This window comes from Homo sapiens, chromosome 3 (assembly GCF_000001405.40).
Source record: "Homo sapiens chromosome 3, GRCh38.p14 Primary Assembly".
Lineage (NCBI taxonomy): Eukaryota > Metazoa > Chordata > Mammalia > Primates > Hominidae > Homo > Homo sapiens.
In genome coordinates this window covers 150381119-150514380 of record NC_000003.12, presented here as the reverse complement: position 1 = coordinate 150514380, position 133262 = coordinate 150381119, and the positions used below count along the sequence as shown (strand labels likewise).

Genomic DNA, 133262 nt, shown 5'->3' with positions numbered 1-133262 from the left:
TTCTTTGCCTTTAAAAAATAAGATATTTGATTTTTTATTGGGTTTTAAGGTCATTGTTCTATTATCTGTAACGTTTACACATTTTTATTAATATTTTTCCAGAACCTTTGTTTATTTCGGTGGTTTTATTTGATGGATGTAGAACTGCCAGTACATTGCCAACTCCGTATGATTTTTGGCATTGGTGTCATGTTAAGAAAGGCCTTTCTCATCTAGAAATATACAAATATTCTATCTTTATCTCAGTATTCTTCTCCGTTTTTTGAGAAAGAGTCTCGCTCTGTTGCCCAGACTGGAGTGCAGTGGCTCATCTCGGCTCACTGCAACCTCCACCTCCTGGGCTCAAGCAATTCTCGTGCCTCAGCTTCGCAAGTAGCTGGACTTACAGGCACGTGCCACTACGCCAGGCTAATTTTTGTATTTTTTGTAGAGACAGGGCTTCACCATGTTGGCCCGGCTGGTCTCAAACTCCTGACCTCAAGTGATCTGCCCAGCTCAGACTCCCAAAGTGCCGGGATTATAGGTATGAGCCACTGTGCCCAGCCTAAACATTTATTCTTTAATGTATCTGAAATTTATTTTAATACATGGTGCAAATTGGGGATTTAGTTTTATTTTTCTTTAATATGGAAAAAATATACAACAGTCTGTGAGTTTTCATTACCTTTAAGAGAGACTGTTCATCTTTGCACTAAAATTGGTTAAGAGATAATTGCTACAGATTTGAAAAGAGAAGTTGTACATTTTTCCTGAATAAAGTGGTGATATTTTTTCATTATAGGAAATTTGGAAACCATAAAAATATCTAAAACCTAAAATCAAAATGAGGTAATGATACTTGCCTCGACTTCAGTCTTGTCTCGGTCCTGGCTCCACTCCTGTGTATTCCACGTGCACACTGTGGTAGCTTTCCACAACCACAATTTCATCTCTTCTTTCCTGTTATCAGGTGAATTGGTAACCCCAGGGGCTCCTGCCAATCTCAGTTTGAGTTCCTGAGAATGCAACTAATCTTAGTTAACAAAAGAATCATAGAGTTAAAGGAGATCTTGATTATTTCTTTCTATTCATCCTTTTGACTTTGTGTAGGATGATACCAACAACATTCCAGAAAAACTTCATTCTGAGCTTTTGCATTCACCCCAAATTTCTCAGATGAAATGTAAGCTTATCCCTGTTTGTCCCTTTCTCAGATTGAATACACAGCCGCTGCTCATTATCTCTTATGGGATATTCTTGCATATATTTCGAGACTTTAGCTATATTCACAGGGTCAGAGAGAGGCAGAGTGTCTTCCTATCTGTAGGACAGCAGTGGTGTCCTGAATTGACAAGGAGCATTTTCTTATTGAATTCATCTCTCCTTGTTGAAAGAATGTTATTTAGTTTGGCATTTATGAAAGCAGATGTTGAGGCAGACTACCTAGGTTTTATTTTTGTGTGGCCTCAGGCAAGTCAACCACTCTTTCTGGGCTTTTTTCTCTCAACAAAAATAAAAACATTATTATTTCTGGCCTGGTGCAGTGGCTTGAGTCTGTAATCCTAGCACTTTGGTAGGCTGAGGCAGGTGGATCACTTGAGCCCAGGAGTTTGAGACCAGCCTGGGCAATGTGGCAAAACCCCACCTCTACGAAAAATAGAAAAAATTAGCCAGGCGTGGTGGCTTGTATCTCTAGTCCCAGCTACTTGAGAGGCTGAAGTGGGAGAATCACTTGGGCCTGGGAGGGCAAGGCTACAGTGAGCCATGATTGCAGCACTGCATACCTCAGCCTGGGTGACAGAATGAGACCCTGTCTCAACAACAAAACAAAAAAATGAAGAAGAAGAAATAAAAAAATAAAAAATAATTAATATCTACTGTCTAATAGGACTGTTTTTATTTTTTATTTATTTATTTATTTTGAGACAGAGTCTCACTCTGTTGCCCAGGTTGGAGTGCAGTGGCACGATCTCAGCTCTCTGTAACCTCCACCTCCCAGATGCAAGTGATTCTCCTGCCTCAGCCTCCCAAGTAGCTAAGATTATAGGCACAAGCCACCATGCCCGACTAATTTTTGTATTTTTAGTAGAGATGGGGTTTCGCCATGTTGGTCCGGCTGGTCTTGAACTCCTGACCTCAAGTGATCTGTCTGCTTCTGCCTTCCAAAGTGCTGAGATTACAGGTGTGAGCCACGATACCTGGCCGGTATAGGACTGTTTTTAGACCCAAGCATAAAGAAAAAGTAGGGTTCTTATGTGGCACTTTGGCTTTTTGAATTAATTTTTTTGCATTTTTAAAATTATGGTAAATATATAATAAAAATTTAGCATTTTAACCATTTTTTCTTTTGTCAGTCATCGTTAACTATTTTTAATTGACATGTAATAATTATACATATTTATGGAGTACAGTGTGATATTTCTGTACATGTATACAATGTGTAATGAATGACCCAGGATATTTATCATATCCATCACCTCAAACATTTATCATTTATTTGTGTTGAGAAGATTTAAAATCTGTTCTTCTAGCTATTTGAAAATATATGTTGTTGTTTTATTGTAGTCACCCTATAGTGCAATAAAAACACTAGATCTTATTCCTCCTATCTATATGCGCTTTCATTTCCATCACAAAAAGCAGCTATCCTCCTTCCCTGCTCTTTCTCAGCCTCTAGTAACCATTCTTCTACCTCTACTTGTATGAGATCAACTCTTTTGGCTTCCACATAAGGGTGAGAACATGCAGTATTTACCTTTCTGTGCCTGACTTATTTTGCTTAACATAAAGCCCTCCAGGGTTATCCATGTTGCCATGAATAATGGAATATTATTCCTTTCTAAAAAATCACTAAGTAGTATTCCATTGTGTATACATACTACATTTTCTTTACCCATTCATCTGTTGATGGACACTTATGTGGATTCCAAATCTTGGCTATTGTGAATACTGCTGCAATTAACATGGGAATGCAGATACCTCTTTGACATACTAATTTCCCTTTCTTTGGATAAATACGCAGTAGTGGGATTGCTGAATCATATAATAGTTCTATTTTTAGTTTTTTCAGAAACCGCTGTACTCTTTTCCATAATGGCTGTACTGATTTACATTCCCACCGACAGTGTATTTAAGAGTTCTCATTTCTCCTCATCCTCACCAGCATTTGTTATTTTTTAGCCACCCTAACTGGGGTGAGATAGTATCTCATTGTGGTTTTGATTTGCATTTCTGTGATAATTAGTAACATTGAGCATTTTTTCATACAGCTATGGCCATTTGTATGTCTTCTTTTGAGAAATGTTTATTCAGCTCTTTTGTTCATTTTTTTTATTAGGATTACTTCTCCTTTGCTATTAAGTTCCTTATATTTTCTGGATATTAATCCCTTGTTAGATAAATAATTTGCAAATATTTTCTCCCATTCTACAGGTTGCCTCTTCACTTTGCTGACTGTTTTCTTTGCTGTGTGGAGGTTTTTAGTTTGATACCGCATCTGTCTATTTTTGCTTTTGTTGCCTACGTTTGTGAGGTCTTCTCCATATGATTTTTGCCTAGACCAATGTCTTGAAATATTTCCCCTGTTTTCTTAAAATATTTTCATAGTTTTGGGCCTTACATTTAAGTCTATAATCCATTTTGTGTTTATTTTTGTATATGATGAGAAACATGGGAGTCTAGTTTCATTTTTCTGCCTATCAATATCTAGTTTCCCCGGCATGATTTATTGAAGAGACTGTCCTTTCTCCAATAATGTTCTTGGTGCCTTTGTTGCAAATGAATTGGCTGTCAATACATGAACTTATTCCTGAGTTCCTTTGATCTATATGTGTATGTTTTTATGCCAGTAGTACGTTGTTTTGGTTAGTATAGCTTTGTAGTATATATTGAAGACAGGTAGTTTGATGCCTCTGCTTTGTTATTTTTGCTCAGTATTGCTTTGGCTATTTGAGGTCTTCATAACTCCATATGAATTTTAGGATTTTTTTTTCTATTTTGGTGAATAATGTTACTGGTATTTTCTTAAGGATTGCACTGAATCTGTAGATTGCTTTCGGTAGTATGGTCATATTAATTCTTCCAATTAATGAACATGAAATATCTGTCCATTTTTTGTGTCCCCTTAAATTTATTTCATCAGTATTCTGTAGTTTTTGTTGTAGAAGTCATTTACCTCCTTGCTCAAATTTATTCCTAGGCATTTTAATTTTTACAGCTATTGTAAATGGGATTGCTTTCTTGATTTCTTTTTCTGCTAGTTCATTATTTGTGTATAGAAATGATCCTGATTTTTGCATGTTGATTTTTGTATCCTGCAACTGAATTTATCAGTTCTAAAGGTGTTTGTGTGTGTGTATGTGTGGAGTCTTTAGGTTTTTCTATGAATAAGATCATGTCATTAGCAATGGTGGACAATTTGACTTCCTCTTTTCCAATGTGAATGAATGAATGCCTTCTATATCTTTCTCTTGCCTGATTGTTCTGGCTAGGCCTCCCAGTACTGTCTTGAATAATAGCGTTGAAAACAGGTGTCTCTGTTTGTTCCCGTTCCTAGGGGAAAGGTGTTCAGGTTTTCCCCATATATGACCTTTCTTATGTTTAGGTATGTTCCTTTTATGCCTAATTTGTTGAAGAATTTTTATCATGAAGGGATGTTAAATTTTATCAATTTTTTTCTGCATCTGTTGAAATGATCATATCATTTTTGTTTTTTATTTTGTTGATGTCATGTATCATATTTATTGATCTGCATATGTTGAACAATTCTTGCATCCTTGGGATGAATCCCTTGTGATCATGGAGACATGATGTGTTGTATATCATTTGCTAGAATCTTGTTGAGAATTTTTGCATCTATTTTCATCAGGGATATTGGCCTGTAGTTTTCTTTTTTTGTTGTGTCCTTGTCTGCTTGGGTATCAGAGAAATAGAAATAGTGGGCTTATAGAATGTGTTAGGAAGAATTCCTTCCTCTTCAATTTTCTGGAATAGTTTGAGAAAAATTGGTTTAGTTCTCTTTATATGTTTGGCAGAATTCAGCAGTAAGGCTATCCAGTCCTGGAATTGTCTTTGATAGGAGACCTGTTATTACTGATCTAGTAATACTGATTACTTGTAACTGGTCTGTTCAGGTTTTCTGTTCCAATCTTGTACATGTTCAAGAATTTATCCATTTCCATTAGATTTTTCCAGTTTGTTGGTATATAAGTGTTCATAATAGTCTCTAATAATTTTTTGTATTTCATGATACCAGTTGTAATGCCTCTTTTTCAGTTCTGATTTTATTTGTGTTCTTTCTCTTTTTTCTTAGTTAATCTAGCTAATGGTTTACCAGTGTTGTCTTTTCAAAAAATGAACTTTTTGTTTTGTTGATCTTTTGTATTTTTTAAGCCTCAATTTCATTTGTTTCTGCTCTTTTTTAATTCTTTCTTTCTACTAATTTGGGGTTTGGTTTATTCTTGCTTTTCTAGTTCTTTGAGATATATAATTAGGTGGTTTATTTGAAATCTTTCTACTTTTTTGACTTAGGCATTTACTGCTGTAAACTTTCCTCTTAATACTGCCTTTGCTATATCCTATAGGCTTTGGTATATTGTGTTTCTATTTTCATTTGTTTCAAGACATTTTTAAATTCCCTTCTTAGTTTCTTTGTTGACTCATTGGTTGTTGAGGAGCATGTTTAATTTCCATGTATTCATAAAGTTTTGAAAGTTCCACTTGTGATTGATTTCTAGTTTTATTCCATTGTGGTCAGAAAAGATACTTGGTATGCTTTCAGTTGTTTTAAATTTGTTGAGACTTGTTTTGTAGCCTAACATGTAGTCTGTCTTTGAGAATGCATCATGTGCTGATTTTTTTAAAAAGTATATTCTGCAGCTGTTGAATGAAATGTTCCATAAGTGTCTATTAGGTTCATTTGGTCTAAAGTGAAGTTTAAATCCAAAGTTTCTTTGTTGACTTTCTGTCTAGATGATCTGTCCAATGCTGAGAATGGGGTATTGATGTCCTCAACTAATACTGTAGTAGAGTCTATCTCCCCTGGTAGATCTAACAATATTTGGTTTTTGTATCTGGGTGCTCAAATGTTGAGTGCATATAGATTTACAGTTATATCCTCTTGCTGATTTGATCCTTTTATCATTATATGATGACTTTCTTTGTCTCTTGAAACAATTTTTGACTTAGTCTATTTTATCTGATATAGGTATAGCTACTTCTGCTAGTTTTTGATTTCTATTTGTGTGGAATATCTTTTTCCATCCCTTCACTTTCAATCTATGTGTATTTTTACAGGTGAAGTAGTTTCTGGTAGGCAATATATTGTTGGGTCATGTTTTTTAATCCATTCAGTCAGTCCATATCTTTTAAGTGGAGAATTTAATTGGTTTACATTCAAGGTTATTATTGATAGATGAAGATTTACTCATTTCATTAAAAAAATTGTTTTCTGGTTGTTTTGTATATTCTTTATTCCTTTCTTCCTCTCCTATTATTTATGATTGTGGTTTAGTGGTTTTCTGTAGTGATAAGGTTTGATTCTTTTCTCTTTCTCTTTTGTGTATCTGCTCTACCAGGGAGTTTTATACTTTTGAATGTTTTCATGATGGTGATTATTGTCTTTTTGCTTACAAATATAGGAATCCCTTGAGCATTTCTTGGAAGGCTAGTCTAGAGGTGATACATTTTCCTCAGTTTTCCCTTGTCTAGCGAGGACTTTATTTCTCCTTTCTGAAAGATAGCTTTGCTGGGTATAGCTTTCTTGACTGACAATTTTTTTTTCTTTCAGCATTTTGAATATATCATCCCATTCTCTATTGGCCTGTAAGGTTTCTGCTGAGAAATCTGCTGCAAGTCCAATGGGGAGTCCCTTATATGGGACTTTTCACTTTTCTCTTGCTGTTCTTAGAATTCTCTTTATCTCAATGGGATCTAATTAAACTAACGAGCTTCTGCACAGTAAAAGAAACTATTATCAGAGTGAACAGGCAACCTACAGAATGGGAGAAAATTTTTGCAATCTATCCATCTGACAAAGGGCTAATATCCAGAACCTACAAATAACTTAAACAAACTTACAAGAAGAAAACAACCCCATCAAAAAGTGGGCAAACGATATGAACAGACACTTTTCCAAAGAAGACATTTATGTGGCAACAAACATATGAAAAAAAGCTCATCATCACTGGTCATTAGAGAAATGCAAATCAAAACCACAATGAGGTACCATCTCATGCGAGTTAGAATGACGATCATTAAAAAGGAAACAACAGATGCTAGAGAGAATGTGGAGAAATAGGAACACTTTTACACTCTTGGTGGGAGTGTAAGTTAGTTCAACCATTGTGGAAGACAGTGTGGCGATTCCTCAAGGATCTAGAACCAGAAATACCATTTGACCTAGCAATCCCATTGCTGGGTATATACCCAAAGGATTATAAATCATTCTACTATAAAGACACATGCACACGTATGTTTATTGCAGCACCGTTCACAATAGCAAAGACTTGGAACCAACCCAAATGCCCATCAATGATAGATTGGATAAAGAAAATGTGGCACATATACAACATGGAATACTGTGCAGCCATAAAAAAGGATGAGTTCATGTCCTTTGTAGGGTACATGGATGAAGCTGGAAACCGTAATTCTCAGCAAACTAACACAAGAACAGAAAACCAAACACCACATGTTCTCACTCATAAGTGGGAGTTGAACAATGAGAACACATGTACACAGGGAGGGGAACATCGCACACCGGGGCCTGTCAGGGGGTGGGGGGCTAGGGGAGGGATAACATTAGGAGAAATACCTAATGTAGATGACGTGTTGATGGGTGCAGCAAACCACCATGACACGTGTATACCTATGTAACAAATCTGCACGTTCTGCACAGGTATCCCAGAACTTAAAGCATAATTGAAAAAATATTTAGAAACAAACAATTCTCTTTGTCTCTTTGTCTTTGACTATAATGTGCCTTGGGGAGGACATTTTCACATTGAATCTCTTTGGAAACTTTTCAGCTTCCTGAATCTATGTGTCCATACCTCTCCTAAGACTTGGGAAATTTTCAGCTAATATTTCATTAAATATGTTTTCTACACCTTTTGTATTTCTTCTCCTTCTGGCATTCCTATAATGTGAATATTTGTTCACTTAATGTTGTCCCCTAAGTCCTGTAGACTTTCTTCACTGTTTTTCATTTGTTTTTTTTTGGAGTTTTTTGTTTTGTTTTGTTTTTTTCTGACTGGATAATTTCAAATGACTTGTCAAGTTCAGAGATTATTTTTTCTGCTTAATCAAGTCTATTATTGAAACTCTCTGTTTTGTTTTCTATTTTATTTTTCAGCCACACAATTTCTTTGGTTCTTTTTTATGATTTATCTTTGTTGAATTTCTCATTCATATTGTGAATTGTTGTCTTGATTTCATTGAATTTTGTATCTGTATTTTCTTGTGTCTGTTAAGTTTCCTTAGGATCATTATTTTTGCACTCCAGCCTGACCCTGACCAACAGAGTGAGACCTCATCTCAAAACAAACAAAAAAGTCCTTATTTCGAATTCATTTTCTGGAAATTCATTGATTTCCTTTTCCTTGGGGTCTGTTACTAGAGAGTTATTATGTTCCTTTGGTGTGTCATATTTCCTTTTTCATGTTTCTTGCCTTTTTGCATTAGTGCCTATGCATCTGGTAGAACAATCACTTCTTCCAAACTTTTTAGAATGGCTTTTATAGAGAAAGACTCTCACCTGCAGTTGAGTCTTAGTGTGCTGATTGGGAAGGGTGTGGTGACTTTGTTTCCAGGTAGGTGCAGTGGTATAGACTCTGTTCAGCTTCTTCAGCTGTGTGCAACATCAGCAATAACTGTAGGCACCTCATTTGTCTAGGCTGTAGAAGTTTGTTGTAGAGACCATAGTGGTGTAGGTTGTTGATGTCCTTAGTAGCAAGGAGTTTGGGGAATCTTTCTCTTTTCATGGGGATACGATGGAAAGACATAGCCAAGATGATCCCTTTTGGTGTCAGGTCTGACATGGCCTACAAACAGCCACAGTGGTATTGGGTTCCAGGTGCAGGTGTTTGGAACAGCTGTGGGGCCAGGGTCCTAGGCTCAGAGTCTCACAAAACTATTCTGGTACCTGGGTCTTAGGGTACAAGTTTTCTCTCTGTGGCTGTGTTGGATGTAGGTTACCCACACAGCCAGGATCTATGACTCTGGGATACCCCCTAGCAGCTCAGGTTCAGGGGGCCAGGTTATAGCTATGATTCTATCACTGGAGGGAAGGACACAGCACTGGCCTAATTCTGGGGGAGAGGTGCTCTGAAAGTTTGGGCCTGGGTAATAGGGTAAGCTACAATTTGGGAGCCTGAGCCAATAGGGTTCAGTAGCAACTTGGGTCCCAGGGGTTGAGGCACCATGTAGTGTGATGCTAGACCCTGGGGTGGTAAGGCTTGGCAGTACCCCAGACTCTATGAGGCCAAGTGCAGTGGCAACAAGTACCCCCAGAATGGTGGAGCACAGCTGTTGTTTGGGATCTGGGGGCCAGGGACCATCACAACAATGACTCCACTCCCTAGGGAAAGAAGTGTCTCAGCAACTCATTCTCTAGGCTAGTCCAGCTTCAGAAAAGCAGATTACTAGATTTGGTTTTCCTGTATGGCACTGTGTCTCAGCTCAGCCACTGCTTCATTTCCTTGGAACGTGGGTTACTATGTCAGGTCAGCTCCAGGATGTGCATCTGCTCAGTTCAGGAAAGGCACTAATTCTCTGGGAGTGATATGCCACTGCAGCTCAGGCCTCGGAGTGTGACTGTTCTGGGTAGCCCAGCCACCATTTCCCTGGAATGCAGGGCACTGTCCCAGCTTAGGTACCAGGATACATGACTGTTCTGGGTGGCCGTGGCACCATTTTTTGAGAGGCAGTGTACTGGTTCAACTTAGGCACCAGGGAGGTGTGGCTGTTCTGGGAAGCTAAGGCATCATTTTCCCAGGTTGCCTGGTGTTGCTTCAGCTTTAGCACAAGGGGGAAGGATGCAGCAGTGACTAGGAGGGTTATGTGAAGTGGCTCTGCCAAAGCACTGTTTCTTAGCAGGCAGTGCGCGGCTTCAGTTTGAGTCCTGTGGGGCAAGGCACGGCAGCAACTAGGAGGAGTTTTTGGAGGAGCTCTGCTAATCTACCATTTTCTCAGGTGGAGGTGCATGGCTTCAGCTCATGCCGCTAGGGATAGGGTGCAGCATCAACTGGGAAGGGCAGGTGGAGCAACTCCACCAAGACACCGTTTCACCAGGAGCGGGGACACAGCTTTAGGTCTGGCCCTGAGGGGCCGGGCACAACAGTGACTAGGGGAGGTGGCTGAAACAGCTCTGCCTCCGCACCTTTTCCCCAGGAGGGCATATGCTGTTTTAGCTGTGGTCCCTAGGTGCAGGGCACAGCAGCAGCAGCAGCAGTGACTGTGAAGGGTGGATGGAGTAGCTCCACCAAGACACCCTTCCTCCAGGAGGGAGTGTGCTACTTCAGCTCCAGACTGAGGGGGCAGGCTCCGCTACAACTATGAGAGGTAGATAGAGGTTTCTGACAAAGTACTGTTTTCCCAGGAGGGATTGTACAGCTTTGGCCCCAGAGGGAAGGGTGTAATAGCTGCTTGCAGCTCAGCTTGGGGATGTGAGGCCACCAGGTGAAGGTGGTTTGGTGCCTTAGTCTCAGGGATGAAGGCATGCCGTAGCTACTTGTACCCAGAGCAAGTCACACTCCAACATTTGTTCATTTGCTCCAAGATAACATAGTGCGGTAGCCCTGAGGGCCACTAGGGGTAGGGCCCAATGTCAGCTCCTTCTCTGGGTGGGAAGCACAGCTGTGGGGACTCCAGGTGGCTCCCTCAGCTGGTCTTAGTGCTTGTGAGAACTGCAGGGGACCCCAATGGTGAAGACTTTCCATGTCCAAGGTGTTGATGGGGGCTGCTGGGATCCTCCTGCTTACCTTTTTGCCATGGGGAGAGGTTTCTCCTGGTTCTCTGCTGATGCAGCCTGACGTATGTGGTGGTGGAGTCCCTTTGTTTCCTTCTATTCTCTATGTGGCTACCCTCAGTTTCAGTGCTCACTTGGTTTTTTGTCACTCCTTCGATGTTCTCTGGTGCTATTCTTTAGTTATTTTTGTTAAAATGTAGTTGTTTGTTGATTATTTTGGCTGTCTTTGTGGTGGGGATGAGTGTCAGAGGATTTCACTCTATTTTATCCCATTTTAACTATTTTTAAGGGGAAGCCTAATTTTTAAAAAATTGTGGTTAAAAAAAAAAACAAAAAAACACAAGACCGGGCATGGTGGCTCAAGCCTGTAATCCCAGCACTTTGGGAGGCTGAGGCAGGTGGATCACAAGGTCAGGAGTGCAAGACCAGCCTGGCCAACATAGTGAAACCCCGTCTATACTAAAAATACAAAAAATTAGCCAGGCATGGTGATGGACACCTGTAATCCCAGCTACTTAGGAGGCTGAGGCAGGAAAATCACTTGAACCCAGGAGGTAGAGGTTGCAGTGAGCTGAGATCACACCACTGCACTTCAGCCTGGGCGACAAAGTGAGACTCTGTCTCAAAAAAAAAAAAAAAAACCCACAAAATTTACCATTATAATCATTTTTAAGTGTACAGCTCAGTAGGGTTAAGCATATTCATAATTATGAGCACGTGTCAGAATGTCCTTCCTTTTTATGGCTAAATAATATTATGTATATGTAAAATATTAAGGCATCATATTCCATTGCATGTACATACCACATTTTGTTTATCCATTGATGGATAATAGGGTTGCTTATACTTTTGATTTTTTTAAAAAATAATTTTTGCTATAAGGAATACTCTTGTGATTTGAGGACAACATTAACTTGAAGGAAAAGTAAATGGAAAAATAATTATGTGCCACTTCATGGCATTTATTTATTCTAAGCATCTACACAGTCTTAGAAGAAAGTCTCTCCCAGTACATTGTGTTAGGCTTTGTGACCTTCTGATCACTTGTGTTACCCACAATTGTAATCCCCATCGTCCCCATGTTTTGTGGGAGGGACCTGGTGGGAGGTAATTGAATCATGGGGGTGTTTCTCCCATGCTGTTCTCATGACAGTGAGTGAGTCTCACGAGATCTGATGGTTTTATAAGTGTCTGGCATTTCCCCTGCTTGCATTCATTCTCTCTCCTGCCACCCTGTGAAGAGATGCCTTCTGCCATGATTGTAAGTTTCCTGAGGCCTCCACAGCCATGCAGATCTGTGAGTCAATTAAACCTCTTTTCTTTGTAAATTATCCAGTCTTAGGTATTTCTTCATAGCTGCATGAGAATGGACTAATACATGAGAACAGTACTGAAGAGAGTGAGGTGCTGCTATAAAGATACCTGAAAATGTGGAAGCGACTTTAGAACTTTGCAACAGACAGAGGTTGGAACAGTTCAAAGGGCTTAGAAGAAGACAGGAAGATGGAAAGTTTGGAACTACCTAGAGACTTGTTGAATGGCTTTGGCTAAAATGCTGATAGTGATATGGACAATGAAGTCCAGGCTGAGGTGTTCTCAGATGGAGATGAGGAACTTGTTGGGAACTGGAGTAAAGGTTACTCTTGCTATGCTTTAGCAAAGAGACTGGTGGCATTTTGCCCCTGCCTTAGAGATCTGTGGAACTTTGAACTTGAGGGAGATGATTTAGGGTATCTGGTGAAAGAAATTTCTAAGTGGCAAAGCGTTCAAAAGGAAGCAGAGGACAATAGTTTGGAAATTTTGCAACCCAATGAAGCAGTAGAAAAGGAAAACCCCTTTTCTGGGGAGAAATTCAAGCCAGCTGCAGAAATTTGCATAAGTAATGAGGAGCTGAATGTTAATCACCAAGACAATGGGGAAAATGTCTCAGGGCATGTCAGAGAACTTCACAACAGCCCCTCCCATCACAGGCCCAGAGTCCCAGGAGGGAAAGATGGTTTTGTGGGTCAGGCCCATGGCCCCACTGCTGCTCTGTGCAGCCTTGGGACTTGATGTCCTGCATCCCAGCCATGGCTAAAAGAGGCCAAGGCACAGCTTGGACCACTGCTTCACAGGGTGCAAGCCCCAAGCCTGGGCAGCTTCCACATGATATTGAGCCTGTGGGTGCAGAGATGTCAAGAATTGAGATTTGGGAACCTCCACCTAGATTTCAGAGGATGTATGGAAACACCTGGATGTCCAAGCAGAAGTTTGCTGGCGAGGGGGAAGCCCTCATGGAGAACCTCTTGGAGAACCTCTGCTAGGGCAGTGAGGAAGAGAAATGTGGGGTTGGAGCCCCTACACAGAGTCCTCCAACTGGAGCACTGCCTAGTGGAGCTGTGAGAAGAAGACCACTGTCCTCCAGACCCCAGAATGGTAAGTCCACCAACAGCTTGCATTGTGCACCTGGAAGAGCTGCAGACACTCAATGCTGGCCCATGAAAGTGGCTGGGATGGGGGCTGTACACTGCAAAGCCACAGAAGTGGAGCTGCCCAAGGCTGTGGGAGCCCACCTCTTGCATCAGCATGCCCTGGATGTGAGACATGGAGTCAAAGGAGATCCTTCTGGACCCTTAAGGTTTAATGAATGTGCTCTTGGATTTTGGACTTGCATAGGGCCTGTAGCTCCCCTTGTTTTGTCTAATTTCTACCAATTTTTTTTTTTTTCGAGACAGAGTCTTAGTTTGTCACCCAAGCTGGAGTGTAGTGGCACAATCTCGGCTCATGCAACCTCTGCCTCTGGGTTCAAGTGATTCTCATGCCCCAGCCTCCCAAGTAGCTGGGATTACAGGCAGCTGCCACCATGCCCAGCTAATTTTTGTATTTTTAGAAGAGACAGGGTTTCACCATGTTGGCCACGCTGGTCTTGAACTCCTGACCTCAGGTGATCCGCCCACCTCGGCCTCCCAAAGTGCTGGGATTACAGGCATGAGCTGCTGTGCCTGGCCAATTTCTCCCATTTCGAATGTACATATTAACCCAATGCCTATACCCCCACCAAATCTAGGAAGTAACTAACTTGCTTCTGATTTCACAGGCTTATAAGCAGAAGGGACTTGCCTTGTCTCAGATGAGACTTTGGACTTGAACTTTTGGGTTAATGCCAGAATGAGTTAAGACTTTGGGGGACTGTTGGAAAGGCATGATTGTGTTTTGAAATGTGAGAAAGATGAGATTTGGGAGGCGCCAGGGGCTGAAAGATATGGTTTGGCTTTGTTCCCACCCTAATCTCACCTTGAATTTTAATCCCCATAATCCTGACATGTCATGGGAGGGATCCAGTGGGAGGTAGTTGAATCATGAGGGCAGTTTTCCCCATGCTGTTCTCGTGGTGATAGTGAGTGAGTTCTCACGAGATCTGATGGTTTTATAAGTGTCCGGCATTTCCCCCTGCTGGCACTCATTCTGTCTCCTGCCACCATGTGAAGAGGTGTCTTCCGCCATAATTGTAAGTTTCCTGAGGCTTCCCCAGCCATGTGGAACTGTGAATCAATGAAACCTCTTTTCTTTCTAAATTACCCAGTCTCGGGTATTTCTTCATAGCAGCGTGAGAATGGGCTAATACAGAGAGGTTAAGTATCTTTCTCAAAGTAACATTGGAACTAAATGCGGGTGCTGGGTTATGAACTTTGGCAGTCAGTTTCAGAGCCCATGGGTTTAAATCAACCTTTATAATATGAAGTAATGTATTTGAGGATTTGAAGTGGGTAGGCTTGCAAACATTTTGCATTTGCTTGTAGTTATAAAAACTCAGAAATGCTTAAGAAAAAAGAAATGTTGTTAATATTAAGCCAATTGTGCATTTTATCCCACGTCTATTTTCATTTACTGGCCCCCATTGGAGACCAGAATGATGAAGAATATCACCAAGTTCTTTTAATTAAAAAATTTAAAGAAGACTCGCCTCTCACAATGAGGAGTATTCTTGCATATTTTCATCTTCTACTTCCCTTTCTTTTGAATCCCCCATCAATCTTCAGTCAAAGTAGTATCTATTTCATGCACTTTGATCACCCATGAAGAAGTGGTTTATTATTATTTTTCCTCTCTGAAGAAGGGCCCTTTGTCTCTCTCTCTGCTCCACTGATGTTGTAATCTAGGCTCTTCTAAGAGCAGAAACTAAAATATTGAGAGGTTGCTGCTTAAGTGACTACACATTGAGACAAAACGAGCTCCTCTTGGATCTCCACACCTGTGACCATGACAATTTAGAACAGAAGAAAGGTCTTGAACCCATACCATGGTATTTCATCAATTCTAAGATGCCACTGATTGTAGGAAGGACCATTATTTTATATATCACTAAGAACAAAAAGGAATGTTGCCAATTAAACTATGATGTGGTGTCTTAGCTGTAATACTTATGCAGTAATTGATTATACTAACCTCTCATTGCTTTGACAATTCTTTCATCTATTCTGAAGGATTTGGCAAGATCTCCAAATATATTCAGGATGCATTTCATAGCATGTGCTATGCCAATGTTTCTCAAATTTGACAGGGCACATAAATCACCTGAGCATCTTGTTAAAAAATGTTAGGTTCTGACTGAGTAGGTCTGGGGGTAGGCCTGAAATTCTGCATGTCTGATACATTTCCAGGTGGCACCGATGCTGCTGGTTGCAAACCAGTCATTGAGTAGCAAGGTGACAGGTCATCTTTTACATACATCTCCCTAACCAAATGTAGCTCCTCTTCATCTACTTGTGAGTCTTTTCCTGTCTTAGATCTCATAAACTACTTGCTTGTTGCTTTATAGAAAAACACAGGATTATAGTAATTCCTCTAACAATGAATATTTCCTTTACAAATAATCAAACTTACTTTCCACCTTTGCTAGGCCTTTCTTTGTATGCCTTTTTGTTTCAGCATTGAATTATACTGTAAAATTTTTGAAGACATTTTAAAGAGCACTTAAGCTGAACATATCCAATAGGAACAATGCACACGACTCAACAGAAGTGAAGGTATATAAGCCAGGTGCAGTGGCTCACACCCATAATCCCAGCCTCTGGGAGGCTGAGGCAGGAGGCCAGGAGTTTGAGACCAGCCTGAGCAACATAGCAAGACCCCTGTCTCTAAAACCTAAAAAAGAAAAATAAATTAAAAATAGTAAAGTGAAGAGAATATAAACAACTATGACCAGGTTCATGAATCACAGGCAATGACATCTCTGTCACAGCTACTGCCTGGCCAACAGCAAACACAAGATACCATCAGATTGTATGACTCATCCCAATTTCTCTGCAGTATTAAAATAGGAAAACGGTAGAATTGTGAAACACCGTATATTTAAAAGAGCAAGACAATAAGAGGGCAAGAAAAGATATAAGAAACAAAACTACATAAAGTGCTTTGCATTTATTTGTTCATTCATGTTTTCTTTATTGAGTATTGACCATAGGTAAGGCAGTACACTCTGAGGTAATAGTGGTGAACAAGCAGTTCCCCAGCTCCTGCCCTCAGATACCTTACAATTCAGCAGGGAGACTGACATTAAGGAAATAGAGTCAATCTTCATTATTTGTGGATTCCGAATTTGTGAATTTGCCTTTGGGTCAGTCTACTAGGGCTGCCATAACAAAATACCACAGACTGGGTGCTTGAGCAACAGAAATATATTTTCTCACTGGGGACTATAAGTCCAAGATTGGGGTGCTAGAAAATTTGGTTTCCAGTGAGACCTTTTTTCCCAGCTTGCAGTTGGCTGCCTTCTCACTATTGGTCATGTTGTGAAGAGGGAAGGAGAGATACAGAGACAGGAGAAGAGAGGAAAGAGGAGGGAAGGAGGCTTCTCTGGTATCTCTTTCTCTTCTTATAAGGGCACCAGTTCTATCAAATTAGGGCCCACTCTTATATAAGACTGCATTTAACTTTAATTGCCTTCTTAAAGGTCTATCTCAAAATACAGTCACATTGGGGGTTAGGGCTTTAACATATGAATTTTGGGAGGATACAGGACAGTCTATAATAGCCTGCCTGCTAAAATTTACTTGTAACCCCCAAATCAATATTTGCAGCACTTCTGTGGTCATTTATAGACATGTGCAAAGCAGCAAGAAATTTGTATTGTCTATTGCACACGTTCCTGAGGCTGAACAAGGTGACTCCCTGACTTCTTATTTTGGCTCCCATATTGTAAACAAGTATTCTTTTTGTGGTCTATTATTCCCATATTTTTCTCATTTTTGTGCTTTTTGTTGGTGATTTCACAGTTTAAAATGGCCCCAAACATCGTGCTGAAGTGCTGTCTAGTGTTCCTAAGCAGAAGGGTGCAATGTGTCTTACAGATAAAACATGTTAGATAAGCTTCATTCAGGTATGAGCTGGCCATGATTTCATTGTTAATGAATCAACAATATATACTAGGCTGGGCGCAGTGGCTCATGCCTGTAATCCCAGCACTTTGGGAGGCTGAGGCCGGTGGATCACTTGAGGTCAGGAGTTTGAGACTAGCCTGGTCAACATGCTGAAACTCCATCTCTACTAAAAATAAAAATTAGCCAGGCGTGGTGGCATATGCCTGTGGTGCCAGCTACTTGGGAGGCTGAGACACGAAAATTGCTTGAACCTGGGAGGCGAAGGTTGCTATGAGCTGCCATTGTGCCACTGCACTTCAGCCTGGGCAACAGAGCCAAACTCCATCTAAAATATATATATATATATATTTCATTTTATATATATATTTCATTATATGTATATGTGTGTGTGTATATATATACACACATATGTATATATATATACACATATGTATATATACACATATACATATAATGAAATTCTTTAATGGCAACACACCTAAAACAAGGTTGTGTATTGACCAGTTGATGAAAATGTGACCAGAGGTTCGCAAGATCCTAACCGTATATTTCCCCTAAAAGCAGTGGTTCAATATTTGCAACTTCATGGAACACGAACTACCAAAAATAACAATAACTGTAACTGAAATTAATTGTTTAATAATTGCAGTGTGAAGACACATTATAAGATTCTATGAGAAGGTTCTATAGAAGCATCATAAACATCTATATTTAATATATTCATTCAACATATTTGCAGAGTGAAAAAATACTGCATATCAGAAAAAATAATAGATGAGGGGAGAAATTAACATTGGAGTCTCATTATGCAGTATATAGCTCAAAGTGTGATGGGCTTTCATGAGTTCTGCTGGGTATTGTTTATTTGTTCATTTTTTTGTGTTTTTAACAAAATAAGATTGCTACAATAGTAGGACTTTCAAGGCTGTGAGTTTTTCAGTTCCAAATTTGGAATCTACACTAAAAACTGTGAATGCATCTGGAGTGGGGGGAGCCAGGGGACTGGAGGGCGGCAGCTTTTTGCTGTGGTGGATGAAGATAGGAGGTTAGGGAAAATACCAGCCCCTGGTAGAAAGTAAACCCAGAAAGAAATTTGAAAATTAAGAAGTTTCTCTATTCTTGGCTCCTACAAGGAAGCAAAACAAAGAAAGAAAGGCGTAGATCAGTTTTTAAAGTTTTTGTGATAATTACCTTTTTTCCAGTTTGAAAACATTTTCTAATTAAATAATTTGATCTCATATACATAAGGGAGGCACTGAAGTGATTATTTTTCCAGTTCCATTAAGGGCTTGTGTTCTGACTTACAACCACCAGGTGGAGACAAAACAAAACTAAAGTATTTCCCATATTTTGAGCTTTATATTGAATTTGAGCAATTCTTTAAATCAGGAGTATGGAGAATTTTTTTTTTCTTTTCTCTTGTGAATAAGCCACTCACAGGGCCAAAAACTTCATAGATCAAAGATCACATACAAATTCAAAACAAGCACAATTTTTGAAGAGAGCCATAATGTGTTCAAATCAATATCTGTTAAAATTAAAACTGGGAAACATGTATATTTTAAATAAGTTTTTAAAAAGTAAATATATTTTCATCCTGCAGGAGCCAGATTAAAAAAAATAAAATTTTCAGGTGACACTATGGCCAGTTAGAGAATGTGAAAGATGAAGTAGAGAAAAATAGGAAAAAACAAAACAACAAGGAGAAGAAAGAAAGAGGAAGAACAAAGCAGACACAGACACAGACAGGCATACACAGAGTGAAACACTGAGTGGCTGAAGCTGGCCTAGAGTGTGAGATTGACACACAGAGACAGCCAAGGTCCATGCCTGTTATGGGGCCAGCATGGTTTTGATCCTTCTTCTCCAAGTGTACTGAGGGTATCCGGGTCAGCAGTCCCACAGAGCTCTTTAAAAGGCTGATTAACCTCCAACCATCCCCTTTCTGAACTGCGAATTGGTTCTGCTTTTATTTTCAAACTTCAAAGTTTAATTTCAAAATGAAGATTTCTCTTTCCATCAAAATTGAAAGATTTTTCCCACTCCATGTAAAGGGGGTAGGAAAACCCCTTTAAAAACTCGAGTTTCTAAAAGTTCCCTCTTTGTAACTTTAGAAATTTGGGGGTGATATAGTTAATATTCACAGGTGGTCAGGTAGCCTTATTCCTGTTATTTTTTATTTGGGGGTTTCTCATTTCATAGTAGTTGGAAGTTATAATTCTAGTGGCCATATAATTGTTCTGAACCTTATTGACAATCAAACCTACTGTGTGCACGTGTGCGTGTGCTAGCAGTCACATGCCCGTGTGCCTATTTAGAGCCCTGTGAAGATGTTCTACCAGAGGAACAAAGACAGAATTTCCTCTCTGGGAAGATGGGGTAACAGCAGACCCTTCTGTCTGCCTATTGAAGGATCCAAAAGTTTCAGTCACCATAGCTCATCACAAAGAGGAGGAAATGGCCCTCACTCTGCAGTTCACTTCTCATTATTTACAAGGAACTGGATGCAATGAAGTTAGGAGCAAGGTCCTAGTAATGAGCTGAACTTCTCCATGAGTCTCATTGTTCAGATGAAATGTGGGGCACAGTTTGTCATTGTAACTAGAAAGTAATGGGGGCGGGGTATTGGAACGAGCCTGTTTTAGAAAAACTCATCTCATAGGCATTGTGAATCATTACAATTTATCACATTTGAGACTTTGGTAAAAGTATATGAAAGTTGGTAGCCTTTTGATAAAAATGTCACATTTCTTCCTATAACACTTGGGGAATTTTAAAAAATTGGAGCAAAGGCTGGGCGCGGTGGCTCATGCCTGTAATCCCAGCACTTTGGGAGGCCGAGGCAGGCGGATCATGAGGTCAGGAGATTGAGACCATCTTGGCCAACATGGTGTAACCCCATCTCTACTAAAATACAAAAAAATTAGCTGGGTGTGGTGGTGTGTGCCTGTAGTCCCAGCTACTCGGGAGGCCGAGGCAGGGGAATCGCTTGAAGCCGGGAGGCGGAGGTTGTGGTGAGCCAAGATCGCGCCACTGCACTCCAGCCTGGTGACAGAGCAAGACTCCATCTCAAAAAAAAAAAAAAAAAAAAAAAATTGGAGCAAAAAAATAAAAAGCCAACACTGTCTTGTCATTTAACAAGTACCTACTTACTTTTTAAGAGCATTAAAATTGCCTCACTGGAAGCCAGCTGTGTGACCTTGGGCTACTCATTCAACCTCTCTGGGTGTCTGAGTCTCAAAGGTGGAGCATGCAGTCCTGGGGACATGGGCAAGATGATCCATTGAGGAGCTGGAGGAAATGTTAGAAATTTTACTTATAATTTTCCATCTAAAATGTAAGGGAAAATGTTAAGCTTTACTAATATTTGGTATATGGATTGACTGAGTACAAGTATATAATTTGATACCCAAAGGACTATAAATCAGGCTGCTATAAAGACACATGCACACGTATGTTTATTGCGGCACTATTCACAATAGCAAAGACTTGGAACCAACCCAAATGTCCAACAATGATAGACTGGATTAAGAAAATGTGGCACATATACACCATGGAATACTATGCAGCCATAAAAAATGATGAGTTCATATCCTTTGTAGGGACATGGATGAAATTGGAAACCATCATTCTCAGTAAACTATCGCAAGAACAAAAAACCAAACACCGCATATTCTCACTCATAGGTGGGAATTGAACAATGAGATCACATGGACACAGGAAGGGGAATATCACACTCTGGGGACTGTGGTGGGGTCGGGGGAGGGGGGAGGGATAGCATTGGGAGATATACCTAATGCTAGATGACACGTCAGTGGGTGCAGCACACCAGCATGGCACATGTATACATATGTAACTAACCTGCACAATGTGCACATGTACCCTAAAACTTAAGAGTATTAAAAAAAAAAAAAAAAAAAAAAAAAAAAAAAAAAAATGCATGCACATGAAAAAAAAAAAAATTGCTTTTGGCTGTAAAGTCTGTTTTATCAGATCCGTTCATTTATTCATTCACTGATTCAATTAAAATAAACATTTATTGAACATTTATTGTTTTTAAGGAATGTCCTAAACACTGGAGATACAGTAGTGAACAAATGAGAAAGTCCCTACTCTCTTGGATCTGACAGATCTTATATTTTATTTGGAGATCACAGACAATAAACAAAATATAAAAAAAAAAAAAAAGTATATAATTTGTACATGTACAAATTAGGGGGTGCCTGTTCAAAAATGCTTTCCTGTTACTGGTTTATGATTATAAAATATATGGAGATTACTGACCTATATCATTCAAAGATTAAGCCAGATTTGGTGTTTTTTTTTTCTTTTTTCTTTTTCTTCTTTTTTAGACAGTCTCACTTTGTCGTCCAGGCTGGAGTGCAGTTGGTGCGATCTCAGCTCACTGCAACCTCTGCCTCCCAGGTTCAAGTGATTCTCGTGCCTTGGCCTCCTGAGAAACTGGGATTACAGTTGCGCACCACCACAGCTGGCTAATTTTTGTATTTTTTTAAGTAGAGACAGGGTTTCACCATGTTGGCCAGGCTGGTCTCGAACTCCTGACCTCAAGTGATCCAACTGCCTCAGCTTTCCAAAGTGCTGGGATTACAGGCGTGAGCCACTGCGCCCGGCTGATTCAGTATTTTTTCAGATTGCCAGTTACAACCTGCTTGATGGGTTGTGCAAACAATTTAGTGAATTTTTAAAGAGTGAAATAAAATATCAATGTCATTGCTCATAGTAAGAATTAGGTGTTGTCTGTGAAAATTTACAGATGAACACATGTGTGAGTACTGGGTTCTGATGTAAAGTGTATCTCCCATTGTGGGTCATCTTTTGAAAAATTGAAAGCAACGGGTGAGAGCAGTGTTTCTCAAAGTGTAGTCCTCAGACTATCAGCAGTATCACCTGGGCATTTATTAGAAATGCAAATTCTCTAGGCCCATCTAAGATTTACTGTATTAGAAATGTGGGGTGCAGTCCACAGCTGTTTAATGCTTAGGTGATTTTTTTTTTTTTTTGGTGTAGTTCTTTTTTTATTTTAGTCAACTATTTTCAACTCTAAAATTAAAATAAAAAAATAGGCCAGGTGCCATGGCTCACACCTGTAATCTTAGCACTTTGGGAGGCCGAGGTGGGCAGATCACTTGAGGTCAGGAGTTTGAAACCAGACTGGCCAACATGGTGAAACCTCGTCTCTAGTAAAAATACAAAAAAATTAGCTGATTGTTTTGGGGTCGGTTGGGGGGAAGGCGCCTGTAATCCCAGCTACTTGGGAGGCCGAGGCAGAAGAATCGCTTGAACCTGGGAGGCAGAGGTGGTAGTGAGCCGAGATCACACCACTACACTCCAGCCTGGGTGACAGAGCTCAAAAATAAAATAAAATAAAATAAAATAAAATAAAATAAAATAAAAAATAATAAAAACATTGTATAATGAAAGTTTACCTTTATGATATCTTCTGTTAACCTCAGCACTATTTTTACCTTGTATTTTTATATGTATTTTATGACATATTTTTGCTTTTTGCCGTTTATTTTATTTTTTAATCTATTCAATTTGACACCTAGCCATTTATTTTAATTTTATTTATTTTTGTTTATTGTGGTAAGAATACTTAAAGTGAGATCTACCCTCTTAACAGATTTTTAAGTGTGCAATACATTATTGTTAACTATAAACACAATGTTTTACAGCAGATCTCTAAAACTTATTCATCTTGCATAACTGAAACTTTATACTTATTTCCCCCTCTACCCATCTCTGGGCAACCATCATTCTACTCTCTGTTTCTATGAGTTTGACTATCTTAGATACCTCATATAAATAAATCATGCAGTGTTTTTCTTCTGTGACTGGCTTATTACACTTAGCACAATGTCCTCTAGTTTCATGCATGTTGTCACATATGGCAAAATTTACTTGTTTTTTAAGACTGAATAGTATTACATTGTATGTATATGCCACACTTTCTTTATCCATTCATCTGTTGATGGACATTTCGATTATTTCCATATCTTGGCCATCGTGAAAAATACTGCAATGAACATGGGAGTGCACGTATCTCTTCATGATCTTGATTTCAATTCTTTTGAATATATACCCAAAAGTAGGACTGCTGGCTCATATCAACTGAAGAATAATGAGGTTCATAAATTTGGTAAGGATAACTTCATTTCTCATAAAGTGTTGCAGCCTGCAGGGTGACCATTCGGACAAGCTGGGAAGTATAGCCTCCAGCCAGAAGCCAGAAACAGACACTTCTAGGGAGGGGCAAAAGGAACAGGAATTTATGCTGACCAGAATCGCTGAATATATATATTTTTACTAAGCTAAAGGAGGAGTCATGAATATTTATGAAAGGAGAAACTTGCACATGCATAATTGAGCTTCACACCTTTCCATGGAACCCATGTTCAAAAAATGATAGTATTAGCATTATCTGAGGGTGGAGTTTTTGGCCCTCTGATATCAAAAGGTGAAGCAGAAGACACACAAACCTTTACTGTGCATCCTCTGTAGACTGGTCAGAACCACTCTACAGTTGGTGGTCTCTTACCAAGAAGGGGAATGCTAATTGGTTGTTTTGTTGAAACTATAAAAGAGACAGGCAGTGCAAGGCAGTTGGCTGATACCAGAGGTGGAATGAGTCCAAAGGGCTGGTTTCTGTTTAACCCTTAGGAAAGAAGGCCTAATGACAGTAGGAAGGGAGGGAGAACAAGGTGTGTCTGAACTCCCATCATGTTATGGCTGGAACATAGCTCTCAAGTTTTCTCTGGGGTCCCCTTGGCCAAAAGGGGGTCCTTTCAGTTAGTTGGGGGGCTTAAGATTTCACTTTTGTCAGTCATATGGTAATTCTATTTTTAATTTTTTGAGAAATTACCAGACCATTTTTCATAGCAACTGCATCATTTTATAACCCCACCAACAGTGTACAAGGGTTCCAATTTCTCTGCATCCTTGCCAACACTTATCTTTTGGTTTTTTTGATAATAGCCATCCTGACATGTATGAGGTGATAACTCCTTTTGGTTTTCATTCAGATCTTCCTGAAGATTAGGGAAGTAGAGCATCTTTTCATATGTTTCTCAGTCATTTGTATGTCTTCTTTGGAGAAATGTCTTTTCAAGTCCTTTGCCCATTAAATTTTTTTTTCTGTTGAGTTGCAGAAGTTCCTTGTATATTTTGGATATTAATCCCTTATCAAATATATGATTTGTAAATATTTTTCCATTATGTAGCTTGTCTTTTCATGCTATTGTTTCCTTCCTTCACTGTGCAGAAGATTTTTGGTTTGATGTAGTGCCATTTGTCTAATTTTGCCTTTGTTGCATGCGTTTTTGGTGTCATATCCAAGAAATCATTGCCAAGATCAATATCAAGAAGATTTTTCCCTGTATTTCCTTCTAGCAGTTTCATAGTTTCAGTTCTTATGTTTAAGTCTGATATGTTGATCTAAAAGGAAAAAGCTGAGGCAAAATTATTATAAGTAGAGAGTTTATTTGGGCCAAACTTGAGGATTGCAACCCAGGAACATAGATTCAAGTTGCCCTGAATATACATTCTAATTAGCAACAGTTACAAGTAGGTTGTTAGAGGAAAAGAAGAGGCCATTCCTAAGTTGCTTACTGAGAATTTACACTAAAATAACATGAGCTATTTATTGCATATACATTGTTCTTTTTATCACAAATTCCAGGAACATGAAGATGACGGGGGAGACAGCCAGTCAGGAACAAAATACCTTTAAACAATCGTCCCAGGCATGTGTGTGGGAGGGGGATACAGGGTAGGTAGAAGGGAGAATGATTGAAGTCCCATATGCATGTCTCTCTGAACCTGCATACCTCACAGAGCTCAGATGGCTCTGAGTTTTCTTTTTTCAAATCTATTTTGAGTTTATTTTGTATATGGCATAAGATAACGGTCCAATTTCATTTTTTGCATGTGGATATCCAGTTTCCTTGGCACAAAGAGACTGTCCTTTCCCCACTATGTGTTCTTGGAATCCTTGTTTGAAGATCAGCTGACTGTATATGCATGAGTTTATTTCTGTACTCTTGACTCTTTTCCATCGGTCTATAAGACTGTACTTAATGCCAGTACCATAGTTTTAATTAATATAGCTTTATAATGTATTTTGAAACCAGGAAGTATGATGCCTCCAGCTTTGTTCTTCTTTCTCAAGATTGCTCTGGCTACTTGGTGTCTTCTATGGTGCTATATAAATTTTAGGATTTTTCTTTCTATCTCTGTAAAAAATGCCATTAGGATTTTAATAGAAATTGTACTGAATCTGTAGATCGCTTTTGGTTCAATTCATGAACATGGTTTATCTTTCCATTTATTTGTGTCTTTTAACATTTCTTTAATCAATGATTTGTAGTTTTCAGTATATAATTCTTTTATTTCCTTGGAAAAGCTTATTCCTAAATATTTAATTATTTTTAATGCTATGGCAAATGGGATTGTTTCCTTATTTCCTTTTCAGATAGCTCATTGTTAGTGTATAAAAACTCAACTAATTGGCTGGGCATGGTGGCTCATGCCTGTAATCCCAGCACTTTGGGAGGCTGAGGCGGGAGGATCACCTGAAGTCAGGAGTTTTAGACCAGCCTGGCCAACATGGCAAAACCCTGTCTCTACTAAAAATACAAAAATTAGCCGGGCATGGTGGTGTGCACCTGTAATCCCAGCTACTTGGGACGGTGAGACAGGAGAATAGCTTGAACCCAGGAGGTGGAGGTTGCAGTGAGCTGAGATCGCACCATTGCACTCCAGCCTGGGTGACAGAGCGAGACTCTGTCTCAAAAAAAAAAAAAACTCAACTAATTTTTGTATGTTGATTTTGTATCCTGCAACTTTACTGCATTTGTTTATTAGTTCTGACAGTTCTTTGTGTGTGTGTGTGTGTGTGTGTGTGTGTGTGTGTGGAATTTTTGGGATTTTCTACATATAAAATCATGTCATCTACAGAGATAATTTTACTTCTTCCTTTCTGACTTGGATGCCTTCTATGTCTTTCTCACCTGATTGCTCTGGCTAGGACTGAAGTACTAGGTTGAATAGAAGTATTGATAGTGGTGCTACGAAATTCCCTCTTAGTACTGCATTTGCTGCATCTCCTAAGTTTTGGTATGTTATGTTTTCATTTTTATTTGTCTTGAGATATATTCTAATTTCCTTTTTGATTTTTTTGACCCAGTGGTTATTTAAAAGTATATTCATTTCCATGTATTTGTGAATTTTTTCTTTTGTTTTTGATTTCCAGTTTTATTCCATTGTGGTTGGAGAAGACACTTGATGTGACTTTAATCTTCTTAAATTTGTTGATACTTGTTTTGTTTTCCAAAATGTGTACTATTCTAGAGAATGTCCCACGTGTACTTGAGAATAATGCCTATTCTGCTGTTGTTGAGTGTCATGTTCTGAATATGTCACTTGGGTCCATTTGAAATATAGTGTTTATTTCTGCTGCTTCTTTATTGATTTTCTGTCTGGATGTTCTATCTATTATTGAAAGTTTGATATTAAAGTCTGCTACTATTATTGTATTACTATCTATTTCTTCCTTTAGGTCTGTCAGTGTTTGCTTTATATACTTAGGTACTCTCATGTTGGGTGCATATATATTTATAATAGTATATCTTTCTGATGAATTGTTCTGCTAGTCATTATATAGTGACTTTCTTATTCCCTTATGACAGTTTTTGACTCAAAGTCTATTTTGTCTGATATAAGTATAGCCATTCATGCTCTCTTTTGGTTACCATTTGGGTGGAATATTTTTTTCTATCCCTTCACTTTCAGCTTTGGGGGTCTTTGATTCTAACATGAGTCTGTTATAAACAGCATATAATTGCATCTCATTACTTTATTTAATCCGTTCAGCCCCTCTATTTCTTTTGATTGTAGAATTTAATTCATTTATGTTTAAAGTAATTACTGATAGGTAAGGACTTAGTATTGATGTTTTGTTAATGTTTTCTTTTTTGTAATTGCTCTTTTGCCGTCTTCCTTTGTGATTTGTTGATATTTTTCTTTTTTTAGTGATACACTTTGATTTCTTTTTCTTTTATGTATCTATGATAGGAATTTTCTTTGTCATTATTATGAAGATTACATAAAACATAATTATAACTTTCTCTTTTAAGCCGATAGTTTCAACTGCATACAAAAACTAACTTTGACTTCCATATACTTTGTTATTGATGTCATACTTTACATCTTTTTATATTATGTATCCATTAATACATTTTTTGTATTTATAGTACTTTTTAATATTTTTGTCTTTTAACTTTTATTGGAGCTAAAAATGATTTACACATCATGATTATACTATTACAGTATTCTTTATTTGTCTATAAATTTACCTTTACTGAGTTTTATGCTTTTATATGCTTTTATGTCACTGTTTAGTGTCCTTGTATTAGTTTGTTTTCACACTGCTGATAAAGACATACCCGAGACTGGGTAATTTATAAAGAAAAAGAGGCTTAATGGACTCACATTTCTACATGGCTGGGAAGGCCTCACAATCATGACAGAAGGCAAAAGACATGTCTTACATGGCAGCAGGCAAGAGAGAATGAGAGCCAAGTGAAAAGGAAAACCCCCTATAAAACCATCAGATCTCGGACTTATTTATCACCATGAGAACAGTATGGGGGAAACTGCCCCCATGATTTAACTGTCTTCCACTGGGTATCTCCTATAACATGTGGGAATTATGGGAGCTACAATTCAAGATGAGATTTGGGTGGGGACACAGCCAAACCATATCAGTCCTTTTTTTTTGTTGTTGAGACAGAGTCTGGCTCTATCACCAGGCTGGAGTGCAGTGGCATGATCTCAGCTCATTGCAACATCTGCCTCCCAGGTTCAAGCGATTTTCCTGCCTCAGCCTCCCAAGTAGCTGGGACTACAGGCATGTGCCACCATGCTCAGCTAATTTTTTGTATTTTTAGTAGAGATGGGGTTTCACCATGTTGGCCAGGATGGTCTTGATCTCCTGACCTCAGGTGATCCGCCCACCTCAGCCTCCCAAAGTGCTGGAATTACAGGCGTGAACCACTGCACCCAGCCCATATGAGTCCTTTTATTTCAACTTTAGGAATTCTCTTTAGCTTTTCTTATAAGGCAGGTTTGGATGGTCATAAACTCTCTTAGCTTTTGTTTGTCTTGGAAAGTCTTTATTTCTCCTTAATTTTTAAAGGACAGTTATGTTACGTATAATGTTCTTGGTTGACAGTTTTTTGTTTCAGCACATTGAATATATCATTTCACTGTCTTCTGGCCTGCAAGCTTTCTGCCAAGAAATCCACTGATTGTCTCATTTGACAGGGGGCAGGGGGTGGGGGTGGGGGGCTTGAACATGATGAGTCACTTTTCTCTTACTGCTTTCAAAATTTCTCTTTATGGCTGGGTACGTTGGCTCATGCCTGTAATCCTAACACTTTGGGAGGTCAAGGTGGGAAGACTGCTTGAGCCCAGGAGTTTGAGACCAGCCTGAACAACATAGGGAGACCTTGTATCTACAAAAAAATACAAAAAATTAGCCAGTTTTAGTGGTGCACACCTGCAGTCCCAGCTACTCAAGAGGCTGAAGTGGGAGAATCACCTGGGCCTGAGGCGGTCAAGGCTGCAGTAAGCCGTGATTGCACCACTGAACTCCAGCCTGGGTGACAGAGTGAGACCTGTCTCAAAAAACACAAACAAAATTTCTCTTTCGCTTGATTTTGTGTGTGTGCGTGTGTGCAGCTGACTTTTGACAACTTGACTATAATGTGCCTTGATGCTGACTTTATAGGGCTCGTTCTATTTGAAGTCTATTTGAAGTACTTTGGGCTTCATCAATCTGTATGTCCATTTCCTGCCTCAGATTTGAGAAGTTTATAATCATTATTTGTTTTTTAATTTTTAGATAATTATTATTTTAAAATGTTTTATTTTAGATTCAGAGGGTATATGTGAAGATTTGTTACAAGGGTATATTGTGTGATGCTGAGGTTTTGGCTTCTAATGATCCTGTCACCCAGATAGTGAACATAGTACCCAATAGGAAGTTTTTCAGGCCTTGTTTCCCTTCCTCCCTCCATCTTTTGGGGTCCCCAGTGTCTATTATTCTTATCTTTATGTCCGTGTATATCCACTTATAAATGAAAACATGCAATATTTGGTTTTCTGTTTCTGCCTTAATTTGCTTAGGATAATGGCTTCCAGCTGCATCTATGTTGTTGCAAAGGGCATGATTTTATTCTTTTTTTATGGCTGCATGTTATTTCTTTAAATAGCCTTTTTGTTCCTTCCTTTCAGGACTCCCATAATGTGTATATTGGTTCACTTGATGGTGTTTCGTAGTTTACTGAGGCTTTCATCACTCTTTAAATTTTTTTTCTCTTTGCTCCTCTCACTCAGTAATTTTAAATTATCTGCCTTTGAGTTTGCTGATTCTCTCTTCTGCTTGATCAAGTGTGCTGTTGAATGTCTAGTGAATTTTTTAGTTCAGTTATTAAATTATTCAGCTCCAGAATTTCTGTTTGGTTCTTCTTTATCACTTCTATCTCTTTATCAATATTTTTGTTTGGTATATGTATTGTTTTCCTGACATTTTTTTAAGTTGTCATTCTGTGTTCTCTTGTGACTCATTGAGCTTCTTTGATTGTTTCAAATTTCTTATTAGGCAATTTGCAGATCTTCATATCTTTAGGGTCAGTTACTAGAGATTTCTTTTGTTCATTTGATTGTATAATGTTTTCCTGATTCTTTATGTTCCTTGTAGATTTGTGTTGGTTTCTAGCACATTTGAAAAAAATAGCTGCCTCTCCTAGTCTTTATGTACTTGCTTTCACTGGGAAAAATCATCACCAGTTATCCCAGACAGAGATTCTGGGTCTTTGTTCCTAGCTGTGCCAGGCATCATCCAGTCCCCCCAACTTTTTTTTTTTAGATAGAGTTTTCGCTCTTGTTGCCTAGGCTGGAGTGCAATGGCATGATCTTGGCTCACTGCAACCTCTGCCTCCCCAGTTCAAGCAATTCTTCCGCCTCAGCCTTCCAAGCAGCTGGGATTACAGGCGTGCACTACCACGCCCAGCTAAGTTTGTATTTTTAGTTGAGATGGGATTTCGCCATGTTGGTCAGGCTGGTCTGGAGCTCCTGACCTCAAGTGATCTACCTGCCTCAGCCTCCCAAAGTGCTGGGATTACATGTGTGAGCCACCGCACCTGGCCCTTTAAAAAAATGTCTTATGTCAGTTCTGTCACCACTCTGTGTGAGGTGAGATAGAGCCTGGCCCTTTGGGCAGTACACTGAAAGGTGGGGATGTTGGGGGCATGTTCCATTTCCCCCTCCCTCCTGGAGGACAGATCTCAGTTCTGTGCTGTCTCTATGCCTCTCACAGCTATGGTGGCCTTGGGAAAGTGCCTGTCCCCTTAGCTGCCCCAGGGATCTGGACTATGTAGTTCTTTTGGCACTTTTTGTAAAATGAGATAGAAGCCAACTCCATGGGTATTATACTGAAAAAAAAGAAAAAAAGAAAAAACAGGGACATTGGATTTTTGCCACACCATCTCCTCCAACCCCTCAAAAAGAGTCCCAATCCCTCTCATTGTTGAGCTATACAGCTTGGGGGAAGGGCTGATGCAAGTAAAGTGAAATTGCTCTTCTTACCCAATTCAGTGCAGCTGATGTTGATTATGCTTGTCTACAGTATTGTAACTTCCTAACTGGATTCTAGAGTTCTTATAAAGGCATTTTATTACTTATATCATTGTTAAATCTGTGTTTTTGTGGGAAATGAGGGTTGAGACTTCCTATTCTGCCACCTTGCTATTGTCACTCTCCAGGTGATTCAGATGAATGCTAAAACTTGGAGCCACTTGTCTAGAGCGTTTCTTGGACTCAGCTGGTTGCAAAAACTTAGGACTCTATTAGATATTTGTTTAACTAAGGCAGTGTTTCTAAAACTTACTGATCATAAAAATCACCTGGGGTGATTTTAAGATACCTCCCAGATCATAATTAAGCAGTTCTTGGGGGAGGGAAGGCCAAGGAATTTTACTTTTAACAAACATCCTTGGTTTGTGACTCTTGTGATCAGAGAAGTTGGGGAAACACTTTACCAAAAAATATGAAGATTATAGACAGAGTGTGTAGATAGTAACTATTTCACAGAGCAGAAAACAGTGTTATAGAGAAACCAAGTATAATTAAGGGAAGTAAGCAATTTAAAAGAGAACCCAAAAGGCTAAGAATTTTCTGAATATTTCTAAACTGAATGAAATGAACTTTGTTTCATTTTGAGCGCTGAGACTAAGATATTCTCTTCTGAAAAGCTTGCTCTGAACTTTTTTACAGCATTTCAAGTCAAGAACATGGTAGATAAAAGGGCTAGTTGAAATGAGTCTTACATATCAATAATATCTATTCCTTAGGCAGGCATCTCCTGCTCTTGGACTCAGGGAGCTTGAAGCATGCACAGAGGAGGTGCTCTTAAATTCCTTCACTGCTGGATTAGGCAGATTTCACAGATGTTGTTAGGCTAAGGCCTCACTTTTAAAAGTAACTGTCAGCTGGGTGCAGTGGCTCATGCCTGTAATCCCAGCCTTTTGGGAGGCTGAGGCAGGTAGATCACAAGGCCAGGAGTTCGAGACCAGCCTGGACAACATGGTAAAACCCTGTCTCTACTGAAAATACAAAAATTAGCCAGGCGTGGTGGTGCACGCCTGTAATCCCAGCTACTCAGGAGGCTGAGGCAGGAGAATTGCTTGAACCTGGGAGGAAAGGTTGCAATGAGCTGAGATCACGCTACTATACTCCAGCCTGGGCAACAGATCAAGGGTCTGTCTCAAAAAATAAAAAAAAATAAAAAAAGTAACTGTCACAACTTAGTTTTCTTACTGCTGAAACTGCATTCCCAATTGATTTTAATTAAATATACATCTTTATGTTAGAAAAATTATGTCTGCCCATTATAAAAATATTCAATAAAAACCTCTGATACCCCTTTCTTCTCTGCCCTAGCCCAAACTTAATCTTTGCTGACACTTTGGAGGATATTTTTCTGATTTTTAAGTACATATAGAGTTTAGTACATAAAATTATTATTGATGTATTCCATAATTCTTCAGTAAACCTAGGTCCTGAATATTCATATGTATCTTTACATATCTAGGCAGTTCTTTTGGGCACTAGGTGATTTTAAATGTTTCACATTTACCAAATGTATTTGAACACTTTAAACATTAGGATGTATTTTAACTGAATATCTACAAGAGTACAAGGCAGATAATGTGTGCTTGGTTTGATAGAGACTAAAAAATGTCTCCTGAACAGATTATTACTGCAAGAAATTATATAAATAATGTATTGCATTTAAAAATCTTTATAACAAGAACAATAATAAAAATGAAAAATTAAATCCTTGTATTTCTAAGATCAATATAAGTCTCATAGTCACATTAATAAAATATTTTCATTTTGTTTTGTTATAAAATGTGACCTAAAAGCAAACTATTAAAATAATAGTGTTTTGGGGCCATTTTATCCATAGTGTAATAGCTGCAATATTGTTTTGGGGTAAAAATTTTTTATGTGTTAGAATGTCAGATTTGTTGCTACATATTTTCTCATCATAGCACAATATAGAAAAATCCTTTTTTTAAATATATATAAGTACGCTGTAACAGAAGAAAGAAGGGCATGGACAGGGTACAAGTATTTTACAATCTCTATGTATTCTTGATTTACATGCTCTAAAAAGCCTTAATTATATCATCTTTTATAGCTCTCTGTTGATTTTTCTAGAAATTTATGGGTACTATCATTCATTTTTATGTTTAACCATTTTGCTCTTTTAATTCACACACAGATTTTGAACTATAAGATGGTTTTTCATTTCTTCTGTCAGCCTTAGGTTAATGAGGAACAAGTTTGTATGTGTTTCATAATACCATAAACATCAAATAATAACCTCAAATATGTGTGACAATTATGAGATAAGACACCTGGCAATGGAGCCATCATACAGGAGGGGATGTGCTATGAGACAGAAGTGTGTGCTTCCCAGCATGTGTGCACTCAGGAAATAGTCACACACTTTTGCATGAGATATTTTTCTCCTTCCATTTCCTGGTATTATGGGATAGGAAGCAACATTAGTATTCTCTGAAGCTTTATGGTTTAGAACACAATTGTTATATTTAGCAAGGGAATAAATAAATACAGATAAAATGCTATAGATTTAACTTGTGGGTCCAGCTTCTGATATCAGAGTCACACTCTTGAATCTGGGTTATTTAGCCTAGGACTCAGGCCCAAGGGAGGATATTCCGTTACGAGATATCTATGACTAATTCAATTAATACTGGGGGACACGGTGGAAATATATTACTTTCAACAGGCTTTATAGCTTTGTTTTGTAGTCTACGGAAGCATTTTTCTATATATTACCTCATTTAGCCCTTAAAAACACCCTATGAAGTAGGTATTGCTATTTTACAGATGAAGAAACTGAGGCTCAGAGTGGTAAAGTGACTTGTGCAAGGTCCCTAGAATTCAAATTTGTATTTGTTTGATGTCAAAGCCTGTACTTTATTCACTATGGTGGGATTCCCTATGCTTCAGTCACTTGGCCACCATTAAGATTTTTGCTTTATGTACCACTGCTTTATTTCTTAAGATATATTTTTAAATTGACCCATTTGGGGGGCATTATAAGCATATTTTATTTTATTATTTTTTATTTATTTATTTATTTTTGAGACGAAGTCCCACTCTGTTGCCCAGGCTAGAGTGCAGTGGTGTGAACCCTGCTCACTGCAACCTCCATCTCCTGGGCTCAAGTGATTCTCTTGCCTCAGCCTCCTGAGTAGCTGAGACTACAGGCACATGCCACCACACCCAGCTAATTTTTGTATTTTTAGTAGAGACGGGGTTTCACCATGTTGGCCAGGCTGGTCTTGAACTCCTGACCTCAGGTGATCTGCCTGCCTTGCTCCCAAAGCGCTGGGATTATAGGTGTGAGCCACCATGCCCAGCCGTAAGCATAGTTTAAAAGGAAATTTTACATTAGTGGTCTTTGAAGTGGGGTACAAAGACTTTTAAAAAGGAAATCAGGCAAGAATAGTTTTAAGGCAATCAATTTTCATATCTTCAACTTCCATAGGTACTCTTTCCTAACACAGTTCTACTGAGAATGCACCCTCTCTTCCTTCCTCTCCTCATACAGTTCTTACTGTGTGGCCTTTCCCTGGAGCCTAAAAAGCTCTGGGGTTCAAACAAATGGACAATTTGGAATATCACCTTAGGTTTTATTGACTAGGTAACAAGTCCTTTTGCAAAGCAGAAATTTCTCAATTTTTGATTTCAGCAAAATTGAAGAAAGACCTAATTGAGTTTTTAGCTTGTTGATCATGAAAAATAATATCTGAAGAGCAATCACCATGTAAATTTTGGCATAGAACTAAATTCAAAGACTGATGTTGATGTAACAACACTCCCATCCTTATCTACTTAAGTCAACAAGGTTTTTCAGAGCCAACATCTATAAAAGTGAAAAATAGAAATAGAATTGATGCTTGAAACAAAACTAACTCAGATTTAAAAAAAGAAATAAAATTGATGTTAAATATGTCTTGTTCAACCATCAAGTAATTTTTTTTTTTTTTTTTTTTTTTGAGATGGAGTCTAGCTCTTTCTCCCAGGTTGGAGTGCAGTGGCATGATCTCAGCTCACCCTCTGCCTCCGGTGTTTAAGTGATTCTTGTGCCTCAGCCTCCAGAATAGCTGGGATTACAGGCATGTGCCATCACGCATGGCTAATTTTTGTATTTTTAGTAGAGAAGGTGTTTTTCCATGTTGCCCAGCTGGTCTCAAACTCTTGGCCTCAAGCCATCCACCTGCCTTAGCCTCCCAAAGTGTTGGGATTACAGGTGCAAGCCACTGTGCCCAGCAGCAAGTAATATTCATCCATGGATACATGAATTAACTTTAAAAATTACCAGCCATAGGCCAGGCATGGAGGCTCATGCCTATAATCCTAGCACTTTGGAAGACCAAGGCGGGTGGATTGCCTGAGCTCAGGAGTTTGAGACCAGCCTGGGCAACACGGTGAAACCCCATCTCTACTAAAATACAAAAAATTAGCCGGGCATGGTGGCATGTGCCTGTAGTCCCCAGCTACTTGGGAGGCTGAGGCAGGAGAATTGCTTGAACCCAGGAGGCAGAGGTTGCAGTGAGTGAGATCGTGCCACTGTACTCTAGTCTGGGCAACAGAGCAAGACTCGGTCTCAAAAAAAAAAAAACAAAAAAAACCAGTTTTTATAATAATCTAAATACTATATTCTTTGCATCTATTAGCATTTGTATTAAAAGTTTTAGCCAACCTAAAAACATGTAAAAAAAAAAAACATGTAAAAGTATACATAGGGCTGGGTGTGGTGGCTCATGCCTGTAATCCCAGCACTTTGGGAGGTGAAGGCTTGAGCTCAGGAATTCAAGACCAGACTGGCCAACATGGTGAAATCCTGTGTCTACCAAAAATACAAAAACATTAGCCAGGTGTAGTGGCATGCACTTGTAGTCCGTTACTGGGGAGGCTAAGGTGGGAGAATTACTTGAACTCAGGAAGTGGAGGTTGCAGTGAGCTAATAAGTGTGCCACTGCACTCCAGCCTGGGCCGACAGAGCGAGACTCCATTTCAAAGAAAAAAAGAAGAAATTCTGTTAAGCAAGAATTCTATATTCAGCAAAATTATTCTTCAAAAATAAAGGAGAAATAAATTCTCAGGCAAATGCATTGCCAGTATACTTGCTTTAAAGAAATGATAAAGAAGATGCTTCAGGCTGAAAATGAATGATACCACATAGTAACTCAGATTCATACATAGAAATGAAAAGCACATGAAAAAGCAAATAAATGGGTAAATAGAAAGGAATATTATATATACGTAAATATATAAGTATATATATAAATCTTTTAACATTTTTATAAAATGTAAGATTGCATAAAATGATAATTATAATCTTGTATTGAGTTTGAGTTTACAACCTTGAAATAATATATATGACAATAATAAAATAACAAAAAGGGGGGAATGCAGCTATATTGGAGCAAATTTTTATAATTTTACTAGAATTACATTCATATTAATTTGAAGTAGATTTTGTTAAATTAAGATGCATATTATAATCCCTAGAGCAAACACTAAAAAATTTACAAAACTCAAAACAATGTAATAATTTTTAAAAACTAACAAAGGAATAAAAGCAGCACACACAAAAATATCCATTTAACACAAAAGACAGTAAAGGAGAAACAAAGGAAGAAGAAACACATGGGACATAAATAAAATAGTAAAATGGAAGACAAATTGAACCATATCAATAACTACATTAAATATGAACAATCTAAATGCTATGCAAAAGTCAGAGATTGACTGACTAATAAAAGCAAGATCTAACTATATGCTACCTACAATAGACACATTAGATTTAAAGATAAAAATAGGTTGAAAGTAAAAGGATGGGGAAAAATGCCATAAAAACAGTACCATAGGAGAGTTGGAGTGGCTATATTAATAGACTTTAAGACAAGACATATTACTAGAGACAGATGGATGCTTTATAATGAATATGTAACAATTATAAATGTATATGTTCCTAACAACAGAGCCCCTAAATACATAAAGCAAAAGTTGATAGAATTAAAAAGAAAAACACTATTCAAAGAGACTTCAATACCCCATTTGATAGAAAATTAGTAACGATATAGAAGACTATCAACCAACCTGATACAACTGACATTTTTAGAACACCACACCTAATAACAGCAGAATACACATTCTTTTTAGTGTACATGGAACATTCTCCAGAATAGACTGGATGCTAGGCCATGATACAAGGCCCACATTTAACAGAATTGAAATCATACAAAGTATGTTCTCTGACCACAACAGGATTAAATTAGAAATGAGCAACAGAAGGAAATTTGGAAATCTCCAGATATTTGGAAATTAAATAACATGCTTTTAAATAACCCATAGTCAAAAAAGAAATCATGAGGGAAATTAGAAAATATTTTGAGTTGAGTTAAAACAAAAACACACACAAAATCAAAATTTGTGGCATGCAGTTAGTGCAGGGAGGGAAATTTATAACATTAAACACATTAAAAAAAGAGAAAAATCTTAATCTAAGCTTCCACCTCAAGAATCTAGAAAAAGGAGTAAAATAAACTCAAAACAAGCAAAAGGAAAGAAATAATAAAAAGTAGAAATCAATGAACTTGAGAAAATAAAAACCAATAAAAATCATGTTCTTGGAAAAAAGTCAACAAAATTGAGAAATCTTGAGCTAGACTAACCAAGAAGGAAGAGAGAAATAGAATATTTTCAAAATCAGAAATGAAACGGTTCATCACTACCAGTCCTATGGAAATTAAAGAGTTCACAGGACTGCTATGAACAAATTTACATTAACAAATTGGAAAACTTAAATGCAAAGATTCTTAGAAAGATACAAATTACCAAAACTGAACTAAGAATAATTAGAAAATCTGAATCTACCTATAACAAGTACAGAAATTCATTTAATAGATAAAATGCTTCCCATAAAGAAAAGCTTGGGTCCAGACAGCTCTGTATTCATTTCCTATTGCTGTATAACAAATTGCTGTAAATGTAGAGGCTGAAAATAACACCCTTTTATTAGCCCTCAGTTTTGTATTCCAGAAGTCTGACATGGTGAGACTAGAAATCAAGATGTCTGTCAGACTGAGTTCTCATCTGGAGGCTCTGGAGAAGAATCACTTCCAAGCTCACTTAGGTTGTTGGCATAATTCATTTCCTTGACCTTGTAGGAGTGAGATCCCCATTTTCTTGCTGGTAGTCCCTCAGGGGCTGCTTTTAGCTCTTAGAGGCTGCCTGCATTCCTTGTCATGTGGCCTGCTCCATCTTCAAGCCACAATAGCTCATTAAATATTTCTAGTGCTTCAGATTTCTAGCTTTCTCTTTTTCCATCAACCAAAAATCTTTCTGCTTTTAAAAGGTTCATGTGGCTAATCTCCCTTTCTTTAAGTCAACTGTTTCATATAACATAAGCTAATCATAAGAGTAAAACCCATCATATTTACAGTCCCAGGGCATTTTAGAATTCTGCCTGCTGCAGCTTCATTGGTCAATTCTATCAACTGTAGTTACAATAGCCAAAACAATTTTGAAAAAAAAGAATAAATTTGAGGATTTATACCATCTGATTTCAAAACTTGCTATATAGCTACAGAAATCAAGACACTGTTGTATTGGCATAAAGATAGGCATATAGCTTAACAGAATAGAATCGACAGAAATAGAGTTTATATTTACATTTGAAGGTTTTACATTTATAGTCAATTTTTGACAAAGGTACCAACATCGTTCAATAGAGAAAGGATAATCTTTTCAACAAATAATTCTGGATCAATTGGATATCCATAGCAAAAGGTAAATTCATACCGTTGTTTCATACTATATACAAAAATTAACTCAAGAGGGATAAGAGACTTACATGTAAAAAGTAAATATATAAAATTTCTAGATGAGAACATAGGAGAAAATCTTCATGATGTTGGGGTAGGCAAAGATTTCTTCTTAGACTCAATGTGAACCATAAAAGAAAACTTTGATAAATTGGATTTTGTCACATGAAAACTTTCTGCTCAAAATGAAAAGGCAAGTCACAGACTGGGGGAAGATATCTGCAGTACTTATATCTGATGAAAGATTGTGTATAGGATATACAAAGACATTCATCTTGGCTGTGATTGTGGTTACATGGCTGTATACTTTTTCAAAACTCAGCAAGCTTTATTTAAAATGTGCATTTTAGTGAATAAATTATACCTCAATAAAGCTGATTAAAATATATTAAAAGGATATCTTATTTGATTTATTTATTTTTTGAGATGAGTCTCGCTCTGTCGTCCAGGCTGGAGTGCAGTGGTGCAATCTTGGCTCACTGCAACCTCTGCCTCCCAGGTTCAAGCAATTCTCCTGCCTCCCAAATAGCTGGGATTACAGGTGTCCGCCACCACACGCAGCTAATTTTTGTATTTTTAGTAGAGACGAGGTTTCACCATGTTGGCCAGGCTAGTCTCAAACTCTTGACCTCAGGTGATCCGCCCACCTCGGCCTCCCAAAGTGCTGGGATTACAGGTGTGAGCCACCGCACTCAGCCTAAAAGGATATTTTAAATAATATTTACATGCTTTGATTAGTCTCCTTGGAGTACTGCAGCTTAACCATTTTTTGCTTTTTCACTCACTCAGCTTTTCCCCCTGGGGATAGGTAGTTTTTTAGCTAAGTGGAACAGAGCGACGCAAGGGGTTCAAATAAAAGATATATAGCCCTGTGGCATCTTATCAGAATATCAATATATTTGGAGGCTAGACTGGTGCAGTGGCTCATGCCCGTAATCCTAGCACTTCAGGAAATAGAGGTGGGCAGACTGCTTGAGCTCAGGAGTTCAAGACCAGTGTGGGCAACATGGCAAAACCCTGTCTTTACAAAAAATACAAAAATCAGCCAGGTGTGGTGGCATGAACCTGTAATCCCAGCTACTTGGGAAGCTGAGGTGGGAGGATCGCTTGAGCTTGGGAGGCAGAGGTTGCAGTGAGCTGAGATCCTGCCACTGTACTCCAGCCTGTGTAATAAGAGTGAGACCCTGTCTCAAAAAAAAAAAAAAAAAAAAAAAAAAGAAAAAGAAAAAAAAATACATGTATTTGGAGGCTAAAAGGAATCTGGGTTTTGGAGCTAGGGAACTGAGTTTCTACTCTGATTACATATCAAAAAATCCTAGCTTTACCCTTTGTGAGCCTCACGTCTCTGCTTGTCTACAGTGAAATGCCCTACCCATGGCTCAGCGATTTGTCTTATTCACATGATGTGAAGGTAAAGGGCTCAAGAAATGTTGGCCACTCTTATTCTAAAGAAATTCTCATGTAACTAGACAAAGATGTATAGAGAAACAATTTTGATTACAGAAAAAAACTGAGTGCCATCTAAACATCCATGAGTAGGGGACTGTCGTGATATGACTTATTATACAACACTATGCAGCTATTTAAAAGAATAAAGACAATCTCTATGTTCTGTCATGAAAAGATGTTTGTGATTACTGTAGATTTGTAGAAAGCAAGTTGAAGAAAAATATGTTTAGTATAATCTCATTTATGGTAAATGAAAACACAAAATGTGTGTATCTCAATTATGTGCAGAGAAAACTTAGCAGTTTTACTCTGCAGAGTGGGATTGCAGATGAATAGAGAGGGGAGATTTTGCCTTGTTTTTTTTGAAAATTAACTTCTTTATTGAAATATTTCAATGAGCATGTGCTACTTATTTTTTTTTTGAAGTTTTTTTAAATTATACTTTAAGTTCTAGGGTAGATGTGCACAACATGCAGGTTTGTTACATATGTATACATGTGCCATGCTGGTGTGCTGCACCCGTTAACTCGTCATTTACATTAGGTATATCTCCTAATGCCATCTCTCCTCCCTCCCCCGACCCCACGACAGGCCCCAGTGTGTGATGTTCCCCTGTGTCCAAGTGTTCTCATTGTTCAATTCCCACCTATGAGTGAGAACATGTGGTGTTTGGTTTTCTGTCCTTGCGATAGTTTGCTCAGAATGATGGTTTCCAGCTTCATCCACGTCCCTACAAAGGACATGAACTCATCCTTTTTCATGGCTGCATAGTATTCCATGGTGTGTATGTGAGCATGTGCTACTTATTAAGAAAATACACCTTTCATTTTTTTTTTTTTTTTTTTTTTGAGATGGAGTCTCACTCTGTCATCCAGGTGGGAGTGCAGTGGTGCCATCTCAGCTCACTGCAAACTCCGCCTCCCGGGTTCAAGCGATTCTCCTGCCTCAGCCTCCCGAGTAGCTGGGATTACAGGTGTGCACCACTAGGCCCAGCTAATTTTTGTATTTTTAGTAGAGATGGGTTTTCACTATGTTGGCCAGGCTGGTCTCAAACTCCTGACCTCAAGTGATCTGCCCACCTCAGCCTCCCAACATGCTGAGATTACTGGCGTGAGCCACTGGGCCCAGCCAGAAAATATACATTTCTAACAAATAAACAATCAGCACCAATCCTCTTGAACTGAGAGTGTTCTGATTGAAGTCTGTTTGGTATTTTGTGGATGGAGACTTACCTTTCTTCATTCCAAGGAGTGTATATTGTCATATATTGTTCTCTTTTGCCCATCCCAAATGGCCATCTCTTGAATCACAGAGCTGCCTAATGAAATCAAGTAGATGAATCAATGAATAGGAATAAATTGGGTACAGTTTCAACATAATTTTTTCCAGAAAAGGGGTTCTTTCTTCCTGTGACCTCTAACCTATTTAAGCACAATGGGGAGAAAAATGTGGGCTATGGCCACCCATGGGCTGGAATCTAGTTCTACCACTAATCTGATCTGAGATCTTGGGCAGGTCACAAGCTCTCTGGATTCTCTGAACCTGTTTCCTTATCTGTCAAATGAGCCAAATACTTGCTTTCCCAAGGCTTACTAGGGTAGTTGTGAGGTTCTAAAGAGATAAAGGAGGAAAAATACACCTGAGCCCAGGAGGTTGAGGCTGCAGTGAGCTGTGATCGTGCCACTATACTCCAGCCTGGGCGACAGAGTGAGACCCTGTCTTAAAGGGAAAGAAAAGGAGGAAAAATAGATTTTTGTCAGGAGTGCTGTAAAACTTGGTAGTGTTATTATTTGGAGAAGGTGATTAAACCTATCTAGGTGACCTTGGATTTATCACAGGTGCTATTTCCTGGGCCTAAAGATTGCCTAGTCTTTTTCCCAAGCTTTTGGTCAAAAAGCAGTGAGGAGAAAGAGCATTGCTTCAACCAGATGCCTAGAAAGGGGTGAGAAAGAAAACAAGAGCAGCATTTACTGTATGCTTGCTGTGGGCCAGATCCAAGTTACGTGATTTACATATTTTATATTGTTTGATCCTTACAACAAGGCTATGATTTGGCTATCTCAGGCTACATTTAGAGATCAGAAAGCTCAAGAATAAAGAATATGTAAGATAGGTGTGAACCCTCATTCATTCATTTAATAACAGTACAATCATGTGCTGCATAACAACATTTAGGTCAACTGTGGGCCGCCATCAGTAAAGTCACAGGGCAACGCTTTACTCACATGTTCGTGGTGATGCCCGATGTAAACAAACCTACTGTGCTGCCAGTCGTATAAAAGTCTAGCACATACAATTATGTATAGCACATAATACTTCATAATGATAATAACCATGTTACTGGTTTATATATTTACCATACTCTACTTTTTATCTTTTAGAGTGCAGTCCTACTTATTAAAAAAAAAAAAAAAAAAGGTAGCTGTAAGACAGCTTCAGGCAGGCCCTTTAGGAGGTATTTCAGAAGAAGGCATTGTTCTCATAGGAGATGACTGCTCCATGCATGTAATTGCCCCTAAAGACCTCTTCCAGTGGGACAAGATGTGGAGGTAGAGGGCAGTGATGTTGATGATCCTGATCCTGTGTAGGCCTAGGCTAATATGTGGGTTTGTGTCTTAATTTTCAACAAAAAAGTTTAAAAAGTTAAAAAATTTTAAAATAGAAAAAAGCTTATATAATAATATAAAGGAAGTATTTTTGTACACTTATAGAATGTGTTTGCCTTTTAAGCTAAGTGTTATTACAAAGGAGTAAAAAAGTTAAAAAAATTTCAAGTTTATAAAACTAAAAAGTTACAGTGGCTGGGCATGGTGGCTCACACCTGTATTTCCAGCACTTTGGGAGGCCTAAGGGAGAATCTCTTGAGGCCAGGAGTTCGAGACCAGCCTGGATAACAAAGGGAAACTCCCATCTCTATAAAAAATTAGCCAGGCACAGTGGCATGTGCCTGTAAGTCCCAGCTACTCGGGAGGCTGAGGTGAGAGACTGCTTGAATCCAAGAAGTGAAGGCTGCAGTGAGCCATGATCATACCACTATGCTCCAGGCTGAGTGACAGAGCAAGACCCTGTCTCAAAAAAAAAAAAAAAAAAAAAGGCCGGGCACAGTGGCTCACGCCTGTAATCCCAGCACTTTGGGAGGCTGAGGAGGGTGGATCACGAGGTCAGGAGATCGAGAACATCTTGGCTAACACGGTGAGACCCCGTCTCTACTAAAAATACAAAAAAAAATTAGCCGGGTGTGGTGGTGGCTGCCTGTAGTCCCAGCTACTCGGGAGGCTGAGGCAGGAGAATGTCGTGAACCTGGGAGGAAGAGATTGCAGTGAGCTGAGATCATGCCACTGCACTCCAGCCTGGGAGACAGAGCAAGACTCTGTCTCAAAAAAAAAAATTACAATAAGTTAAGGTTGATTTATTATTAAAGGAAAATGTTTTAAAAATAAATTTAGTGTAGCCTAAGTGTACAGTGTTTATAATGTCCACAGTAGTGCACAGTAATGCCCCCAGGCCTTCGTATTCACTCACCACTCACTCACTGACTCACCCAGAACAAATTCCAGTCCTGCAAGCTCCATTCATGGTAAGTGCCCTATACAGGTGTACCATTTTAAATCTTTTATACTGTATCCTTACTGTACCTTTTCTATGTTTAGGTACACAAATACTTACCATGTGTCACAGTATAGTATCAGTACAGTGACATGCTGTAGTTTTATAGCCTAGCAGCAATAGCTATACAATATAACCCAGGTGTGTAGTAGGCTAGATCATCCAGGTTTGTATAAGTACACTCTATAATGTTTGCACAATGACAAAATCCTAACGACACATTTCTCAGAATGTATTTCTGTCAAGCAATACATCACCGTACTAGTTACCAGGAATACAATTGTGAATAAATAAGTAGAAGTCTCTACTCTCGCAGAACTTACCCTCAAACGGGGCCCAGTTTGAAGTTTCTCAGCTGTCAAAGGGCAATGAGGGGATTCTCATTCCATTTTATACCACTCAGTTTCTGTCTCTAAGTACTGGCACCTTCTCACCCCAAGTTTCCTAGGCTCTTCACTTTAAACCCCCTATGTAGGGCCCAGAGCCTCTTCTCCTCCTCCCGCTGGACCTCCCCTCCTGGGGCTGACATTCTCCTCCTCCTCGTAGAACTCCCTTCTGGGGGATGACATTCTTGAGTATCCTGGGGTAGAAGATTGTTGTAACCTTTTTTCCCTCCCAGAGTGTGATTATCTGAGCAGAGGAAGCCTCCAGGAAAGCTGCATTACCAGATGAGTCAGCTGTCATCACAGCCATTACCTAATGCTGAACTGGGATGGGTTCAGGAAGCTGAAGTCAGTGAATATAAAACTAAGACTCACAGGTTTGGAACTCAAGGTTGCTGGAAGCAAGAGGCTGGCGGTGTTTCCACAGCTATTGCCAAGTCTCTACTTGTTCACTCTCTCCAGAGAACAGAACAGGGAGGTCTTCAAAAGTTCCATTTTAAAAGAAGCTGGTGTTTCTGAGAAGGGACTCTCCCTTTACAGTTTTTCTCAGTGAATGCTTTAGCACGAATAGACTACTCGGGGCAGGATGGAATAGGGGGAGGTGAGAAGAACAGGAGACAACGCTGGCTGGAGAATGGTAGGTAAGAGGAGTCATTAATAGGAGAGTCCCACAGACCTAGGTTCTCGTGCTGACTACCTAGGTTCTTAAGCTAATGTCCCAACACTGAAACCTCTTAGTGGGTTCCTTATGGGAAAGACCATTAAGATGATAACAAAATTGGTCTGCGTGAAGAATCAAGACACAGATACCAAAGGAAATAGAACACATCGGCACCAGAGTTGCTGATCTGTATCGCCTTGCTTAGAAGTATTGTTGCATGTTGGCCGGGCGCGGTGGCTCACGCCGGTAATCCTAGCACTTTGGGAGGCCAAGGTGGGTGGATCACCTGAGGTTAGGAGTTTGAGACCAGCCTGACCAACATGGTGAAACTCTGTCTCTACAAAAATACAAAAAATTAGCCTGGCATGGTGGCGCATGCCTGTAATCCCAGCTACCAGGGAGGCTGAGACAGGAGAATGGCTTGAACCCGGGAGGTGGAGGTTGCTGTGAGCGGAGATCGCGCCATTGCACTCTAGCCTGGGCGACAAGAGCAAAACTCCATCTCAAATAAAATAAAATAAAAAGTATTGTTGCATGTGCTAAATGTTACCTACCCCATGCAGCCTTTCTTAGTAAACTTCCTGGTTCATGGTCAGATTGTAAGGATAGTATGTCTAGTCTCTGTGTGGCAGAAAGTAAACCCAGAAAAATCCACTGCTCATTTCTGTAACTTTTCACTCTCTGAATCCGTGGGCTAACCGACCTGCTTTTCTTACCTGCAGTTGCTTCTTCTGAACTAGCCCTTTCTCTGCCCAGACATGGGCTTCCCACCCCTATTCCCTCAAGGTACTCTTCACTTAGAAGTTGCTTCCAGACTCAGCAGTAAACAGACAAATCTTCAGGTCGCCATTTCCTGTTATCAACTTTTTGGGGGCTTTTTCCTGGCTTCTCTCTACTAACACCTGAGTCATAGCATCCTAAATCAACTCACTGCATTCTCTTTTCCTTCTTCCCAGAATAAAATATCAGAGTAAGTCTTCCCTAATCATGCCTTATTTATTTTTATTCCTTTGTAGGTACTCAACTCATTATTTTGAAAACTGGGAAATAAAAGGAAAGAACTAAGTCTCTCCCTTTCTTATACAAACTGTACCACAGGGTAGCTGAATAGTTGGTAAGGGCAAGTCTCTCTTTAGAGAAGTATTTCGCTAATGAGTGAGAAGGGATAATAGAATTAATAGGCTAATGGGTCTAGGTAATGATTATCCATGCTTCCAACATCACAAAATAGAGACAGACATTATATGATGGAAGTATATACCACCACTTATGAATTAATCTTGACAAAATATAAATCTGATTAAACTTCTAGAACTAATTTAGGAAATACAGGGACAGAGGATTCTATAAGAATGCAATTAGGAAAACTCAGACTTCAGAAAAAACTATGGGGCAAATAACTGAGATTCTTGAAGAATTTCAAGATGAAAAGAGAGGTATGGGGAGCCCACATATTAAAAGAGACTTTAGAGGAATGCCAACCAATTGCAGTGTATGGACCTTATTTTGACCCACATTCAAACAAATACACCATAAGAAATTTATGATAATCAGGGAAATGTGGACATTGAGTAGATTTTTAGTAATATTAAGGAATTGTTCATTTTGAGGTGGGGTGATGGTATTTTAGTTATAATTTTTCTTTAAAAAATCCTTGTCCTTTAGAGGTATACGCTGAAATATATATGGATAAAGTCTATGATATCTTGGATTTCCTTCAAAATAATCCAGAGGATCATGGATTCTTTCTAAGTATTGGCATTCTCTCACCCCAAGTTTCCTAGGCTCTTCACTTTAAGCCCCATATGTAGGTCCCAGAGCCCTTTCTCCTCCTCCCCCTAGAATTCCGTCCTGGGGTTCACATTTTCCTCCTCCTCTTGGAACTCCCTTCTGGGGGGTGACATTCTTGAGTATCCTGGGGAGGGGAAATGAGTGGGAGTATAAATAATGCAAGATTGGCCATGAGTAGATAATTGTTTAAGCTAGGTGATAAGTACATGGGAGTTCATTATACAGTTCACTGTTGTATATGGTTGAAAAATCCACAACAAAATGATAAACAAAATTGTAAGGTAACCACTGGAAGAATGTATCTGGAATGTATAACTTCCCAACCAAAAGAGGGATCAAAAATGAATAAGAAACAACTGAATGAAAGCCAAGAAAAGGGAAAAAGGGTGTGTGTGTGGCAAGGCAGTGGCCGGTGCGGGGGTGGGGTGTCTAGAAAGCATTTTAAGGAGAAAACATGAAATAAGATGGCAGAAATACATCCAAATATGCCACTGATGAAATAGACATGGATTAAATTTTTCTATCAAAAGACAGATTGGGTTAAGAAATTAAAAATTCAAGCCAGAAACAGTGGTGGATACCTGTAGTCCCAGCTACTTGGGAGACTGAGGTGGGAGGATTGTTTGAGCCTAGGAGTTCAAAGCCAGCCTGGGCAACATAGCAAGACTTCATCTCTATAAAAGAAAAAAATTGGGAACACTTATTCTATTTCATGGAATGAAGTGTTGCCTGGTTCAGAAAAGAAAATTCAACTATATACTTTTTATAAGGGAAACTCTTTATAAAAAAAAAGTGAAGTTAGAAAATGAAGAGATAGAAAACTACTAGAGTAATGAAATGATCATAAAGAGAAATTAGGAGTAAAGCAGTTCAATAAGATATGGGATAGAATTAGCAACAAAGTGATCATCAATGACCTTGACAAGAACAGTTTCAGTGGCACAATGGGAGCTAAAGCCAGACTGCGTTTGTGATAAGCTGTACGTGGAAGAGGAAAAAGTGGAAAGGAAGAGGAAGGAGCTGAAAAAGCAAGTGAAGGGAACATATTTTCAGTTAGGGGAGGTGGTCTACTCATTTATTGGCCAGTTATTTATTGAGCCTGTATAAATACTGATGTGAAAAAGCCATGGGAGAAGGCGAAGTAGAAGAAACAGGTAGGGGGGGAAGATATTCCTGGGGAGGAAAGATGCTGAACATGATGAGACCCCAGGTACCAGGGGGAAACATTAGCAGCAGACAAGAAGAAAACACATTATTTTATTTTATTTCTAATTTATTAATTTGTCATTACACAAACAATACATAAATGCATATTCAAAAACATCAAACATTACAGTTAAAGCTAATGCACGCTACCAAACTACTGTTGACAGTTTGGTTAGTATCCTTCCAGACCTTCTCTCTATATAATACACAAATATGTACTTGTAGAAGTACACTATACAGTATTTGTGTGTGTGTGTGTGTGTGTGTGTGTGTGTGTGTGATGTGATTTAACATCACTAGTATCATATGTATTACAGGTATTGTCTTTCAATTTTTCCCCCAAACTTTTAACATTGTCTCCTGGAGATCCTTCCATGCCGGACATGTAGGACTCTCTCTTTTTCATTGATACTTAATACTTCATCATGTGTACCATAGTCCATCCTCTTGATGAGTATTTTGGTTTTTCCAATTTCATAGTATTACAGTAGCTCCCCCATCATGGAGGATATTTTCCAAGACCCTCACTGAATGCCTGAAACCATGAATAATACCAAACCCTCTATGTACTATGTTTTTTTATGATCTGATAATAGAAATGACTAATGGGCATTATAAAATGGGTATATAATGAGTGTATACATTGTGGATACACTGGACAAAGGGATGATTCCTGTCCCAGGCAGGATGGAGAGGGATAGTGAGAGATTTTTATTATACTATGCAGAAAGGTTTGAAGTTTAAAACTTATGTTCGTTTCTGGAATTTTCCATTTAATATTTTTGTATTGTGGTTGACCTTGGATGACTGAAACCTCAAAAAGTGAAAATGCAGATAAGGGGGTCTACTGTACAAGCAAAGGTGCAATTGACATCATTGTACAGGCTATCTTGTGAACACATGTATGTTTCTTTAGGACATTAAAAGTTGGAATTGTTAGGTCACAGGGTATGTGACTTTTAAAATTTAATGGGTGATACACAATTGTCTTTAAAAGAGGCTGTGCCAATTTGTATGCTCACTAGCAATGTATTCCTGTTTTTCCACACCCTTTCCAGCTTTTGATTTGTATGCACGCTAAATATTAGTTGGATCTGAGATGGTTTCTTGTGTTTTAATGTGCACTTCCCTTATTTTGCTGAGATTGAGCTTCTCTTTATAACCTATTTGTAAAGTTCTTTGCTTATGTGCATTTTCAAATGGACAGGGTATATAGCTTCATAGCTTCCAATTTCTAAAAGGGAGTAACCAAAAAGTAGAAGACTAACTGCTAGTCTAGCTAGAATTAATTTTTGTGAAAGATCTAACTTTATATTTCTTCTAAATTGTTATGCTATCCCATACTATTTGTTGAATAATCCATTTTTTCCTTACTAATTTGAAATGTCACTTTTATTACTTACTCAACATATTATTTGTGTTTCTGGATTCTCAGCTGTATTAGAGATTTATTTTTGGTATCAGTCACCTGAGTTATTCTTAACTTGGTTCATTAAATGGTAGCTGATTTTGTCAGCCAAGATAATAAGTGTCACTTGTTGCTTATGAGACAATAGACAATATAATTCATGACACATGAATCCTATTCTAGTTAACTTTGATTTAAATCAATTTCATTATCTACAACTTAGAGTATTAAAAATGTGTAAACTTTTCTCAGATTAGTTCCTCTTTTTTAGGGAATACTTCATAGGCTCGATGTCGAGGTGGAAGGCTTTTCCCCTCCTTCTAAAAGTATTATTTGATGTTAAAGCTTTCTGGTGATTTAAAGTTGTTTCCTGGCAATATCAAAGGATTTTTACATGGGATGGCAATATTACTGTTGATTTATAAAAACCTTTCATTTAACAAATGATATAAGGTTCACAAACTATAACATATACTCTGAATAAACAATATGGCACTTTAACTTTTACACTTACACTGGACTGAGCTCATTGGAGCACACAAATCATGTCCCATTCATCTTTCTATCCCCAAACATCCAGTACAGGTTGCAGCACCTAAATTGAAATAGAATTAAATTGCATGTCAACATTTTTTTTATAAAATAAAAAAAAGAAACCTAAATTTCTTGAAAACATCACTTTTAGGGTTTTACAAAGTCATACATGTTTCTTTTTATTAGCCACTGACCTGTTATTATTTCCATCTCAAGTGTGGGGAAAATGTTCCCTTGCTGTCTCTGATCTTCCTCAGGTATGATATGACCTATCTATAGATACATTGCATGCCTGTGAAATGACAGCAAGAACTGTGATCCGGATAACATTTGGATTGCAGCAGGCAAGAGTATTTTACAGTTGTTATATGGAAATATTGTAGGCATGCAAAAGAATGGAGAGATGAACTTAACTTTTTTATGGAGAAGTTGAACTGTGGCATTTGCCTTGTTTTAAAATTCAGTTGTTTTTATGATCTAAGTTAGCACACCTTTCCCTTCCCTCCAAGGGGATAAATATGGCTTCTGTGGACAATGTTGTAGTCTGTAAACTTAAATACTATGGACCCATGACAGTAGACAATGGGAAAATTCCCCAAACTGCCTAGTCTATCAGTTTCCCTGCTGAGAATGAAAAATAAAGCTAACTCACTCACCATCCAGGTATGCTGAACAAATTCAACAACTAAATGGACTGCGCCAGTGCAAAATACCAGCGTCTTACTTTGCCATCACCAATCTGAAAATCTGTCTTATTTTTCTTATTTGATGATTCCATGGCGGGGTTCGGGGGGGTGGTGGGCAAGCAAGAATGTCTGTGAACTTTAACTTGCTTCAGAGTGCCTCACTTAGCATTTTCATCTATGAACACAGCATGTCATACCAATTGTACTCCACAAAAGATATAGTTACAGTAGCACTTGTATAAAGTAATCCTTGCAACCTATGAAGGAAAGCCATACATTTAAAGGGATCTTGCTGTAGAAATTCTGTGAACTGGTACAGAAATACAGGACAAAGATGTATCCTGAAATATTGAAAAGGAGTAAATGGGGTGCAAGTATACATCACTAAATAATAAACTATTACTATTGCTAGAAAATAGAAATATGGATTATTAAGAGGCTTGAAGCAGAAGGAGGTGGGAGAAAAGGTCTGGTTTTGGATAGGCAGGAGACTTAGAAAAAAGAAGCCTGCAGGACTGACCTATGTCAAAGAATAAAAGGCTAAAGCCTAGCAAAACCTATTCTGCCTTGGGCTGTCAGTACCTACAGTGGGGGCCAGAACCTGTATTATCCTTTCCAGGGAGCAAGGAATAGATTTTAGGGAAAGGCTTTGGAATCAACATCCTAATCCTAGTCACCATAAAAGGATTCCATTTAGTTTACCTTTAGGGTAGAATTGAGAGACAGGCATAGTGACAGCAAAGGTTCCATTCCCCAACCCTTTTGTTAAATTCTTGAAATCCCTTTAAGGAAACAAAGACTTTCATTTCACAGATTTATAACTGTTGGAAGGAAAAGACCGAGTCAAACTTTCAAGTATGAGTTGGGACTCTTTAATCTTTTTTTGGAGGGACAAGAAAATAGGCAGCTGGGTGCGGTGGCTCACGCCTGTAATCCCAACACTTTGGGAGGCCCAGGCGGGCGGGGGAGATGACTTGAGGTCAGGAGTTCAAGACCAACCTGGCCAACATGGTGAAACCCTGTCTCTACTAAAAATACAAAAATTAGCCTGGCATGGTGGCACACGCCTGTAATCCCAGCTACTCAGGAGGCTGAGGCAGGAGAATCGCTTGAACCTGGGAGGCGGAGGTTGCAGTGAGCCGAGATCTTGCCACTGCACTCCAGCCTGAGCACAGCAAGACTCTGTCTCAAAAAAAAAAAAAAAGAAAAAAGAAAAAAAGAAAATAGGCACCTGATACCTGACACTGGGAATGGGATGTTCATTGTGGAGAGGAAAATGGTACAGAAAGACCCAAGACAAACTTCCTTCATGACCTTCACAAAATTGCCTATGTAATTTTGCCCTTTCATTTATTTTCCGGATTGTCATCCCTCCTAAATTATTTCTCAGCTTCCAGTTTCAGCTACTCTAACCTACCTCCCATCTGCCACTGGAATTGTGCACATCCAGCATAATTTGAGCATAGTATCCCATTGCTTAAAACCATTCAATAAATCATTCTTGCTTTCTGAATAGATGCCAAAATACTAGGTCAGTGGGGAAGTCACTGCCTGCCTGTCTCCAATGCAATTCTGTGGCTGCCCTAGGAGCCTTGTTTATACTTTTAAGCCATTGAGTTCTCTTTTCTTGTGCTTGGAACACCCTTCCCTCTGGCTCTTATGACCTTCAAGACTCAGGTGTCATGTTTTTGAGGAAACCTACCCTGACAAAACCATCCCTGACTGTACATAGTAACAAGTATTCCTCACTGCATTATCAGTTGGCTTATTATGTCCTCAAATTGTCAATTTTGAGGGCTGGGTTTTGTCCTTTTCATAGGATTATTAAAGAAATGTCACAAAGTGCTTGCCACTGAGCCATAAAGCTTCTTTTAAAAATGTGACTTCAAATCTTAAAAATTGTTTCCAGACAATTAGCTATTTCTGGTTCTGCAAAGATAAATTTTCAAGAACAGAGATATTCTGGTTCTATTAAGACTTTTTTTTTTTTTAAAAAAAGGTCCATGAATTACTGGAGTTTGCAACTTGGAGAAATATAATCATTCACCTGTGAAAATTCTTGTGAATAATGGCAGCTGTGATCCCCAGTCACTGGAGGCTTGATTATAAAACGTTATCTCAATACTTCTAATTAGCATAGGATATTATAAATAGAATTGGAAAAATTCAGCTATTTTGGACAATCAGGAGTTAAGGAAACTGTTTATTTAATGCCTCCTAACCCCTACTATTTGTTTTTGGTGTGGCAAGCTGTGAGATCACATCGGAACAAACTAAATTTTATTTGGGGAAAGTTAGGTTTGAATTGTAGACAATTACCGTATCAGAAAAATTTCTACTTATGATTTACCGGCTAAATTAAAACAGAAAAGCTTATGTGGGACCTTGCTCTATGGGCATTACACTGACAGAATTAGATAGATGGCATTCCTGTAAGACTGTGCCTCCAAATTGGGATCTCAATCAGTTAATATTTACAACTATTTGGAGCAGGAGACTAAATCTCCAAAGCTGAATTGGAAGTTACTTAAGATCCTAAACAATCAGCTGGGGGAAGGGTTGACAGTAGGGATAGTTTGGATTTTGAGGGGAGGGGATGATGGGAAAGCAGAGGGCAGACACCACAATAATTCTGCATTTTTGAACAATGGACCATGAGTTGAGTATCTTCTCCTGTCGTTACACTGGAAAGCTTATTATTTAAGGCTCTAGATACATACTGCCAAATTACTTTCTAAAAGTACACAGGAAAGCCTGTCTTTCTTTCTATGTTAAGTCCTGCTACTTAGGACACTTATTACAATTCGCCAAAAACATTAATTTGCATTTCTTAGGTTACTAGAGGTTGAACCTTTAGAAACTGCCATTTATCTCTTCTGTGAACTACCCATATTTTCTCTCCTTTTCTACTGTTTTTCTTAATATAAAAGTAGTAATAACTGCTGTTACCATTTTAAACCTTATTATTCATTTCCTTGGAGACTATTACTTTGTTTATGAAGTGTTTTTCCAGCCCCAGAATCAAAATGGAATCTATTTTCACAAAAATCCCATTTCTAAGACTAGTTTTTCTCCACCTGTATTAAATATCACATGTCACAGTTAGCACTGGAGGGGCACAGCCAGCAAACCTTTTCGGTTAACAGTCCAACAGTGAAGTTTCACATTCCATTAAGTATCTCACCTGTAGCAGCTCTACTTGGAATCTTACTACACATCCTTAGGGTTGCTTACTCAAGCCTATGTACTTAGTTCCTTGATTTATAATGTTATTCATTAACATTTTGTTCAATGTCTTGCAGCACAACTAGAATAGAAAATATTTGGCAATCTCATGTACATCCCAATTTTATGCCTTGTTTGTTTGTGGCTAATCTGATTAAATTTTTACTTCAAATAAGTCTTTTAACACGGAGAACTAACTACTGGTTCTCATTAACTCTGATTAGCTAGCTGGCTACAGATGCAGTGCATGTTAATTTCTACAGGCACCTTTCTGAATTCAAGTAAAAGTTTTGGTAGACAAGGATTTCCTACTTAAGTATCACTAACATAATATGAATATTGAGTACAAATATTGCTCACTATTTTTGCATTCTTTAAATTGTTTTACTTTGAAAATTTAAGAACTATCAGTAAGTCATTATTAACAGGTCTTTAAGGAGTATTTTGAACTGTGAAAATACAAATCTAGTCAAATTTTGAACACATATAGAGCCAAATATTTCAACAAAACTGCAGTTTAATTTCAGAAAATGTTAAAATATATATTTATACATCAATTTCTGACATACACTTAATGTGTTAGTATACACAAAATGATGCTTTCTTTTGAAACTGTATTTATGAAATGTACATTTTAATTTAAATACTCAGTATACACTGCACTTAATCTGCATGTTGCATTTATTAAATACATTAAAATCTGCAATGTAACAAAACGTTTTCTGCATACGAAATTCAAAACACCATTTTAAATGAACAAAAGATGGCTCACTTTTTTTTTTTTTTTTTTTTACAACTAGTGTATTGTACACTAGCTCAGCTCCACCAAACTACCTGTTCGTTCTCTTTTATTTGACATTGTTCACAGACTAGTACATATTACAATAAGAGTGCTGGATAAAAACATGAGGTACGAAAGTGGTTCAAAGATTATAGGTCATGCAGATCATGCTAGACAGTAAAGAAAATTGTGACTGAGAAAACACTAAATAAAAATACATAAAGAATGTGCATTATAAAAAAAAAAAAAGACAAAAAAAAAAAAACAACAAAAAAAAACCAAACTCCATTACACAGCTTTGCTTCTTTGGTTACAAAGTAGGTTGAACAATTTCACAGCTTTTTATTCCCACCCGAAAAAAAAGTCATACGAAATGTTGAAAAGCAGAGGAATCGTGGCAATTTCTCTTAGAAAGTAGAAACAAATGAACAAAGTTTTCTTCATCAAAATAGCCCAATTATTTATCATATCACAATAACTGGTGACTACCTGTACAGTTGCACTATGTTCTTCATACTTACACTATACAAAATTTACATTCAAGCTGGGTCTTTACTACTGAAAATAAATACCATAAGTAAATTGCCATTAGTGTTAGAAATATGCCAGGATTCTTTTGTTCAATTATTGCCTAAACGTTTTATCTATTAAATGCAATCCTGTCTTTCACTTCCTTTACTGATACTTATAATTATTCAAAAAAATTAAAAAAGTTCTGTGACATTGTTCATGTACATTATGAAAATAGCAGCCCTGTAATAAATAAAACACAAATAAATGAAAACTTATGTAGGCAAATGTTACTGAATCAGAAAGAAAAGTGGCTCTTTAGATGAACTGTTATTTATAATGTGATAGGAAGGCTCAGGGTAAATCCATGGGTAATAGGAAACATGGGAGAGCCACCAAAACTCTTAAAGACCCCACTCATGCGCACCAGGTAAAATGCAGACTTTGCTCGCTTTAATAAACCCCATCTATTATTCTCCTTGTGTACTGATGACATAGAACTGGACATCAACAGCGCTGCATGACATCTCAGAGAGAGGAAAAGCTCTTGTAGAATGATTGTCTAATACTGAAAAGGCCAAACACACAACCAAAGCATGGCTACTTGCTTTCGTATAAAGTGGAAAGAACACCAGTGGCACACAAGGATAGATTGCTTTCAGTTTTTTTCTTAATGAGGCTTAAGAAAGCTTTATGCTGAGGAGACATTCGGCTGCTGTGGAGGTTGCGTTGGCTGCGGAGGCTGTGCTATCACTGCTTGCTGTTGAGAAGTGCTACCAGGATTGGCCTGTTGGGTTGGGAGTTGGGATAATTGATCATTGCTTGAAAGAGATTTTAACAGTGCATTTTCTCGTTCAAGTAAAGAGTTTCTTTCAACTAATTCTTTTATTTGTTCCTTTAAAACTTCCACTTCTTCTCTTACTGCATACATCAAATGGCTTTTCACCAGATCCTGTGAAAAACAAAATTAGGAATGTCAAAAGAGTGAAAAGATAAAGGTGGTGCTATCTGGTTCTGGCCTACTTGGTGCTAAGTTTTTATACTAGTTTTCCTGCTCTTGCTTTTAATGTTTCTGCTTTATCTTGACCGAGCCTATGGAAGATGGGTTGGAAAAAATCCAGTTCCCAACCAGAGCAGTAAGCCCAGAATTTTCTTTTCAAAGTTTGGGACGATTTCCAAAAAATACTAGCTTCTTAAATTGTCAACTAAGCTTAGAATTAAAAAAAAAAAAAGTTTAAAATCACATGCTTAAAATGGTAGATAAAGAGAACAAAGGAACAATATTCCAACGGAAAGCTGTTTGATGTTAAACTAGTCATAGTACTGCTTTAAAGTGATCTGTAATTTTGGACTTTAAAATTTTGGTATTTTTAAAAAAATAGTTTGAGACTAACAGTCCTGTAAGGTCTCACACCGGTAATCCCAGCACTTTGGGAGGCTGAGGCGTGTAGATCACCTGAGGTCAGGAGTTTGAGACCACCTTGGCCAACATGGTGAAACCCCGTCTCTACTAAGAATACAAAAATTAGCCAGATGTGGTGGTGTGTGCCTGTGCTCCCAACTACTCAGGAGACTGAGGCAGGAGAATCACTTGAACCTGGGAGGTGGAGGTTGCAGTGACCCAAAATCATGCCACTGTACTTCAGCCTGGGTGACAGAGCGAGACTATCTCAAAACAAACAAAAATACCAACTTTTTTTGTAGAGACGGGGTCTTGCTATGTTGCCCAAGTTGGTCTCAAACTCCTGGCCTCAAGTGATCCTCCCACCTCAGCTCAGGTGCTGGGATTACAGACACAATCCACTGTGCCTGGCCTACTTATAGCTTACTTACAGTCTACTTCAATCAGACCTCCAGCTGTTTTTGCTTTAATACTCTTTTTCACTCTAAAGTATTTTCAATGCTGAAATATCTGGGGAACATATTGTCTTTAAATATGTATGCCCCCTCACCAATGGCCCTTATCAATGATAATGCATGAAATGTGAGATATTCAAATGGAAGAAATATCTACTTAAATAGTATTTCTAGACTAAAAGTTCTCAACGTTCTAGCATCTTCAACTAAATCTCATTATCAAAAAACATGATTTGGTCATCTTTGGTTTAAATAACTTATTTGTTTTCTAAAACTGACAAAAGCTAAGTGTTCCATACAACCAACAATCTATGAAATGGGAGAACTGTAAACTTTTACTTACCATTGCTTGTTCTATTTTGTTGTCAATGGCTACAACACCTCCCCCAGATGCACTGGAAAAAATTAGAATATGTTATTATTCTAAAAAATTTAACCTCCCTTCCAACTCTTAAAAGAATGTAAAAGACATTTGTGTTTCACTTAAAACCAAATATACAGTAATTTAAAATAGCTTATTCTGTTCTGACAATTTCAGTACTCAAAGCTCTCATTTCTAAAATGAAAGTCTCAGTAAATAGATGATTTCTACAGGTCCTTTGTAGTGCCAACATTTCTAATTTGCCTGTAATACATGTATGCTACTTTAAAACTAACTCTCAATTGTATTAAGAATTTCTCTGTTCAGTGGTTTTAAAAGGATACATTTTAAATGGGCAGTGTCTTCTCCGTATCTCTTAAATTTCTACATTAACCAACTATACATTCTAATTGCCTTTCATGTAGAAATTCCAATAATTACTTATTGTAGTAAAATTCAGATGATGGCTTGACTTTTTTTTTTCTAGTCCCTCCTCTTAGTAAGACTTTTCTGGTATAAGTTTTATACTTTAACATCTAGTTTTTTAAAAAAAACTTAATGGCTTCTAAAAATGGTTCAGAAAGTCTTTGGGTAGGATTGGTTAACAAGAAACTCAACATTCAGCCGGGCGTGGTGGCTCACGCTTGTAATCCCAGCACTTTGGGAGGCCAAGGAAGGTGGATCACTTGAGGTCAGGAGTTCCAGATCAGCCTGGCCAACGTGGTGAAAACCCATCTCTACTAAAAATACAAAAAAAATTAGCCAGGCTTGGGGCGGGTGCCTGTAATCAGCTACTCAGGAGGCTGAGGCAAGAGAATCACTTGAACCCAGGAGGCAGAGGCTGCAGTGAGCCGAGATCACGCCATTGCAATCCAGCCTGGGCAACAAGAGCAAAACTCCATCTCAAAAAAAAACAAAAAAAAAAAAAACAAAAAGAAACAACATTCTGGCAGACCTACATGTATTTGACTGTAGGTTACTTGCTGGCAAAAATCACCTATAAGGTATGTGTGGTTTAGATCAGTTCTTCTTGGGAATAACTGAAAAGTTATCCAGCCTGTAAGCACATTCCAAGTTCAAATATCACCTTAGCAATTGTATGATAATAACACAGAAGGCTAATTGTCCTCTTTGGTGGTTTATATTCTACCATGTATTAAGTAGTAAGAATAGCTGGAATTTATACCCTTTTATTGTTTTTTAATGAATTTTATTTCTAAAAACAGTTATTAGGTTTTTAAAAATTACTCTTGTAAAGAAAAATCTGATACTGTAGCTTATTGTATCAATACGAAAAGATAATTTTTTATATGTTACTAAATATTCTTCATAAAGTATACTCCACCTAAGATTTTAGTGCTAAAATACCTGGAAACTACTTTACTTTAGATGGTGTGGACCCATAATGTTGTATCAGATTGAGGCTCAGAAATATCCTGTCCTGTGATATCCTGCTATTCACTTCCTATGGGACATCAGCAAATCACCTATTTAACTTCCCTGGATCTGAGTTTCCCCATCTGTAAAACAAGGGGTTGATGTCAATGCCTCAATGGACTTTCCACTTCTAAATCCTTGAAATCTTGAATCATTACATGGGAAACTACGTTTGTTTATTTGAGCATTAACCACATTAATTACAGCATACTACCTTCACTTCTTGCTGCTACTATTTCTAAGATGAAAAGAGGTTTTGTATATCTAATATCTAGAAAGGATTTATGGATCATTAACAAATACTTTATATGTGCTGGGCTTTAAATGCTTTTAGTGAGCTGTGCAAAGTATGACTATATGTAACTATAAACTACAGAACCACTAAGTCAACCATAACGCTTTAGTATATACTTCAGTGCCAGATACCATGCAGACATATTCACCACAAATACTGAACACATTTTGGCAAAAAAGACGGTGACAGGCATTTAAATTAGTTTGCTTGGGAATCCCAGATTATACTTTCTATATTTTTATTGACATGACAAGGAAAGATTGAATTACTTTTAAGTCATGTCATGACTTAAATCATTTGATTCCTTCAACACATTTGGTTTAAATAGCACACCTTAAATACTAACTACAACATCAGTTTTATGTATTAACAAGCAGTAAAAAAAACAAAAATTACTGGGGTTTTTTTTTGATAATTAAAATCAGTCAGCGAGTTTTAGAATGATTCCCATAGCTAAGGAAGAATAGTTAGCATGCTATTCTTTGAATGCTGACCTAACAAACTCTTGTCCTAAGATCTCTTTTATGACAACAGAAGAAACAGGTTTGCAAGGTATAAATAGATCATGATGAAGATGTATCCCTTAAATGGTGTTAATATTTCAACTGTTAGGTGTTGTACTCTAATAGAATAAATCAGTGTCAAATATAATTACTACCACTATAGTGACCTTTAACTATCTTGAAGGCTATTATTCAAGAATTCTATAACCTACTGCAGGGGTCTCAAACTTTAGCATGCACCAGAATCATCTGGAGGTCTTGTTAAAACTCAGGTTGCTGGGCTCCCCCACTCAGAGTTTCTGATTCAGTAGGCATGGAACCAGGAATCTGCATTTCTAACAAGTTCCCAGATGATGTGGAATCTACTGTCTGACTATGCTTTGAGAACTGCTGGCTTACAAATGAAAGTTATAGGAGGAAAAATTAAGAAGCCTAATTCTATTTTTAAAACTTTTTAGCCTGGCATATAAAATTCTTTATGACTTTGACCTCTGCCTTATACAGTCTGTTTTCCTCTTATACTCCATCTGCCTATTGTGTTATGGTCTTATACAACTATTTGTAGTCTGTGGAACATATGTTCTCTCGGGTTTCCTTGGCTTTGCAGAAACTGCTCCCTCAGCTGGAAATGCTCACAGTTCCAATTCATCTGGCTATCTTAGACCTGTCCCTTAAGATGCTCCAGTGCCATCTCTTCTGTGATGCTGTTTGATTTTCTAAGGTAGAGCCAATTACTCCATCCTTTCTGGGGTCTACCAATCTTCGCAAACTTTTTATAGTGCAAAAAGGCAGAATAGCAAATTCTGGCTCCTCCATATACTCACTATATGAATTCTGGGAAATTATTTAACCTTTCTAGACCTCAGTTTTTTCATTTAAAATAAGGATTATATGCCAATTGTGAGGATTAAATGAGTTTACATAATGCATAGTACTTGGCACACTGAGCACTCAATACAGACAGTGATTACTTTGAGTATTGTAATACTACCACTGTTGATCCTATTAGATTGAGCTCTTTGAGAAAGGTTCCATAACTTCTTCATCTTTGTGAATAAGTGAATTCAGTGCTTAGCACATAGTAACTCAATGCATACTGATAGTAATTAGATATGATAGATTTGAAACAATTAATGGTTCATATGAGGAAGGCATTAAAATTTTTTGAGTTCAGATAAATCAGTTCTCAAAGTGTAGTCCCTGAACCAGAATCATCAGCATCACCTGGAAACTTGTCAGAAATGTAAATATTTGGACCCACCAAGACCTTGTTAGAAATGTAAATATTTGGACCCACCCCAGATTTACTCTTGGGGCGGGGCCCCGTAATCTATTTTAACAAACTCTCTAGGCGATTCAGATAGAAACTAAAGTATGAGAACCACTGCTTTAGCCATATTTACGATGGAGATACCAATATGGTAGTCTTAAGCAAATAAGAGACTATTTTATTTCAAGATCCCAGAATATGGTTTAAAAATACTGTTTCAATGAGGGTATCAAGATGTTTTCTATTATGTTCAAAGTTATCATAGTGAGATTTGACTCTTTTAAAATGAGAAAGATCAACTGAAGCAGAATCAATAATTTCCTTCCTTCACCTAATGTTATAATACTATATACCTTGTTTTCTTTTTAATTATTATATTCAGCACATTATATTTTGATGGTTTAACCAGTTTCCAAACTTAAGCTCCCTAAGAAAAGGCTTCCTGTCTTTACTTCCAGCACAAAGTATATATACCCGGTACCCTACAATGGTGGTAGTATAAATATTTCAGATTAGTGTGTATGTATAGATACATACTCAAACTGAAATAAGTCAATTTTAAATCAAGTGTTACAATTACTGCTACAGAAGCATGAGGGAAAAATGAGTTCAGAATTTTCTTTTTTAAACTATTATGGTAAACTGGAAATGCTAAATAAAGTCAAAAGATAATTTTTAAAAATAAACTTTCTATTTACTATGAATCATTCTTAGAATAAAAATCAAACATTTATTAGCATTTACAGATGCATTAAAAATTGTGGATATGGAGAGAATGAACAGAAATATAGAGCTGTGGAAAGTAAGAAAGACCTACAAGAAAATATTTATTTACTGGAATTGCTGCTCCAAAATAACTAAATGAGCTTGAATTCAGTGTTTAAAGCTAATTATACTTACACTCACAGAAAAAGTATAACTCAGAGTATCAATGCTACAGTAAGGCAGGTTGGCTTTCCATGCTGTTCATCTTTTAATTGATCCTAACTGGCTCTCCACCACAGCTTTTCCTCCTAGGTTTCCTTACTCTTACCATGAGATTACTTGCAACATTACTGAGAAAGCAAGAGGATGGATGAAGAATTTCCAACTCTGTCACAAGTTAAAATCACTAAAGAAAAAGGTAATCTAATTTAATCTCTCTCTCTTTTTTTTTTTTGAGACAGAGTTTCACTCTCGTTGCCCAGGCTGGGGTGAAATGGCGCGATCTCAGCTCACCGCAACTTCTTCCTCCCGGGTTCAAGCGAGTCTCCTGCCTCGGCCTCCCGAGTAGCTGGGATTACAGGTATGTGCCACCATGCCCTGCTAATTTTGTATTTTTAGTGGAGACGGGGTTTCTCTATGTTGGTCAGGCTGGTCTCGAACTCCCGACCTCAGATGATCTGCCTGCCTTCGCCTCCCAAAGTGCTGGGATTACAGGCGTGAGCCACCACGCCCAGCCTTGATCTCTATTTTTAAAAAACTATGAGAAACCAACTTTTTTCTTTATCTGTAGTAATGTGGACAGAGACATGGTGACTACTTATTTAAAATAAAAAAATTCAGCCTGGGCAACATAGTGAGAACCCATGAAAGAAAAGAAAGAAAAGAGAAAAGAAAGCAAGCCCACGGTCCTAGTTACTCAGGAGGCTGTGTGGGAAGACTGCTTGAGCCCAGGAGCTCAGGGTTCATTACTGCACTCCAGCCTGGGTGACAGAGCCAGATCTGTCTCTAAAAAAAATAAGAGAACTACTTCTCTTTTTCAAAATGGACATATTTTGACTACTTTGTCTTTCCCTAGATATAAATGCTAATTAACAAATCAACAAGATAGAGGAAAAGAACACTTAATGGTTGTCTATTTTAGGGCAGGCACACCTTTATCTTAATGAGTCCTTACAATAAGCCTGAGCAACATTCTCATTTTACAGTTGAGGAAAGTGAGGTCAAGTAACTTGCTCAAAGACACAATACTAGGAACAGGATTCAAACCTGGACCTAATGTCAAAACACACATATTTTCTTCCATAATACTAAGACTGTGAAAAAATAATCTCTAATGACCTGAAATAAATCCAGAATTATGTGTATTATTAAGAGTGCTTTAACTAAGTACCAAATGTTAAGTTGTGAAACCATAAGCATGGATCCAAAGATTAAACCATGCTCAGAATATGCCATTTATCTTATCTGGCAAATTCCTAGAAGAGGTTCAGCTCTGAGAATAAGGGAGGGAACCTCTTAGAAAAGGCACTTGCTTAGTGATCTTTTTATAGCTGATACAGTTTACCTAATTGCTAAGAACGAAAATGTTCTTCTGGTTTGTTAGAAAGCTGAAGATGCCTTAAAAATTTTATGTATCTTTAATTAAAATACTGCAAAAAATAAATAAATAAAATAAATGCCTTGCTTTACTCAAAGACTCCTCTAACTTTGCATTGAGTTACAATCACAACTATAAATGCACTACAGGAACTCTCCAAATTACACAATCAAATCTTTTGTAATACAAACTCCTTTAAGTTGGTAAATTTGGCATACTTCATGCTCACACCCCCTTGCCCAAACCAACTAAAACTGATTCTTCAGAAACTCACAAGTAGAAGGAAGCTATACCTTTCTTTGGGGGCAGTCCTAAGGAATCATACACTGTTTCCAGTAAATCATCTATAACTTTTATTCCACCCACTCCCATCTCCCAAAATAAGCACTGTAATAACATCATTACTACTAAAATGCATTAATTCTAACCTGGGTAACATTTTGCCTATTCTCTAACAAATGCATGTTTTATTTTTTTAGAAAGAAAATTAAGAAAATGCGAGTCACTGATTACAAAGGAATAAATCTAATCAATCTACAGTTCAGTAAACTTGTGAGGTTAAATATAATTTTAAAAATCCACCACTCTTCTGTAAGAGGAGACTAAAAAATATTTACAGCTTAATTTAAGAACAAATAACAATTTTCCTTTCAAAAGGGCCTAAATAAATAAAATTCATATAGACAACCTCTGGCTGAATGCAAACCTCTATGGTTAAGAATAAAACTTGGGTGAAGTTAATAATAAATTAAACTAAGAACTCAAAATGTTATGTTATTCTAATTATTGACCATCAGTTCTACCAATGTAAAACAAATAATGTTTAATTTCATGATTAAAAAAAAACCCAAAATGCCCCATAGAGATTATTATTAGCAGTAACACAAAATAAGTTATTTTAAAGCTATTATTCATCCTGAGCAAGCAGGTAAAATTTCTACTTACAAAACTTAAGTGTTACTTTTTCTCAAGTAGCCAGTCCCGCAATGGTGTGATGAATGCCTTTACCAAGGAACTATTAAAAACTCAGTTAAATATTTATATATTGATATTTATTGTCAGCATCTTCTACAAAAACCTTGTTCACCAATGCCCTCAGCATATTTTATATTTATCTTGTTAATTTCAGTCAAATGGCTAGCCAGTAAAGCGTAGATTAAAGAGCATGCAATCTATATGAAGTCCATCTCCTACCTTAGACCCCCTTTGTCTAGAGTCAGTCTTATCATCTGTACTAAGAACTTTAAATAAACACATTTAATTAGAATTTCTTTAATACTTTGGTGGGAAAGGACTATGTAACTGCATGTCTAATTTTTTTTTAAAGTTAAAAAGTCTCTAATAAATTTTCCTAAAATCTGTTAAGACCAGATGCCCAATAGAAAAATGGGGAGAATTCACACTGAACATTAACAAGAAAGACATGAAAAAATACTCAACATCTGAATCATAAAATAAAAATACAAATTAAAACTATAATGTAATACTATTTTCCAAAACAGATTTCTCTCCTTTTCTCTCCTCTCCCGACCTCCCCTTAATTATTCACTCTCTGAGCCAGCAATCATTCATCTTGGAATTTATCCTCTAGATATTTTATATACATAGCAAATAATGTTAACAAGGCTACTCATTACAACACTGTTTATAACAGCAATGCTTCTGGTTAAATGAATCATGGTGTAGCCATCCATTCAATTAAATAGTATGCATCTATTAAAAAACCACAAAGATACTTTTCTAGTACTGAGATGGGAACAATGTATTCTGGAGATCTTTAAAAGTAAAGGTACAGATGTGTGCACAATACATTATAATTTACATTAAAGAAGATAATATACATTGATTTGCTTATATACACATAAAGAAGGATATACACACATTAAGAAAGTGGCTGTTTGGGAAGGCAGGCAGATGCAGGACAGAGATAGAAGCAAGAGTACTTCTACTACATTTTGAAGAACAATGAAAAACATGTTCCAAAATGAAAATGACTCATGAAGGAGTTATCTTTTACAGTGTAAACTCCAGACATGAACAAATGGCAGACAGGAAAAGCAATGACAGAAAATAGGAAAGGGAGAAAGGAGGGAAGAGGTGCCAACTCTATTTTCTCTAGCAACTATTTCATTCTGCAAGATAAGGTACTATATTCAACAAACAAAACAATGATCAACATAAGTGATATTTGTGATTTGTAAAAATCCTGTTTCTTGGTTTAGAGTGAATTATAACCATCTGAGAATGTGATGTAAATTATGTTTATAGCTCCCAGTACAGCGATTTCTGTTTATTCAAAGTAAATCTGGTAAGCAAATGGTAAAAATTTGTGGTAAAGATCTATAATACAAAAAGTCATGTAAACTTACACAATAAAAATGTTACATTAAAAATTTATCCCCTAATTATATATATATATATATATACAAGATTAAAATTAACATTATCTTCTTTTTCCAGATCTCTTTCACATTTCCAAGTTATGATATTTTGGGGGGATCATTTTAATATTTGGTAGTAAAATTCTGATAAAATTACTTTTTTCTTGTAGAGCCATTTTAAAGAAACTTCGTTTTAAAACTAGCTGAACTAAAAATCTATTAAAACATTCAAAATGGAAGAGATAAGAATTTAGTCTGGAGAAATTGAAGACTGATACAAAAGTAAAATTTGCACAGCAATTTCACTATTACAGTCCAAATATTCCAAACAAAGTTTAATTAATATCCTATTTCAAGTTAATACTTAAATGTTATAATAATATGGAATTACATTTATTTAAGATACTTGACTTTGTGTGCTAGCTAGTTGTTGTTTTTATAGAGATGGGGTCTTGTGATGCCCAGGCTGGAGTGCAGTGGCATGATCATGGTTCACTGCAGCCTCAAACTCCTGGGCTCAAGCAATCCTCCTGCTTCAGTCGCAGTCACCCAAGCAGCTGGAACTACAGGTGTGCACCACCATTCCCAGCTGATTTTTAAAATTTGTTGTTAGCAACAGGGCCTCACCCTGTTGCCCAGGTTGGTCTCTAACTCCTAGGCTAAAGCAATCCTCCCACCTTGGCCTCCTGAGTAGCTAGGATTACAGGAAGCAGTCATCCTACGTAGCATTATTTCTTATTAGATGAAATCATTATTTCTTAATAGACTAACAATAGGCAAAGTTTAACAGGTTGAAAAGATTATTTCCTTCCTCTGAGTAAGACCTAAGAAAGGACAGGAGAAAGGGGTATGAGGAGGGTGGCATTTTCCTTGATATTGAAGTACTTAACATTTAGAGCAGGCTCTCTTGAAAGAGATTTCATTTTACTGTTTACATAGCAGCAACTACCTAATCTGATGACAGCACATTATTGAGGAGTGAATAATACATACCAAGGGATGTAAGCCCAAATTAAAAACTCGACACTATAATACCTGCTACTTTAAATTATTTCTTGGTGACTGGAAAAATAGTGTAAGACTGACAGTTACCTAGACTTAGATGTACACTGGTACCTCAGAGGAAAAACAGGGTGAGAGGGATTAGAACATATTTCAAGTTTCAATTGAAGCATACAGAATCTTGAGAGATCAGTGAGATGATAAGGAAAAGAGACTATCTGTGACAAAGAAAATGCTAAGGATGCCTGGGGCTTTATTCTTGGAGCAACTAGGAGTTGGCTGGTGTATCACAGAAAGGTGGCTAGATTTGGTGGGGGGATGAAGTGGGGTGGGGAGTAGGTGGTGCAAATAAAGCACTGCAAATAAAGACGAGAAAAGAAATTTAAGTTTCACTTGGGACTACTGAATTTGGAGACATGGAAATGTAGAATCCTGTTGGAGAAATATAGAGAGAAGGCTGCTGGATATAGGTATTGAGAACTCCAGAGTAATCTCTGGCCTAGAAGTCTAGATTTGAAAGTTGTAAGAATGCAGTAGGCGACTCAAACCATAGGAGAAAACAAACTTGCATAAACAATGAAAAGACAAGTGGGGCCAAAACACTGGAGAACACTAACATGTAAAGAGTCATGGAAAAAGATGGGCTTGGGAAGAAACTATTCTTAGGAATGCTACTTATTCTTTTCATCTAATGGCCTCACATTTGCCTCCTCTTTCTCAAGCATTCAACATATTATTTCTTTTTATTAAAGTCATTCTTGTTTAGACGCCTTGTTTAAATATCTTCTCAATCCCATTTCTACAGTGAGGCCTGACTAAAGTAAAAATGAGACTATCCCCTTTGGTATATGTATATACCAAAAGCCAAATACCAGTGAAAAGCACATAATTTTTGCTCATCTTTTCATTTTGCCTATTTCTTTTCTTTATGCCTATTTCTTGAAAGTGCAGAAATGTTAGTTAAAATAGCTTTCTAGAAAAAGCATAATTCTATGAACAATATATTTGACAAAGTAAAATTATATTAGGCTAGTCACTGGGATTTCGTGACTAGAATTTGCTCCAAAGTTATTAACTAATTTTTCTTTGCTACCAAGTCTCCTTCCTAATCTGTCTCCTAAAGTCCAAGTACAGTAATAAATAAAGGTTGTCAAGGGACCGTTTCAAAATAGGGCTAAACTCAGAAGAATATCATGGGGTTTTTAAAGAGACAGTTGCTTGATTCTGATTTAGACTAAAGGGAGAGCACAAGCATGGCCATCATTCCTTAATGAAATGAACAGAATATATCATATTGGGGGTGGGGGGAAAGCCTAGTCTTTATTTTTAATAAATCAATGAATGTTTTCCATTTGGAATGTTTTTTAAAATTATAGTGGCTTGGGTTTGAGCAAAGAATTACATCTTTCTTTTTAAAAATGTTTTGACTTGTTTGTAAAGACAGATCTCACTCTGTTGCCCATGCTGGTTTCAAACTCCTGGGCTCAAGTGATCCTCCTGCCTTGGCCTCCCAAAATGTTGGGATTATAGGCGTGTGCCACCGTACCCAGCCAAGGATTACATTTTTCACTTTCAACAAATATAAAGGCAACACTCTAAATACAGGCCCTGAAGAATTAAAGTTGTCTACGTTTCAGTTTATTATCTCTTGTCTAAAGTATTTTTTCTTCTCCACTTCATTCTGGGGTCAGACATTCTGAGGGGTAAGACAGTTTCTCACTCAGCAGTTGTCTAAGCAAAAAGTTGAATTCACACAGAATAATAAAATGGCTTAAAAGCATAGACTTTAGAATTAGACTAGCTGATTTTTTTTTTTTTTTTTTTTTGAGATGGAGTCTCGATCTGTTGCCCAGGCTGGAGTGCAGTGGCACAATCTCAGCTCACCACAACCTCCACCTCCCAGGTTCAAGCGATTCTCCTGCCTCAGCCTCCCGAGTAGCTGGGACTACAGGTGTGCACCACCATGCCCAGCTACTTTTTGTATTTTTAGTAGAAATGGGGTTTCACTGTGTTGGCCAGGCTGGTCTCGAACTCCTGACCTTGTCATCCACCTGTCTCGGCCTCCCAAAGTGCTGGAATTACAGGCGTGAGGCTAGCTGACTTTTAATCCAAACTCCAACCACTTACTAGTGGGGTGATCCTAGCAAGTTAACATACTGAAACTAGTTTCCTCAACTATAAAATGGGATACAGTTGTACATATCTTAAAGGACGGCTATAAGGATTATGTGAGACTGTTTACAACAGTACACACAACAACCCAATTAGTTCCTTTTATCATTTGGATCAATTTGGACTTTGACACTTTATAAGGTCTACTTTCCCAGTGTATCTTGGGAAAATTAAATAAGAGTTAATCTCCCAAGGCAGTGAAACATGAATAAAAATCAATTATGATTAGTATTAAGAAACAGGTTTTATATTTATGTTTCACCCAAAATAAAATCCTAGTTATTCCTTAATTGATTTTTTGTATTCAATTAAATGTTAAAGATTTAATGCAGCCACAAAGTATATGTTAATAAAAATTGTTTGACTTGAGATTTACATTTACAAGGCTTATTATTATTATTATTATTATTATTATTATTATTATTATTATTTTTGAGACAGAGTCTTGCTCTTGTCACCCAGGCTGGAGTGCAATGGCGCGATCTCTGCTCAGTGCAACCTCCGCCTCCTGGGTTCAAGCGATTCTCCTGTACAAGGCATATTAAACACAGGATTCCCGTGGACTGGACATTAATAACATTCTTACGGATCTTCTTTGGGATCTCGATGTTTCATTATTTAGAGTAAAATAATCTTAACTTACTGTGGGAAATTTTTCCAAAGCCCACTGAAATATAACTAATTTAATTCAAATAAAAATTTCCAAAAAGAGTATTTAAAAATATCCCAGGTCTTCCTTTAGTAGTGTTATATGAAAATTCAACAATAAATATTACTAAAAGCAAATAAGAAAAGTGGTATAACGTGTTGTTTGCTTTTAAACAAATTATTACCCTAGCTGAGAATCACTGCTTTAGAATTACCTTATTCAAAGGGATTCTGACATAAAGTAAAAAATAGCACTACTATAAAATCTAAAGGGTCATTAGGTTTTTTTCACTCAAGCAAAACTGCACTCAAGTAGGCACATTTTCAGAGACAAAAAGTTTAACATCTAAGTTTTTATCATTTCAGTCTAGATTCATGTCCTTGAATTCTTTTAGGTAATAATTCTAATAATTTAGACATGGTGAATGACAGAATTTTACAATAGTTTGTGTGAAATCTTTTATGATGAATTCTACACTTACATCATGACCTGAAATTTGTTAAATCGATTTAGATTCCAGAGATAAGACTGTCACTTGAGATGGAATGCTCCACCTACATTTTCCTTAGCCTTCTTCCTTTCTTGCCAACAGGCTCCACTTCTCTGATTCGTCCATAATTTTTTTGTCTTTATCAAATGTTCCTTTCTCTTGAATTAAACCTTAAAAGCAGAAACTGTCCATCTCCAGGGTCTACTTATTACAACACTACTCTGCATATAATTGATAGTAAACATATTACTTGAAGAAAAAGACAGAATACAACTTACAATATATTATCTAATTATATTTTATAAGTTTGGTATAAACAGATGTTATATTGAGCTCATCATGCCAGGACAAAGATCTAAGAAATTAACCAACTATTTAAACTATTAGAAACTAATTAAGGGTATCGCTGGAACACAGTAAAATATGGGCAGACCTCGAGAATTTTTTTCTCCCCAATAAAGGTAGGTTTTTGATGTTCCTTGCATCTGGTTGTTACCTACTGAGAAAGAAGGAAAGTGCGCCAGTTTCTATGTAATATAGGCAACTGATGTAAATAGAAAAACGGGTTCAAGTTTGAGTAACAGAAAAGGGCTAGGCTCTATGAATTTCCAGGTTACTGCTGCCATGGCCAGTGAAACTTGGTAACTCCATATACTGATCATGGTGATGACTAAATCATAGAAGACTTCATGGATAATAAAGTGGATGTTAAAAACTTAATGATCTTAAGATAAAAACCTTGACAGAGACTTTTTTACATTAGAATCATGGATTTAAGGAGAAACCATTTGTAAATCTGGTGAAAAGCTTGATTGTATAATCATGCCTCATAAGTATCTATGTGTTCTCTCAGCTGACTAATCTCACTCTCTACTGAATCAAAATTAAGTCTAAAGGGTGAATTAAAAATCCTAAATGCTTTTGGTCAGATAAAAAAGACAATTCAAACTACCATGCCTTTAAGCATGACTCATGAATAAGTGCAAGTTATATGTAAACTAGATCCAGGAGTCTGAAGTCATTCACATTTATTTCACTCTTTTTACATTGAGGATCAGGTCACATATAAAGGTTTCCCATGAAGTCCTTGTATCATCACTAGAATCAATAAGTAGAGAAACGTCCTTGTGATCTCTAAGTTATTAAGCAATGTCTCCTTATCCATTTTTGAAAAAGAACTTTATGACTATGTACTAAAACCAGTGACTTACGGCCATGAACTGGAAACCACATTCTTGATTATAGCAGCTATGAAAATACAGAAATATCTAGAGGATGTACCCAGTTCAATGTCTCCACAGACTTTTTAGTGCTGCTTATATATGCTTCAAGTGATGGCAATCATCTGATTTTTCTGCTTCACATTTTAAGATTCCCTATTTTACAGAAAGGGTTTATGAGAGGTTTATAAATACAAAAAGAGACCAGGATGCAAAAGTAAGACATCACTGGAGGTATTCAGAGGCTGGATGACAACTTGAAAGGAACACTGTAGACATGATCCAAGTATAGGATAGGTGGTTAGAATAAATGACCATTAAATTCCCTTCTAACTCAGTTTTATAATTCAAAACTCAGAAGATAAATTCTGAGATGTGATATTAAATAAAAGGGCATTGGTTCTGGAGTTATACCCAGGTTTGAATCCCATCTCTCACCTTATTTTATAACACATAGTCTTGCTGTCTTCCAGGTTGGAATGCAATGGCGCCATCATAGCTCTCTGCTGCCTTAAACTCCTGGGCTCAAGTGATCCTTCTGCCTCAGTGGGATTACAGGCATGTGCCATCATGTCTAGCTAATTTTTCTTTTTTGCAGGTAGAGACAGGGTTACTCAAGCTGCTCCTAAACTCCTGGCCTGAAGCAATCCTCCTGCCTTGGACTCTCAAAGTGCTGGGATTACAGGCTTGAGCCACTGCACCAAAACCGAGATATGACTTTAGACAAGCTAATATTTAGCCTCCCCAAAGGACAATAATAGGACCGGGTACTGAGATTCAGTGAGATAATGCATTAGTATCTGGCATATGGTAAACACTTACTATGTTACCTAATAACTTGCCGTAATAATTTATAGTGGTCAAAATCTAAATGTCATGAAATACACAAGAAACACTGACTTAGGAGTTAGGTAATGTGGTTCCTACATTTGAGTCTTGTCTCTAATTGTATACAATAATCTCTAACATTATTTTCAGACACCAAATTTTGTGATGCCACATTCCAAAGGGGTTGTAATGAACTTAAACATTTCTCAGACCCTGGGGATACAACGTCAAATAAACATAATTCCAGAGTTTGTGAGTTTACAATTAGTGCAGGAGATATATAAGATGTTAAGTGTGATAAGTGCTAAGACAGAGCAAGATTTTAGAGGGTGTTCTGGGGGCACATAGCTCTTGGATCAGGAAAGAATTAGTAGAGGAAATGCCACAGTTGGGTGGAGAAAAAAAAGATAGGTACAAAAAAATGTTCCAAGTAAAAAGAACAGTAGGTGCAGTTGGCCACATTAGAAAACTTAAACGACAAGGACTAGTCAGAAGGTTGTTGCATTTTCACATAAGAAAGGATAGTACACTGAATGAGGACAAGAGATGGATAGGCTGGCAAAACACTGAGGAGGCAGATATGGCAGTACTTTGTGATTAACCAGCTATGAGAGATCAGGTAAGTTTGAATGTAAGGAGAGATGCCTAGGCTGGAAGTAATGGGTTTGAGCACCTTAGAGCATACAGGTGACTTCCTATAGCATAAAGATGATATGTGCATGGAAGCCATCTATAAGCTCTTACCACGATGAAGAATGTAAGAAGACAGCATTCTGATGACTCTATTTATTGACTGATTGATTGATTGAGACTGAGTCTCACTCTGTTGCCCAGGCTGGAGTGGAGTGGTGCGATCATGGCTCACTGCACCCTTGACCTCTCAGGCCCAAGCAATCCTTCCACCTCAGCCTCCCAAGTAGCTGAGACCACAGGTGTGCACCACCACACCCAGCAAATTATTTATGTAGAGACGGGGTCTCCCTATGTTGTCCAGGCTGGTCTTGAACTCCTGGGCTCAAGTCATCTGCCCACCTCAGCCTCCTAAAGTGCTGGGATTATAGACATGAGCCACCATGCCCGGCCTCCAATAATATTTAAAAGAGCAGACAGAAGGGAAAGCCTGCCAAATGGTCTGAGAAGCAACAACCAGCAAGGTAGAAGGAAAAACAGGAGGGAATGCTATCACAGATGTCAAAATATCAAATATCAGTTCAAAATTAAAAACGTATCACATATCAGTATTAGCTTTAGTTTTAACTACACAGTTTAAAAACTATTGAAAATCTACTTATCTACCATGATTGCAACTATTAATATATATGTATTCCAAGTCTGGGAATATGCAAACACTAAGATGGTAATTGTGTTAAAAACTTGGATTAAGTATGATTATTCTTATTCTATTTTCCAAACTTCCCAGTTTGAATTTTGAAAAGGCAAACATACTACTACTACAGAAGTTGGGGTACAAATGTATTTTATATGTTTATATGTATTATATATATATTTTTTAATATATATATAAAAAGACTTTTAGATAGAATTCTCATATTCTGATGACCTATCACGTTGTTTGTGCATTTTTAATCGTGGTGCTAAAGAAACAGTTTATACTAGCTCTGCAGACTATTTCAACATCACTCAGGAGCAAACAAATTCTTATGGTTTTAAGCAGTACTATTATTGCAGATTCAACCTTTTATTATTAATACTTAAAAACAGGGAAAAGGTTATAAGATGTGGAGCTCATTGGAGAGTAAAATTAAACCAACAAAAAGGATATGACAAAGTACAAAGGAAAACAAAACCAAAAAACTTCATGTATCCCAAAAAATTAATTTTGCCTGATAAATGCTTTAAAAGTGGGCAAAAAAGGAGGTTTCTCAGAATTATTCGCAACTAAAGGCAAATGGAAAACTCTCACATAGCATTTAATAAGGGTTTTACATGCAATATATCCCACTATCCCAAGAAATATCTGCAGTTCAAAGCTGCTTTTTAAATTAATGCTTCCTAGTGTTTGCTGTTTATAAATCCTAAATATTAAAGGGTGAGTTCCTTAATAATACTATTCTAATAAGTACTAAGACTTTTCTAAAAAAAAAAATACACATATATTTGCTTATATTCATAAGTATTAAACCTGAAAAAGAATTTATTTTTTAATGCAATTAATACTTAACTTTTAGATAGTAAGCAACCTCCAACATTTATTTTTTGGCAAATAATAAAAGATAGTTTTGTAATGGAGGATGACCCATTGCTACTTAAGTTCAAGATAAATCAAATTTATGAATTCACATCTTCATACAATGTAAAATTCTCCTTTATCTTATCCTTCAAATTTTCAGAGGATACCAGCATACTGATACCCAGGTTCCAGTCAGTAATAAGATTTGAATTCTAGCTCCACCACTCAATGGCTATGCGACTTGAGCAAGTTACTTAACTTCCCTAAGCTTTCAATTTTCTTCTCTGTAAACTGAGGATATTGATAATATCTATTAATATATGACTTTGTGAAAATTAAATGAGATAATGTGCCAAAAATATTCAGCACAGTGCCTGACACTCAATAGCCAAAACACGACTACTCTGCAGAAAAATCCAATTGACCTTTGAGCACAGAGACTGACAGTACGAAATTCCTAAACTAAATGTGGCTTGGCTCTGATTTGTCCCATCAGTCTAATGGGCATTTATAGTAACCCAGCATTGAATAAACATCAGTAGAAGTCATATGACCAATGTTCTCATTAGAAATTTCTTTCACGACTCATACTTAGGTGTCTAACAAGGATTGTCCTTTTGACACAAAACATTCACTAGCAATGTTTCTTAACTGTTTTTGACAGATGAAAATCTGACAAATGCTCTGAAAAAAAAATCTGACAAATGCTCTGAACCTTTCACAGAAAAGTGAACATAAAAAAATTCTACCCAAAATCTCACATGGTTCGTGATCTCCTGAACCCCAGCCACTGACTACTACATATGGATATCCTATACTAGAGAAATTAGAAGTTATTTTCCTGATTATCAAAGTTATGTAGATTATAGAAAATAAAGAAAATAGAAAAGTATACGGAATAAGAGATAACTTAATTAGTTTGTTGTATTTCCTTCCAGACTACTATTGATTGCAATTACTGGCTTAAGGGACTTAAGCTTACAGAATGTAATGAAGTCATGGAATACTATATCAGAAACAATTTAGAATATTATTCAAAAGGCAGAATGGGCAAAGGATAAAATAACATATCTCTGGTTAAGGATAAAGTTGGAATATATATAGTGGCCTGTTTAGCTGATATCAACCCATGCCTTCTGGCTTTTTTGGAAAATAAATAATTTCAAATAATTCTTGACTGACATGCAGGATATGCATACCACACTTTAATGAAAATATGAATTCTACAATTATATCACCTTGGACAAATAATCCAGACTCCTTTTCTTCATCTGCAAAATACTATAATCTTGAGATTAAAAGATATAAGGTCTTATCCTGAGCTAAACTCTATCCTTCCAATGGTCCCCCTACAAAATACAGCTGTGTAAAACAAAGCAAAATAAGAAACTGCACAAAACAAAGTAGTTTTTTTCTAAGCAGAATACTGAGAGAAAATTAATTTTCGGGGAATATAAAAAATGTGCAATGACTTCTAATATATCATTTTCATATGATATTGGCATCTTAGGTATTCTCAATGTAAGAATTGAAAAAATTTTCTTGGCTTTATTTTAGACATTTAGAGGAAACATGTCTTTTATTAAGAAATAAAATCTCCAAAGCAATAAAATTAAGCTGTATGTTATTAAGAAAATGGATTTTTTTTAAAGAAAAGATGAATATATTATTTCTCAAATATCTCCTGGTATAACACCTAAAAAGTATTTGGGTTCTTCACTATATTGTAGGCATCTACAGCAGATGCAATAGCAATATTTTAATAATCTTACTATAATACAGGATTTCACTTTCTTTTTTTAAACTGATGTATTTACTAAACACCACTGCAAAGATACGGCCTTCAGCCTCAAGAGACTTCGAAAGGCTTACATACTCCAAGTATTTAAAATTCCAAGTTTTAACTTATATTTAATACTATACTCTTACACAATGTGCTCATTTTGTTCATAAATATTCATCTCAATACAATAACATCAGGTATAATACATAAAATCTAAGCCATTAAGTCTTACCAATTTATGACCTGATGACACTCTTGTGGACAACATTCAGTCCTTAGAAGCTAGAATAACCCTCCAACCATGTGAGGGCATCACAACTTTTAAACTTTCGGCTTTCGATCATTATTATGTCACATTCCTCCTCCGATGCTGAATTCTAAAAAAAATTCTAGCAAAGAGTTTAAGTAAATAAATGTTTTAATCAAATAGCCTTTAAAAATCTTTTATAGCAAAATTTTATGTTTTACCATGATTATACAACTGATATTTTGTACTTTAAAAAATGAAAATAAATTTCATATTTGATCTGGAAAATTCAAACTTCAAATTTCAACATGGATTTTCAGGCCATCAGGATACTTGTTAGTAAAGAGTAAAGTAGAAATGGAACCAATTAAAGGTTTAAGATCATGATCCAGAAATTATGATTTAACACCATAACCTGATACAGACAGCTTTGTAGTCCTGTAGAAAGGCATTTGAGTTATATTGTTTGGTCCACATCCATGTATATGAGTTTCTTATTTTATTTTATTTTATTTATTTATTTATTTATTTTGAGACGGAGTCCCGCTCTGCCGCCCAGGCTGGAGTGCAGTGGTGCGATCTCAGCTCACTACAACCTCCACCTCCTGGGTTCAAGCAATTCTCCTGCCTCAGCCTCCCGAGTAGGTGGGATTACAGGCACGTGCCACCACGCCTGGCTAATTTTTTTTTTTTTGTATTTTTAGTAGAGACGGGGTTTCACTGTGTTAGCCAGGATGGTCTCGATCTCTGACCTCGTGATCTGCCTACCTCGGCCTCCCAAAATGCTGGGATTACAGGCATGAGCCACCATGCCTGGCTGAGTTTCTAGACTTATAGCATGGGTGGCTGGATCAGTAACAATCCATACCGATCATTTAAGTGCTTAAGACAGAATTCCATTTCTATATCTAAATCTTCATCTGTCTCTACTACCCCCAATTTTGAAAATAGACAACATAATGGCAAGAATTAAATTTTATTATGTGCTTTATGTAACCGAATAACAATGTATCCTATGCAGCAGTGGTCCCTATTGCTCACCTGTATATGGGCACGGAAGAAAACTGGAGGTAGGAAGATTTAATAATGGCAAAAATCACTTCATTAAAAATATCCTGTTAAATTTATTAAATTTTACCAGAAAGCTTTCAATTGGGCATCTATGTTAATCACTGAATAATATCATTAATAACATTTTCTGTCTGATAAGAATGTACATTTATATTTTTAGTTGCCAGTAACCCATAGGAAAGGAAACCCATAGATTTGTGGGCATAGTTTTGCCTAAATTAATCCCCTAAATAAAACACTATAAAGGGGTGGAAGGGATGGGGGAAAGAAAAGGGCCCTTACTGAGGATGATCAATACGCATAAAGCTATAGAAAACTGAAAGACAGCATTGTAAAGGAAACTCTGCAGCTATCTCAAAAGATACTTGACCCAAATGTACAGGCTGGGTCATGCTGTTACAGATTTTAACTTTCAGTGGAACTTTTCTATTACACATGGTCACTTAAGTCTCTCACGTAGTCTGAAAAACTATTAGAATTTTTCCAATATAATCTTTCCAAATGTAATCTCACAACACATTTGACTTCAATATAAATCATACAACTTTATTTTGTCTTCTGTGAAAGCACAGCTTTATAATGTAATCACCTGGTGAAGGCAAAAATCCATATTTATGAGGATAAGTGGTCGTTTAAAGTTGTGGTCATTTCATTAATGTATTACCAAATGTTTTAAGAAAGTTTTAATAACATTCTTATCTCCTATCAACCAAAATACTGTAATTTTTAAAATCTTTTGAAGATTTACTTTTTATAGGACAAATATACAGTCATATTTAGTAAAGTAAATACTTCCTGAAATACTTATCTATAATGCTGGTAAATCTGCTTGTCTGCAAGGCTTTAATTTAAGGTCATTTAAAGGGCCGACTGCTTGACCTTTTGTTAAAGGGCCGACTGCTTGACCCTTTGTTAAAGGGCCTGCCAACAAAAAAAGCCTTGTTACGGTAAATGCTTGGAAAGTCTTTTTGGAAGATACAATTAAACCAGTCATATGAAGCAGTTATTTTACTACGAAACTTACAAAAAAAAATTTTAAGGGTGTATACATTACACAAATATATGGTTAAATCAGGACTTTAGAGCTGTATACGTTTTAAAAGATACAAAAGTTATATATCAAAATTTTCCTAAGCATATATTTTCAAAATTAGTTGTTACCAAGTACAGGGTCATATTTCAAGAGTTTAAGTCATTAAATTCCAACATGTAGGACATCCTTATTAACAACCTGAAATGAAATTGGGTAACTAAAGTAGTTACAGATGAACAGCGTTCAGATTAACCAGATACCCTTCAAAATTTAAAATTAGAATTCTTCCTAAAAATGAATATTTAATGAGAAAACTGTACTAATATTATCAATCATAATCTTGAATCTCTGGCAAGACTGCTACCAAAACCAAATCCCAAATATTCCCTACAGTTATTTATCATTTCCTTTTGTGAGAAGGTGAAACTATATTAAAATAAAAAAACAGTGAAAGGGGAAGAAGGTAGATGATTTATAATTTCCAAGTAATTACTTGAAAATGGATATGCTAAATCAAACAGGTCTAAAAGAGTTCCTAAAGGAACTTGGTTTTTTAATGAATGTGCTTATCTTAGTTTGATAGAAAATTTTGTTTTCAGGTTTAAACCACATTTCCTTAAAAGATTCTGAAAATTCTATAAGACTACCCACTAATATAGCCAGATTTTCAACCTGCTGTTCAAAAAAGTTCACTACATTGTTTGGAGAAATCCTAGCCATGATAAACCAATGCTTGGTCAGAAATACTTAGTTTTAAATGGAGAAAGGGGGGAAACAGGGCAACCCTTTATGTCCTCCAATAAATTACACAGAGTCATTCCATAGGTTATATATATTGAAAAAATAAGCTTTAAAATATCAAAGATAAATTTACTTTAAAAATTAGTACAAATGTACCTAAATAAAATAAAACTGCTAGGAAGACAGTATGTTCCAAAAAATTAACATATAAAAAGGCCGGATGCAGTGGCTCACGCCTGTAATCACAGCACTTTGGGATCCCACAGAGGTGGTGGATCACCTGAGGTCAGGAGTTCAAGAACAGCCTGACCAACATGGAGAAACCCCATCTCTACTAAAAAATACAAAAATTAGGCAGGCATGGTGGTGGGCGCCCGTAATCCCAGCTACTCGGGAGGCTGAGGTAGGAGAATTGCTTGAACCCGGGAGGCAGAGGTTGCAGTGAGCCGAGATCGTGCTATTGCACTCCAGCTTGGGTGACAGAGCAAGACTCCATCTCAAAATAAATAAATAAATAAAAAGACACATATAAAAAGACACATAACACACAATGACAAGAAACTTCATATATCTGTGGTTGAGCCAAGATATAATTTAAGACACAATTAGCTATGCCAGAAACTAAATATATATATGTATACATATATAAGCATATGTACATATATACACATACATATATAAGCATAAGTACATGTATATACACATATATAAAGTGTTTGGTATGTTATGCATTATAGCAAATGCACCTATTGGTAGAAGAAACACCAAATACACAGCTTAAAGAATTTCATTAATACACCTTTGAAAAACAGCTCTAAGAAGACAGGCTATTGGTATTTTTAACATGTTTACTCTCAAATGATTTATACACTTGATCCTTTCAAAGGAGTAGAAACAGCTTAGAAAGAAGGCAAAGGAAAAAGATATTGAAATTAAAGGTAGAGCTCCCTCTAAAAACGGAAAATCAAAGGAAGTGGAAGCCAGTTACATAATACTCAAATATATGTATAATAAGGAACTGCATGCTTTGTTAACAGAAAGCTGAATATTTGGGTTGGACACAGTGGCTCACATGTGTAATCCCAGAACTTTGAGAGGTCAGGGCAGGGTGGATCACTTGAAGCCAGGAGTTTGAGACCAGCCTGGCCAGCGTGCTGAAACCCTGTCTTTATGAAAAATACAAAAATTAGCAGGGCGTGGTGGTGGTGCCTGTAATCCCAGCTACTCGGGAGGCAAGAGAATCACTTAAACCTAGAAGGCAGAGGTTGCAGTGAGCCAACATTGTGCCACTGCATTCCAGCCTGGGTGACAGAGCAAGACTCTGTCCCAAAAAAAAAAAAAACAAAAAACCCTCCTATTTTTTGACTCTGAGCTTAATAATAGCTAACATAAAAGAAATGGAACATTTATTTATACATTTATTTGAGACAGAGTCTCGCTCTGTGGCCCTGGAGCGCAGTGGTGCAATCTCGGCTCCCTGCAACCTCTACCTCGTGGGTTCAAGCAATTCTTGTGCCTCAGCCTCCCAAGTAGCTGGGATTACAGGCATGCACCATCACACCCGGCTAATTTTTGTGTTTTTTGTAGAGATGAGGTTTTGCCATGTTGCCCAGGCTGGACTCAAACTCCTGAGCTCAAGCAATCTGTCCACCTTGGCCTTCCAAAGTGCTGGGATTACAGGCATGAGCCACTGTGCTCAGGAGAAACAGAACTTGTAAAGAAACCATAATATATTATGCTTTTTGAAGAGTTGATACCTCTTATTTCTTGAAACAAAAGTAGTTATGACTACTCTAGAAAAATACATTTAGCAACATTTTCTGGACTAAGTACTATCCAAAATAAAAACAGCTACTGCAAATAAACGCAGAAATTTTCTGAAGACCAACGGTTAGCATCACTGTAAACAGGAGTGTTATCAGCCAGACACTGCAACTCTTTTCCCTCCTTGTTCCCCTTCCGATACTGTGTAGGACTAGGGAAAATATACCTTCTTTATCACCAGGCAGATATGCAGAAAGATGTTTCTGTCTTCTACGACAAAGGTTACATATATTCTGAACATCTTGCTATTGGTAGAAAATACGTAGCTACTATGGATACCACCATTAGCATTGATACTGAAATTACAAATAAAATTCTCAATATGTGGCCACATAAACAGCTGGGGACACTGACAGCCATGCTGTCTGCATACATACTTTAACTTAGTGAAGACACCACTATTTTTGGGCCAAATATCACACAATTAAAAAGTGAAAAATACAATAGCACCTTCCAAATCTTTTAGTATTTATAACCAACAATCTTCAAACTTTGAAACAACTGGGAGATAAACTGGCATAAAAATGTTATTTCTTGAGGATATTTACTAATGGATAAACATTCTAAATTATTATCACTTATTTAAATTTATTTCTGTCAAATATGAAAAATACTTTAGAAGTAGCCAACTAAAGTTTAAACACAGGAGCTAATTTTTGGTAAGCTAAGGCATTTAAAAGCTCTGTATCAATCACAAAAATTTAATATATTCCCTGATTTGAGTAACTTGGAATATTACTATCAGCATGTTTATGCACACAAACAAAAAGAATGTCAGGCTAGAATAGAGTCAGTCATCTCTTTCTTCTACCTCTACCTACCACCCCAAATCTTAATAAAAATAAAAAACTAAAATAATTCCATTAATATTTCTTTCTTCCCAAAAGGTTGCCCAACTGCGGATTTAAATACAACTGAAGAGGTGTGAATTTAAAATTTTAAATTGCTGAGGACTAGAATGGAAAACCAACAACAATGACGAAACCCTAAAAGATGTTCTATGTTTATCCTGGTTCAACAATTCCAGGTTCCTTAAATTTCTTTCTTGTCTGAACAAGTTCAGTTATTTATTATTTTTTTTTTTTAAAAAAAGCTCTTCAATAGAATTTTAGATTCGGTAGAAAAAAATACATCGAATTTGGCGAATTAGTTCACATGTACAAACATACATACACTTTTCTGTTCTATTCAAAGCCTTGGTTTACCTAAAATCTATTTGGTGAAAAGAAAAAAAAAGAATTGAATAAATGAATAAATAAATAAATAATAAAGAGACCTTACCAGCTATTCCCACCTTTTTCAAAACTGTTTCTAAAATTTCACCTGAAAATAATTATCAAAACATCTCAAAATAGGCTGGGGTGACTTAGGTTTAGAAATTTATTAAATAACATATTAAATTTACTAAAGAGGAAGGTGGTAAACATATGGGTGGAAAGCATATATAATGGTGGGTGAGCAGTTAAGAAATAATTTCTCTTTGCCAATTCTGAAACCTGGTAATGTGTCGAAAACAGATGTCAGAATGTTTAGTGTCCCACTTCAGCTAGCCATAGAAAAGCTAAGAGAAGAGATGTTTAGGGTCCAGTGAAACACCACTTCGAATAATGAGATTTAGATTTGTGGTTAAAAATCTCGCAGCAGACAAGCCACCTAACACAACTACCAGAATAAAACTAAGAGGATACAACAGTATATACAGGATAGCAATACATAATTTGCAAACCCAAGTGGTGATGTAAAATGTCTTCAAATTACACTATTTTTTCCAACTCAAAATAATTAAAAGCCCAATTTAATACATACATATAAAAATCACAGTACAGAAAGGGAAGTACATGAATATACTTCAATTTCTAAGGGACACATTAATATCCAAATGTTCTCCTACTCTTGCCACCCACCACCCAACTCTGAGCAATAAAAGACCTCCCCTTATAAAACTTCACCAACTCTAGTAGTCGTTTCAGCTGGATTTTAGGCAGTACTCCCTTGCCTTTCGAATACTCCCAATAGTACAAACTAGCTAAGCAAGTACATTTTTTTCCTAGTATTTTATCCAAAAACATTAATACTGCATTTTTTATTAAATATTTAAATTTTAAATAATCCTTTAGGTGACTAACACAAGTACTTACATATTCAAACAAGACAGGAAGGGAAAAAGACAACTGTTTAATTAAGTATAATTGGTGAACCTATACTGGCTCTTCGAACAGGTTAAAAAATGGTTATGAAGGACATTATTGTAATAACTGACAAAATCTGAATATGCACTGTATATTCATATTTGATAATAGCACATTAATATAAGATACCCTGAATTTGGTAATTATATTGTTGGTAAGAGAATAATCTTCTTAGGAAACATAAGCTGAAGTATCTGAAGTTAAATGGATATGGTATTTCCTATCTACTCTTTTTTTTTTTTTTTTTTTTTTTTTTTGAGACAGAGCCTCACTCTGTCACCCAGGCTGGAGTGCAGTGGCGCGATCTCGGCTCACTGCAAGCTCTGCCTCCTGAGTTCACGCTATTCTCTTGCCTCAGCCTCCCGAGTAGCTGGGACTATAGGTGCCTGCCACCACGCCTGGCTAATTTTTGTATTTTTAGTAGAGATGGGGTTTCACCTTGTTAGTGGTTCCTAAAATAATATGTTAGGATGATAAAGCAAATATGACAAAATGTTAACAAACACTGAATCTTGGTAAGAAGATTGAGTTCTTTGTACTATTCTTGTAATTTTTCTGTAAATTTGAAATTATTTCAAATTAAAGATTCAGACCTTTCTCTTCTTTTTGATTAGAAAATAATATCCTCAGAATGGTCTAATCTCTAAAACCAATCATCCTCTTCAGACTTCCTTCTGTTATCTAAATGCAGGTGGTATTGCCTAAGGTCCTGGCTTGACCCTTTACCCTACTCTAATCCTTGGCAATCTTGGCCTTTCCTAAAGCTTGAACTCTAATAAAACATTCTTAAATCTCAACTAGCTTTAATTTCTATACCAACCTGCAAGTCTGCAGCCTCAGCTGCACCCCAAATATTTTCACCTTGACTTTGTACCAGCTTATCAACTCATCCAAAAAACAGCTAAAAACAAAAACCTCATCACTACTTTCTCCTTCCCAAACTAATTCTTTCACTAATACTTTCTAACAGTACCAGCATTCCCTCAGTCAATTAGGTTTGGCACTTTGGAGTCAAGTTTGACTGCTCCCCTATCATGACCAATCAGTTGTAAAATCCTGTAATTCCTATCTCATCCCCATTGCCTAATTCAGGCTTCAGTACCTTTCTAGAATCTCTGTCTCTAATCTAACTGCTCTCCTCTCCTGTCTTCAAATGTTATACACCTACCAAATTTAACTTTATCCTTATCATATAAGGCCAGTACTTCCATAGTGGTGCACAATATTTCCTCTAACTGGAATGTTCCCTTCCCCTCAGTTCTTTAATTCTGCTTGACCAAATTCTACCCACCTTTCAGTTTCCAACTCAAAAGCCACCTCCTGAAGAAGCTTTGACCAATCCCTCCAGCTGTACTTGAGAGATATGAAGTGCTTACATTTTATATGAGTTATTACTTTCAATCATGTGATAATGTATTTACCATTTTCCATATTAAGACCAAGCTCACTGAAAGCAGTTACTAAATCTTATTGTTTCTTCTAGTATTTAATTATAGGAGAACAAACTTTTGCTGAGTCAGGTAATTGCAAACGTTCCTGGTATTTTCCCTCAGCTTCATTCTGAGTTACTCTAAAAAAGTGAGATTTTTAAGGCTTTAGAATCTTTTGGTTGGAAAAGGTGATCTAAGACCACTGAAGATGGTAACAGGAAAATGCCTTAAATAGCAAGTAACTATAATTGGGGACAAACACGTATTGTTAAAGAGACTACTTTATAATATGACCAGGCATCTAATACTTTACTGAACTTCCCAAGTAGCTTTACAGAACACCATAGGCATGAGTTTCAAACAGTTTTAAGTGGCTTCTTTCATCTTCCATTAAAATCCCAATGACCTACCTTCACTACACTCTACATACAATTTCTTTCTTTCCCACACACTATTCTTATTTCCAGATCAACAAGAATTTGAATTATATTTTGAGAGCATCAATTTCATAACCAAGCATGTGGCTTTTAAAAACTTGGAGACCTGGTTTTCCCTACAGTCCTATGACTATGACCTAGACTGATGCCCATTTATATATATAGTCCATGATTTCTAAATGAAGTTAACCTTAAATTCTGCCAGTCAGTCTGTAATGTGTAGTTATTTTTCTCCATGAGTTACTCTACCTCCCCTTGGCACCTGGGTAGGAAGAATTCACTAGTTTTTAAGATGCTGCTGAAATCATCAGCATGGTGATAACTGGTGCCTAGTTATTTGTGGGGCTTCATTTACCACCACTCCTATGGCAATTCTCATTTCCAAATAAGCTTACTGTCACTCATTTTCTTCTGAGGGAAGCTCCATTGGTTTCTCTATTCAGATCAACATTTACTGCCTCTGACATGGAATTCTTCCCTAAAAAAGCAGAATAGTTTACTACCCTTCCATTCCTTAAGCAAATACACAGCTCTTTAAGGTTTACTGATAATCACAGCCAATAATGACGAAACAGAAGTAAAGGAGTTCAATTCCAATGCTTGTACTTCCATTTAGAAAAGTTGGGGAAATAAAACTCCAGAGTAGGCATTTTAAATGTAACTAAAATTAAATTTCACTTAAAATCAGCATCCCTGGTTAACAGACAGGAAGATAGTTGTATTATTTCTAGTGATGGCAAGACCATTTCCCAAGGGATCTGTTTACTTTTCAGTAAGCTCGCTCAGGCCTGCCTGTTGAAATACCCCTGGATATGCAAATAGAGTATAAAGAAATTTGGTTTTCTAGTTAGTTTTGTATTTAGAACAACTGTTCTGTAGAAATGGAGTACAACAGATTAGTCACCATCATTTCAACATCACCTAAAATCACATTAGTTTTTGTGGCAGCACTGTCACTTGCTAACCAATACTACAAAATGCCATTAACACACATATCTAAGTATGTTTTTTTTTTTTTTTACTATACCCAGTCAACCTAGGTTTCAACCTCCCTGAATTTACATATAAATTCTTCCAATTTCTTGATTTCTGTATTTGTTTCAGTTAAATTTATAAATGCTGTCATTCACAATGGCTATCACTTCCTTGATTTAATGTCATCTGAACATAACCACGCCCTGAGGTTTCCATCTAAATCAGGGATCCAAAAATGAGTTTTAGAGGGAATATATAAAGCTTTCATCCTCTAAGTACCAGTGATTACCTGCCCCTCCTACCCTGGGCCTGCCCCATCCCCCACTTAAGAACTACAAACTAAACTACTGATGAAAACATTTATATATGTGATACGAAAGAGTCCTGTGAGAATAGCAACTGTAGTAAGCACTGCAGAAAAGGTGGAAATTTGTAGGCAATCTTAGTTAACTGACTCTCCACACCAATAAGACCAGACTTGCTACTCCCTATGTTCAATAAAGGAACAGTGCTATGTTACAAATTAAAATGGAAGACACAATGACTAAACACAATGTGGAATCCTGAATTGGATCCTGGAACAGAAAAAGGACACTTACAAAAGTGGAAAACTTGGTAAAATTAAAATAAGATCTGTAGTTTAGTTAATAGTATTCTATCAATGTTAACTTCCTAACTTTGATAATTGTACTAAGGTTGTACAACATGTTAACATTAAGGGAGGCTAGGTAAAGGACATACAAGAAGCCTCAGCACTATTTTTGCAACTTTAAATCTAAAATATTTCAGATTAAAAAGTAAAATAAAAGGAAGGAAGGAGAGGAAGAGAAGAAGAAAGGAAGGAGGAAATGAAGTAAGGAAAGAGGGAGGGAGGGAGGAAGAATAAAAGGTGACAATCATTAAAAAGCTATGCTATAATTTTTAGCTTCTTGTACTATCCTCTACTAGATGTCTTTTAGTGGAACAGGTTGAAATATAATCAGATAATAAATTATGTAAGTACTAGGTACAAATTAGTAAGGAATATATTGGGGTTGGTCACAAAATGGTTCAGGTACATATCCTCAAGATACTTATGCATAATCACTAGGAGAGAACATTTAACCAATACCAATCTCCAACAAATAAGCTACTTGAGTGATTCTTTAAAATTATATAGTCCACATCTACAACTATGCAGAACCATACAGATGAATCTCAAATACAATACTGGATGAAAGAGGTCAGACACAAAACACATAGTGTATGGTCCTACATATATAACACATTAGAAATTAGGATTGGGAGGGGAAGTGACTGATGGGGGGCATGAAGAGGACATGAAAGGGGCTTATAATATTCTATGTATTGATCTGGGTGCTGCCCACACAGGTGTGTTCAATTTGAGCTATACATTTATGAATGGTGCACTTTTCCGATACAAATTATACTTCAATAAAAAAATTTTACAAGTCCTATCACCAAGCATTCAAAAACTAGATCAGCTAAGTTGCATAACTTGAGTTTTACCATTTGGGATAACAAGTACTGGTGGATGTTAATGATGGACCCAAGATTCTTAGAGATGAGCAAAACAAAATAAATTGTCTCATATGGTACCAATGGTATTTATGACATAAACAGCTTAGTTCTAATTTATTCCTAGCTTCAAAAAAAAATCTCATAGGAAACAATGATAGGAAATACTGGAAGGCGTTCCCTACACAAAATACTTGAGGCTATTTAAATAAGAAGACTTTTTTTATCCAATAATTTTAAAATTAGAGGTAATAAGTGAATAATCACTGTAGAAAACAATTTGAGAGATCATCAATTATCTAGTAAAAAAATTTAGGATAAACTTACTAGACTTTCATTTTAAGTTAATAACCCATGTCTACTACTTTCCTTATTAACTTCTCTCTAAATACTGGTGCTATCATAAGGACAGACAAGCAGACTCAAGGGGATGTACACCTAGCAACTGTTCTCTCACTTGTTTTAAGTACATTTATGCATTTCTTAATGAAGACAAAAGCCCTGCAAGTGCTTATCGATGAGGTTAAAGCCTTACAAGCTACCTGATTTCTTCCTTTAGTCTAGCTGAAGTTTCTTCCCCTTAGTACTCCTTTACTTTAGTGACCTGGTATTTAGAAGAGGGTAAAATTGTTTGCTATAAACCCTTACGCTGAGCTTTTGTAAACAAAGGACTCCCAATGAGAACCTGCTTGCCGCTCCCCAGTGATCATCAGGATAGGTTTCTAAACTAATTCTGCCAATTTAACAAAGCAATGCCAAGTATTAACTTTGGAAAACTGTTCTTTAGAAAATAGGAAGTCAAATTTTAAAGTTACTATTCTCAAATGCCAGTAGGCTTAGGATCTCAGGAAAAATTAACTCCTCCATAGTAAGATAATCTCCCAGAAAGCTAACTATGTAAGTTATAGTATTTATTTTAATAAAGAGTCAACTCAAAACAGTTTGGGCTACTGCAGAAAGGGTTGGATTATTTTTGCGTTATCAGTATCTACTGTCCCTACATTTGAAGATGGTTCAGCTGATTGATTCCCTGAGGGCTCTGCAAATGGCAAACAGAGAAGACAGAAACCATGATGGCACCTACAGAAAAAGGGAAAGGAAGACTTGAGGGTAGCTTCAATTTTAGTACAATAACTGAGTAAAGCACTGGATATAAATGGAAGGAGAAATATCTAAATATAGGCAGAGGCAGGCTGCTTGGTGAAAAGTCTATTAATTTGCCAATTCTAATTTAAATATGGAAGGAAACAAAGGGGCCATTAGAGAACTTTAAGTCAATATGAGAAAGGTATATTAGTTACTTACATTTTGATTAAAAGATATTCTGCTAAACTGAAAGATTCCTGAGGAAAAAAGGAGATTCTTGTCTTTCTAGTTAGACAAAATCAAACTAGGGATATTCAGCTATTTAGGGTAGGTCTACTGAAAATGGGCACTTAAAAGCTGCCCCTACTGAAAATGATTTCCAACATTTCATAAATAGGAGCCTAAAATCTGTTATCTAGTAATAGCGAGACAAATTTATGCCTCAAAATAAATAGATAATGTAGAAGATAACGTTAGGGACTTGCAGTCCCTTAAACTTCCAAATATCTTTTTCTTTTTGAGATGGAGTTTCGCTCTTGTCACCCAGGTTGGAGTGCAATAGCGCAATCTCAGCTCACTGCAACCTCCGCTTCCCAGGTTTAAGCAATTCTCCTGCCTTGGCCTCCCGAGTAGCTGGCATGTGCCACCATACCCAGCTAATTTTTGTATTTTTAGTAGAGATGGGGTTTCACCATGTTGACCAGGCTGGTCTCGAACTTCTGACCTCAGGTGATCCACTTGCCTCAGCCTCCCAAAGTGCTGGGATTACAGGCGGGAGCCACTGCGCCCAGTCTATGTCTCTCTTTAATAGGAGAATCACCCCTGCCAAATACCTATTTGCCAAATTAGTAGTAAAATAAAAAAAAAATCCTAAATTTATAATAGTAAAAATGAACAATGTGATTTGGTGATTTCCAGAACAATCAAGGTCAGAAGTTATATTTAATATTTTTTAAAGCTTAACACACACAAATCTTCAACCCATTTGGAATAAACGGTCTCATGATACTTTATTAGCTGATATACCTATCAGTAATTCTGTAGATAGTTGCCAACTGAAAGTGTAGACTATTAAAACTAATAAAGTTAGCCATGATTGCTCCTCTCAATGGAAAATTTAATAAGCTAGTTGAAAAGTTAAAAGAAAGCCACTAGTCAGTTTCCATTGGGTTGGCCTTGTCACCTTAGTACCAACGAGGCCAACTTACAGTGAAGAATGGCTGATCTGATTATATTTTGATTTTATTATATTTTGGCATTAACACACTACAGACAAATATCCACTAACTTCTTTGGCTCTGAACAACAGGCTCCAAGGAGGAGAGAAAATAAATATTTTCAACCCATGAGAAACCATAGATACGCAACTTGCCTCATTTCTGATACCTTAAAAGTTTCAGGTATCTAAAAAAAGAAAACATATAAGGAGTATTTAGCTGTAACAACAAATGATGTACAGGCAACTTCTATGGTGGTTTTATTATGAAACAAAATAAACCTTTCAATATCATATTCAAATTATCAAAAATATAGCTCAAACCTTCCTACACTGATAAAAATAATATATATCATTCACATCAACATCATGACAGCTCAAAGTTAGCTATTTGAAATAAATCATCATACTTTTGAAAGCTACTCTTATTACATTTCTAAACAGAGTGCTATTTTTCCTTTTTCTAAGAGAAACTATAAAGCATACCCCAAAGTACTCACATTCTGGCTACATTTGGAAAACTATTTGAAAGATTAAACCTTCATGTTTATCTCATCTCACAATTTACATTTATGTATTAATTTAAATGGCTACAGAACTATTTAAAAATTTATTTTATAAACATGGTACTACAAATTTTAAAACTTCCTGTTCTAAAAGTAACTATTTAAAAAGATTTCTGGAACACACCATCAAAAAGATACTGTTAGAAAATTTCCCTAGAGTGACACACACAAGCAAATCAAGCCGAAGAATTAAGACTGTTTTAGCATTTCTAGGCAATGTGTATCATGTCTTAATATGACATGTACATGCACTTAGCAATACTCTTTTCTAATGAAAGAGATGGAGTTGAGTTCATGAGTGTTATCCAAAACTATGCCAGAAGACACAAATGCGTTGCCAGGCAGAGTTAAAAGAATCTAACGAGCTTTGTGTGAATTTTAAAAACATTGTTTGAACTCAACTTCTATTAATTAAACACAAAGTGATGGAATGCTAATAAATATTCAGCAAAACGATTGAACAGAGCATACACTACTTAAAATGTGTGTTAAGCAGAAAGATAAACCAAAGTATCTTTTGCCATAAAAGAACTCCAAGACTTCATTCTGTATTTTTAAAAGTTAACAGTAAAATCTATACAACATTTCTGTAAGAAAGCAAACTGTTTTAGGGGCTTACAAATCAGTAATGCAGACCTAGTGAATTCTAGCAAACAAACTTGAAGTTAAAGTTTCTTGCCAAAAATTAAACAATGATTACTTTGATACCTTGGTCTTGTTCCTCCTCCAATTTCATAATTTGAAATAACATTTTGCTTTGAATCACTATGGCTTTTACAGAAAAAAAACATAAAATAGCACAAAAATTAAAATATAGTTTATTTTATAGAATATGCATTTGCATTAAAATACACTGGGGAAGTGACTATTTCATAAGAAAAATTCAACACAGTATGAACCCTTCAAAAATATAGATATACTTAAAGTACACAGGATGCAGAAAAGTATGTTTATTTTCTATATAAAATAGAGATTGTCCTTTTGGTTTATTTTGCTGCTTTGTCCCATGCTAGATACCATGTGATTTCCCCCCTAAAATAACAAAGATCAGTTTTAATGAGAAACCAGTACAGTGCAAAGCAATTCATGCATACAGTTTTGCATGTATGCATTCCATATGTAAGTATTCATACCTATCCCAGAGGCTCTTTGATTCCTTTAACGTGTTCAAATGGAACGCTTGGTAGAAAGCAGTTGAAGGATTCCTGTGAGATCCGAGAATCAAATGGAAATGAGGTTGAGAACGTACAGTATAATCACTACTTTTCAAAAGAAGATGGAAGATTTTAGATTTCTAATACAGTGTAACTTTTAATAATAAAAAGATTTTAAAACCACATAAGTTTGCTTAAAACAACACTTTAGAAGAAATTAAAAACTGGACAAAATCCAGCAGACTTCAACAATAATTCAGGATCACAGTTATAAAATAAAGAGGTAAGGCAGATGAAACTAAATACTAAGTAGCATCCAATTTTGTGTGCGTGCATATAAATGTGACAAATTCATAGCCTAATCAACACTCTTCTATATCAAATGCCTTTACAAATATCTATCTTGTTTAGCAGTTTAACAAGGCTGTTCTTAGGTATTCATATAAACTAAGTTAAGCTATATCTTCACAATATAAAAACTTTTCTTAGGCTCTGTTAAAAGTAGCAAAGGTTTGATTAACAATGAAGAATTCTTTCCTGGGTTGGACTTGACACATTTCCACCTTCAAAATCCATTTATTTATATGTGTTTTTTCCTCGTCTAGGGCAAAAAATGGCGCTGCAATTGTTTGGCAGCTTTCTGATTCTAGCATTGGTACAATGTTACTTTAGGGGTAAAAGCCTATTTATCATAATTATCTTTCATTTCTACCATTCCCTAGGGCTTTCACCATAGACTCTTAACTGATGGGCTCTTCTGGACTATCTCCCAGTAAGTATGATTCACCTCAAATCTAGGGACTGGTTCCACGGGGATTTAAACTTTTGACAAACCTGTTCCCTCCTCCTCAGCAACTTCCATAGTCTCCCCCACCTTCAACCTGTACATCTGGAAGCCAAAAAAACTTTGCCACATAACTTTTAAAATTCTTAGCCCATGCTGTAGCAGAACAGCAGCAGTTAAGAATGTGTTTATTAGGTACCACACACTATTCTAAGTGCTTTACACTCATTAACTAAATTCTGACAACAGCCCTAAGAGGTAGGCACCATTATTACTCCCATCTCATAGAGGAGAAAACTGGGTCAGATAGAAGTAACTTGCCTTACATCACTGAGCTAGTAGGTGGCAATCTAGTTCCAGAGTTTATGCTCTTAAACCACTACACTAAACACATAGCAGTGTTAAAGTTTGACCTCTTTAAAAGTCTGTCTCTTTATCTGTTAACTGGTTACATTACTACCTAGCTTTGCAGGCTAAAGAACTGAGACTAAATGTAAAGTTCCTGGCATACAGTGAATCATCAATAGCATTATTTTAATCTACAAAATGAGGTTTAGATACAACATGGCAATTCTGGGGTCCTATTAAGAGCCTTAAAGTCTGTGCAGAATTATTAGTACAATAAAAAAAAAAGACTTCCAAGATGCCAGAGAATCACCAAAGTAACTGTTTGATTAATTAGGAGACTAATACGTGTATTTCTCATTGCTTGCCCTACTTCAACTCCTTTCTATTCTTTTAATCCTTTTTCCACTTTTCTCCTAACTAGGTCTAAGGCAATCAAAGGCACTGATTAGACCTGCTAATAACAAGAAAAGCTTAAGAGGCTTCTACCTACTGTTTATTTAACGGCTTACATCCTCTTAAGATGTATTTGTCAGGCCACTTTTTTCGCTGTACTTAGAAGTCAGTCTGCCAAATCAAATGAAAACTAACTGAACCAATTGAACATTCAATCTGGTTTTTTTTTTGGTTGTTGTTTTTGTTTTATAAAAAAACAGGCTTGCCCAGGAACATATGGGAACTAGTTTGCTATCCTCAAAGGTCTGTTTGGAGACCTCCAGTTTAAATGGAGTGACTCAAAGAGGAAGGTAGTATATACAAAAGAATAAGAAAGAGTATCTTGGAAGTTATTCTGCAAGTCTACAATTCAAAATTCATTAAAGAGTACTCACAATATATTTATAAGGATGATATTCTTTAAAAGAACTTTATTATTTATTTATTTTTTGGAGACAGAGTTTCACTCTTGTCGCTCAGGCTGGAGTGCAATGGCACAATCGCGGCTCACTGCAACCTCTGCCTCCTGGGTTCAAATGATCCTCCCGCCTCAGCCTCCCGAGTAGCGGGGATTACAGGCTCCCACCACCACGCGCAGCTAATTTTTGGTATTTTTAGTAGAGATGGGGTTTCACCACGTTGGCCAGGCTGGCCTCAAACTCCTGACCTCAGGTGATCTGCCCGCCTCGGCCTCCCAAAGTGCTGGGATTACAGGCATGAGCCACCACACCTGGCATCTTTAAAAGACCTTTAGATCCTCTGACTTTGGAAATACAAATATTTAATTTGAATCAAATTCATATTCCAGGTAAATTGGTTCCAAATGAAGTCATATGACTTGTTATAAAATTCCAGCAGTTTTACAGAATAGTGCAATATCTCTTAAGTCAAATGTAAAGGTGAAAAACGAACATATTTGTAGTTAGTAGTAAATACTGGGATGTGGAAAGAACCTGTGAAATAAAATACTGTATAAATGGACCTAAAGTTTTCAGCACATATTAGAATACACTTAATTTGCAAAAGCTAACAATTAACAATCACTCTTTCTACATACATTCAAAGTGAAGAAGCCACAGTACATGGTTTTCTATAGTACACAGTTACACAATCTATGTACTACATAAAACTTTAAACAGTCTAGATTTTAAGGGTAAAAATTTAGATAGTCTTATAAGCTATGAAATTTTGTTTCTGGGATACTATAACTGGGATGTTATCCATAAACTGAGGGGTTTGTAGCAAACAGCAACAATAATTAGTCTCCAAACACTGACTAACAGATTAAAGGAGTCAAGTCTGTGAAATCACTGATCAAGGAAGTAGAAGGGAAAAGAGCCATCTGTAAAGATTGAAAGGCTTGATCATCAGAGAGACTTCTATTTTGGAATGGCATAAAATTGAGGAGATTAAGAGCCCAAGGAAAAGGCTGTTAATGGGATCATTTCAAGGTTACAGTCCATGAAACCTGAAAGCATGAAGAGGCAACTGAAATTAAAAATTTTATTAGAAGGAAATACTGACTTTTTATGCAGCTGTGGTCACAAATTCTCTTCCACTCAAGAAATAAAATTTGAAACCAGCTTTTTAACAGTTTATTTGATATTAATATAAACTACCATTCTAAATATAGAGCCAACGAAGCAATTCTAGGAAGACTGAGATGTGGTTTACACTGTACTTCAGCCACCTAAACAAAAATGCTGTTTTCCTATTTGTAAATATTCTTTAACATCACTGAACAAAATACATTCTTTTCTCTCTGACTTTATATACTCAATAGTCCATCACATTAATTTCCAAGTATGTGAAAATACTACATCAGAAAATGACTCAAAGCATGTGGCATGTCTACCTGTTTTTGCAAGACACTATCTTTGTAGGGTAACTAAGTACAACAGGGAGAAAAAAACAAACATTCCATACCTCAAAACTAAGCTACAAAAATTGTCAAAGCTTAAAGCATAAGGTACTTGAGCACTCAACAAACACCTCTTTCTCTTAATCTATGCCAAAATTCGACTTCAGAGATCTCTAAATAGAAACCAGGGACATACAATATGAAGAACATCAACAAGCACCATCTCCAGTATTATTATCTGGGGAATTTAAATGATTAAAAAAATCCTTTAGGTAAAGGGTTACAATACAACAAATCAGTGGCTATGGTAGTTCTTCCTTCTTCCTAACTTATTGTGTGCCAAGTAATAAAACAAACTTCTAACTCTGGGAATATTCAAAAGCACTGGCTTTAGGTTAAAGGTCTGAATATGAGTCTAGGCTTTGTCACCCAATACCTAGGTGACTCAAATTTTAAGAGTCTCAGTTTCCTTAATCCATAAGAAAGGGGGAAGGGAAGAAACCACTTTCTTACAAATTGTTGGAAAGATCAAATGAAAGTCTATATACATAGGACCTGACACAAGTAAGCTTGCTTTGTGTTTAATATAAGGTTAGTTTCCAAATTATGCTACCTATAAATCAAATTTTGGTAGAGTATCTCAACATGTACCAAATGTTCTGACATTATCAAGGTAATATTGAGGGAAACAGAATACTTAAACTTAGAGCCAGGGGTACCAAAATATTTAGCACATTTCATTAGGTAAGAATTCTGATTTTTGGGACTCAGCGCTCTGAAGGTATTCCCTTAACACAGCTTTATCATAAGATTATAATTTAAAATGCAATAATCACTAAAAGGATACTGAAATCGTTTCAAGATATATATTATTTTAACAATAAAAGCTTCCAGAAATACCTTTAACAGCAACTTACTATAAAAATCGAAATTTCTTACCATGACATTTAAAGTCCTTCACTCTGGTTCTTGTCAAATTAACAATACCATTTTCCAAATGATAGATTCTCACTCTTTCACATCATTATACAAACTGCCTTTTACCTCTGCTTGGAAAACTATCCCCTTCTCTTCTTAGTGACTTAATCTGAATGACCATTTTAAGATTTAGTTCAAGAGTTAGCCTCAAAAGAATGTACAAGTAATAATGGGTTACTTCTAAGGACAAACAGGGTGGCTGGAGGACAGAGGTAGCAGAGAGGCTTTCGATTTTACTCTTTTATATATTTTGAGTTTTGAACTATATAAATACCTATGCAGAGAATAATTTTTAAATAGAAGTCAGTCTACTACCCTCCCAATCCCAATCTGATCTGATGTCTCAAATTGTTCCCATTAGCACCTTATATTACTCCATCACCACCTCCAATGTATGTCAAAGTATACATCTGATCATCATTTTCATGATGATGAAAATGCCTGAGATCTAGGAGGGCAGCATAGTCTCATATTTGTATTCCAGTGCTCACTACTCACAGAGCATCATGAAAGCTGAATGACTGATAAGCTGTTTTAAATGTTTTCTTGGGCAATCAACCTACTTAATGAGTATTTACAAACTTCATTTATTGCCACACAATAGTCAAGTGGCAGGAAAGGGGTAAAAAGAAGAAAGTTTAAGTTTGCAGTTCTCTCATGAAGCACACTTGAATGTATGGTCTCATATACATAAGGCTAGAAGGAATCTTAAAATTTGACAAAGTCTCAAAAAAGAAAAACAGACAAGTGAAATGACTTGACCAAAGAAACCAGCTAAATGATAGAAGAGCCAGGACTGGAACACAATTCCCTATACTTCTTACAACATCATGACTCGTCTAGACTAAAACATCATCTCCTTTTTTCTGACTACATCCATACCATACAATTACGCTTTCATATTAAAATGGAAGATTCTTGGTATGATTTATAACATGTAAAGGGGTGATCTGGGAGAGCAGTTTGGACACTGAAATATTAACATTTCTGTGATACACGTTTGCCACATATATTATGTTACAGACTGTTCAAATTACTTGCACACATCATTTAATTCCTTAAAACTCTCCCAGGTAGGTACAATCCCCATTTTTCATAAGAGGAAACAAGGCATCTACACCAACTAGCTCAAAGTCAAATGTAGCAGTTAGATTTTAGCCCGGGTATGTCTGACTCTACTGTCTCTGTAATGGTCATTCACATATGTTAACACATAATTAAACACGCTATTGGTTTTATTTGATCAAAACAGCTCCTCCCTCCTTTGTTTTGTCTTCAAAGACTAGGTAGACGGTATGCCAAGCAAAGATTTGTTTTGCTTTAACATATAAAACCACTTGATAAAAACTAAATACTAACTCTACTTTAGAAACTAGAGGCTTTACACTTACCTTTGGGAATCCTTTATTCAGATTAAATTATATACTTGTGTAATAAGATGAACAGCCTAAAACTAACATTTAAAACTATGCCATCATTATTTACAATAATTGACACATTAATCACAAACTCCATCTTCTACAAAGCAATATTCTTTAGACAAATTTTAGGAAAGGCTTATGGGAAAAGAAGCTTTAAGTAATTTAACATTTAGACTTTACTTATTTGTCCTGCCTACCCTAATAATAGGTATATGTCCCAGGCAAACACTAATAAAATTAACTCAGTTACCTGCAGAACTTTCACTAACATCACAAATAAATGTACTACTTAAAAGGATGGAAGCACTTTTTCTTTTTAAACAAAAATTAGCTTGGGTACAAAGGAATCAAACTAAATACTAAATACTAATTATTTAAGTCTGATTTGAGGCTTTAAATTTGAGATAAGCAATCCAGATGAAATTTAATTCACCTGATTTAAGAGCAGAAATCATGCAATACTTTCATACAGGAAACAATCCATCAATATACCTTTAATATTATTAAACCAAATCTGAAGAGTATACCTCAAAGTATACTTCCTAAAGTCATGGAATAATGTATAGGAATGGTGCAAACTGGCTACTGTTCCTACCTTTTTATGAGGGACACCCAGTTTTTGCCCTAAGCAATGCCAGATTAAGAATATAACAAATATCGAGTAATTTGATATGTTCAAGAATTGCTGTGGGAAAGACATTATACCAATGATTCAGGTATACATATTCTCTGTGGACTCAATACAATACCATCGAAAACAGTAGCCTCAAATCACAAGCCCACTGGTTTAGTATAAAGAAAAACCATACACTTAAATAATTTATTCTAATTTAGGAGTTTTGCTACACATACTCCTTAAATATGATTAATATTTCTTACCAAAAATCTGCTTTTCCAATTTAAGGAATTACTTACGGAATATCATTCAGGCTATGTTTAACCAGACAGACCTGCTTTTGTAAGGCCTCTCCTTCCTCATACTTTAAGTATTTAACGAGTAATGCAATTAAGAAATAAACAGAATCTTCAGAAAAGGAAATACACACTGGACTAAAACAATTCTTCAAAGAAAGAATTAGAACACCATTCCTCAGTATTCACAAGTGTTCCTATTTCTTTTGAGACTATATTTCATGCCACTCCACTGTACTTTCTTCCATTTTGATTATCTGCTATCATTCTACACTTCCCCTTCCCCAACTCCTGCCATTTTAGGAAAGGAAGGTCAGATTCCTTTTATACTTTCCTAACTACCATTCCTTTATTAGGAAACAGATTTATTTGGGTTTCTCTACTACTTGATTGGTGGGGCTGCTATTTGTTCATAACTGCTTCTGATCTTTTCTGGTGCAGAGAAAGATAGACTCCCATTCCTAATTAGGAAGTACCAGATTCATAGATCCAGTACCATATTTCACTATTTCCAAATTAGTGCTATCAGAATTATTTTTTTTCTTTTTACAGACAGGTCCTTGCTGTGTGGCCCAGGCTTCAGTGCAATATTATAATATAGCTCACTGTAGCCTCCAGCTCCTGGGCTCAAGCAATCCTCCTCCTACAGCCTCCCCAAGTAGCTAAGACTATAGGTGTTGGCCTCCAGACCTGGCTAATTTTTAAATGTTTTGTAGAGACAAAGCCTCGCTATGTTGCCCAGGCTGGTCTCCAACTCCTGGCATCAAGCAATCCTCTGACCTTGGTCTCTCAAAGTGCCAGGATTACAAGGCATGAGCTACCGCTCCTGGCCCAGGATTCTTAAATAACAAATGAATTGGCATTATATTTATTCTCAGGAAGTAGAGGACATATATACCCCTACCACCAGTCCTATATAAAATGACTTCTCATAAAGGTGATTTAGTTCAGGGGTTGTGATCTCCTAAAAAGAAAAAACAAGTGTTACTAAAATAGTCAGCTGGAAATCTGTATTATTCACACACATATAAGCCATCATGTTTTCTAAAAAAATTTACCAATGTTTGGCCTATATGATTTAGTGCACATAAAATTTTATACAGTATGTGTCACTGTGAATATAAAAGGCCACACTCCTACAGATATAGCTCATGGTTTAGGAATTTCGGGTAGTTTGGAAAATCGTAAGCCTTTTTGGAAATCTGTCATTTCTTTTATTTCAAGCCACGTTTATGAATAAAGTATGTTTTAGTAATCCATGTGGTATCCATCAGTAATCCCTGATGAATACATCAGTATCAGTTTTTATGCTAAACAATAATGACACATATATACGAATTTACATTTTTACTACTAACTCCTCAGTAAGAACACTCTTAAACGTGTAGATAGGCATAGGATAGTATCTAGTATGTGATTCAGACATCAACTGTAAACCTACAAGAGCAAAATTACCTTCACAATTTAACAGATAAATGTCAGCTTCCAAGAAACAGAGATTCAAGTAAGAAATTTCCATCTTTAGAGACTTCAATTCAGTGAGACTTTCATACAACAGAGGTCGAAGACTGAGACAGTTCTGCCTCCTGGTATACATTTACTTAATCCTCTCACTTAAACTTCAAGTAAAAAAAGCAGCAGAATTTGGTTTAAAATATATATAAATGTACAAACAAAATGTGTATTTATGGCACATACCAGGACACACCACTTAACATTCACAATGTATAATATTTTATCAGTGATCATTAGCAAACCACACAAATAAAACCATTAACAAGACATAGAAATATCTGCCACCAAAGGATCCTTAGAATCAGGTTTTCAACAGTCTTTTGGCCACAGATGACAGCTCACAATTGCAGCCATTCATAAGAGTTCCTGGAATGCGGCCTACAGAGTTCACATTGGTTGGCTATCTATGGAAAGTGATCTGTACTGTGTTCCTTTTCCAAAAGGGCCAGTAATATTTTGCACCTCCTCTCATTTACAGGAGACTGTTAAGTGTGTACGTAGTTTAAACAAGTTTTGTAAAGTTCACTATAAAAGTAGCTACATATTTAAGGACTGTATTTTCAACCATCACATCCACGAGTTTACACAAAATCAATCTGAAGAGTCTCAACAACTGACCATAAACCTTTCTAATGAAAATGGCCAGAAAGATAAACTTTATGGTAATTAATAATGTAGAGTCAATAGGCAATGCTAATTGAGAACTTTTTGCATATACAACCATCAGCCTTTTAAAGGTGTGATAATATTAAGATGTATTACTATAAGGCCCGGTTCTTTAATTATAAATGATCTCAAAATTAAGCCAATATAGAACTTTGCATTAGGTAATGGAACCAAAATCTCAAGATAAGAGTTTTCAATGTATCAACCTAAACCACCTCAATCTTTTTGTTAATTTCCCATTTTCCTTTCTTTTCTCAAAGAAATAGACTGTTTACTAAAGTCCTAATTTTTTTTTAAAAAAAGCATATATCTTATTTACAAATATTTCCTTAGGATCTGAAATTTGTCAAACTACTTGCAAAGTTTAAATCACAATTAGTCAAGACCTCTCACTCCAGTTGGTTTTATTTCAAATTTGAAAACATGCAGATTTTAAGGCGGCAACCCAAAATCACATTAAAATTAAAATTTTCAGTTAAGATAGTAGTCTCCTCAAAAGTACTCATCTCAGTAATTTAAACATATGCCTGGAAAACTGTTATTTAATTTCAAACACAAAATTTTAAAATACCCTGTTCTTTTTTTTTTTTTTAACCAAAGCTTTCTATTAAAAAAAAAAAACACAAAACAAAAAACCCAACTATTTCTACCTAATGGATTTATTCCTTCACCAGGTATGTTGGACCAGTGACAAAACAGTCAAATGTGTAAGATTACATCTTGGAAACTAGCATGTCAAGTTAAAAACCAATGAAAGACTGTAACAAAAATCAGAAATGAACATTGGTAAGCAATGTAGATTTTAAATGATTGGGGCAAGGGAGGGAAGTGTCATGTTTAAAATAGGACTGTACATACATCAAAACCCCTGCACTGAATTAACTGTTGCAATTGGTAAGAACACTGATACAGTAGTATCTGTAGTTCAACCATTCACAAATTTGGAAATCAGAGTTTTCAGATTACCAACTCTTAATACAGTAAGAGGAAAAAATAAATGCATTTTTGATGTCATACCCTAAAGAATACATTTCAGTTTCCATCTATCAACAGAAGTCTCTGCTTCATGCCTTATCATCGTACTAAAGTTCTGAGGAATCTAAGTATGGATGCTGTAAACTGAGAGAGGTGTGCACAGAAGGGAAAATGTAATCTGCATTCTCGGGTGGAGGGGTGTGTGTGTGTATAGAAAGCGGGGTAGCTCAGGAAACCAGTCATCATTTCTTGAAGAGATATGGGCAGTATACAGGAACAGAGGAAAGCAAAAGGTTATTTGCCAACTTATCAGGAAAAAATTGGCTTGTGGCAGCTAGAAAAGTGAAGATGCCTGTTGATTATTACCAAAGGTGAAAAAATAAACTCAATCTGTGTTACAGGTGTGTCCCTGTGTGTGACAATGGGAGCAACTATAAAAGTAGAGGGATTTTTCTGAGTGGCTTGTGGAGTCAGTTTACTTAGTAGTCCCACACACACAAAATTTCTCAATGACTAGCTAGCTGAGCTCACTTATGGACACGTGGTATTCTCTAAGCGTTCTCAAGTGAAGAAAGACTCCCCATAAGCAAGTCACCTACAAAAAAAGATGAACTTTAAATTACAAAAAGCAGAGAAGATGAATGAATTTCAGTCAGTGAGTATTTTTCAAACCAACAGAAGTATATAACAAAAATACAAGGCTAATTAGAAATGGGAGGTTAAGAAATGTGAAGGAACTCAGAAGAAACCATAGGAAGAGAAAGCTTTAACATACATGTCATTGTATTCTTCCACATACTAATTATTCTGGAAATCCATAATATTAGTTTGTATCTTTTAAAAACACCTAAAATTAGCCTCTCGCTAAACAAAAACCCCAGCAAAGAAATGTCTAACTGTGAAATTCCTGAAACTTTTTCTATAATTTTTAAATATAATTTTAAAACATTGCAACAAGTCAGCTTTTAAAATTTTGCAATATGTATGTCAAATTTACATGTGACATCTCCTCAAAACCACAAAAATCCTCACTAAACCATAACCAAACATCAGCTGTTGTGGCACTGGTGTAGCAATACACTAATTCTTATTTAGGCCATTAAAAAAAGCATCCCTAAATACAGGGAGCCAATTATTAACATTTACACTTTTATTATAAAATTACTCTTAATTTCAAGAACTATAGCTTTCACTACAGTTAAAGGATCGATCTCAACCTCCCTTTCCTATAATAAATAGACTGATGGAAAGTAAGAATATCTTTCCAGTACATTTTTTGCTTAACAACAAAAAAATAGTATCTTAGAGAAGTCCCTGGGAAGACTCGTGACCTTGTACCTCCTTTAATCAAAAGGCTGAACTAAGTATGATCTTCAAAGCCGGATTTGACATTTCACCATTATGTCTCCAGCCTTTCCAGATACACTGGAGAAGATTCCTTACATAGATTTTTTTTTTCACTAGAGGACCTTCTGGTTTTCCAGAAAGGAAAACTTGTAGTATTATTATGTCTCAGCCTCAAAACTCACACTGACAAATCTCTCTGCCTTACGTGTTCAAGTGTGATTGATATGTAAGAAAAGGACAATTCTATGGGAGCATAACACACTAGCTACCACCATTAAATGGTAAGCATTAAGCTTAAATTCACCTTTTTTTGAGTAAACAATGTTGCATCCCTACCCATTTTAGTGCTTTTAAACAACGGTGACAAGACCAATTCGCTCATTACACCCTTTGACATCAGCATCAGCAATCTAAATCAATTTTACCAAAAACTAAATTTTGTATTTAAAAATGCTAAGGGCCTCCGTTGACAACAATCTCCCAAAGTTGCATCCTAAGCTACAATGTTGGCCAAGCATTTCTATCAAATATTTAAAATAGAGATTTCCATACCTGTCTTCATCACCATCAACAGGAATAGCTATGCTGAATACAGAGGTGGCCAGACTGTTCATAGGTGTTAACTGAAGGGGGTTTGCCAGGGAATCTGCAACAGGCGGCTTCACAACAGGCTTATTTTCAGCAATGAGAGAAAGTGGTGGTTGAGGTAGGGGTTCTGATTTTCTTCTAGTATCGTCGACTTGCCCGACTAAAGGCTGGGTCTGAGTTTGAAACTGGCTTAGGTCAGACTGTGGTAGACTTGTTGGTGCGCTGTGTGTGCCTGGCGCTAAGGGCAGCCCAACATGCTGGATTATGCTGCTGCTCCTGCTGACTGGCGTATGGCTGCTCAGCTGTTGCGACTGGGCCAGAGGCGCGGGTACATTTGGCATAGTAACAGAAGTGGTAGACACACTAGGCACGCTTGGAGCGGGCACGGCTGCAGGCACGTTTGGAACTCCGGGCACCACGGCGTGAGGGCCACCAGGTACGGCTGACAGCGGACCACTGCCACCCATCTGCGGCGGAGGCACGGACTGGGGCTGCCCAGCCCCGGCAGGACCGAGGCACGGCTGCACCACGCCTCCCACAGTAGCCGGGGGCACTCCAGTCGGCTGACAAGGCGCGACCTGCCCGCCTTGCGCTGGTCCCGTCCGGGGGGCCATGGCTTCGCTGGGCTGGGAAGACGCGCCCATGAGCTGCGCGCCCACCGAGGAAGCATTCTGGCCGGTGCCCACGGGAAGGGTGGCCGCCGTGGCGGGGCTCGCTGCGGCGCCGGTGGACGAGGGCTGCGCGGGGCTTGGCGGCTGCAGGCCGGCCACGTGCTGCTGCAGGTACTCACTCTGGCCGGAGGGCTGGACGGGCAGCAAATGTCCGGGCGGTATCTGAGGCTGAGGATACGCGAACTGCTGGGGCTGCTGCGCCGCGGGGGCGCCCACTGCAGGGCCCGGCTGCGGAGGCAGGGACATAGCCGGCTGCGCCAGGGTTACATTCGTCGGCGGCAGAGTCTGTCCCCCGGGCCCCGCTCCCTGGGGCTGGCTGGGCTGCGCGGCTGCCATCATTGGCTGCGGCCCGGTCGCGGCTCCCGGGAACGGCGGCAGCGGAGCCGAGCTTTGAGCCACAGCCCCACCTACGGGTGGCGGCGGCGGCTGTGGCTGCCCAACGCTAAAACTCTGCGGCTGGGCCGGAGTGGGCTGGCTCATTTTCTCCGACGGGGGTAGCTGTGACACAGCAGTCAAGGAGCTGTCAGTTCCCGACTCGGGCCCGTGCGCCCCCTGCATGGAGGCCACTACTACCACCACCGACCCTCCGGTGGCGCCCAGGCCGCTGTCCCGCTCCGCAGTCTGGTCAAAAGTACTGCTGTGTCTAATGCAATCCCCGGATCTAGTCAGGACGCTGCTGTCTGAATCCCTCTCATAGTATTCCATACACGTCCATCGGCCGCGTCTATAGGGCTCTCCGCTCCCGTGGTCCAGCTTGATCACGCGAAAACGGGAACTACATGTGGTGGGAGGCTGAGATGGGGCTGCAGTCACTGGCCCGGCGGATGAGCCCGCGAGCTGGGGGCCGCCGGGTGCTCCGGGGGCGGGGGCCGAAGTGGCAGCCGCCGCCAGGGTACTGGCGAGCGCCCCAGACACGCTCCGGGCCGAAACGACTCCTCCTCCGTTGGCGGGAGCAGCAGCCGCCGCTGCCAGCTGCCCATCTAGGAGGAGGTTTGGGGAGACGGTCCCGGGAGTCTCCGCATCCCCAACATTGTTAAGCGTCTCTTCGGAAGAGCTGCGCTCGCAGACCTCCTCAGGGCCATAATCCGTGGCCCGAGAGACGTCGAAAATCTCGGAGGAGACGTCCTCTGTGCGTGACTCGTCCGGGTCGTCCAAGCTCTCGGTGTCCTCGGTGATGCTAGTGGCCACCTGGGCCGTGGTGACACTGGTGATCTGGAAGCAGCTCTTCTTCTTGGCCGGCATCTTGGACATGGTGAAGAAGGCTGGAGGGCAGAGAGGCACGCCGGCTCCTCTGGGTCCTGTCGGAAACCGGGGAGGGCAGAGCACGGGCCCCCAAAGACAAAGTCCGAGTCTGCGCTGGGGTCTGAGGCCCGCCGCTGTTAAGAGTCACGGGCTGATCCAGGCGCTGGCCGCCCGGTGAGACATCCTCCTCCTCGTTTCCTTCTCTGTGTCGGTCTCTTCGGCTCTGCCCCCGTCTCAGTCCCGCGGCGGCTCCTCCTTCCTTTTTAGCTCTCGCAGCCGCGGCGCCTCAATTCAATTCCCTCAGAGGCGGCGAGAGCGCGAACCCAGGGGCGGGCCGGCTGCTTCCTCTCTCGTCTCCGGGCAGCCGTGGTCAGTCCAGCTCGGCGCTCGGCGCGGTCAGCAGGCCTTGGCTGGGGGTGGGAGTGGGAGGGCGAAGAGGAGGAGGAGGAGGCGGTGGCGGCGGCGTGAGGGGCGGTGCTGCCCCGCTCGGGCTCCTCAGGCCGGTGCCGGCGTCAGCGCTGGGCTCTCTGACTGAGGGAAGGAGCGGCGAGTCCGGAGTCGGAGATGCCTAATTCAGCCGGGAGCCGCGGGCCGGAGCTGGCTGAAGGTCCGCGGGCGGGCGGTGGGGCTGTGGCGCGGGCAGGCGGCCCTCCCTCCCCGGCTCTAGCCGGAGCTCAGCCCCAGGGACATGTCGACTGCCTCAGGCGGAAACCCGCTCTGGGGGAGGGGAAAGCCGGCTCGGTCCTCCCCTTACAGGGGGAACCACCCCTGCGGGCGGGCGGCGACGGCGGTCTCGGCCTCCCCTCGCGGCTTCTCTCAGAGAGGGGCGGCGGCGGCAGACCGCTGGCACGGGACCGGAGGCGCCCCGGCTGTGTGAGGTAGCGGTGGTGGCTTCTCCGGCTCCTCCTCGGTGCGCCCAATTCCTAAACCCCGAAGAAACTGAAATTCAAACTGCTGAAGCGGCGGCTGCAGCTCCCTCCGCTGGGCCAAGATGGGGCTGAAATGGCCGCGCCAGGGATGCTGGGAGGAGCAGCAGCCCCGCTGCCGCCGCCGCTGCCGACTAAAATGCCGCCGCTGCCGCAGCCACCGCCAGCGCCGCAGCCGCCGCCGTTCCGTGACGCACCGGCGTCGTGACGTCACCGCTCCGCCCCCTCCGGTTTCCTGCAGTTTCGCGTGGAACCTGGGGTGGGGGGCAATGGGCGGGGCTAAAGGTTAAAAAAGGGAGCGGTTTCTTTATTTAAAATTTTTAAAATTTAAATTTTGTGTTGTAGGTTCTTTAAGCATTGACGAGCTAAAGACCATTTTAAATTCTAAGCCTAGGGAAGCTTACAATGGAACTAATCAGATGTTTTTATGTCGGTTTGTTCCGAGACAGTGGAAGACTGGAGGTCATGTGCTTGTGTCTAATGTTTAGCAAAATCTTAGTGAAACGAGGGCGATAGGAATGGGGGCTGGGGAAGACTTAGATGGGATAAAAAGAGGTGCGGCTGGAAGAACTAAATCACTTTAAAACTTCTGAAAATAAATGTTGACCATTGTAGTCAGAGGAGTAAAATGTTCAGAGAAATGGGGATGATTAAACAAGAACGGCAAGCCAGATTGAGTCAGAAAATTATCTTCCTGCCAGAAATTCTGTCTCCCACAACGGCATCAGGGGGTGGTTACTTGCCCAGGGTGTAGTCAGTTTTTAAAAAGCTTAAGGGTTACCAACATATTCCTAAATTTCCTGAATTTGCTGTGATTCCAGGATTCATTTAAACTCTTGAGACTGTTTTACTTTCGGCACGAAATCAGCTCATGGGCTTTATAAATGTAGAACCTACTGCATTATAGTTCTTCTTTTTGTTTATTCTAAAACTGTTAGTAGCAGCCAGCGTATTATATGATTTGGATTGGGCCATGAACAACCGTAACGAGTGATAAAGCACCCTTTCCTGTTCCAATGCAAAGAACAACTATGAAAAGAAAGTACTGGCAAATTTATCATCTTGTAGTTAGTTCCTGGCCAAAGAAAATGGTAAGGCCATTCTTTTAAGCAGTTAAAAAAAAATGGGGATGGGCTCTTAAACTTTGGCATGCTAAGGCCATTCTTTTAAGCAGTTTAAAAAAATGGGGATGGGCTCCTAAACTTTGACATACTAAAGCAGTCGTCATTTAGGTAAAATCTAAGTCTTAATGGAAATCGTGATTTCATATCTACTGCAGCGTTAGCAATCACATAATGATAACTTAAATCAGTAAATCGTTGAACTCGGTTCTCTAATCTTTGAAGAATAGAAATACTTTTTATCCCAAAAGATGTTTTGAGAATTAAATTTGCAGAGAATTTTTTAGGTCTTTAGTTGTAATTTATAGAGCTAGGTCTTTTAACTTTAGTGGAAACCATGCCCTCCAAACCCAAGTGACTGGAGTCAGAATGTGAAATAAGACGACATAAAATCCCTATTTCTTAAGGGGCTGGGCGAAAGTAATGGAACAAAATGTAACGTTATGCTATTGTGGCAGAGATAGCTAATGGAATGTTTCATTTCTAAGTCTGTAATTTCAGTAATTGTTAGAGGCAGTTTTCCATCAATAAGTTAGATCAAATGGTTAAACCCAATATGAATTTATAAAAGCTTAATTTAATTTTGGATTGATTTACCAGATGTTTAAGGTGGTTATAATGGGTAGTGTTGATGGTGGTGCTTTTGGAAAAATGAGTATTATATGCCTGCTCATCCCTTTACATTATCTTATCATATAAACTTCTTGATTACTCGTTATGATACTCTTAAATCGTACATTTAGAGGAAAAATCTTAAAGTAATCTGTAAGACCATTTCTCCTTAAAATGATATATTATGAGATGAAAGGAAAGATAAAGATAATTTAGAAGAGATCCAGAAGTGGACTAAATTTCTGGTAAGGAGGGGGCTAAAGATGTTAAAAGACATCTTAGGAAAAGCATATGATTTATAACTTTTAAAAGTGTCATTTAGATGGTTAAGGATTTGTGTTTAATAGTTCTCTTGAAAATATTGTTTTCCAAAAGTTTAAAAGCCCTAGCTACTTTTATACATTTGCCCTTAAAAAATGTACAGAATTTATTACATCAAACTGCTACAAAGAAATAAGAATTCTGATTTTTGCAAGTAAGTTGGAAATCAACGTAGAGGACAAAAAGTGGCATAGCTATATCTAAACAAAAAAGTATGTAATTCAAAAGTTGGTCCACAAAGAATTGAAAGCCTTTCAATAACTAATTTAAATGATAGAAAGCAGTATGTATATGCAAGTACATATGCTCCCTGTATAGAGAGTGGTTAGTAAGTAAGATGGTAGCCTAACTCACTGGAATAAAGAGATCCTTGGAGTCCCAAACCTCAAGACTAGGAGTCTTAATGCAGTTACCAGGCTGCATGCCTGTACCCAGAGACCATACTAGAGGCTGTGGGAATCCTCGATTACTGCTCTTAGAGCCCCCAACTTGACTGTTTCTTCTGTACCTGGTACTTTTTTCAAATATTTCAAATTGCAGTGATGCATGGGAGATACATTTAGAAAACATAATGCAGGGGAATAAAAGCAGTTAAAAACTAAGGACAGTTTCTACTGATGAAAATAAAAAACTGCTACAGCAACATCTTTTCATCATCTGTAAACATCATACCCCCAAATTTTCCTAAGTTATTATCTAACCTCATCAGTAGCAGATGGTGAATTATTTCATAGAAAATCCTGGAATGTAAACTCTAGATACTCAAGAAAACCTCTTTTTTTTCAATGAAGGTATATTATATTTAAAATAATAATGATGCATTAAACATTATGGGATAAAGAAAATACTTTCCATAGAAATTAAGCAATGGCCTAGGCAAAGAGAAGTAACCCTTTAGCATTAATACTATCAGTTAGACAGTGACATTTATTGAACATTCCCTGTGTTGTGTATTAAGAATTGGACTACCTATATCCCAGTCAACAATTTTTTCTGGAGTTTAGAAATAGTTTATGCTTATTTTCTGTGTTTTTTATTACCAAATTGTTATTAGTTTGGTGCAAAAGTAATTGTGGTTTTTGTCACTTACATGATGGCAAAAACTGCAATTACTTTTGCACCAACCTAATAGAAAAATACAAAATGGAGAATAGTTTTCAGGTTCCACAAAGCATTTGCTGGAAATAAATATCAGTTGTCTAAATAAGTAGTACTTGATTTATTACTATGATTTTCGTAGGGTTCCATTTCTGGAACAATATCATATTAATAAACCCTTTCAGTGAGACCATTGTGTGGTATTGCCCAAAAAGGAAAAAAAAATGTAATGAGAAAGGACTAAGGCTAATAAAATTCCATAAATACTATTATAAAGAAAAGTATAATTTGACTGAGATGCACAAATGCTTACTTGATAATGAGGTGTTTTTAAGGAAACTTCTATTAAATACTCTTTTTGAGTTTAATATACTATGAAACAATGTTGTCTTTTTTTTTTTTTTAATGAAGATTTCCTTGACTTCCAAAGACCTTTGATGTTCAAGCAAAATGTAGCAATTTGGTAAAAGTAAAGGGTGCATTTCGAACTGAAATAAACATAATGTCCTATTAAGACCTGTATTATATTTTATGGAATTTAACTTAGAATGTAAGATATTAGCTCTGCGGTTTTACAAGCTTGTTTAAATTCTGCAATGTAGGGCAACAGAAAATCCAAACAAAATCCATTAATGACTATATTACTTCTTTATTTTTCTTTTTAAATATTATATGTGGCCAGTCAGGATGAAGTTTTTTTTAAACTACATTTCCTAGTTGGACAGATCAAGAGTAAGCTCCAGTTTTGCTATAATCTCGTTTTGTGATTGCTGACAAGTCTATTACTCCCTCAGTTCCCCTATCACTAAAAAGAAATAACATTGTGGTAAAGAGGTGTTAAACTACCAAATCCACTGAAAAAGTATGGAAAAAGGTCACAGATGTGGCAGCTTTGGCATCTTCAGAAGAAAAGATAGCAACTCAATGTGATACTATTGGCAATACCATTTGTTAATTGAAAAAAGAAGAAGAAAGCAGTTACTAGACATCCATGATTTTATGGAGAAGCCATATTCTGTCATAGATGAGCTATTTACAGACATTCAATGGCACATTCTTTGACAAAGTGAATCATCACTGTCTAGTCTTTCTTGTATATGAATTTGAAGTATTGATTAAAGTTGTAGCATACCTGTAATTTTAAACTGTAAAACTCTAACACTCACAAAAGAACATTGAAAGACTGCAAATTTCTAGACTTGGAGGTTATAATTCCTTCTGTATGTTACTACTATCAGCTTATAAAATTTTAAAAAATGTGAGTGTAGAAACTTATATAAACTGTATTCACACATGAAGGATAGCCTAAATGCTCCGGACTGATAATCTGAAGGTCATTCTCACCTGGCTGATTGAACTACTTTTATTCATAGAAGCCAAAGTTTTGAAAGGTACAGATAGAATCTTGACTACCTTGCATTCGCAGTTACGTTTTAATTGCAAAATAACAAGCTCTTTAGTCACTGGAAACAAAACACTTTTAGCATTTAACTTTATAATACTTGAAATCCTACCTTGAAAGCATTCATACTCATTAAAAGCTCAACACATGATCCATGTTTACATAAGGATTTGGGTGTTGCTTAAAATGATCATGTAATGAGCTGCTTCTCTGCAAATTAATATTCACTCCCTTCCCTCATCCTTAATGTGGGATCTTTGAAGGAAAAGGAAGTGACCAAACTAAAGACATAGGGAAATGCAAAATCAAGGTGAAAAGTTACCCAGAGGGTTGTTTTAATTTTGGCCATCAACCCCCTAGTGAATAATGGTAACAGTATTGTTTTGAGACCCATTTTGTGGCATTTACCTATTGTTAAACTAAATTGACTAGATGTAAATATATTTTCATCTTCAGATATTTAGAATTTCTATCCTTCCCCATTGTTTCTGGATTTTGATACTAATCTTTTTTCTTTGCATATTGTATATATTTACTCAACAACTAATCTAATTTTAGATTTTTAGCTTATCCACATTTCATTTTTGTTTATTTCATTGGTATTTCATCAATACAATGGCTCTACCCTTCAAGGAAAAAAAACATCAGCCCGTCCCACAAAAACACATATATTCAAGAAAGATAAATTACATTGTGATGATTCAATCATAGTAAGTATTCACCACTGAATTTCTTTAAGAATAACTACTGTGTTCAAAATAATTTTTGTACTAATATTTCATTTGAGATATTTTATTTCTGTGGAATAAAAAGATTTATCATAGTAACATCAAGCTTGTATCTTGAACAAACAGCTCCAAATATAATAATACAAGCTCTACTTCATGCATTCAACATGTATTTAGAAACCTGGCTGGGCACAGTGGCTTACACCTGTAATCCCAGCACTTTGGGAGGCCGAGGTGGGCAGATCACTTGAGGTCAGGAGTTTGAAACCACCCTGGTCAACATGGTGAAACCCTGTCTCTACTAAAAATACAAAAATTAGCTGGGCATGTTGGCAGGCGCCTGTAATCTCAGCTACTTGGGGGACTGAGGCACGAAAATCACTTGAACCTGGGAGGCAGAGATTGCAGTGAGCCAAGATCACACCACTGCACTCCAGTCTGGGTGACAGAACAAGACTCTGTAAGAAACCTACTGTGTTGACCTCTTTGTTGGACTTGGGGAAAATAGTTGTGAACCAGAAAAGAAAAGCAAAGTCCTTGTTCAAATAGGTCTTATATTTTAGTAGGGGAAACAACCACCAAAGAAATAAGCAAAAAAATATAATTTCAAATATTCATAAGTGTTAAGAAAAAAATGAAACAATAATGCAAGGTGGGAAAGGAGACAGTGTACCTTACTCAGATGTACTGTAGGTAGGCCTGAGGAAATGTTCTTTGAGCTAAGGACAAGCTCATCAGGGGAGCATTTGATTAAGGGAGACAGATGAGGCAATGGCTTTGTGCTGGAAACCAGTATGTGGTTGGAAGGGAGCAGGGGGCATCTGAGTAGTAGGCAAGGGCTAGATCATATGGACATTGTTGGCCACGTAAAGGCACAGATATTTTATTTTAAATGCATTGAGAAGCCACAGGCAGGTTATAAGCAGAGGATTAACATGATCTGATTTACATTTACAAGGAAACCTTTTTAAAAAATCTTAACCTCTAATAGTTTATAATATATTGTGTATTATGTTTAGAGAGATTTAAAAATAACTTATATGATCAAAGACAAGTTTCTTTTTGTAGGGCTGTACTATTTGTGTGATATCAAAATGGAAGAAATATTTAACAATCTATATGGCATTTCTTACAGAGACTTAATAACTTTGTTGCAAAATGACTAAATCTTTGTAAGAGAGAAATCTTTTTCTCCATGAAACCTTAACTTTAATTTAAGGGCAGTGATTTTGATATTTAAGAGAAGCTTGAAATGCCCCACTTAAAAAAAAAACAACTCTGGACAACAGTGAAAAAGAAGTCTTTTTGTTTAAATGTAATTATTAAATAAGTGTGACAAAAATAGAGCTAATTTTAGGGATGCTCAGGGCTGAGACTGCTTTTCTTCAGTGGATAAAAATATCCATAGGCAAATCTAGGGACACTTTAAATAATTCAAGTAGTCATAAAAGGGTCTCAGAGGAGGGGACCTCTTCTGGAAGAGGTAGGTGGAAAGGCCATGCATTTTGATATTGGTGGATTGCTTTTCATTTAGAAACTACTTTGTTTTCCTTATCCAGTACAATTGAACAGTAGATGATTTCTACTCTGTTTCACGGGCTATTTCTTTATTAGCAAGGTTACACTCTTGAGCACCTGTGGGGACAACTGGCCTGGGCACTTTCTTCGTATCTGCCTTTATCTTCTCTCAACTCAGGCCTGTATGTACAAAGGTTAAATTTGTTCCTACTCAGTTAAAATCTAAAGGAAGGCCACCATAGGCCATTACTTTCTCTAGAGCACGCAAAGGTAATCTGTTTTCCTAGTTGAACATGGGAGAAGAAACACCTAGATGTTTTATACCATAGGCTCCAATGTAAATGTGAATAGGTGATATAAATTCCAAGCAAAAAGAAGAAAGTTTGCTTATCTTATCCAATACTTTTGAAATATATTACTATTTGATGGCATTTGGCATTTTATAAGATATGATAAAAACTTAAGACTAAAAAAAGAAGGCCAGATGCGGTGGCTCATGCCTGTAATCCCAGCACTTTGGGAGGCTGAGGTAGGCGGATCACCTGAGGTCAGGAGTTCGAGACCAGCCTGGCCAACATGGTGAAACCCTGTCTCTGCTAAAAATACCAAAACTTAGCTGGGCATGGTGGCGGGCACCTGTAATCTCAGGTACATGGCAGGCTGAGGCAGAAGAATCGCTTGAACTTGGGAGGCAGAGGTTGCAGTGAGACAAGATTGTGCCATTGCACTCCAGCCTGGGCAACAAGAGAGAAACTCCATCTCAATAAAAAAAAAAGGATAGCATGCCAAAGTTATTGCGTAAATTCTTTAAAAGGGGTACACATGTGCTCGTGTTGCATTTTTGTTAAATATCATCCTAAAACTTAGATTATTTTACAACTTAATTATAAAGCTTACGAATCCTGATCATATTGCTTTAAAATAGCACCTTGTTATGGGTAGAAAAATATTACCCAAACTTTATAGCCCACCTTATTAATGAACTTTGCTTCTAGTTGACTTATTTTATTTATTTATTTATTTATTTATTTTGGTGACAGAGTTTTGCTCTGTCTCCCAGGCCGGAGTGCAGTGGCGCGATCTCAGCTCACTGCAACCTCTGCCTTCTGGGTTCAAGGGATTCTCTTGCCTCAGCCTCCCGAGTAGCTGGGATTACAGGCACATGCCACCATACCTGACTAATTTTTTGTATTTTTAGTAGAGACAGGGTTTCACCATTTCGGCTAGTCTGGTCTCAAACTCCTGACCTTCTAGTTGACTTCTGTTTTCAAAAGTCAAAATCATTTTGAAGATGAACATTTGTCATTTGTTGAAAATTTTTAAAAATGTTAAATATGTTAGAATATCAAGTAAAAAAAATTAAAATTATATCATGCCTTTTAAAAATTACATGTATGCATAGTAAAAGAATTTGGGAGAAATACATTGGAACTTTAATAATGGCTATCTCTAAGGGATGAGGTAATAGGCTTTTTTTTTTGCTTTATATATTTTTTTCAAAATTTCTGCAATGATCACAAATCATTTTTATTTAAATATATTACTTTTATATATTTAAAAAATGTACCCACAGACTCCAGACTAAGCCAAAAATAACTTTGTAAGGGTGTATTAACAACAGCCAAGATTATAGTTTTAGCTGTTGTGATAGATGATAGTTCATAAATGCTATCCAAAGATAAATTGTCCCTTGGGAATAGTATATATTTGAATGCCCTCAAAGATAATATTAGAAATAATTGGTGCCTTTTCAGTTGAATCAAACTAATGCAGAGCAACTTTTAAGAGTCAATTTATGAAATACAAGAGGATTTTAGAACAGAATTACAAGGACAGAAAGGACAGAAAAATAATTAAAATATTAGAAGCAAAGTTGAAAGAGAGTGGGACGTCAGGAACTTTTGTTCTGTTACAGTCTCTGCAGCATTGTGTCTAGTTGTGTGTCCCTGAACAGGTCATAATTTCGATGGGCCTCAGTTTCTTTAACTGTAAAATAAGAGTTGACTGAACAGATGACTATTTTCAGTGCCAAGACTTTATGAATCTAAATTCCCCAAACAAATTTGGATTCTTGGTTTTACGTGCAGCAGTCAATATATAAATGGGTCCAGAAGATGTCTTTGCTTCAGCTTTGGTAACACTCAAGTGTGCTGGTTATTGCCTGATTTCCTCTTCTCTATCATTTTCCTGCTCTTCTCTGCACTCTTGCATTCCAGGAATGGGATGTTCTGGCTCTCATTACCAGGGATCCCCTTGTCTTCCCTGGGTTTAGCCAATGAGAACTGCTGGCAGGAGGTCAGAGGGTAGTAGAAAAAAGAATTTGGGTTATTTCTTTCCCCCTCCCTTTGAGCTAGCCTGAGATTCTGGTGGTGATGGCATTCCTCTACAACTGCGTACCCTGTCAGATACCCGCCCATGGCTCTAACTTTCACTGGGCTGCTTCAGATCCAGCTGTGGTGATGGCATCCCAATGTACTAGCCCCTGAATGCCTCAGCATTCCTTGTTTGGCCTCTTAACTCTGCCCACATTTCTGTAATTGTTCTTTACATTAGTTTGTACTCAAAATCTCCTTGGAACTGTGCCTTCAGTTTCCTGCTAGGACAAGGTGAATACATCCAAGTCATTTCTATTTTTCTGATTCCTACAACTTTGCTCAAATTCATTGTTTCCTGTCATACTCAGAATAAGAGTCAAGTCTTAACAATAACCTACAAGATTTGTGCTGTGCTCACCCTACTCCAGCCACAATGATCTCCTTGCTATTCTTATAGCCTACCAATGTACCCTCCTGCCTCAGGACTTTTGCACTTACTATAGTTTCTCCTTATTCCCTAAGCTGTTTGCATGGCTAATTCCCTTATCTTCAGGTCTTGGCCCAAATGTCACCTTTTCAGTGAGGACTTCCCTGACTACACTATTTAAAACAGCAAGCCTCCACCTCCCATCCCTCTTTTTGCTTGATTTTTCTCTAGCACACTTATAACCTTCTAATATACTACATTATTTACTTATTTTGTTTGTTGTCTCTCTTCCCATACTGAAGTGGATTATTCCAAGAGGGAGAGGGTTTTCATCTGTCTTGTTCATTCTTATATTCTCAGAGTGAATAATACAGCCTGGCACATACTGGATTCTAAGTAAATATTATGTAAATAAATGTTCCATTTTTACAACATGCTACAACAATTTTATTCAATATTTATGAAAGTAAAGTAATAAACATGCTGAAAAACATGGAACATTGGTAAAGTGGGAAATTCCCTGCAATGACAGATACTTTTGGAACATGTCTTTTTTTTATTGTTTTTGAGATGGAGTTTCGCTCTTGTTGCCCAGGCTGGAGTGCAATGGTGTGATCTCGGCTCACCACAACCTCCACCTCCCAGGTTCAAGCGATTCTCCTACCTCAGCCTCCCGAGCAGCTGGGATTACAGGCATGCACCACCACACCTGGCTAATTTTTGTACTTCTGGTAGAGATGGGGTTTCTCCATGTTGGTCAGGCTGGTCTCGAACTCCCGACTTCAGGTGATCTGCCCACCTCCACCTCCCAAAGTGCTGGGATCACAGGTGTGAGCCACCGCGCCTGGCCAAAACATGTCTTTTATAAAGGGGATAAAAGAGAGATACTATTTTACTTACAAGATAAAAGTTTCTTTACCTTTTTATTGATGCATTTTATTTGTTGCAAAATTTTCAGAAAATATGCAAGGTATGTATTGGATCATATGTTGAAGTCCTTGAGAAAATACCTTATTTAGTATTTAGAAAGTATAAGATTAAAATCTTGATCAAGAGTACGCATTACTTTGACACTAGCTATTCTTAATCGTATTTAATTCAAGGCACATTGACATATTTTAAATATTTGGTATAATGGCTAAAATAACATTTCCTTTGCATAGAAAAATCTAAAAAATATAGACACTGTAAGGGTAAAAACTTCTTATTTAGTTTTTTAAATGTAGGTCTATAGATATGTCACTGTAGTAACAAAGTATTAGGAAAAGCTCTATTTTGAATTCATAGAGTCTAAATGCTATTGATTAATAATGAATACTTAGATTTTTTAAATGTCTTTTATAGACTCATTGGGCTTTGTTTTCTTCATCTGTTTGGTTTGGCTGCTCTCATTTACATACTTGCTCTCATTAGGGTTTGAATTTCAGAGCTGGCCTCACTCTGCGATGAGAACAAATGTCTTGCCATGTGATACTAACTTTCCATTACATGCTGAAGCATTTGCAGTCCCAGAGGCAAAGAATTTATGGTTGGTACATGAGAGATAGAACCATCACATAAAAGAAGCCAAATTTGCAATCATATTTTTCCTTAGTGCTAATATAGTTTCGGGATAATGAGAACTCAGAATAATCAGCTAATGACCAGAAATGAATCATTATTAAAACACTGTTTTTCTGGCATAAAATAGCTAATGTTTCTAGTTGGTTGATAATTTTCTTAGCAACCATGGTATTTGGCACGTCCTAAACCACTTTTCACTAGAAGCCTTCAGACCCCACTGAAGCAGTTCATTATACTCTGAAACAGTTCTGAGAATCAGGGAGAATAATATACAAGTTTTGCTGATATTCTATAGCTGTATAGCCAGTATCCTGTAGCAAATACTTAAAATTTCCTACAAGATTTCTCAGTAATTCTCCAGCCAAGTAGGAAATTAAGTAGATGCAGCAGAAGAGATTAAAAAGTATTGGAAGTCGATCCCCAAGTTAGAGTTTGGTCAGAATTTCAAGCTTGTTTTATTGTTTTTTAAAAAGTAAATAAACAAGTTGTTTTATACTTTAATAATAGGGTCACCATTAATATAACATTTACATGGCATCATATTTCCAAGGGATTCTGTATATGTCCCAGCTTCTTGTTATTACTGACTATGCTCTGTGAGATTTTTTGGCGGCATGTATTACTTTGGTTTTGGCCAGAAAGTCAAAGGAAAAGAGTATTGAGAATAGCAGCCAATAACTATGAAAACTCATCACAGATTTATTCATATATCTGGTCATACCCTGCACACATATAGCACTGTATGGTTGTCAAACTCTTGGCATGCATGATATCATTTGATCTTTATAACCCTATATCTGTGTGACCTTGAGCAAATCACTCAGCCCATGGCTGTGACTCCTGTTTGGAAGCTGGGTTTAATAGATACCCTCTCCTAAGTCTATAGGAATGCTTCAGAATTAATAATAGAGTAGTTCAATGCATTGTGAACTTTGTAAAAGAAAGGTATTATTATAAATGCAAAATTATTTTATTCACCTAGCTTGGGACACTAAAATTTAGGGAGACTAAGTGAGTTGGCTCTAAGTGTTTAACCACATTGGTCCCAGGAAACACACAGAACCATGGATTAAAAGGTTGATGTTTTCTAGTTTAGATAAGAAGCATGAGATTTTATCATAAAGGGCAAAATACTGCTCATAAGTAGAGAATATTGTTTTCTAAAGAATATAACCAAATATTCATTCTGAACCATGAACTCACTAATTTAATTTAAATGTGTCAAACAGTATGATTTTATTAGTTATTGATCAATATTCAGGCTACATGTAACAATGGATGACAACCAGTTTTCTTGAAAAGATATCCAATTTGGAGGCAATTAATCCCAGAATTATTATGAATTACATAAACTGAGAAGATAAATTGGTAATATTTCTGATCAAAATAATATTTTCCAAATACATATATTTTCTGAGTAATATTGTATAAACAATAAAGTGGTCAACCTTGTCACTAATGTTTCATATAGCTCACATATTAGAATAAAACCTACTTAAGAACATCAGATATTTGATAAGATGTGTCAGTTTCAATTAAGCTAGGTTTTGCACCAGCCTAATAAATAAAGAACAATAATTCAGAAGCTAGGAAATGTAATTTCATTGAAAGATGGAAAGGAATAAGTATCTAGCATGAGCCAGGCAGTGTGGTAAATACATTTTAAATGTGACTTTATTTAATCTCTACAACAGCTCTGTAGGATAAACATTATTATCTCTAATTTAGAGATAAAGAAATCGAACCTTCAAGAGATTGAGGGCTTCCTCAAGAGTTTGTAAATCAGAGCCATAGTTGACCTGGATCTGAGTGATACCCAGGTATATGTTCTCTCCATTACTCCATTTTATAATTTAGGAACCACCAGATCAGATGTTCCCAAATTTGTGAAGAGGAACTACATTCTGGTTTTTTGTTTTGTTTTGAAACCTCATATTGGTGGAGGGAGGGGCCAGGAGAAAGAGGTTGAACCTGATGTGGATGAATGTGAGGATAAGGGCCCCTGATAGTGAGGGGCTACAGGCATGCGCCAGCAGGGCCGGCTAATTATTTTTTTTAAAGCTCTTGTAGAGATGCAGTTCCTCACTTTGTTGTCCCAGGTTGGTCTCAAACTCCTGGGTTCAAGCAATCCTCCTGCCTTGGCTGCCCAAAATGCTGGGATTACAGGTGTGAGGTTCTTCACAGGGGAATGAAGTGAGCAGAAAGTAGCTGCTTGCCAAGTGAAAGAAGCAATGGACCAATATAGGCTTTGAGGTGCACTTGTAAGCTGGTGTGTTGGGAACTGCCGACGTGGTTAGATGATGCTCTCTGATGGTCTTTCTGTTATATTAAGGAGTAGAGATTTTTAAATATTAGATAATTTTATGTTTCTATTGCTAAATTGGGGTTGAGGGGGATGTTGGTCTGTCATTCTATTTCACTTCAAATGAAGATGCATTTTTATCTGGAACGTATGTGGAACTGTCTTGGAATTTGACTCTGCCGGGTCAGATTATGTCCACACAGCATACAAGCAAATTCCCAGGATACCAGGTTGCTGTTTGAGGTTGGCTGCTGCTAATTCCTCTCCTAGAGAAGAGGACACTCTAGTTCTAGCCCCAGCTCTGCAACTGGCAGATCACCTCAGCTCTCTGGGCCTCTGTTCTTCCTCCTCTGAAAAATAAGGAGGCTGAACTAGACAATTCCTAGGCCTCACTTTCAGTCCTTCTGTTCTGCAGTTCCATGAGAAACAGAAAGCACAGCTTATCCTTTAAGCCCTCTAAAAGGCAAAAAAAAAAAAAAACTAAAACAATTATCTTCCATGGTAAAACTGTCTGCTATATACATTTTAATGTTCCAAAGGATTAAAGTCCATCAATCTTGTAGACTTGTTGGGAAACAAGTCGGTTGGCATTTTCATAGACTTTTTATTTCACCGTGTTTTAGCATTATTAGAAAATTTTTCTGTAGAGGAAAATTTTGCTAGGAGTTAATTCAATTTTTTTTTACATCTGATTTTGAAATTTAAAGTAAATCACTTGTTTTGAGTATCTTATGTAGACGCTTTTTAAGCCACAAATAATTTTGTCAAACTTCGCAAAAGTACACTCTGCCCTCAGAAGTTATTTTAGGTACAAATTACTTGTTATGTTAAATTGAATAGATGAAAATTTAAATGCTGTAATATTTAAGTTATTCCAACATATACACTTTGATGATGAATACATGCTAACTGGAAACATTTTACTGTAGTCTTACTTTATGCTTTTCTACTAATAATGTTCATAAATTCATGAATGGGTGGATAATCTTGGCAAGAAAATGAAAAGGCTTTTAATTGTGTAAAAATATGGATTTGTCTTCTTCTGGAGTTGTTGCTTGCTCAGCAGACACGTGTTGAGTCCTGCTAACTTGACAAGCACTGCACCACTTGCTGAGATTACAAAGATAAGTAAGATATGCTCTGTGGCTCTGGAAAATCAAAAGCTAGTAGAAGATGCCTGTAGTTCATCTGGAAAAAGAGAGCTTATAAAGTTTTTTCTACAATATGACCTCATTTGAACATATGGGGTGCAGTTATTATTTTCCTTATTTTACACAGGAAACTGAGTCTCATGGAGGTTAAGTTATAATGCTCAACTTGTTATTACTTGCCCAGTATCTGTTGTCCCTTAAACAAGGACTGGGACCATGTCTATCTTTTTCATTCTGTAGTTCCAGTACCTAGCACAGTACCTGGCACATAATAGGTGTTCCATTTGAGCACCTATTTGATGGATTAATAAATCCATCAAACATATTTGATGGATAATATCTCCAACAAATATTGGATCATAGGAAAGCATTACTAGCATTAGTCTTCTTACTCTTGAAGTAAGTACTCTTTCACTATGCCTTGCTGCCTCTGTAATTATAAACCTGTTTAGTATTAACAGGATGAATGCTTGTGGTATGGAAAAAGAGCTATATATGCTGCCTAATTTTTTAAATAAGGAAAGAGATTGCCTTTGAAAGGTAGAGGCTGAACACCCTTGGAAAAACAATAGGATAAATCCCCCAGAACTCAGACATCTTGATACTCAACCACAAAACATTCTTTTCTTTATGAAGAAATAATTTGGTCATATGTGTCAAGCTTTCTCATTATTTAGTGGTTTGGAATCATTTTAAATTGGCCATTAGAAGTAATGGCAGCAGGTTTGAGGGTCTAGAAGTATTATATATTGTGTACTTTATCAGTAATTTTTATGATATTTATGAAGCTCAGTATGGCTGATGTTAAGAGACAGGGTTATTAGCACTTCAGAACATAAGAATGGAATTTAAAATGACCTTAGAAAAATTGAGAGGTGTTGATCCTAAATAGGAACACATGTGGGGAGAAAAGACAAATGCACTGTAACTGCAGTATGCAACTGTGTCAGGGAGGAATTTAGAAGACCAAATTCAGAATCACAAAGTATTAATAATTCTTGTATTACATTCTTCAGACTATTACTGGAATACTATGGTCAGTCTCAGTCCCACCAGTTTAAGAGATTTGTAACAAATTGTATGAGATTTAGAGAATATAGAAAATAATTAAAGGTTAGAAATTTAGGAATGTGAAAACATAGAAAATAAGTTGAATTTTAGTCATGTAAGGTCTCAAAATATTTTACCTCTCATGTTTTCATTCTCAGAAGCTACTCAAGGATGTGCTCCACCAAAATGAGGATATGAAGCCAATATAAAGGAAGGCAATGAATACAAGAGACAGGCAAAGGGAGTTCCCAGGACATAAGCAAGGGACGTCCCAGGTAGCAAGTGTGCACCTGGTGTCCAGGGCCATCTGTCCAGGTAATGCATGTTATAAGGTGTAAGGGGAGATATTTTTCAGGAGGGTAAAAATAAAAGAATTCCTGATGCATCTGAATATTTTAAGAAAAAGGGCATGGTAACACATGCCTGTAATCCCAGTTAATTGAGAGGCTGAGGCAGGAAAGTGGCTTGAGCCTGGAAGTTCTAGGCTGCAGTACACTATGATCATGCTTTTGAATAGCCACTGCACTCTAGCCTGGGCATCATAGCAAGACCCCCATCTCAAAAGAAAGAAGGAGAGAAAGAAAAATAAAGAAAAATGGAAAGAGAAAGAAGGAAGGAAGGAAAGAGGAAGAAAGAGAGAAAGAAAAGAAAGAAAAAATGTTAAGCATTTGATGGAGAGTTTGGGGTTAAATTAGTGATATACACAGAGAATATTTGCTAAAACCAACAAAAACCAACTCCAGGGAAGCAAAAGTTTTGGCCAAAACAAAAAGAAGAATTATATATACTACAGAGCTTCACTATAACTAACATAAATACTAAGTATTAATCTAATCAAAATTTTGATGTAAAGATAGTAAGTAGATGAAAAGATGGGAAGGGTGGATGTGTGGGATGGGGTGGGAGAGGGTGGTGAAAGAAAGCTGTGCCCTTGTATTTCACAGTGAGAAGTCACGGAAAATGCCTACACTTGAAAAATCAAATTAGTAACATAAGCAAATATAGCATTAAAAAGTTGTGGAAGTAAACATCAAAACTACCAACCAACAAATTAATCAAACGAACAAAACAAAATTGCTGAAAACATTGAATGTGGCCGCCTTTGGAGTGGAGAGAAATATATTGAGAGGAGGTACAAGGGACCATTATTTTTTATATCAAACCTTATTTAAAGCTTATTTAAACCATGAGCTTGTATAACTTTGGTTAAGGCAAACAAAAATAAATTAAATTATTTAACTACATAAAATATATTTAAGGACCTAATAATCACCAAAAGTAAGGAAATTTGTTTTGTCTCAGGGTGATGACAACTGCTTGTTGTATTTACAAACTCAAGATTTTGGTTTAGTGGTAAGTTCTAGTAAGGATTGTTGTATGGGAGTTTCTAAACAGATGAGTCATTCCCTTTCCTGGAGCTATGGGGGGACTAGCAGTCAACACTCAATAGCCTGGCATGGTTTAGGTGCAGTTATAGAGTAAGGTTGTGTGCATTTCCCTGTCTCATTTGGGTTCCTTATAATTCTGTAGGCCTCCAGCAGTGGTGTGGTGTGAAGACAAAGCACTGGATTTGTAGACACACAGACCCCAAGTCAAATGCCAGCTCAATCATATGCTATTTATGTGACCTCAGAAAGTGACCCAACCCCTCTGAATCTTAATTTCCTCATCGTAAAATGGGGCCATGTGATATCCACCTCATGTGCTAAGCCATTAAATGAACTTACGTTTATAAAGTATCTGGCAGATGCTAAAAAAATATCAGTTCCTTCCTATCCGAAGTAGTGAATCTCCTCACGGATTCAGAGCAGTAATCATTTGAATCATATGATGATAATGTATATTCATCTCTAATGCAATCAGGTAGGGAATTAAGATACATATTTAAATATCTTCTTGTTTTAACTTTTACATGATATAAAATAATCAGTTTTCCTATCCTAGAAAGATAGGCTTTAAAGATAATTTATTTAGTCCAATTAGATAGCTATTTTGATGTCCTGTAGACACAACTTGAATGCTTATGTGTCACATATGGCCTAGTACCATGAGAAGACTTCAGGAACGCTCAAGACCTGTAGGTGATGGAATAGTCAAAACATGCCCCATCCAACCAGTCTCCCAAATTGCTACATAACCCCTTGAGACCCTGTGAATCATAGTTTATAAGCAACTATTCATAGATTTAGGCATTTTCCCCAGGGTGTTATTTATATGAGGCTGCTAATGATCAACTTTAATATGTGTATATATTTTCTTTGCTAAGTATTAACTCTAACACCTGACTCACAAAAGTGGAGGGAGGGGGGAAGGAAAAATCCACTAAGTTAGAGAGGCCAGAGAGACCCCTTGCAGAGAGAGGATGGCAAAGAAAGTCAACCTTTGAAGAAAGGCCTCCCTAAGGAACAAGGACCATGTGGTCCTCTGATCCTCTGTAATCTAAGTGCCAAGACTTGGTGCCAAGAATAAATGATCCTGGTTGATGAAGAGCAATCTGCCACTTCTAAGCTTTGATCAAAGCTCAGAAAACCATCTCTGTGCTGCTGCTTCTCACATCTGCTCACATTTTAACAGTTTAGTGCCTATAACAGGAAGTGCCTATTTTCACATTGAAATTCTTTCATTCAGTAGAAATATTTTTGTTTTAAATAATTTAAAAATATAACCAGTGAGCATCTTTAAATTTTCATAATTGGCTCACAGTAAAATAGATTTCTCACCTCTGATTTAGGTGAAATAACATTGTTTCTGCTTTGTTGTATTCTACTTTCTCTACCTCAAACAGGAACAAAAGTTCTTTTAATAATCAATTGAGCTCATCAGTTTCTTTAATTGAACACTTGCCAGATTCTGGGGATACCAAGATGACTGTGAAAGAGTATCTTCCCTGGAGGAACTCAATTTCTATTTGGGGGTGATAGTGGAGAGAGGGGAACCCAGATTTGGAAAGAGACAATGGTGATAAGAATGACAATAAAAGTATGTACAAAGGTTAAGATAACACAAAAGATAGAAAGGCCAACCCTGGAACTTTCCCAAAAGGCTTCCACAGAAGAGATAAAGTTGTGGCTTGATTTCCCAGTTCTTGTGAGAGCTTGCCAGTCAGGCAAGGCAGAGACTTTGAAGATACTCATGAAGAACAGTGAAGAAACAGAGCTTAGAACCAAACAGTATGTTTGGAGAATGGCACAAAACTCCATGTGGCTGTGTTAAGCAGTGAATGTGGGAAGGTAGTAGGAGGTGAGAACCAAGAAACAAGAGATAGAACATTCTATAGATAAATAACAGGAGTGACAGGCTCCAAGATGCATTGTCAAGAGAACATGTGATGGTGAGGATGGGCTGGAGTGAGATGAGAACCTATTTAGAAGTAGTCCAGGTAAGAGATATGGAGGTCCTGAATTATGGCAATAACATATCAAGGATGGATGATAACTAATTATAAATCATCTAAAAACGTGAAGTACCATGTAAAACCATACAAAGATATTAATTATTGATATTAATTTTCTGCATGACCTTGGAGTCTGTTGTGACAACCCACCCCTAGTTTAGTAAACACTTGCTGTGGCCAAGCCAAATGCACAATGCCATCTACTGTAGGTGTGTGCTACCGTCACACAGCCCTCTCATGACTTCCCAGGATTTACTAGGAAGGCTATTTGTGGAACAAGCTCATTTTAGCCTCTTAAATATCATAAAATAAACTGAGATTGCCCATTTTATTTTAAGTATCCTGCAGAAGACAATTAACTTTGTTTCCAGCACAAAAGATAATGCCAATATAACTTTGGTGAAACGTAAAATGGTGAAATTTAAGGATATGGCTGAAGATGCCTATGATTTTATAGGCTTTTCACTTAGATGAATGAATGGATGACTTTGCCACAGCATTTTCAGCATTCCAGGCGTGTGATAAAATGGAATCCAGTTCAAGTTTCTTTTAACCTTCATTTTTAGGAACCTGTGATTACATATATAAAATATAAATATACACGTTTGGATTTGACAGTGATTTAACATTTTGACCAAATACCTGTGCTAAATTCATCCATGAGACAGCTGAGGAAATCATTTCTGGAATAATTTTTACTGTTCTTCAGTGTTCCTCAGGCAGGAAGCCACAGGAAACAAAGTATTGTGGTGCATATTTCCCTGCAGGATTTGGTGTGTCATTCACTGTGGAGAATTTTGCTTTCCAGCTGCCTATAGTTCATATTTTTGTACTTGCTTTTCCCTCCAGGATAATTTGATGAAGTCAGTTCCTCAGAGATAGAAAATGTCTTTGTATCTTTTTAAGATCAGATTTGTTTCTTTTCCCAACTGAGAGATAAACTTGATTAAAAAGAAAACATGTAAGTAGCCGGGATTAATTATTTTGACATATGAAATAACCATGATCGCAATATGAAATAGTCATTAGATAATTTTAATAATCTAATAGGGTAAGTGCCTTTGGTTGAATGAAAATAAGGTCTGTCAAAATTTTGGATCAGTTTAAGATGTAGTAAATTAGAACCTGGAATATAGAAATGAAAACCACCCTTTTTCGAGAGAACTTCACTATTCTTTTATTAGGTCTAATTTCTACTTTAAAGTTTTTCTACCCTCCTTTTCCTCTCACTTCCCTGCGAAACATTGTCCCACTCCTAGATGAGAAAATGGCAGAATAAAATGTTTTAAAATCAGAACTAATATCCTCACGTTAAGCAACTATTTTTTTAAACACCTACACCAGTGGGTTTTCAACCCTGCCTGTAAGAATCACTGGAGGAACTTTTTAAAAATGCACAGAACTTCACGCCTATAATTCCAGCACTTTGGGAGGCCAAGGCAGGCAGATCACTTGAGGTCAGGAATTCGAGACCAGCCTGGCTAACATTGTGAAACCCCGTTTCTACTAAAAATACAAAAAAAATTAGCCGGGCATGGTGGCACGCGCCTGTATCCCAGCTACTCGGGAGGCTGAGTGAGGCAGGAGAATCACTTGAACTGGGGAGGCAGAGGTTGCAGTGAGCCAAGATCGCGCCATTGCACTCCAGCTTGGGCAACAAGATTGAAACTCCGTCTCAAAAAAAAACAAAACAAAAAAACCAAGCCACACAGATTTCACCTTCTGAATTACTAATTTGATTCATATGGGGTGGGACCTGAGTGTTCACATTTCTCAGAACCTCCCAGGCCGACTTTAATGTACAGTAGAGTTGAGACCACTGGCCTCTACTGTCCTTTGCATAGGTGTCCCTAGGCTCTTTTTCAACCTGCCAAACCTGATTTCTCTATCACCCACTTAAAGATTACACTTGGGGTAACAGTGACAATCAAGCTCTGTGGTGTCCAAAGTGAGGGGTGCAAGATGATGTATTAGAGTGTGAGAAAAATATAAGAAGTTTATTTTTTAATCACATCCTTTAATGATACGTTTTTTAAATATTTTATGATGCACATAATATATTAGTACAATAGATTGGGGGAAGGGAGACAGAACAGAAAACACCATTTTTGCTGCTATAGAGATCCCCTAATTCTCTGCTTTCAATGAGAGCAGTTTCAATGTTGGCTTTTTGATGTCTACTGATTGCTGCAGACTTCTCTAGAGCTAAGTATGGAGTTTTATAAGACGCATGTCCTCCACTGCACAGCTGTATTCTATGACCAACCACAGAACACAATCTTTTTTTTTTTTTTTTTTTTTTTTTGAGACAGAGTTTTGCTCTTGTTGCCCAGGCTGGAGTACAATGGCGCAATCTTGGCTCACAGCAACCTCTGCCTCCCAGGTTCAAGTGATTCTCCTGCCTCAGCCTCCCGAGTAGCTGGGATTACAGGCATGCGCCACCATGCCCAACTAATTTTGTATTTTTAGTAGAGGTTTCTCTATGTTGGTCAGGCTGGTTTCGAACTCCTGACCTCAGGTGATCCGCCTGCCTCGTCCCCCAAAGTGTTGGGGTTACAGGTGTGAGCCACCGTGCCCAGCCTAGAACAGTCTTTCTTGCTAGGTCTTTGTCCTTCCCAGGGTTCCTGATACAGCTTTACCTCCTGATCCCTTCTCTTAGTAAAATTTCTTCTCACCTTTCCAAATTCTTCTAAAATGCACAAGCATTTTTGGGTACAGTAACAAGAGAGGCTTTAATGTAGAAATGCCACCAAAATATCCCCTGATGGTAAGACTTTTTGAGGTATAATGACATTGTGGTCACTTTTTTTTTTTTTTTTTTCTGAGATGGAGTTTCACTCTTGTCACCCAGCCTGGAGTGCAGTGGCATGATCTCAGCTCACTGTAACCTCTGCCTCCCGGGTTCCAGCGATTCTGCTGCCTCAGCCTCCTGAGTAACTGGGATTACAGGTGTGCACAACCACACCCAGATAATTTTGTATTTTTGGTAGAAATGGGGTTTCACCATGTTGGCCAGGCTGGTCTCAAACTCCTGACCTTGTGATCGGCCCGCCTCAGCCTCCCAAAGTACTGGGATTACAGGTGTGAGCCACCGTGCCCAGCCATTACTACAATAATTAAAAAAAAAAAAAAAAAAACTAATATGAGAAGCGGGAAAATGGCTGTGGTTGAATGACATGATTGACCAGGATTAGACAATTGTTGGATCAGAGTACTGGGTACATGAAGGTCATTATTATATTCTGCTTACTTTTTTGTATGCTCAATTTTTCATAATAAAAAGTTAAAAAAATCTTTTGAATCATTTATGGTTCATTTATTTAAAAAGAACCCCTCCTGCCACCTCCCCCCAGCCCCATATAAGGGCACCCCAAACCACAACTCTTGGGCTTGAATAATGTGTGAATCTATTTCAGATTTGGGCTTCAGACTGGTGTGAATTCTGCTCCTTCTGAGGCTGATTTCTTCCTTCCTCGCCCTCACTGACCACTTTCTTTTGTCCCAATGGCTATCTCTCAACCTGCCCACAATCACTTTCTTATAGTTAGCCTCCCCTCTTCTATCTTGTGTCTTTCATCTGCCTTCGTGGTTTTCTTTTCAAGTCATTTGTTCCCTGCCTCACCCCAAATCCCCTTCAGACATCAAATACTCAAATCTAGTCAGCATTCTCAGGCCATTTTCTTCCCTCTCCACCTAGTTCTGCCAGGCAGCCTGCCTCCCACTCCTGCCTCCATTCTGGGGGATGGTGTGCCAGCAGCACCAGAGTAGGAACTTCCCACCCTTCTTTTGCGAGCTGAGCTGACCTGGCTCTGGCCTGAGGTCTCATCCTGTGTGCTCTGAGTCTTTCAGCCTCATGTCACAATCCTCCATGAGGGGATTTCAGATACTTGCAGATTGGGAGGAGGTGACCTTTCTGCTTTTTTTTGCTGGGCCCGGTGGAAACCACCCCATCCCCTACCCCCACCTTCCTTGTACTGTAAAATGGGAAGTCTCGATGCAGGTTTCAGAGTTTCTGTTGGGGGACTTTCTAGGATGCCTATAAATTTTCGAGGTTTTGCACCCCTTTTAAATATACAAGCTCTTCTGAAAGTCCCTAAGGCATTTAGCATCATAGCTATAATCTCTAATATTTGAAGGATTTCAGGGTCTTCAAATAACTTGGATATATACCATCTCACTTGTACATTTTTTCCCTGTTCTTTTGTAACACAGCACCTGATTTGCTCTTCCTGCCACCATAGCGGTTCAAAGAGTCACTCTCCTCCACTTTGTTACACGCTCCATTTCACTGTTCGAATATTTTTTTTTCCCCTAGCAACTTTCTGGTCCCCTACCCCTAGCGTAGGTAGTAGATACTGCATCACCACTTCCCTTTCCCCTACTGCTCTGTGACCTACCACGTGAACATGAGAAAAGTGTCCGTCAGTGTGAACGAGCTCGCATCACAGTGTTGGGCAGCTGCATTCATTTTGACCTATAGTGAGGCCCGGGTTGGAGAACTAAGGGGGAGGGGCTGGAGCGGGAGAGGGAAGAAGAAACAGATACTTGTTCACTTTCCCTTCTCTCTCTGCACTTCCAATTTTAGAGAGGCTGGAGGCTAATTTCCCAGTTATAACAAGGGCCTTCACTTCAGCTTGTGTTTCAAACACTAGGAGAACTAAACTTAAAACTTTCTAGCCTCACTGGCGATCGCATGACTGAGATTAAATAGGGAAAGGGAAGAAAAAGAGGAAGAGAAGAAAAGAAAAGGGAGAGAGAAGAGACAAGCAAAGAAGGAGAAGAGAAGGACAGAATGAGAAAACATTTACTCTCATTTCTTTCTTTCTTTTTTTTATTGTTATTTTTTCTGAGACAGGGTCTGGATCTGTTGTTCAGGCTGGAGTGCAGTGGCGCGATCATGGCTCATTGCAGCCCTGACCTCCCAGTCTCAAGCAATCCTCCCACCTCAGCCTCTCGAGTAGATGGGATTATAGGCACACACCACTATGCCCGGCTAATTTTTGTATTTTTTGTAAAGACCGGGTTTTCCCATGTTGCCCAGGCTGCTTTTTTTTTTTTTAATTTACTTCTTATATTAGAAGAAAGCTGGGGTATCCTGTGACTTATTAAAATGCATTTCACTGGACTTCTGATGTGGTATTTAAAATGTCCAATTGTCAGGTAAACTATTGCTGTGCTAGGATTTATAGGCAAACTGAGGCAGTTTTTCAGATACTTTCTAAAGCAGGAAGTTCCTGATATTGAAGAGGCAGTTTGTTCTTGACCATATTTATCCAAGGCTACTTCACAGCACCTCAATAATCTATTTCATATAAGATGTATTTGATATCAGGTTGACATTTTGACACAATTTTCCAGACCATTGAAGGAAATTGCTTAAAACTTTTTCTTTTGTCTAGGCAGGCAAGACCACCTATATGTTGATAAGTCTGGTTTGTTCTTTTTGTATAAATCCTGGCAGGAGCATAAAAACAGTATTTGTCTTTTATTATTACAGTGGTGATATGTTCACTTAAGGAAATCAAATATAGAAAAAGTACAAAAAAAGAAAATATGTTATACAAATATGTATAAAAAGATTTTTTAATATAAATTTTATTGTAGTATAACATACAGAAAATGCACAAATTGTAAGTGTGCAGCTTGATGAATGCCACAAAGTGAATATACCCATGTAACCAACAGACTAGGACAGCGCTCCAGAAAGAGAACATAACAGCACCCCAAAAGCCTCCCTCATATCCCCTTCCAGGCACTATGCTGAAAGTGTTATCATGATCCTGACTTTTAAAGCATAGATCTTCTCCCCTCGGCCCCTGGTTTTGGACTTTTTAATAAATGGAATCATACAGTAGTATGTAGTATTTTTTGGGGGGGTGCCACTTCCCATCTTGCTTGTGAGAGCCATTCAGTTTTTGTATATGGCTCATTTCCTTTCCTTTTCTTTTCTTTTGAGACAGAGTCTCGCTCTGTTGCCAGAGCCCAGATCATGTGATGGTATGATCTCGGCTCACTGCAACCTCTGCTTTCTGGGTTCAAATGATTCTCCTGCCTCAGCCTCCAAAGTAGCTGGGATTACAGGCACCTGTCACCACGCCTGTCTAATTTTTGTATTTTTAATAGAGATGGGGTTTCACCAGGTTGGCCAGGTTGGTCTCGAACTCTGGGCCTCAAGTGATCCACCCGCCTTGGCCTCCCAAAGTGCTGGGATTGCAGGTATGAGCCACCGTGCCCAGCCTATGGCTCATTTTTGTTGTTGTATAGTATTCCATTGTATGAATATACTACAGTTTATTTAAACATTCCATTTTTAATGGACATTTGTGTTGTTTTCTCATCTTAAGCCATTATAAATGGTGCTGCTATTAACATTTTTATAAATCTCTTCTAGTGGATATGTGCACTCCTTTCTCTCCTAGGAAAGGGAGTGTTGGGTTATGTGGCGAGCATATGTTCAGCTTTAATAGATAATGCTAAACAGTTCTCCAAAGTGGCTATACCAATTATACACTCTTGGCAGTCATGTTTAAAAGTTCTACCTGTTTCACTTTCTTGTCAACACTTCATATGCACAGTCTAAAAAGGCAAGGCCATTGAAGGTAATAGTTTACTTGATATTCTTCTTTTACCTAGACAGACAAGACATATATATTTATTCTTTTCATATAAATTCAGCAGGAGCATATCGATCATATGTGTTTTTTTGTTTGTTTGTTTGTTTGTTTTTGAGACGGAGTTTCACTCTTGTCACCCAGGCTGGAGAGCAATAGGGTGATCTCGGCTCACTGCAACCTCCACCTCCTGAGTTCAAACAATTCTCCTGCTTCAGGATCCTGAGTAGCTGGGATTACAGGTGCGTGCCACCACGCCTGACTAATATTTTGTATTTGTAGTAGAGATGGGTTTTCACCATGTTGGCCAGGCTGGTCTCGAACTCCTGACCTTAGGTGATCCACTTACCTTGGTCTCCCAAAATGATGGATTACAGGTGTGAGCCACCGCGCCCAGCCAAAATGTGTATTTTTAATTGTAATGATGATATGTTCACTTAAAGAAATGCTGGAAAATTTTGGTCACTGTGGTGGTTAGGTAGTGGCATCTCATTGTGGTTTTCATTTCATATGTTTATCAGTCACTTGGATATCCTGTTTTGTAAAATGTTTCCTCAAATTGTTTGCCTATTTTTCAACTGGGTTGTCTGTTTTTCATATTGACTTACAGGAGCCTTTTTTAATATTCTGGATGAGTCCTTTTGCCAGATTTGTAGTGGAAATACAGATTTGTAGTGGAAATATCTTCTCCCATTCTGTGGCTTGCCTTTTCACTCTTAATGGTGACTTCTCATGAAATAGAAGTTCTTAATTTTAATGTAGTCCAGTTTATCAATTTATTTTGTGATTAAAGCTTTCTGTGTCCTGTTTGAGAAATATTTGCCTATTTTAAGGTCATGGGTATTTTCTTATGTTTTATTCTAAAAGTCATATTACCTTTTACATTTAGATCTACAATACATCTAAAACTGATTTTTGTGTATAGTTTGAGGTAGAAGGTCAAATTTTGTTTTCATGTGTGTATCTAACTGATCCATTATCATTTATTGAAAAGACCACTCTCTCCCCATGCAATGTGAGTTTTAATGGGCTCATGGTATTTTATCATATAGATGTGACACTTAACAGTCAAGAGAGCATTTCAGTTGACCATTTTCTTATTTATTTTCCTGATATTTGACCCAAGTGATCTAAAAGAAAAATCTATTGAAATGAGTGCTAAAAGTACCTTATTCTGTAAAGAATAAGTATCAAAATGCTAAAAACAGCCAAGCATTTGTTAAAATATGGCAAAGTTCTTAGTTATAATTCTCAGTTGGTTGTTAGAAGCCAAATAAAAGGTAGATTTTAAAAAGTGAGTTTTGACTGGAGACTTACATAAATCAATATTTGTGGAGGGCTTAGGTTAATTCTAGTTAATGATGATGCTGGCCTTATTTTATTAGATGTACATTAAGCAGATGAATAATTAAACTGCTCTTTAATATATCTGAAGACCAGTTTGGGCAAGGTAGCAAATTATTGATAAAACTTGACTTGAGAATAAATTACACCATTGATATTTATTGTTACTAAACTACTAGCAGTCATTTACTCAGTGACTTCTTTTGAGGTAGCTTTATTTAAGATGCCCCATAATTTTAAAGGTATTAGAAAGCTGGAAACTTAGAAGAGTTAATTTGACAAAGATGGCTATAATCCAAGCTTAGCTAGGAAGTAAGTTCTGTATACAGTAATGATGTACATGTGAACTTTATAAATC

At 37.5% G+C, this 133262-nt stretch overlaps 1 protein-coding gene across 6 annotated transcripts, besides 11 other annotated features; it reads right to left on the bottom strand.

Moving 5' to 3' along the window:
• Positions 44653-45153: an enhancer, noted in NCBI's record as "H3K27ac hESC enhancer chr3:150187015-150187515 (GRCh37/hg19 assembly coordinates)". NCBI's record gives its function as "activates a minimal SCP1, AML or CMV promoter by ChIP-STARR-seq in naive H9 embryonic stem cells {active_cell/tissue: H9 hESC(naive)}" and the evidence as "EXISTENCE:reporter gene assay evidence [ECO:0000049][PMID:30033119]".
• On the bottom strand, positions 47959-106083 carry TSC22D2 (TSC22 domain family member 2). 6 transcript variants are annotated; one of them, NR_130136.2, is made up of 5 exons: positions 103073-106083; positions 91261-91332; positions 76027-76183; positions 57254-57305; positions 47959-56005 (listed from the first exon to the last, which is right to left on the bottom strand). NR_130136.2 is itself a non-coding variant. In NM_014779.4 (4 exons), exons 1-4 carry the CDS (start codon positions 105028-105030, stop codon positions 55745-55747), a joined length of 2343 nt encoding a protein of 780 aa, NP_055594.1. In that variant the 5' UTR covers positions 105031-106083; the 3' UTR covers positions 47959-55744. The 6 variants fall into 6 exon arrangements, 3 of the variants coding, with proteins under 3 accessions (NP_055594.1, NP_001290193.1, XP_011511639.1); NM_014779.4 differs by lacking the exon at positions 76027-76183; XR_007095779.1 differs by lacking the exon at positions 47959-56005 and having other exon boundaries at positions 57249-57305.
• Positions 71991-72160: an enhancer, noted in NCBI's record as "experimental_65259 CRE fragment used in MPRA reporter constructs". NCBI's record gives its function as "activates a minimal promoter by MPRAs in K562 erythroleukemia cells, with activity observed for both the introgressed and non-introgressed 3:150160093 variant alleles {active_cell/tissue: K562}" and the evidence as "EXISTENCE:reporter gene assay evidence [ECO:0000049][PMID:34662402]".
• Positions 103387-104266: an enhancer, noted in NCBI's record as "H3K27ac hESC enhancer chr3:150127902-150128781 (GRCh37/hg19 assembly coordinates)". NCBI's record gives its function as "activates a minimal SCP1, AML or CMV promoter by ChIP-STARR-seq in primed H9 embryonic stem cells {active_cell/tissue: H9 hESC(primed)}" and the evidence as "EXISTENCE:reporter gene assay evidence [ECO:0000049][PMID:30033119]".
• Positions 103387-104292: a biological region, named in NCBI's record as "H3K27ac hESC enhancer GRCh37_chr3:150127902-150128781".
• Positions 104013-104292: a silencer, noted in NCBI's record as "silent region_14816". NCBI's record gives its function as "represses an Ori minimal core promoter by ATAC-STARR-seq in GM12878 lymphoblastoid cells {active_cell/tissue: GM12878}" and the evidence as "EXISTENCE:reporter gene assay evidence [ECO:0000049][PMID:35858748]".
• Positions 104553-104722: a silencer, noted in NCBI's record as "silent region_14815". NCBI's record gives its function as "represses an Ori minimal core promoter by ATAC-STARR-seq in GM12878 lymphoblastoid cells {active_cell/tissue: GM12878}" and the evidence as "EXISTENCE:reporter gene assay evidence [ECO:0000049][PMID:35858748]".
• Positions 104973-105022: an enhancer, noted in NCBI's record as "active region_20686". NCBI's record gives its function as "activates an Ori minimal core promoter by ATAC-STARR-seq in GM12878 lymphoblastoid cells {active_cell/tissue: GM12878}" and the evidence as "EXISTENCE:reporter gene assay evidence [ECO:0000049][PMID:35858748]".
• Positions 105393-105992: a silencer, noted in NCBI's record as "silent region_14814". NCBI's record gives its function as "represses an Ori minimal core promoter by ATAC-STARR-seq in GM12878 lymphoblastoid cells {active_cell/tissue: GM12878}" and the evidence as "EXISTENCE:reporter gene assay evidence [ECO:0000049][PMID:35858748]".
• Positions 128593-128902: an enhancer, noted in NCBI's record as "active region_20685". NCBI's record gives its function as "activates an Ori minimal core promoter by ATAC-STARR-seq in GM12878 lymphoblastoid cells {active_cell/tissue: GM12878}" and the evidence as "EXISTENCE:reporter gene assay evidence [ECO:0000049][PMID:35858748]".
• Positions 128961-129130: an enhancer, noted in NCBI's record as "experimental_65240 CRE fragment used in MPRA reporter constructs". NCBI's record gives its function as "activates a minimal promoter by MPRAs in K562 erythroleukemia cells, with activity observed for both the introgressed and non-introgressed 3:150103123 variant alleles {active_cell/tissue: K562}" and the evidence as "EXISTENCE:reporter gene assay evidence [ECO:0000049][PMID:34662402]".
• Positions 129503-129752: an enhancer, noted in NCBI's record as "active region_20684". NCBI's record gives its function as "activates an Ori minimal core promoter by ATAC-STARR-seq in GM12878 lymphoblastoid cells {active_cell/tissue: GM12878}" and the evidence as "EXISTENCE:reporter gene assay evidence [ECO:0000049][PMID:35858748]".

What these genes read in the sequence shown, in the direction of transcription:
- TSC22D2 (NM_014779.4), bottom strand. Translation starts at nt 105,030, where the DNA reads ATGTCCAAGATGCCGGCCAAGAAGAAGAGCTGCTTCCAGATCACCAGT. An exon ending in TCAAAGAGCCTCTGGGATAG is followed by an intron (nt 57,306 to 91,260) that starts GTATGAATACTT and finishes AATTTTTTCCAG; the next exon opens with TGCATCTGGGGGAGGTGTTG. An exon ending in ACAAAATAGAACAAGCAATG is followed by an intron (nt 56,006 to 57,253) that starts GTAAGTAAAAGT and finishes TGTTTTTCACAG; the next exon opens with GATCTGGTGAAAAGCCATTT.